Source organism: Xenopus laevis, chromosome 9_10S (genome assembly GCF_017654675.1).
Source record: "Xenopus laevis strain J_2021 chromosome 9_10S, Xenopus_laevis_v10.1, whole genome shotgun sequence".
Lineage (NCBI taxonomy): Eukaryota > Metazoa > Chordata > Amphibia > Anura > Pipidae > Xenopus > Xenopus laevis.
This window is the reverse complement of record NC_054388.1, coordinates 36,035,883-36,180,061: the sequence shown is the minus strand read 5'-3', so window position 1 is coordinate 36,180,061 and position 144,179 is coordinate 36,035,883. Positions and strand designations below refer to the sequence as shown.

The 144,179-nt window shown below is 40.8% G+C and overlaps 1 protein-coding gene across 4 annotated transcripts; it reads left to right on the top strand.

Annotated features, from left to right (window-relative positions):
• Positions 1-69,373: 69,373 nt before the first annotated feature.
• raly.S (RALY heterogeneous nuclear ribonucleoprotein S homeolog) lies at positions 69,374-143,856 on the top strand. Of its 4 annotated transcripts, none has more exons than XM_018238421.2 (10): positions 69,374-69,500; positions 107,593-107,666; positions 126,833-127,095; positions 132,661-132,733; positions 136,149-136,196; positions 138,050-138,210; positions 138,756-138,869; positions 140,319-140,467; positions 142,205-142,244; positions 143,614-143,856. In XM_018238421.2, the coding sequence occupies exons 3-9, from the start codon at positions 126,840-126,842 to the stop codon at positions 142,238-142,240; spliced, it is 837 nt and encodes a 278-aa protein (XP_018093910.1). In that variant the 5' UTR covers positions 69,374-69,500; positions 107,593-107,666; positions 126,833-126,839; the 3' UTR covers positions 142,241-142,244; positions 143,614-143,856. The 4 variants fall into 4 exon arrangements, with proteins under 4 accessions (XP_018093910.1, XP_041434464.1, XP_041434462.1 ...); XM_041578530.1 differs by lacking the exon at positions 69,374-69,500 and adding an exon at positions 98,911-99,009; XM_041578528.1 differs by lacking the exon at positions 69,374-69,500 and adding an exon at positions 99,258-99,371.
• The last annotated feature ends 323 nt before the right edge of the window (positions 143,857-144,179 follow it).

Genomic DNA, 144,179 nt, shown 5'->3' with positions numbered 1-144,179 from the left:
CTGTGTGCTATCAGGTGCTTGTGTGAAATTTAATAGCTGCTTGTACATATAATAGCCATAAAGGTGTTTATCAGCACAATGTTATCTGATTTATCAGGTTCTGATTTTGCCACCTGGGAGCTTTATATGATTGCAAAATCCTATTTATGGTTTCATGTTGTTCTTTGTGTCAATTACAAGTCATTTTCATTGTATTTCTCTGGCTGACGTGATAGAAATCTACTTCTTTGTCCTTCAGCGCTGTCACTTTGCAGTAGTAGCTTGAAAGCTATATTGGATATAACAGAGATGGTGCTGGTTGTGAAGTGGCATGCTTCAATTCAATAATATAAACCTTTATACAGGTTCAGGATGCTGGGATTTGTAGTCTAACTCACATGCTGCTTATTTTGTGTTCATCTTGTAGATCCATCTAAAGAGCTTGATTCAGAACCACAGTGAAGGTGATGGGGTACATGTTGGCGATGGATTCTGGTAGCCTGAGGATTCATTGTTTTATTGGGTGATAGCAACACGGTAACTGCCAGTATGTATGTATCTGAAGCCAAACCTTTTTTTTTATGAGAACCAGTTCAAAACGCATGAGGAAAAGGAAAAGTAATCTACAGTGGCGTAACTCCGGAGATCACATAAAACGCGTTAAGTAAACTGCTCATCTGGTTTTGCACATCCCGGGCCCGGAAAAGGATAGTTGCATTACTGGGAATCTATGGATGCCAACTGAGATTAGAGAAAAGGAGACGTTCTTTGTTTATTATTTTCCTACCAATATAGGATGCATAATACTTAGGGGGTTATTTATCAAGGTCCGAATTTATCTCAATATCAGCTGCTACAAACTCCGATCTAACCCGCTCGGGTTTTCCACGCTTATTTAGTATTACATTTTCCCGAAAATGACCTTTGCGGGAAAAGCTCTGAATTTCACGATTTTTTCATGAATTTTCACCGAAAACTCATAAGTTTTCCTCCGAAAGCTCCGAAAACATAGTGAAATTGACAGAAACCCCAGACACAACAAAAAATCTATGGGACTGTTCCCATTGACTTTTATGCAACCTCGACAGGTTTGAGATGCCATGGTTTTATATTCGCAGTTTTTAGCCCCCAGGGTTTAATAAATTCCGAAAAAGTCATGATTTTTTTGAAAGTGCGATTTTATAAAAAAAAAAATCACACATTTTTCGGATTTCGTGGCATTTCGGGTATTCGGAGCTTAGTAAATAACCCCCATAATGTGTAAGTGGGGCAAAGTGTGAATTCATAGTATAACAAATGTGACTGGTATAAAGAAATTACCAGGGTCTGAATGCAACCTTGCTATTTATAATAGTTATAAATAAGGTGGCCCACAGAAGGCATTTTAACCCCTAGTCCCACCACCTATGAATAATTCTACGTTGGGCAGGGATGCCCAACCTGTAGCCATTGTGCAACTATTAAAACTAGAACCCCCCAGATATAAATATTTGCATGAAGGTGAACATGCAATCAAACAGCCCATCAATGAAACAGGCATAATATCTCTTCAATATTAACTGCAAATCCCAGTATGCTCTGCCAGAGTGCTAAAGTCAGAGCAGTCAGTAAGCACTGCAGTTGGTTATTCCACTTCTATGCTGTCACCTATTTTTTCCCATCATTCCTTGTAGTATCTGCTTGGCTGCCCACAAGCACAGCGCACCTGGCTGTTTATCCATGCAGAAAAGAAGTCACAGCCAGCATCTATCAGGTTTGCATCTGAGCTGGCATTTATATGCTGCCCAGTTCTTTCAAGTAGTTCCTTTCCTTGTTATTGAAAGCTTGAACTACACAGAATGCTTCTCTTCCCCCAGGGGGACACTTTTAATTCCCCTGTACAAAGTTAAGCAAGCAAATAACAGTGTTAAAGTAGAGATGCCAGTCTTGATGTGTGGAATGCTTGCAGCCATTAACCCCACCAGCAGCAAAGCCAAATATCCATAAAAGACAAATTAATTGCAGATAAAGCCCTTGTTGGGATTTTTGATATCATCAGGTTATAGATTATTATATAAAGGATGAAATCTCCCACTACAATGTATGCACAAAAAGCCTTTTTCTGTTGCTTAAATATTCTATTTAGGGGTATAGTTTTCCTTTAAAGCAGTGATTTCCAAACCGTGAGTCTGCCCCTCTGTCAGGGCCTGAAGTAATGAAGGGGGGGTTTCACCTTAAATATAGGGTGAAATTTGGGTAGAATGACCATTTTCACTTGAAATTTGGGGTGAAAAAAATATTGCCAGAGATATTCCCATAGCTAGAGTTGAATGGCTTATACACCAATGATTTCCTATATCTGTAAAAGTTAAGGGGGTCAAAGACTGGCTTTCCATAAAAATCAGTTCTTTAGAGAGTCCTATAAGGGGGGGTACAGGTATAGAGCACTTGCAGAGCAGTATCTGTAATTAGAAAGAGCGGGGAATCATAGTTATAGTAGGTAGGGTTGCCACCTTTTCTGGTAAAAAATACCGGCCTTCCTATATATTTATCTTTTTCCCCTATTGATAACATTGGGATCAGCCATCTTTTTTACGGTAAAATACCGGCTAGGTGGCAACAATGACGCCCAATTTTTAGCCCTTTAATTGTTGTTCAACTACTATTTCAAGCACCCATGAAATCAATGCTGGTTTGTTTGATGTGTGTCATGGGTAGGGTTGCCACCTTTTAATAAAAGCGGGCGGAAACAAAGGGTTGTGTCGCGACTTGAAGGGACGGGCCGTGATGTAAAAAGGGGGCGGAGCCACGGCATGTGATTGTCTGGGGAGGATCATGACATCAAGGGGGCAGAGCCTCGGCGCTGAGATTGACAAGAAGCCAGCACAAAAGGTGAGTTTTGGAGCAGGCCACGGGCTTTTGTTAGGTATATTACAAATTTACCAGCAGCTACATTGCAGGTAAATTTGTAATACCGGCCCCCGGCCTTGGCAGGTATTTTACCGGCTAGGCCTGTAAAATACCGACTGGGTGGCAACCCTAGTCATGGGTGGCTGTTTTGGGATAGCTACACCACCACTGCCATATTGCAATAATCCCTTAAGGGCTAGTCCACACGGGGAGATAGCCACGCGTTTGCGGTCGCGGCGACATTTTCAGGCGACTGTTGAAAAGCGCATCGCCTCGTGTGGTTAGCACAGGCGTTTTTACATAGGCGCCCATACAAAACTGTCGCCTGCGCTATCTCCCCGTGTGGAATAGCCCTTAATATCAGGTTATACAGAGAGTTCACGTGAACTGCAGTGCTGAGCTTTGCAACAGTCAATTATTGCTGGTATGTCTGGGTGTAATATGCCCACATACCTGTGTTCAGATGTCTGTCCCTGGCACAGGATTGCTGATATCTCTCTCTGGATAATAATATCATAACCCTCAGAACTGTTGGAACTAATGGTCTATTTAGGGGTATAATTCACCCAACACACCTATTCCATTGTATTGCAGGGCTGTCTTGGGGTAAAAGCCAAAAAACCCATGTAATATTATTTACTGCTAATCTGTTGTCCAATAATATACACACAGGCGTGGGTGTGATTCTCAGCAGAAAACACTGTAAAGACTTCATTTGTGGGCAGGTCACTGGAAGACATTTTTATTTTCAGAAGGAACTAAGATTCAGCGATGTGCTGCATGGGACACTTGGAGATTCTGGATTACTGCTGAAGCCAGTGAGAAACTGTGATGTTTTGCATAAGGAACTGTTACAGTATGTGGTGCAGGGGATGCTTGGCGGCTCTGGATTACTGTAGAAACCACTGAGAAGCTGTGCTGTTTTACAGAAGAAACTGGGAGTATGAGATGTAGTGGAGGTGTTTCTGTTTGGAGAAAGCCAAATTATGCTTCCCCACATTGTTGGTTGCCCAGTGTTAAAGTCACTCATCTGATAACAGTCATTAGGTTCAATGACAGCCCTTATGATCTGATAACAGCCAAGAAATTTAATGTTGATTTACGTTATTATAATTGATATACTTTGTTCAAGTTGCCCTTTTATTCTGGATATGGAATAATCGGCATGGTTTTTGTTATTTCTGCACTTAGAGAGAGAGGAAATTAGAATGGTTCTGAGGTTATTCAGGCATGATGAAGGATCCCAGGTGGCAGCTGGCTCCCAGGAGCAAAGCATCTCCACTTCTCCCCACTTGTTTTTGTATTAATGCTTGCAATCTGTTGAAACCAGACTCATAAAGGTAATGCTCACTCCATACAGGTGGTCCCTTTTTGGTGGGACCAGATTGAAGCAGAGACAGACCTGTCATCCCACCCTGATTCTAATATTGCTAACAATATTTATACCCCTGGTTGTGTGCATCAAGGGGACATAATGGGTGAGTAATGAAGTGTGATTGGAGTGTAACTGACCTTACCCATTGATCTCATGGATGTGGCCAAAAATTAACAGTTTTCTTGGTTTTTAGGAAATAACAAAAGATCAGACACTGCTTGAGTTTATCCCCCAATCTCTCTATACCCCCATTCTGCTTAATGTTTTTTTTCCCCTTTACTAACAATATTATGTTCTTGTTAGGTTCACTGTTGCAGAGCCCCAAAGGGGCTAATTGAGGAAGTGGGTTGCGTTTCAGTGGATGGTGAGTGAATTTAAAAATGGCGGCAGTGGACCTTTCCACACCCATCAAACTATACCCCACCCAATTTCCATTCTAACAGAATTTATCTTCAAGGTTCCACTAGCAAAGAGCCCATTCTCCTGTTCAAGAGAGTCAAGAGTGAGTTTATTGTCATTTCATTCACATACGTTTGTACAGTACACAGTGAAACGAAACAACGTTCCTCTAGGACAGTGCTGTCCATCTTCTGTGGTACCGAGGGCCAAAATTTAACGGCCTATGTGGTGGAGAGCCGATAATAGAAGTCAGTGTTGGCCACTCTACCTTTTAAACCACACCCACTGTAAACCACAGCCATGTTACCTCAAGAACTTTTAAGATCATATCCAAATTAACGGTGGTAGCACACCAAAAAACCAAATGGTTGGTGCTCACTGCAGGGAAATCCCTCATCACTCATATGTGAAAAATTTAAGTCATGTTAAAACATACCCTTAAATCCATATGCCTCATCCTCCCCTGTGGATAATACAACAACCCCCCAACACATGATTAAACACCTTAGGGGCCATTAACAACAATTTCCAAATGCTAACAAACCCCTTACATTCCACAGGCAGCGTATGGCAAGCAGAGAATAGCACACACAAGCAGTACTGAGTAAGCAGAGAATGGCACACACAAGCAGCACTGAGTAAGCAGAGAATGGCACACACAAGCAGCACTGAGTAAGCAGAGAATGGCACACACAAGCAGCACTGAGTAAGCAGAGAATGGCACACACAGGGAGGGAAGGCAGAACAGAGCAAGGTACAGGAAAATCAGGACCAGTCTAAAATGTACTACATACAGTGACACAGTGCTGGTGCCCCATTAGCATTTTGTATGTGTGAACAGGTGAACAATGTGGGCAGTTTCAGTCTGAATCTCAGGTGTGAACAGTACAGGCTTTAGGATATAAAGAATAGAGGTGTCACAAGTGTGAACAATGCAGGAGGATCACAGGTGTGAATTATACAGGGGATTACAGTGTGAATTTGAGGTTTAAACAATGCAGGGGCCAGTTAATCTCTGTAGTGATACCTTTTAAATTTTACATATGGTAAACCGACACAGCATGTGGGGGGCCCACAGAAGGGGGGGGGTCGTGCAAGCGGCCTGTGGGCCTCCAGTTGGACAGCCCTGCTCTAGGACCATGGTGCTACACACAACATAGATGTACCGGACAACAGACAAAAAGTGCAAGTGCAAAAATATGCAACTCCTGCAAGACAGGACATCACAGTGCAGGGACAGGACAAGACAGTGCACACTCAGCAGATGTAATATGTTAAGTAAATAATGCTAAATGTCAGATATGATGGGTGTATCATTGTGATATGATAGTAGTAAGAACATGATAAAGAACATGATATAATGCAGATGTGCTCATAGAAAACAATTGTATCCAATGGCTATTTATTTATACAATGGCGTACAGTGGCTGTGTAATGTTGTGGTATATAGTAAGGTCAGATGGAGTGTATGTGTAAGAGAGATCTGTCTGGTCCTTGAGTATTCAGGAGCCTTATGGCTTGGAGGAAGAAACTGTTACACAGTCTGTCTCCTGTTCTTTCAGGGTGAGGAATACACGAGAGCCATAAAAAGGGAAATGAGGGCAGATCAAGTGGACATGCTAAGTGACTCCTCTTGGGAGGGGTGGCAGTGTCTGGACAAAGAAAGTTTTATGCTTTAATAAAAATTTTGTTATAATTTGGGCTACACTTTTATATGTAAAAGGACACCATGGACTCCCTAAAACCTTTATAAATCAAAAAGGTTACATCTGAAACATTTCCATTCCTATTTACTGAAGATGACGACATAAAAAGGAAACTGGGTGCAAAAAGAATTTTAAAACTGATCATAATTCTGACCCTTCCCTACTTAAATTTATAGGTATAGTTCAAAAGAAAGTACACTGGCGTGGGAGCGATATTATACAAACTATATCAAGAGAGGAGACCCTTTGGATCCATAAGTTAACACCAGGAGGTCTCAATATAGAGACTGATTTAAAATTTATTAAACGAATAATGGAAATAAATTAATCTTTTTTATATTTTATATTAATTATAACCTATTAGGTTGCAATTTTAGATTACCTAAGATATCACTACTGCTTACCATCAATTATGCTAATTAACTCATTGAGAACCAATGACCGTAGCATAAAAGATGACGAAATGTAACATGTGATATGCCCCTGATGAAGTATGTTTAATACGAAACACATTGGGCCTTGATAATTAAATAAAATATATAATCACATAAGCAAGAGATTGCTTTGTGAGTAGATCCAGTTGTTCTATACCTATGAGAGAAGCTTGATACACTATATATTATATACTTTATTTAGGTACCTGGGATTTTACATATCAATCACTATCGCACTGAATTTCAAATTATCTTTGTTTTACTCTGTGGATAAATGGATCCACAATTAGCCTTGGTGCTGCTAATCCTCTCCGTGATTGGACTTTGCGAAGAGCTCAACCCCGATTGCCATTTTTATTGAAATAAAAGTGGACCCAATACTAAGCCCTGAGGGACCCCACTAAGAACCTTACTCCAAGCAGAGAATGTACCATTAACAACCACCCTCTGTACCCAATCCTGTTGCCAGTTTCCTATCCATGTGCAAATGCCTGCATTAAGCCCAACAGACCTCAGTTTAGAAAGCAGTGTTTGTGGGGCATGGGCAAAATCCAAATAGATCACATCTACTGCCTCCCCCCCCCCCCCACTGTCCAGCATCTCACTCACCTCATCATAAAAAGCAATCAAATTTGTCTGACATGACCTATCCTTCATAAAGTCATGCTGATTGCTGCTCATAATGCCATTCACTAGGACAAAATTTTGAATGTGATCCCTTAACAAGCCTTCAAATAATTTACCCACCACAGATGTTAACCTTACTGGCTTATAATTGCCAGGCTGAGATCGTAATCCCTTTTTAAATATTGGAATCATATCATCTTTTCTCTAATCCATAGTTACCACACCATATGAAAGGGAATCGGAGAAAATCAGAAGTAGAGGCTGGTCTAAAACGGAACTAAGCTCTCATAGCCGAGTAAGCTGTATCTCTGTCCTTCTGTCCTTAAGATTGGGGTTGGCTATTGTATTATAAGGTTAGTTTTGAGTTGTATACAGTTAGGCCCATAAATCTTTGGACAGAGACAACTTTTTTCTAATTTTCGTTCTGTACATTACTACTACTTCAGCTTTAATTCAGTGGGTTGAACAAAAAGATTGCATAAAAATGTGAGGAACTAAAGCCTTTTTTTAACACAATCATTTCATTTCAGGGGCTCAAAAGTAATTGGACAAATTAAAAAACTGAAAATAAAATGTATCATTTCTAATACTTGGTTGAAAACCCTTTGCTGGCAATGACAGCCTGAAGTCTTGAACTCTTGGACATCACCAGATTCTGAGTTTCCTCCTTTTTAATGCTCTGCCAGGCCTTTACTGCGGCGGCTTTCAGTTGCTTTCAGTTGTTTGTGGGACTTTCTGTCTGAAGTTTAGTCTTCAACAAGTGAAATGCTGCTCAATTGGGTTCAGATCAGGTGACTGACTTGGCCATTCAAGAATATTCCACTTCTTTGCTTTAATAAACTCCTGGGAGGCTATGGCTGTATTTCTAAAGATTTATGGGCCTAACTGTATATGTGTTTATAAATATGTTTATTAATATGTGATTCTGTAATTTATCTTTGAGTTTATGACACTTTGCTTTGGAAGTAGGATTTTAAAAAAAATAGGTGTATTGATGCATATTTTCTTTTATAATTATGGATTTTGTATTTAAAAAAATTTGAAAATATTTGCTTTTCTTTGCAATTGTTTTTATGTTTTTTTATTGTTGCTTGTTTTTCAATAAAAATAAAATGGCACAGAAGGGTATCAAGTATTTCTCCACTGGCTGAAATATACTAATCAAAAAGCTATGACCATAATGGCCATATTGTCCATTGCAAATAGTTTTGGGGGCCCAAGAGGAGGCGATAGACTCCCTTTGCCACTGTCACTTTGAGCTGGAACTTCTGGTGAGGCCAAGTCACTAGCTCGGAGATTCCATATACTAAACTGACAGTGTGCAGGGAACTGGTTGTGTTTGAGAAGAATTGAGCCGTTCCACATGGATTGCTATTGCCCAGCAACTTTCATCACCTGAATAGGAGGAAGAAAAATCAGAGTGAATAGCAGGCGGATAATGGCAGATGTTATCAAGAATTCAGGAGAAGGATCAAACTTATCTGCAATGCCAGATGTTAAAGTATTCGCCACATTCCCCTCCAGTAGCCCCGTCTCCCCTCTGTATCTCTCAGAAATTCAAGTGATTTCAGTCTCAGCTTAGAGACCAAGCAGAGAAGGGACTGAACAGACTCAAGATGAACGGTTTCACCGGGGGCAGGAGAGGTTCCTCAGTTAGAAATTGACATTGTCACCTCTTATTTGACAGCATTGAGGATTATCTTTGGCTAATGAGAGGGAAAGCAGCAAAAGCACTGCATGTAGGTTACTTTGTAGTTCACTGTGGTGCCTGGGTAGTCACAACTGACAGTGGAAGGCTGGCAATTTTCAGACTGGCAGTGCAAAGAAATCTGTTTGGTCCTTGAGCAGGGCCCACCCATCAACAAAATCTGTAGCACACATTTATTGCCTTGTTCTTGCATTATTAGTTTAGTTACAATGATGCATTGAGAGGGAGAAAGGGAAAAGCATTTGGTGCTACAGTGCCCTAAATCTTGGTACTCTACCTGTAGCAGGGTTGTAAAGACATTGGTTGACAGACCATTCACTTGTTAAATGTTGCCTCTACCTACAGCAACAAAAAAACATTCAACTAGGATAAAACTTTTGTGGTCTGTCTTCAAAATCTGGTTGGCTGCGTCAGCCCTGTGTCTACAGGCCCCCTGTAGGACTGTTCTGTTTGCTGTAGGATTTGGACTGTATCTTTGTAAATTGGCAAACAATAGCCCAACTATTGAGCAATTTTGTCAGCCAGTGGCTTACAAGGTGTAGATATAGGTTTATGTTACATGTATTCTTAATGCTGGCAGATAAATGCTCAATTCTCCCCTTTGCCCACCTGGGGCTTTCATCATTCATATGAACAAAAGTTGCTTCTTACTGCTTTTTTAGTGCTTACATGCACTTTTTGGGTCAAAAAAGCATATTTCAGCATTTTTGGGCCAAAAACACGCCTGTCAGCTGGTGGCAGTCCAGTGTATCATCAGATACACTGGGAGGAAGTACAGAATTTAATTTTTTTCTGGTCCTGCTTCCCAGACACACCAGAATGTCCATCCAAACATGGAGTGTGACTCCATGCACTATACTGAGTTGAGGAAATATCTGAAATGCATAAGGTTTGTACGGACAATTCTATGGATATCTGTCTTTGTTTCTGTTATAGCCTTCCCCTCTTCTCCTCCCTGTCCTCTTCCCAAGCTTATTCCCAAATCCCTGGCCTGAGGCACTTCTAGGCTTTAGGGGGTATTAAGTTCAGGGGAGGCAAGCTATGAAATTGGACTAGTCTTACCCCTAAAATAATAATGCACAATGACTAGGGATGTCACGGACTGTTCGCCCGCGAACTAATTCGCGCGAACATCGACTGTTCGCGTCCGCCGAATGTTCGCGAACGTCGCGCGACGTTTGCCAATTTGGGTTCGCCTTAGCTGGCGCTTATTTTTGACCTCTCACCCCAGACCAGCAGATACATGGCAGCCAATCAGGAAGCTCTCCCTCCTGGACCACCCCCACACCCCCTGGACCACTCCCCTTCCATATATAAACTGAAGCCCTGCAGCGTTTTTTCATTCTGCCTGTGTGTGCTTGGAAGAGCTAGTGTAGGGAGAGAGCTGTTGAGTGATTTGAGGGACAGTTGATAGTAACTTTGCTGGCTAGTAATCTACTTGATACTGCTCTGTATTGTAGGGACAGAACTCTGCAGGGATTTGAGGGACAGTGAGTTTAGGTTAGTTAGCTTTGCTGGCGAGTAATCTACCTTCTACTGCAGTGCTCTGTATGTAGCTGCTGTGGGCACTGCTTCTGATCTCTCATCTGCTGACTGCTGCCTGTAACCCAATAGTCCTTGTAAGGACTGCTTTTATTTTCTTTTTTGTTTTTTTTACTTTGCTACTGTAAGAGCCCAGTGCTATTAGTCTAGCTGTGTTGGGGAGTGGGACTGGTGTGCTGCTCCTCCTAGTAGTTCACCACTACCAGCACCAACCAGAGTCAAAATTGTTACAAAGTATCTTATTTGCACCTGTTAGCTGTTCTGAGCTCTCTGCCAAAAGCTAATTAAGTTAGAAACTGTTTATTTTCTGGCTGTTCAGTTCAGAGAAAAGAGGGACTGGTGTGCTGCTCCTCCTAGTAGTTCACCACCACCAGCACCAACCAGAGTCAAAATTGTTACAAAGTATCTTATTTGCACCTGTTAGCTGTTCTGAGCTCTCTGCCAAAAGCTAATTAAGTTAGAAACTGTTTTTTTTCTGGCTGTTCAGTGCAGAGAAAAGAGGGACTTTCCAGTACAAAAGAGGGACAGGGGGTTGAGTGGTCAAAAGAGGGACAGTTGGGAGGTATGCAAGTGCCACCTAGCTGTGTGAGCTTTTTCACATTCTGTCTAAATAACAATAATAATTGTTCTTTAAAAAAGTTCTAAGATTGATTCCTTAAGCCTGTGGAAAGCATTCTCTTTAAAGTGCTGGCTAAATGTATTAGCTCTATATATTTACATTTACACTCCCGATTTTGACAGCTCAGCCCGCAGTCCTGGGTTCCTTAGTGAAATGTCCTGAGTTTCTTTTTGCTCTCCTGTACTGACACCAGAAATAGATACAAAGTTTCTGAAACTTTAAAATAAGAGGCTTTTTGACAAAGAGCCCAGAACACCAAGCAGCTGCACTATAATACATTTATAACAATTTAAGATAAGCAGCAAAGGAACAATTGTAACAATTAACAAGATAAGCATGTCTCTTGGGAAAACTGAGACTAACAGCTTAAAGGGCAATTTCACCTTCATTAGCAAAACTGTTAAAAAACATAAAACGTGGTCCTAAAACTCAGAAATGTGCTCAATCTTTCATAACCTGCCACATTTTCTAAAATGGACATGGTAATTATGGGGGTGTGGTCATAAAATGGGCATGGTTGAAAATTTGCCATGCTACATGCACCTGATGTTTTTGTCCATCTTTACATTTTTCAAATGTTCGGCAGTATGTATTTTACAAAGAATGTGCCCTTGACTCAAGTGATGGCTCAGTGGTTGTTGGTGCTTCCTTTCAATACAAGGGTTCTAAGTTCTATTGCTGCTGTAAACTCTCCCTTTAAAGTGCTGTCTGGACGTATGTACACTTTATACTCACGAAGCATCATGGACTTGCATCAAATGGCACAGTGGTTAATGCTGGTACTTTGCCATTCATGAGTTCTAAGTGTGATTCATCTCCTAACACTGGCATAAGAAGTCTCTTTAAAGTGCTGCCTGAACATGTTAGTGCTATATATTTATGAAGACTGGCAAGCTTGTAGCAAGTGATGCAATGGCTCAGTGGTACCTCTATGCAGGGCAAGACTTCCAAGTTCAGTTTCTGATGTAGCACTGATGTAGTGCTGTCTGAATGTGTACACTATAAATTTACCGGTATATGTAGAGTCATGTACTTGTATCAAGTGGCACAATGGCTATTGTTGCTACAATGCAATGCAAGTGTTCTATGTCCCTTTTAATACAGTTCAAGGCTTTATTTGCCCTTGATGCTGCTGACTGGCATTGCTTGCTACAGCCAAGTTTATTATCTACAAGGACTCTAATGTATTTTTCCAATATGAATTTTCCTAGTGCAGTCCCATTAACGGTATACTGTAAGTGGCTTGGATATTTTTACATCCCAGGTGATGACTTTACATTTATCAACATTGAATCTCATTTGCCACTTAGCTGCCCAGATTGCCAGTTTGTCAAGATCCTGTTGCAAGTGCCACATCCTGGATGGAATTAATTGGGCTGGATAGTTTTGTGTCATCTGCAAACACTGATACATTACTTACAATACCCACCCCTAAGTCATTAACAAGTTAAATAAAAGTGGACCCAATACCGAGACCTGAGGGACCACTCTAAGAAACTTACTCCAAGTAGAGATTGTCCCATTAACAACCACCCTCTGTACCCGATCCTGTAGCCAGTTTCCTATCCAAGTGCAAACAACTTCATTAAGCCCAACAGACCTTAATTTAGAAAGCAGTTGTTTGTGGGCCACTGTATCAAAAGCTTTGGCAAAATAGATTTACTGCCCCCCCCACTGTCCAGCATCTTAATTACCTCATCATAAAAACCAATCAGATTTGTCTGACATGACCTATCCTTCATAAAGCCATGCTGGATGCTGCTCATAATGCCATTCACTAGGACAACATTTTATATGTGACCCCTCAACAAGCTTCAAATAATTTACCCACCAAAGATATCAAACTTAGTGGCTTATGATTGCCAGACTGTGATTGTAATCCTTTTTAACTTTTGGAATATCATCAGCTTTGCTCCAATCAATAGGTACCATATCACATTAAAGCGAATCTGGTGCCTTGTTCATATTCATTTTTAATAAAGCTTATGAACTATATCCTGAGTCAGTCACTGACTAGATTGATTTGAGCCATCAGTGCAGCTATGAAGTGAACCTGGGAACTCAGACTCCTCTATTGTATACACTGAAGAAAATAACTGATTTAACACATTTGCCTTTTCTGTATCTGTGCAACCATACAGGTATCATTATTTAAATCAGCAACACTCTCGACCTACATTTTTTTTTCTATCAATATACCTAAAAAACATATTGGGGTTCGTCTTAGCCTGTGCTGCAATGTGGTCTTCATTTCCGACCTTTGCCTTCCGGATTGCAACATTTATTATAGAGTTTGTATTCATTAAATGCAGCTTCTGTCCCCACAGACCTGTAGTTTTTCAAAGACTTTCTCTTCTTTCCTATTAACTTCTTTACTACTATATTAAGCCACATAGGGTGATTCTTAGCTAGTGCTTCTACTTTTACTTCTTAAGGGTATAAATTGAGAACAGTAACAATTTAATATCATTTTAAATGACAACCATTGCTGTTCTGTGTTTTTAGCTGAAAACATAATGCCCCAATCTATGCTCTGAAGGGCAACCCTCAAGGCACTAAAATTAGCTTTTCTGAAATTCATGGTTTTTGTTGCCCAAGTGTATATTTGTTTTTTGCACCAGACATTACATTAGATCACATTATGGTCACTGTTATCCAGGGGTTCAATTACTTCCACATTTGCGATACGTTCTTAAACATAGCCATTAACTGTCCAGGCAGTACTGTTGCTCCAGTCAATATCTGGGTAATTAAAATCCACCATTATCATCACATTCCTCAAACTAGAAGCCTTTCCTCTTTGCATCAGGGGCTTCGCCGCCTCCTCCTCACTTACATTAGGGGGTCTATAGCATACTCCTACAATTAGTTTGCTGGACTCCTTACAATCAGTGAAGATCTCCAACCATAAGACTTCTGCCCCCTCATTTTCTAACATACCCTCCTCCTTTATATAAGCTTTTAAATCCTGCATAACAAACAGACATACCCCTCCTTCTTTTCTATTGCCTCTGTCCCATCGAAACAAAGTATAGCCACTGATATTAATTGCCCAGTCATGCGACTCATTCAGCCATGTTTCGGCCACATCAATCAAATCATATTTTCCCTCCAGTGCCAGCACCTCCAGCTCTCCCATTTTACCAGTCAGACTCATTGCATTTGCAAACATACATTTAAAGGAATAGTTCAGTGTGAAAATAAAAACTGGGTAAATAGATAAGCTGTGCAAAATAAAAAATGTTTCTAATATAGTTAGTTAGCCAAAAATGTAATATATAAAGGCTGGAGTGAACAGATGTCTAATAAAACAGCCAGCATCCAACTTCCTGCTTTTCAGCTCTATAACTCTGAGTTAGTCAGCGACTTGAAGGGGGGCCACATGGTACATTTCTGTTCAGTGAGTTTGTAATTGATATTCAGCATTCAGCTCAGATTCAAAATCAACAGAAATGACCCATGTGGCCCCCCCTCAAGTCTCTGATTGGTTACTGTCTGGTAGCCAGGGCAACCAGTCAGTGTAAACCAAGAGAGCTGAAAAGCAGGAAGTAGTGCTCTGACTGACTTGTTATACATCAAATCACTCCAGCCTTTATATATTACATTTTTGGCTAACTGACTATATTAGAAACATTTTTTATATTGCACAGCCTATCTATTTACCCAGTTTTTATTTTTACACTGAACAATTCCTTTAATACTTGCATAAATGTGTCTATATAAGTATCTCAGAGATATAAAAATCCTCAAACCCATACTTTGTAGAGCTTAAACTGGTTCTTCCAACAACCAAAGCTGGGTATAAGGGGTTTGCCATTGACACAATACCTCAGTGGTGCGCATTATCTAAGGACCAGTGGACTGACATTGTACCTAGCTTGTTTTCAGGAGCTGTAAAGCTGCCTGTAAGCCTTGAAGGGAACCCACACATACAAGGAGAGGAACATACAAATGCCTTGCATTGCAGATAGAGCCCTAGCCAGAGCCAGGACCCCAGAGCTGCAAGGCAGTATGTCCCAACCATATTGCTAGGGCCCAACTCACCCATCTACCTGTATGTTTCTGAAGTGCAGGGGTAACCCACACAGACCCAAGGAGAACACACAACTGTGATGGGAATTAAACTTAGGCCCACAAGTACTGCTACGCAGCATCATTAACCAATGAGCCACCATGCCACCCAACAGCCAGAAAATGTTTATTCAGCACTTTAAAGAGAAAAGATGACCTTATTTTTCAGATGCTGCTAAGGCTGGATTCAAAATAAAGTCCCAAGTGTTACAAGCCAATACATTAACAACTAGGCCACCAGATCAGGGTACCAACACCATATCTTTTATTTATATGGTATCAACATGACACTCCAGACCAAATATGAAGCCACCCCAAACTAACTATTGAGTGTCCAAGCTGCTCACTAAAATTTGACATTTGTTATAGCAAGAAAATAAAATGCCATTAGGTTGGGTTGTTCCAACAGTTTTTTAGGGCATGTTTTTCTCAGCCTTGTCCATTAAACAGCTCAAAGCGGGAATGAGACGTGCATCCTTGTTAGAGGGAAGTGTTGTTAGCCAAGAGGTGTGGGGGGACTGCTTTATCTTTGAAAAGGGAATTATTGCTGGCCCTTGCTCCGTTACAGAAGATTTGATCATCAAATGAGACAAAGTCGCCAGCTGGTTATAAATTTCCCAGCACACAAAAAAAATAATAAGTTATTTGCCCATAAAAAAAGATGAATCTGTGCAAATCGAGAACCATTAGCAGAGAGGCTTGTCACTGTGGAGGTAATAAAACAGAGATGGCTTTAATGGGGCCGTCGTAAAGTCTTATCTGGATGTGTAAATCTGGAAGCGCTGGATCTACTTCTATAGCAAACAACTGCATTTACAGCAGGGCAGCCCAAAACATGTGGAACTTTAAGGGAGAATCACAACAGCAGAAAGACTCTAGTTGTAAGCTTTTTAGATCAATTTTTGAAAAAATATTTATCCTATGAACACTAATGATTATTGTACTTATTGACATTGACAAGTAAATAGGATGACATCGTATATATGTTTTAACTACTTAAGGTAGCGTTTAAATTGACTTTATTTCTCTATAAATGCACAATTCACAGAGTGATGTTGCTTTATTGACATTCCCTTTGGATTTAGAAACAACAGCTTCATCTCAACTAAGAAACCTGCTAAATATTATCTTAAAGGAGAAGGAAAGGTTAAAACTAAGTAAGCCTTATCAGAAAGGTTCATCTAAATATACCAGTAAACCCCAAAAGTAGTGCTGCTCTGAGTCCCCTGTCAAAAGAAACACTGCATTTCTTTCCATCTATTGTGTACACATGGGCTTCTGTATCAGACTTCCTGCCTTCAGCTTAAACCTCATTGCCCTGGGCAAGAGCATGCTCAGTTTGCTCCTCTTCCCCCGCCCCCCTCCCTTCTCTACTGTAATCTGAGCCCAGAGCAGAGAGCAGAGAGAGACTCAGGCAGGAAGTGATGTCACACCACATTAATACTGCAGCTCCTATCCTAAACAAACAGAGAGTTTCTAGAGCTTTTTACTCAGGTATGGTAAAACATTCTACAGAATAAGTATAGCATTCTAGCTTGCACTATTGCAGCTAATATATTGGCAATAAAATGCCTCCGTAGCTTTCCTTCTCCTTTAAAATATTGCAAGATTCATTGCATGCCTCATTCAAGCAGCTTTGTGTCTATTAGTTTGAAACAGCTAGTATTATTACATTGCCTACGCAAAGGGGATACACACCAATGTTCTTGTGCTATCAATCAAAATCTGACTTTACCTCTTGTTTTACATTGTATTGTATTGCATGTACAGCATTCATATAGCACAACAAGCATGTGCTGAGCAGATCATAAAAACAAACAGGAGACAATTAATAAAATAATGAGAATAATTACATGCAAGAAGGTATATCTGAATGTAACTGGAATAACATTCAAAAGTCTGAATTGTCTGTGGGCCATCATGGAACATGGAGCCCCGATAGAAAAGCAGAGATCTGTCTGAGGTGGTGAGACAGAAAATTGTAAGGAAGCATGGACTATCTTCAAGCTACTGCAGAGACCTTAAGGTTACGGTGTCCACCATACAGTATGCAAGGTTGAGTATAAGGCCCATGGCACTGCAGCCAATATCCCTGGTTGCAAACTCTAGACAAATATTGATCAATGATTGAAGAGAATGACAGTTCCATTTTGGATGGAAGAACTCCATTCATTGTTCAACTGCAAGACAGTTTCAAGCTGCCCTTTAGACATAATGTGAAACAGTTTCAACTCAATCCATTCAAGGCCAACTCAATGGCTCTGTGGTAGGAGACTGAGGATAATCCCATAGAGAAACACGAGAAATCCCAATAGGAGTTTGCTGAAACACATTACAAATCCTTATAGGAGATTGTTCTGTGGACAGAAGAGACACAAATAGGGCATTTTAGTAAGAAACAACATTTATTTTTTTTACCGGAATAAGTGAGGGCTTTGAAGAAAAGACACCATTCCTGCAGTCAAACATGGAGGAAATTTCCGGATATTTTGGCTTTTCTGCAACTGGAATTGGGTGGTTCGAGTCTATGCATGGAATTAGGAGATGACCAAGGTATTCTGGAGATCAAAAGGGAACCCAGTGGAGGCTTTCTGCAGACCATGAGACTTTCAACAATCCAACAATAAACTAGAAGTGTATTTAACAATGGGTGAACATTCACCATTTGATAAATATGATTCTGAAATCCCACAGAAATGAAGAAAAAGTGGGTGAATTTTTGTTTTGTGTGCTCTGATCTCACGTTTTGATCAATCTGACTTTAATACATAGTAACATAGTAAGTTCGGTTGAAAAAAGGCACACTTCCATCAAGTTCAACCTTTTAAGTTTTTTTTTAACCTGCCTAACTGCCAGTTGATCCAGAGAAAGGCAAAAAACCCCATCTGAACCCTCTCCAATTTGCCTCAAAGGGGGAAATAATTCCTTCCTGACTCCAAAATGGCAATCGGACTAGTCCCTGGATCTACTTGTACTATGAGCTATCTTCCGTAACCCTGTATTCCTTCACTTGCTAAAAAGCCATCCAACCCCTTTTCAAAGCTTTTCAGGGAGAGAATTCCACATCTTCGCAGCTTTCACTGTAAAAAAAACCCTTCCAAATATTTAGGTGAAACCTCTTTTCTTCTAATCGGAATGGGTGACCTTGTGTCAGCTGGAAAGACCTACTGGTAAATAAAGCATTAGAGAGATTATTATATGATTCCCTTATATATACAGTATTTATACATAGTTATCATATAACCCCTTAAGTGCCTCTTCTCCAGCTAGAACATCCCCAATTTGGCCAGTCTTTCCTCATAGCTAAGATTTTCCATACCTTTTACCAGCTTAGTTGCCCTTCTCTGTACCCTCTCTGATATAATCTTGTCCTGTTTGAGCACATGAGACCAAAACTGTATGGCATATTCTAGATGGGGCCTTAACAGTGATCTATACAGTGGAAGAATTACCCCTTGAATCTATGCCCCTTTTAATACAGCTCAAGACCTTATTTGCCCTTGATGCTGCTGACTGGCATTGCTTGCTACAGCCAAGTTTATCATCTACAAGGACTCCAAGGTCCTTTCCATTATGGATTTGCCTAGTGCAGTTCCAAGCCAATTTGGAAGAACCGCACACCTCACAAACCCCAGCAGAGTTTCCTGGTGCCCAGTGATGGTACATGGAAGAATCACCGGCACACAGGAGTTTAGTTAAGCAGGGCAAGCCCTTGCAATTTTATTGAATGCAGTGCATTCAATAAATTTGCAAGTGCTTGCCCTGCTTAACTAAACTGCTGTGTGCCAGTGATCCTTCCATGTACTTTGCCTAGTGCAGTCCCATATAAGTGGCTTGGATATTTTTACATCCCAGGTGCATGACTTTACATTTATCAACATTGAATCTCATTTGCCACTTAGCTGCCCAGATTGCCAGTTTGTCAAGATCCTGTTGCAATTGCCAAATCCTGGAAGGAATTAATTGGGCAGGATAATTTTGTGTCATCTGCAAACACTGATACATTACTTACAATAAACTCCCCTAAGTCATTAATGAACAAGTTAAATAAAAGTGGACCCAATACCGAGCCCTGAGGGACCCCACTAAGAACCTTACTCCAAGTAGAGAATGTCCCATTAACAACCACCCTCTGTACCCAATCCTGTAGCCAGTTTCCTATCCAAGTGCAAACAACTTTATTAAGCCCAACAGACCTTAGTTTAGAAAGCAGTCGTTTGTGGAGCACAGTATCAAACGCTTTGGAAAAATCCAAATAGATCACATCTACTGTCCCCCACTGTCCAGCATCTTATTTACCTCATCATAAAAAGCAATCAAATTTGTCTGACATGACCTGTCCTTCATAAAGCCATTCGGATTGCTGCTCTTAAGCCATTCACTAGGACAAAATTTTTAATGTGATCCCTTAATAAATAAACAAATATTTATTTAATGTCATTGTTTCTTAGATCTGAATGGATCTGGTGAGATTTAGGGACTTGTTATTCCAAAGAACTGTGAAAATCTGATTTTGTCAACCTCAAACTTATTTTGCAGGAGACTAATTTATTTTAGAGTAATCTGTTTGGCCCAACACCCTGTCCCCCAGTAGAGTGAGCAGTAAATCATGGGAGTGGTAGTTGTATCGCAGCTGGTGAATGGAAATGTGCCTATTTGTGAAGTCTTCCCTCAGTAAAATCTGAGTTTGCAGAATGTGAATCCAAGCGATTTTCTTTATGTCCCCTCAGCTTCCTAAACCAGGCAGCACTAAATCATTTCCCCATGACAGCGGGGCCTGCAAAAATCAATTTTTAATTCTACATTTGTTTATTTAACTAATCCTGTGCAGGTTAGATATAAGCCCCAGAGATTCCTGGCTGTCACTACTTGCTCAGCGAGCTGCTAGTCATCAACTTAATACAGCATGATTTCACTTCCCCCCAGAGGAACAAGCAATCCTATTACAATCCTTGCTTATTAATAGCGCCCCAGACAGCAAGATACTTCATTATCTGATCCAGGTTGTTTATAGTTAAATAAAACCAACGTGTCTCGTAGCAGCCGCCGAATAAATCCCACTAATGACAGCGCAGGAATACACAATCAAACCGTTTATGACATATTTACCGCTATCTACCTTCAGTGGCTATCAAGCGGCACAGAGTGGAGGATTCTAGGACATTTGGAAAGGTGCCATCAAGGTTTAAAAGTTAAAGAAAGTCATTTAACTTGTTGTACAAGAAGACAGAGTGAAAGGTCATGCAGCAATTTTAACGAAGGGGCAATTGAGTCATTATGAATAATAGGACTAATGTAATAAACAGTCCAAACCTTAACACCAATAGTAACCAATCAGCAGGTAGCCTTTACTGGTCAGCTGTCTAAAAATTCAAAACTGAGAGAAGGCAATGGGGCACTATATCTGGACAAATTCAGCCCATTTTATTACCTTACCTTAAAGGGAAATTGTTGTGTTTTGTGTAGCCGAGGGTGAGTAGAGTATAACAGTGCTTTATTAGCAGATTCTCATGCAGCCATTACACAACAGTAACTTTCACTTTTACGCTGTCAGGAAGTATGCACAGTATAAGTCTGAGCACAGTGACATCTACAGGCCATTTGTATAAACACCACATATTCCCCCTATTTTAGGAAAGCATTTGGACAACTACAATAAACATTGTAATGAAACAGAGAAGGGGTTATTATATGAGTGGAGAATTTACTCACCACATATAGGAAGTGGCCCAGGTGCACTGCCGTGAGCCCTCAGCTTGGGGAGCAGACAACCAAATAAGTCTGGTGGCAGGTACTCAAATAAACATCTTCCAACAAATTGTAGAAATCAAGTAGAAAAGATTTATTGTGTCCTCCGCCTTACGCGTTTCGTGTTATAAACACTAAATCATACCCTATGATTAAGTGTTTGTAAGTGTTGTTTCTCCTACTCAATGTAACTGAATGTGTCTCAGTGGGACCTGGATTTTACTATTCAGTGCAGTTCTTATATCTAGCAGGCAGCTGTTATCTTGTGTTAGGGAGCTGCTATCTGGTTACCTTCCCATTGTTCTGCTGATGGGCTGCTGGGGCAACTTGCAGTACAGCAGTAAAGAGTGTCTGAATTTATCAGAGCTCAAGTCACATGACTGTGGGCAGCTGGAAAACTGACAATATGTCTAGCCCCATATCCAATTTCAAAATTAAATATAAAAAAATCTGTTTGCTCTTTTGAGAAACTGATTTCAGTGCAGAATTCTGCTGGAGCAACACTATTAACTGATGTGTTTTGAAAAAAACATTTTTTTCCCATGACAGTATTCCTTTTAATACAGAGTTATAACAGGAGTTGTAGAATGGATTTAAATTATATAACCAGAAGATTTATAAGGAGGGGGTTATATGGATCAAAAGAAGGAGCTAAAGAGATGGTTACATGAAGCAAAATGATTTATAAGGAGGGTTACATAGAACATCAGGAGGAGTTATAGGAACACTTATATGGAGGAATAGGAGGCATTCAGGCACATTTCAGGGGCTGCTGCCGCCTGAGGCAGCAGCCCCAATGCCGCCCCTCCTCCCGCATCGCTAGTGCAGTGAGCGCTATTGCGCTCGCTGCGCTAGAAGAGCCGAATTTCCGTTTTAAAAAACGGAAATTCGACTCTTAAAGTTACCAGAGGCGGCTTTTTGCCGCCCCTGGTAACTGGCCGCTCCGTGCCACCTGAGGCAAGATTCTCACCTTGCCTCATGGCCGGAGCGGCCCTGGAGGCATTATAGGGAGGGTTCTATGGAGAAATAGGAAACATTAAAGGGAGGGTTATAAAGAGCAATTGAAGGAGTTATAGATGGGTTATATGGAGCAATAGGAGGAGTTATAGGGAGGGTTATATGGAGCAATAGGAGGAGTTATAGGGAGGGTTATATGGAGCAATAGGAGGAGTTATAAGATGGGTTAAATGTAGCAATAGGGAGGGTAACATTAAGAAATAGGAGGAGATATAGGGAAGGTTATATGGAGCATTTGGAGGAGTTATAGAGAGGGTTATTTGGAGCAATAGGAGAAGTTATAGGGAGGGTTAAATGGAGCAATATGAGGAGTTATAGGGAGGGTTATATGGAGCAATAGGAGGAGTTATAGGGAGGGTTATATGGAGCAATGGGAGAAGTTATAGATGAGTTATATGGAGCAATAGGAGGAGGTATAGGAGGGTTATATGGAGCAATAGGAGGAGATATATGGAGAGTTATATGGAGCAATAGGAGGAATTATAGGGAGGGTTATGTGGAAAAATAAGAGGAGTTTTATAGGAAGGGTTATAAGGAGCAATAGGTGGAGTTATAGCAAGGGTTATATATAGCAATAGGAGTAGGGTAATATGAAACAATGTGAAGCAAATCATCATAACTGATTGGAGACCAATGTTCTTTTAGAAAAAAGAAACCGCTTCATTGGGTGTGGAGTTGATATATTGGGAGAAAATCCCAATTGATTGGTATTCAATAGAATTCATTGCTAAAGGCTGTGCTGTTAACTGATACTGTATGAATTTATAAAGGACCATGAGGCACTGTTAATTTTTAATTGTCATATTAAAATCAGTACTATTTTGCTAAGATAAAATTGGAATTATTTTTATTGGGGGTACCTCCTTGATGTCTTCAAACTTCCCTTCACACAACTAGTCCTTTCTATACAGGCTAAAGCTTGCCATACACTTTAAGATCCTGTAATTTTAGCCTTTATGTTACTGCCTCATTTTGTCTAAATAGGTCAGGCTGGCCTTGAGGCCCCATCTGCTTAAAGAGGAAGTAAAGTCTAAAATATAATAATGCCAGAAATGCTGTATTTTGTATACAAAACATCACCATGAACTTACTGCACCACATGCCTAATCAAACAAATGATTTATGCTTTCAAAGTTGGCCACAGGGGGTCACCATCTTGTAACTTTGTTAAACATCTTTGCAAGACCAAGACTGTGCACATGCTCAGTGTAGTCTGGGCTGCTTAGGAATTGTCATAAATTATCAAAACAGCACAAGTCAAATAATATCTGCCAGAAGCTGATGCAGCAAGACTGATTAATAATCAGATTAGGCAGACTGCAATGGGTCCTATGTTGTCATGTGATCTAATGTGGATTTTATAATTTTTGTATTGTTTAATACAAACTTTCTCTAACTCTGCAGAACCAGTGGCTGCAGCAAAATAATCCTCCAAACAGAATCCCAGTTTATCTGTTTAAATCTGGCTCCATGATCTTTGTCCCTGCAGCTGGAGTTGGAAACAGTAAAGGGGATATAAAGGCAAAAATAAAATCCAAAGCAAATCTCTACACAGTCGCCGACTGCTCTACAGGGAAAAAAACAAAGCTGCTTGAGTTCTGCATGGCTGCGAAGTAAGGCGGGGGCTCCCCCTGCTGTTCATAAGTATGATTGTTTCCCTGCTCAGCAGTTAGGGACCATCTGCCAATTCCTATCCACAGCAGTAAATGAAGGGAGAATTTCACTGTATACAGTCAGATTTCTTATAAAAACGGTACACATTTTTTAATTAAAGTATATTGGAAATAGTTTTCTTTTTCATTAAAGAAAATAAAAATGGGATTTTATTTTTTGCCTTTACGTGCCCTTTAACACACAGCAAGACACCCAACAGGAAACCTCCCGCTACATATGTAAATCAACTACACAAATTAGCTGTATAAAATGGATCAAACCATTAAAAAATCGAAAAAATCTACAAACTGCATTTCTTTCTCTTTAAAAGGATATTTAAATATTCCATGTGTTTCCTCTGCCCTTTCTGAGTCATTCCAGGGAAATAAAGCATGGCCTATTTCATGTGCAGGCTGAATAGTATTTAATAACATGGAGGTTAAGAAGCTAGAGAAATACTTTACGGCGGATAATCGCCTTCCTAGAACAGCTATTTAATGAGAAAATTGACAGCTTAGTCTTGATGAATCCATAGGGTTTATCGTCTACACGAACCCTGAACTGCTCTCTGATTAACTACAGAAGGACGCGACTTTCCAATAAGTGGAGTATATGAGATTTCTTGGAATATGATCAGCAAACATGCAATGCACTGGCTCCTCTCGGACTCCCTGTGGTGCAATTACTGTGCATGTGGTCAGAGAATAGGGTTAAACAGATAGAGATTGACTGGAAGGGAAGACAGATTTTTATTGAGAGAGGAATAAAATATAGAAAAGTTTTGCTGGGAATTCTGAGCATAATAACACTCGGGATTATGGCAGGTACAAGAGGCAACCACAGGGAGTTATAATGATGGGGTTTTATGGCCCAATAGGAGGAGTTACAGTTAAGGGTTATATGGACAAATACAAGCACTTATAGAAAGCAATAAGCAATATTGCATTATACATATAGAAAAATGTTAAGGAGCAATAGGAGGAGTTATAGGGAAGGTTATATGGAGCAATAGGAGGAGTTATAGGGAGGGTTATATGGAGCAATAGGAGGAGTAATAGGGAGGGTTATCCAGAGCAATAGGAGGTGTTATAGGGAGGGTTATATGGAGCAATAGGAGGAGCTATAGGGAGGGTTATATGGAGCAATAGGAGGTGTTATAGGGAGGGTTATATGGAGCAATAGGAGGAGCTATAGGGAGGGTTATATGGAGCAATAGAAGGTGTTATAGGGAGGGTTATATGGAGCAATAGGAGGAGCTATAGGGAGGGTTATATGGAGCAATAGGAGGAGTTATAGGGAGGGTTATATGGAGCAATAGGAGGAGCTATAGGGAGGATTATATGGAGCAATAGGAGGAGTTATAGGGAGGGTTATATGGAGCAATAGGAGGAGCTATAGGGTGCAGCTGTGGGGTAGGGGGCCTCAGTTCTGTGCAAAGTTTGACACCACTGGCTGACCAGCGAGGAAGTGAGTGAGTGGCGGGTTTAGTGTAGTGTTGGTGGGATCGGGTAACTGTACAGCAGGCAATACTGCTTGGCCTTGCTCTGTATAGCAGTACTGTACTGTTACAGAGATTTTACCTGTGCAATTGGATTAATTCAGTGACTGACTTTTCTCAAGACCCCCCTTTGGATGTGCAAACTTTGGTCAGGGCAACGCTTAGCTGAATATTACATATATATTGATGTACGAGTAATTTAGCCAAAGTTCCCAGAATATCTAGGACTGCAAATATATGTTATGCCAAATCTTAGCCCTCCCCTACCACTGCTCCAAGTCTCTACAGTGGAGCCAGCCCCACAGTTTCGTTAGCACTGAGTTAATTATATGGTGTTTTAAGAAATATTAAAACCAAGTGCATTGGATACCAGGAGGCATTAGACAGATTTCCTTTTGTACTATAATAAAATGTTGTTGAATTCTGTACAAACCTTAATGAATTATTGTTGTTGTTTTACCAGTGAAAGCTCATTCCCATTTCCCACAGCAAGTCCTTGTGTGTATGAGATATTCCTGCTCTGTGCACTTCTTTACACCTACAGAAAGAAAAACACATATAAAAAGAAAGATTATTATGAAGCTGATCCCTCTAATAGACAATGCTGAATGCGAGGGAAGATTAAAGCTTTGAGAAATTGCGTGGATAACATTGGATTCTCAGCTGTCTAAAGATTAACTTTAACCCACGAACAATTCCGCTCATCTGGCTGCTTCCCTGCCACATGCTACTGCCACATAAACTGAGACCGCAGGGGAATCTACATTATGCTTTACAGTCAGCGCTGCCACAATCTATCTTGTATTACAGGAGACAGAGAATATCTGTTAAAGGGACATGAGCAGTATGAAAGCAAACCTGTGTACCGCATCTGTTGTTTTGTAATTAAAGTAGGGATATTCTTGAATTCAAGAGGAGCTTCCTTCTAAATAGACACAAAAAACTTTGTCAAATTGTCTCAGAAATGAGTTGCAGTAAACGGATGCCTAATATGTAGGAGTAGAGAGCAGAGTCCTTATTGGCCAGTGGCCTATGCTTTATATTGCTCATTGCCACCTTCTGTCCCCTCCTTTATTGGCCAGTGATGCTCCTTAACCCCTGTACCTGCCTTGCAGATAAACTCTTCTTACTGTATTGGGTCTCTAGTTATCCCTGCCTCCAGTCGCATCCAGTTCCCATTTCTTTTTTTCGCTTCTTTATTGCAGGATTATCTTTATGGTTTGTTTACTAAAGCAGCTTAAGGTCAGAGACACACAGGAAGATTCTGGGAGATTTAGTCGCCCAACGTCTAATCACCTCTTCATCGGGTGACTAATGTCCCCAAAAAGCTTTCCCACCGGCTAGAATCTAAAGGCGGGATAGTACTCGGATCGTTTCGTCACCCGAAGTTGCCTGACGAGGAAACTTTGTCGACTTCGGAAAAGAAAACGCTTCAAGTGGCATCCCACCAGCGATTTAGATTCTAGTCGGCGGGAAGGCTTTTCGGGGAGATTAGTTGTCCGAAGAAGAGGCGATTAGTCGTTGAGCGACTAAATCTTCCCGAATTTTCCCGTGTTTCTCTGCCCTAAAAAGTGGCTGAAAATCTCAAACCTTTTTTACCTACTTTTTCCCTTAGGTAAATGAGAACAGCAAGTGCATGTATGTTGTGGTGAAATTGTCAAAACCTGAGCTCAATGTGTATAATGTACAGAAGTAAATAATAGTGTAAGAGGGCAGAGAAATGGAAAATAAGGCGATTTAAGTAGGATAAGAGATAAGAGATGGGAGCTGGAGAATGAATAGAATGGCTGGAGGTAACAATAGGAATCTATTATAAAACAGAAATAAATAATGAGTAAGTCAATAAAAGGGAAATACAGTACTTGAGACAAAAGGAAGCAAAATAAATCCCCCATGAGAAAATATATATAATTACCGTGGCTTTCTGCCTGATAAATAACTGGAACAAAGGGGCCTCCCATGAGGGTATTTTCCATGTGTTATATTTAAGTATGAGTCGCCCTGTAATAGCTTTCCTGGGTCATTTATATGCAGATATCCCTGCCTGTGCTTACACTGGGGCCAACTGGGGCTGAGAATCCAATCTACTGCACTGCCCAATTTAGAATATTTGCATATTAACCAGGAGAAGCTTAATGATATGAAGACAAAAGGAATAAAAGCTAAGGATGGCACCAGGCCAGGTGTAAATTATATAAAGTGCATTGAGTAATGTGGAGGGGGGAGGGGGAGTCCATTGTTATATTATAGGCTCGTCTGTGAAGGGAAGAAATGCCATATGCCAATGTTTTGGTTATGGTTCTAAAAAGTGTCTTGGAAATAATTTACACACCATACCTAGTATGCTACGCAAAACTTTATCACAGATAAAGTTTGTAAGGGAATAAGATATACATCACCATTTGAGCAAAGGAAGCAGGCATCTTTATCTGCACCAAGCGACTGGGAGATCCCGATTCACTCGGCAGAGAAGTCTCAAACATTGTACAAGGGCCCTGGCCAGTACATGTGTTTACTCCACAGGAGAGATCTCAGCCAACAAAACGGTGATATCAGGCTAATCCAATCATTCAGCCCTAGAACCAAATGATCGGATTACGATGATGGAAATCAACTAGCTGATGTGGTCCTCAATCACAGGGGAAAATTTAAACTTGCCTGGTTGATCTAGCCGAGTTTTTGGCCAGAAATCAGTTGAAGAGGCCAATCAGAAGTCCCCAAGGCAGATAAGATGCTGCATTGATCTAAAGGACCCCAATCGGCATCTTAAATCTTGCTAATTTTGACCCAGACAATCAGATTGCACCCGAATTACAAACTGGAGAGCTGCTAAATAAAATGCTAAGTAAAATGTGAAATAAAAAACTCAAAAACTACAGCAGACCCTGCTCTATAGTATTCCTTCCTTCCCAGCCCCTCTTCTAAATTAAACTGCACCAGCCGCCTCTAACTAGCACAGCAGGCAAATATTTTTCAGGGGGCTCCAAAGGTTTGAAGTTATGTCATTGGATATGCACTTTTGCAGTCAGCACTTTGTATTTCAGGGAATGATAGAATCAACCTTCTGGTTGAAGCCGTTAGCTTCTCATTGTAACTATCCTGACAAAACCAATTGCTTGGTGTTACGTGTTTTGGAAAACGACCAGAGAATCTCACAGTTTGGGTACAGATGACTCAGCCACAATCAAGACTGGATAAAAAATGTAAATAGTTGACTGACCAGGGCGATAATAATAAAGAAAATGGAATATGTGTCTGCACAATAGCTTCAAACCTGGCTCAATTTAGTAATCAAATTATTGTTCCCCCACTGCTCTGATAATTAAAGGCATGCTATCTTCTTTTATTACACTTTTTAACTTTATTTTATGGCTACTCTTTATTACTTTCTTCCTCTGTAGTTTCTTTAGAAATGTATTACTAGGTTAACCATCATTTTCAAAGTAGTCTTCGTTGGTTTTCCTTACGCTGGTGTTGTTACCTTGCTAAATAGCTCTTTGCTGTTTCTATTCTAAATATGTTTCTGTATCATATCTAAATGACTTGTAAGACAGGGGGTTTGCCAGAGACTCCTGTATTGCTCAATAGAGGAAGCATAAAGATCTAAACTTCAGGGTACATTAAGGGGCCCATTTACTTAGCTCGAGTGCAGGCCCGGACTGGCAATCTGTGGGTTCTGGCAAATGCCAGAGGGGCTGCTATAAGGTCCCATAGAAAGTCAGTAGTTAGTGGGCTGGTAGGGGCTGTTTGGGCCTCTGTGTGAGCTGATTGTGCCTCTGTGTACCTGAAATGCCAGGGCCTATTTTAATTCTCAGTCCGGACCTGCTCGAGTGAAGAAATAGAATAATCAAATGATTTTTTTGGCTACTTCGACCATCGAATTGGCTACTTCGACCTTCGACTATGACTTCGACTTCGATTCAAACGATTCGAACTAAAATTCGTTTGAATATTCGACCATTCGCTAATCGAAGTACTGTCTCTTTAAAAAAAACTTCGACCCCCTAGTTTGCCACCTAAAACCTACCGAAGTGCCATGTTAGCCTATGAGGAAGGTCCCCATAGGCTTTGTAACAATTTTTAGGTTGAAGAAAAATCGTTCAATCGATGGATTAAAATCCTTCGAATGAAACGATTCGAATGATTTAATCGATTTTTCGTTCGATCGTTCAATCGTTGCAGTAAATCCTTCGACTTCGATATTCGAAGTCGGAGGATTTACATTCGGCAGTCGAATATCGAATTAACCCTCGATATTCGACCCTATGTAAATCTGCCCCTAAGTGAGGTAGAGTTAAAAAAAAAACAAAAAAAAATTGAGCTTTTTCACATTGCCCATCTTACTTAAATGAGACCTAAGGTGATATCCTGACATCAGCATTTCAGGCTGCGTTCATTGGTCAGAGTCTTTGCTGGAGTCTCCTACAAGTGGGCTTAAGGGTAAAGCAATCTTACTTATTGTTTCTCTATCACATAATCAGTTTCATATTAGTTTCCCCTTACCTGCCATGCCATGGAGTGAAGGAAGAGTTCAATAAAATGTTTTAGTGAACATGGGTTTATTCACTCGTATATATGCCTCCATGACCCGCAGCCTTGTGCTTTTATATGGTCACATAACCCGTCAGTGACTTCTAATATCCTTATCATTTACAGTAGGTGGCGCATTACCTCTTATAATACAAGATTGAACTTAAGGGTTCCCTGTATAACTCAGCCTGCAGCCTTGTGCCTTTATATGGTCACAGAACTCCTCAGTGACTTCTAATATCCTTATAATTTACAATAGGGAGTACATTACCCCATATAATACATAACTGATACTCGCAGTTCCCTGTATAACTCAGCCTGCAGCCTTGTGCCTTTATATGGTCACAGAATTCCTTAGTGACTTCAGTAGCACCAATGTGAATAGCACTTTTGCCGCCCCTGGTAATAAGCGGGTTGCTGCTGCCTGAGGTGAGTTTCTCAACTCCCCTCATTGGTGCAGCTGCCCTGATTGCCCACTCAATTTATATCAGTATTCAATTAATGTTAATGTAATACCAGTGACATTGGTAGCTGCTTTGGGATTATTATTTGGGGGATGTCAATTCCTGATCCTCTATTTACTTTACTTTACTTTTTACTAATATTGTATAAAGAATAAATATCAATTCAGTTTGCACAACATCCTCCATCAGCAGTGATTAAGTATTAATCTTTTTAATCAAGTAGTGGAATTAATTCATTGTTTAATTCATGTTTTTATACATTGAATTTAGTGCTTAGGTCTTAGCATTCTAATGTCATCAATTTGCACCAAAGAGCAAGTTTCAGAGGCATTTGGCATTTAAAGGGGGTGTGCCTCAGGGCTTTTCAGGTTTAGGTGGAATTCGCCAAACTCTGCAATCACATTTTTTTAAAGTATAAAAAATTATAATGTAATTGGGGGGTCACACCATTGGTTTCTCTTTGCACCTTGGCAAGAGGAATCAAACACTGTTTAAAAAAAAATCTTTACTTAGAGGCCAATTTACTAAAATGACTTTTTCTTACTCTATTTAAAAAAATAATTTGACCAAACTCCCAAACCCGAACTTAATTTACCCATAATTATTCTCTAAAAAAATGGTGTGACAAAATTGAGTGTCAATTCGAACTGTGTGACTTTTTCACTCTTTTAATAAATAGGCTACCTTAGTGTCTGCCTTGATAAGTGCTCCAGTATTGGAGAATTTGTTAATCTAAACTAGGGAGAATAACCAGGGGCGCTCCACCAATGAGGCGAGTTGAGACACTCGCCTCAGGCGGCAGCGCCCCCCTGGTTACCAACCCGGAAATTCGGCTCTTCTAGTGCAGAGAGTGCAATTGCGCTCTCTGCACTAGCGTCGTGCAGCGCCCCGACCCCCTCCTGCGCAGAAAATGTGAGCGCCGTTGAGGAGGGGTCGGGGCGGCAACGGAAGGCCGCCTCAGGCGGCATAAAGGCGCGGATCGGCGCTGAGAATAACAAATTAGTATTAAGGGTTAAAGACCACAAGGGGAGGACGAGTGTTTGTGTCTAGTGTAGTTTAAAGGAGAACTAAACCCTAGAAATGAATATGGCTAAAAAAAATCCATATTTTATATACTGAACTTATTGAACCAGCCTAAATGGCTGTAAGAGTGATGATCCAGGCCTTCAGAGTTATCACAGGAGTTTCCCATCTTGGATTTTGTTTGGAGTGTCTGTGATATGCACATGCTCAGTAGGCTTTGAGCTGCTGTTATGCTTAGGGGTCGTCACAAATCAAAAAGCAAAAAATGCGGTTGGCCTCTCATATAAGCTGATGCTAAATGGGGTTATTATTAAATTCTGATGCTAATTGCACTGGTTTGTGAGTTGCCATGCACCAATAATCTGAACTTTATTAATTAGCCTTATATACTTAACATTTATAATATATATATATATATATATATATATATATATATATATATATATATATATATATATATATATATATATATATATATATATATATAACAAAAGGGAAAGTTGTGCTCACCACTATTTTTTAAAAACCATTAGGCGGGGGTGCAATGAGGGTGTGACCACAAAATACATATAGTCAACTACAAGAGTCCTCTGCACTCAACCCATTATCAATATATTTAAGACAAAGACATTTTGTGCATACTGCTACTAAAAAATGCCTTACCCTTTAAACAACACAGGGATTGTTTGTCCATATATTGCAATATATTTAAGCTGGCCAACTACGTCAAAGTCATCCCATATCTGGCCAGTCCTACGCTTAATTTTCATCTGATTCATTAAGAATTCAATTGCTTATTTATACATTTTACAAAGGGACTAAGTTTTACCTGCAACTTACTAGCTGCTTTCAAAGTAAAACTCCCAAACTTGGCTGCCCTTTTATTAGACACCAGTGGGATCACCTGACTATAGTTGGAGAGGGTGGGAGCTACAACATGGAGCTGGTCACTGCTCCTGTATAACTATAACAAACAAGGGAAAGTTGTGCTCACCACTATTTTTTAAAAACCATTAGGCTCTGAGCTGCTGTTATGCTTAGGGGTCGTCACAAATCAAAAAGCAAAAAATGCGGTTGGCCTCTCATATAAGCTGATGCTAAATGGGGTTATTATTAAATTCTGATGCTAATTGCACTGGTTTGTGAGTTGCCATGCACCAATAATCTGAACTTTATTAATTAGCCTTATATACTTAACATTTATACTGTATATATATATATATATATATATATATATATATATATATATATATATATATATATATTCAGTATATTGTTCGTTGGTCCCTAAGCTCAGTAAGTGACAGCAGCACAGAGCATGTGCAGTGAATCAGCAGAAAAGAAGATGAGGAGCTACTGGGGCATCTTTGAAGACACAGATCTTTACTGCTCAAGGACTGTGGTTGCCTTGGGCTGGTACAGAAGCATAAAACATAATGTACAAAATTTCTACCCTAGTCCTTTAGTTAGTCTCCTTTAAAGAAGAGCAAAAGTTAAAATTACTAGGGTGTGCAAAATGTTAGGCGCCTTACCCAATACCCTGGCCAGTGGTGTTCGCTACAAACTGTCCATCTTGTCTTTATTCAGGTCTGGGCAAGCACAGTAAAGTGAAAGGCAAACGTTGAACATATTCTTGGAAAGAAGTATTTTGGAATGCTACCTGTAGGTGGGGCTTGCGGTGGGTACAGCCCAGGGGGCCCAGGAAATTTTGTCGTATGGGGCCTTGCGATTTCTGACGGCGGCCCTGATAGCAGGTGAGGTTGAAGGATGACAGGAGTCTGTCTAGAGTGAAATTCTGCCACTTTCCATTAATTTCTATGGGATTTTTGAAAACGTATTTATCAATGGGTGAAAGTGAAAGTTCATCCTTTGATAAATACGCCATTCACAATCCCATAGAAATTAATGGAGAGTGGCGGAATTTCACTCTAGTGGATTGTGGTGATCTCTAACTTCACTTTTTGATAAATATACCCCTTTATGTCTATGGGGTAGATTTATCAAAGAGTGAAGTTAGAGATCTCCACTGTCCACAGAGTGAAACACCGCCTCTCTCCATTCATTTTTATGGGTTTTTTAAAGGCGTATTTGTCAAATGGTAAACTTTCACTATCACCCTTTGATAAATACTTTAAAAATCCCATAGAAATGAATGGAGAGAGGCGGTATTTCCCTCTGCGGACTGTGGAGATCTTTAACTTCACTCTTTGATTAATCTACCCCTATGTGAAGGTTTCCCAACTGCCACATTAACAAATAACTGTAAAACCATTGATATTTTGTAATGAAAGTATAAGGGAAAGTTTCTTAAAAATAATTTTTCATTATAGAAAATGAAAATGTCTTAGGAGGAAATCCCCTTTAACAGAGATAGAGTTTAATATTCCTGCTTATTGGCATGAGAGGGAGGAAATCAGCAATTAGCATAGAATCACTTATTTTATTTTTTTTAAAAAGCCCTTATTTTTTCCCAACTCTTATCAAGATGTGCAAATGAATCAGTGGGCGCCAATCGTATCTGAATACATAATCACCAGATCGTATCACACACAATGTGAATCAGCTAATGTCAGGCTGCGGTTTCTAAGTGCATGTTGCACAACAACATGCTTGTAATCAAGGCAGGCGATTCTCAGGGGTAATTGTCCTTTAAATGACAGCTTTGAAGGTCAGTGATATTCATTTCATGCAACGGGATCATTTGCTACTTGGACCCAGCTGAATTTTCTGGTATATTTGTCCAGCAGGTACAGGAAGCAGAAGGGCAGCTATTGTTGTTGATCTCCATACAATCCCTTTCTTAATCCAAGTATATGTACCTGAAATGGAATTCATTTTACAGTGGAAATCATATGGTTTCTTATATGGTTAGGTGAGCCTAAAGCTGCCCATATGCATATAGATCAGCAAGAAATGAAAATTCACTGCTGCACACCACTCAGTGTCGGACTGGCGCGACGGGACACTGGGAAAAACCCGGTGGGCCCGACCCTCATGGACCCCCGCCGGACCAGACTCCCTCTCTCCATTTTCAAATCCTCATCCTGCACATGCGTGATGCGCCAATCGCAGCAGTGTGCACGTGCAGAGTGCGGGGGGCCCTGGACAGCCACTTACTTGCATGTAGGGTGCATTCAATTCCCAGACTACCTCCAAGTCCAATAGTATCCAAGCTATACACAAGGCGTTTTTTGCTGGACTCCCCTTTCCTCCGTTCATTCGCAGGGGAGCGCAGGAGTAAACGCACTCAATCAGGGCCGGATTTACATAGCAGGCACCCCTAGGCCCACTGATATCTGTTGCCCCCGGCCCCTTTCTTTTATCTGTGCAAATTTTCATCATTAGGACCGGAGCAATGGGTATTTGCACACGGGAAATTTAAAAAACTATTTTATCTCCTGCGCATCCCCAGTGTTCCTGAACCAATTTGGGTGCTGGTGGACAGCATGCCGTCCCCTAAAATCCTGCCGCCCTAGGCCCGGGCCTTGGTGGCCTTTCCACAAATCCAGGCCTGCACTCATTTATTGTCAAGACTGTACTCACACAGACGCGTATAAGCACCAAATGCAGGTGGAATGCAACATACTGTGTCCCACCTGCATCTGTGAGAGTAAAGCCTTAACAATAATTTAATCCTGCACTCCCCTGTGCAGCAAAAAAGGCTGTGTGTAAGAGCCCTAAGCCTTCATCTTGTTTATTGCAGATATTGTGGCACCTTGTGCCACAATGTTTGCAATAAACAAGATGAAGGCTTAAAACCGTATGAATTGGTGTGCTTCTTCCCTTTGTATAGCTTGTATATGCATATAGATGCCATGTGAGTGTCTTTGGCTGATTTGCCTACCTCCGATCTGGATGGCTGATTCAATTATCCAGTTTCCTGATGTTCTAGGGGACATTGATCAACTTTCCTCACTGACTGTGCATTAAATGGAACACTGGGCCAGAGTGCAAAGGCTGCTGAAATCAAATGGCTCAAGGATCAGAGATGTGGGGCCCCTTGTGACCGACATCAGACTGCAGTCAACTTATTAAAGAGCACACAACTGAAAGGCTGGAGGCTTATCAGTTAGATAGGCCCTGAGATGTCTGTGTATATTTTTTTTTTAAAATCTTTTACTAGAGACGCATTGACTGATATTATCACATTGGCGTTCAATAAAAAATAAATTAAACAGCCATTGCCTAAATAGTGCAGTTTAATTAGTGATAGAATAGATGTACAAGCCCAGATCTGTTAAACGTGATCAATGTCCTTCCAGGGCATTTAAACTTCTGAATTAAATACTTACTACATTAAGGGGGTTATGTAATAAAAGGCACTAAACTTGCCCAGGAGCAGAAACCTGTAGCAACATATGCAGAAAACTGCACCTTGGGGTTATTCCAGTGAGCACCACAGAGCGATTCTCTTCCGGCTTCTTCTTTCTTTGCGCGGCTGCGCATGCTCAGTAGAGTGAAAAGCCAAACTTTAACTAAAAAGTCGGCTATTTGATTTTACTGTGCATGTGTCTGCCCCGGGAAATTTGAAGAAAGAAGAAGCCGGAAGAGGATCGCTCCGTGGTGCTCGCTGGTATAACCCCAGGCCGGTGCAGTTTTCTGCTGATAGGAGCACAGGCCCGGGGTTTCAGGTAAGTAAATACATTCACTTGGGGGTGCCTAACATTTGGTACCCCCAAGTGGTAAACAACTTTCCTTCTCCTTTAAAACACTTTCATTTTTTGGTGTTACTGTTCCTTTAAACATATCACTGTCATTAGTACACTTTCAGCTTAGGAAGGCCTGAACCCTTAATCATGCCACTGCCGTTAGTTTAGTTTCGTCCTAGAAGGGACTATACCTGTAAATGTTAATTTGTTGCTTTTCCTGATATGAAATTGCGAATCCTGAAATGCTGGAATTAGAGTCTGTGTATCCAGACTTGTCTGACTTGGCACCTTCCTTGGTGTCAGCCTTCATCTACTTATTGATTTTCTTTGCCCAGCTCCTAGTGCGGTGGCAAGGTTATTCTGTGAGACGGAGGCCAGTATGTGACAGAGGCATAATTAAATGCCGGGAAGGATCCGCCAAAACAATTACTGCGCTGTTATACTATTGTATGATGTGCTAAAGCAGATCTTAAAACCGCCAAAAGGAATATAAATCACAAAGCTTCATCCACAGATCAAAAATGCAATGGAAAGGCAGGCAGAGAATACAGAATGGCTGTACATGGAGATGCAGGCCAGCGCAGCAGTGAATGGGTTAAAGGCATAATTAGAATGTTTAAGACACAGTTAAATATGGAGAAACGAATGTGCCAAAATGACTATTCACTATTAACTGTAATCATCATTTGCTGGATACAGTGGGGGTCATTTATCAACACTAGGCAAATTTTCCCATGGGCAGTAACCCATGGCAACCAATCAAATTGCTGCAGTCATTGTTCTACTTGCAGCTGGCTTTAAAAAGCTAATCTCTGATTGGTTGCTATAGGTAACTGGTAGAACACGGTGTGAGCGCACAACCTCGCCTTCCCTTTTCAGTGGCCTGGTGCACAATCCTCTGGGGAGACGGCACTCCCACGATTTCCAATGTAAAGCAGAACAAGGAGAGATCGGCACACAGGAACAATTGCAACATGGGGTAAACCCCTAGGTGTTTATTGTGTCATAGTTTGCACAACGTTTCGGGGGCACGCCCCTTCGTCAGGTGATGTTAACATGCATTCAATACAACCTTTAAATAGACCCAATGCCCCTCCCACCATGTGAAAAAAACCATTGCGAAAAATTTCAAATAATATATGCATGGTTAATTAGAAAAAAATTGAATAACAAAAAATAAACGAAGTCCAAATGCTATAAACGAAAAAGGTGATGTATCATAGAAAATTTTTTTTGCACATAATAGGTACGAATTACAGGCTTTTTACCTACAGCAGTAAAATTCAATTCAGCTGTGATCTATCGAGGAGATTCAAAGCAGCTGTTATCTGCAAGGTAGAAATACAAGGTTACTATACAGGACTTTGTAACACAAAGTATTCAAAATGTTTCAAATGTTACATACAAATTAACATTGTGTTAGACTAAAGATAGCAGGTTAAATTGAATTCCTCATTCAGTCCCCTTGGAACTTGTGTTTGGAGTAGCCATATCCAGTAGCTTTCCCGTTGTAACAATTTCTGTTTTACATCCTGCCCTTTCCTCACTTCAACACTTTCTAAAATCTGCCAACGTAATTGTGATGTTTTGTGTTTGTTTTCATAAAAATGTTTTGCCAATGTGTTCTCATATTTTTTAGACTTATTTGATGGATCTTCAACTGTTGGTTTAAAGTTTCGAATCATAGATTTGTGTTCATTTAAACGTGTTTTGATTTGTCTGCTTGTTTGGCCTATGTAAGCTAGTCCGCATGGACATTTAATGCAATAAATTACATTAAACGAGTTACATGTGTGGAAACCTTTTGTGTGGTGTTTTGTTCCTTTACAAGGGTGAGTGACAACATCGCCTTTAGTAATGCCATTGCAATGTCCACAGTTGTGACAAGGATAAGTGCCGGGGTTAACTTTCACATTGAGGGTTTTTTTATTAGCACTTTTGATCATATCCCCTATGTTCTTACCTCTTCTGTAAGAGAAAATAGGTGGGACCGAGAACACTTTCCCCAATTTAGGGTCATTTTTAATTATCATCCAATTTTTTAGTATGATTTTTTTAATAGCAGAAGAATTAGTATCGTATGTTGAAACGAATGGTACTCGTTCAAACTTTTTATTAAAATTTTTATTTGCTGTTGTTAGCAATTGCTCTCTAGGAATTTTTTCCACATCATTTTTAGTTTTTAATAAATCATCATATTTGTACCCTTTAGTATGAAATTTGTCAATCATTTTGACAGATTCCTGCGAGTATAGTTCATCAGTGGAAGCAATTCTTCTGACTCTGAGCAATTGACTTCTGGGGAGACCTTTGAATAAACTGGGTGGGTGGAAACTGTTGGGTTTTAATAAATTGTTCCGATCAGTGGGCTTGGTGTAAAGTGAAGTGGTAAAACCCGTGCTCTCATACTGTATATTCACGTCTAAAAAATGGATATTGTTAGGATGGCAATCTAAAGTGAACTTAATGGATTGGTGAACATTATTAAGATATTGCAAGAATAAATCTAACTCAATCGCAGTGCCTGTCCAGATAAAAAACGTGTCATCGACAAATCTCATATACGAGTGTATATGTTTAGAAAAGTCATGATTATTGAAAATGAAAGATTGTTCAAAAAAGTCCATGTAGATGTTAGCATAAGCTGGTGCCATGTTGGCACCCATGGCGCAACCTTGTATTTGTAGATAGTACCCGTCATTAAAAGTAAAAACATTTTTCGTAAGAACAAACTCAAGTAGAGTGCATACAAAGTTAATTTCATGTGTGGGTAAAAGTGTACGACCCAAATACGTACGTATACATTCAACACCTTCCTCGTGTGGTATTGAGGTATACAGATCACGTACGTCTAATGAGCATAAAATGCCTTGTGGGATTGGTTTAGGAATAGCTTGTAATCTTGTCAAAAATTCAGTAGTATCCTTCAGGCAGGGTTTTAGGGAGGGGAGGATGTCTTGTAAGGCTACATCGACGTATATTGCTAATGGTTGTAGCAACGATCCTACATTAGATACTATAGGGCGCCCGGGTGGGTCCACCAGGGTTTTATGAATTTTAGGTAGAAAGTAAATGTATGGAATTTTTGCTTCTTTTTGTAATAACAATTCATACATACCCTCCGAAATGACGCCCTCAATCATAGCAGAGTACAGTAATATGTTGACTTCATCTTTTAATTTCAAAGTAGGATCACTGTCAATTTTTTTGTAATGTAAGTTATTATTTAATTGTCTATAAGCTTCCTTCTCATAGTAGCTTTTATCTAGGACAACGATGCCTCCTCCTTTATCTGCTTTGCAAATGGTGATTAATTCATTATCTTTGAGGTTATTTACACACTTTCTTTCACTAGCAGAAATATTAGTACGTTTAGTACCCGTATGCTTGCTCAAATGGGTATCAACTTCCAATTTAACAATAGTTTCAAAAGCATCTATAGATGGAAAGGACGCTGGTGGCATGAACTTACTTTTTTTCTGTAATTTATTAATTAATTTAGACTGAGTATCGTTTAATTTAACACCACTTTCTTTATCACAAAAATAGGCTTTCAATTTGAGTGATCTCATAAACCTAAAGAAATCGATTGTGAAATCAAACGGCGGGTTAGTATGAGTAGGTACAAAGTTAAGTCCCTTATTTATGGGTCTATTTAAAGGTTGTATTGAATGCATGTTAACATCACCTGACGAAGGGGCGTGCCCCCGAAACGTTGTGCAAACTATGACACAATAAACACCTAGGGGTTTACCCCATGTTGCAATTGTTCCTGTGTGCCGATCTCTCCTTGTTCTGCTTTGCTATAGGTAACTGCCCATGGGCAAATTTGCTCAGTGTTGATAAATGAGCCCCAGTGTCTTTAGCAGCAAGTGTTCTTAAAGCAAGTTCTGCTGCTGCCTGATGGTTCCAGGAAAGCTATTAAAACATACATGTGGACCCTAATACTACTTCTTGGGGTGGACACAGGGATCTGTATACAGCCTGAATGGCACAGCTAGAGCATCAGGCCCAGACTGGCAATTTTTGTAGAGTCTTGCAAATAGTGGATGGGCTTCTGTAAGATATTATAGACAGTTATTATGTATTAGGCCTGTGGGGGGCTGTTTGGTCCTTTGTGTACCTATGCCTATTTTCAACGTCAGTCCAGGCCTGTAGAATACAAATGGGAGTTATAGCGTAAATGTATTTAGATGCCTTGGCTTAAGCGATATGTCAGTTTTACAGCTGCTGCTTTACACAAGTGGGGAGCAGAGCAGATAAGGGGATGAAAATGACATGCTTATTGCTCTGGATATCCTTACAGCTAAGACTAGGGCTCAATAGGTGAGTCTGAGCATTTGTATACCTCCCAACATTTGAGAAATGTGAAGAGAGCTACAAGTAGCATGGCAAATATTTTTGACCACGCCCCTTTTATGGCCACCCCCCCCTAATTACCATGTCCATTTTTCAAAATTTGGCAGGTTATTAAAGTTTGAACATATTTCTGGGAGTTTTGGGGCCATGTTTTATGTGTTATGAAAGTTTTGCTAATGAAGCTGAAATTGCCCTTTAAGATGTCTCAGTTTCTCCAAGAGACTTGCTTATCTTAAATTGTTACAAATGTATCTAAGGGGCCGATTCACTAAGGGTCGAATATCGAGGGTTAATTAACCCTTGATTTTCGACTAGGAATTAAAATCCTTAGACTTCGAATATCGAAGTCGAAGGATTTAGCGCAGATAGTTCGATCGAACGATCGAAGGATAATTCCTTCGATCGAACGATAAAATCCTTCGAATCGAACGATTCGAAGGATTTTAATCCAACGATCGAAGGAATATCCTTCGATCAAAAAAAGTTAGCCAAGCCTATGGGGACCTTCCCCATAGGCTAACATTGACTTCGGTAGCTTTTAGATGGCGAACTAGGGGGTCGAAGTTTTTTTTAAAGAGACAGTACTTCTTCTATCGAATGGTGGAATAGTCGAATGATTTTTACTACGAATCCTTCGATTCGTAGTCGTAGTCGAAGGTCGAAGTAGCCCATTCGATGGTCGAAGTAGCCCAAAAAAACCTTCGAAATTCGAAGTTTTTTACCTTCGAATCCTTCACTCAAAGTTAGTGAATCGGCCCCTAAGTGTTCTGGGCTCTCTGCCAAAAAGCCTTTTTTTAATTAAGTTTCAGAAACTATTATTAATTTGTTATAACACAAAGGAAGGCTTATATAAAAAAAAATATAAAAAGTGCTGTGCTATCAAGACCTTCCAACTACAATAAGTGCCCTCTGTTTATTTCATTTCTAACTGGTTCTTCTAATTCTAGTTTTGCAAGTGAAGCTTATTTACATGACATGCTGTTCTCCCTAGCAGGAGAGAAATAGGGAGAGCTGCTTATTCTGTATATACTGACAGCTATATGGAAGGTGCTTCCTATTCATGTATCCTATTGTTTGCCGTCCTTCCATTTCACGTCACGTTTATCCTCCAGCCACATTGGCAGACCTTGAATGGCAGACAAAAGCAGAAACAGGCAATAACAAGCTCTGCGTATATCACTGCTGGACTCCCACAGGTCATGAGAGGATCTGTGCCCCCAAAGTCATCAGTAATCCGTTCCCAATGCCGTGTGAAAGGCAGAGTAATTCCTTTAAAGCACAGACTATATTAGTTGTACAATCTCCCCAAACCAAGGCTGCTACTACAAGGATTATATCCGGAGATATAATTGCACTGAGCATATTATTATACTTAGAAGTTAGATGTGCCATGAAACATGCACTGGGCATTAAATAAGGGTATTTGTGCAATAGGGTATGTTTACAGGTCTCTATTTAAAAGATTCATGATGTTTTCATATAGGTCAGTGCTGTTCAATTGGGAGATTGTGCTCCCCCCCCCTTTGTTTGGCACTTCATTAAAATCTGGCTGCTTTGATTGCTTTGTTTAATCTTCAAAATATATCAGATCTGAGATCAAATGGCCCCTGTATTATTCACACACCTCAGATTCAGGCTGTAAAAGCCCTGCATTGTTCACACATGTAATCCAATGTATTGTTCTCACCTTTAAAGGAAAACTATAGCCCCAAAATGAACACTTAAGCAACAGATAGTTTATATCATATTAAGTGGCATATTAAAAAATCTTACCAAACTGGTATATATATCTATATATATATAGATAGATAGATAGATAGATAGATAGATAGATAGATTCCCCAAAATCACAGCACTCACGACAATGCGGATATTCTTGCCTGGGTGCGTGCCACCAGTACACATACGATCCTCCAATGAAGAAGCCGCAATCACAGGTCTTGTCCAAATGTATAAACTGTTAATTTAAGAAACTAACGTTTCAACTGCATCTCAGCCTTTGTCAAAGTTACAAATTGCAATAGAAAACTCCCTTAAATACCAGGAAGATGGCGCAGAATCCCTGGTTTCCTCCCACTCTGACGTGTTCCCCCTAATCAAGCTAATGTGATACATCCTAACTGAATCTAACCAGCTGTCACTCAATATCCCCAACTGATACATTTACACAGCATATATTAGTATACATATTAATATATGTGTGTGCCATACTCTGCCTGCCCTATGTTCCCTGCGTGTGTGCCATACTCTGCCTGCCCTACTTTGCTTGTGTGTGCCATACTCTGCCTGCCCTACTTTCCTTGTGTGTGTCATACTTTGCCTGTGTGTGCTATGCCTGTCCTGCCTGTAGGGGTGAACCTGGTGGGGAAGGGTTGTTACAATTTGGAAACATTTGTTAGGGGATCCCCAAGATGTTAAATAAAGTGCTGGGGTTTGCTGTGCTAGCCACAAGGGAGGAGGAGAATATGTATTCAAGGGTATGTCTTAATATGGCATAAACTTGTTTTCCCATATGAGTGATGGGTGATATCCCTGCAGTAATGTGGGTATGGTCTTAACATTTCTTGTGATAACATGGGTGTGGTTTAAAGTGGGTGTTTTTTGAAAAAGGGGTGGTTAACACTGCTTTCCATTATCGGCACTTCACCACATTGGACAGAAAAATACCAGCCTCTGATACCACAGAAATTGAACAGCACTGATATAGGTTAAGCCTAAAATTATCTATTCACAACATGTGTGCATGCTGGTCAACAGCCTAAAAGTCTCCGTAATTGGCTGCTTTCTAGTAACATTCTACTGTTCCAGCTTTTTAGAGAATTGAAGGGATCACTATATTTTGGTGAGAAAAAAAACACAGTCTAACTGGTCTGTAAATTTTTTTTTACCTGCCAGCCATAGTAGACGCTATTTACAAAGACACCAGATGGAAGTGCATGGGCACTATGGAAGGAACAAAAATGTGTCTCTCATTCAAAAACCACTTCTGTCCCAGATATAAAATGTGGTATGAAGTGCAGAGAACAATCGGCATTCCCTAACTGCTTGTCTCAATGAATTGCAAGTTAGGGGACAGAAGCCAGCATGCCTCACCCTACCCACTGCTGCTGAACAAAGTAATGTATGGGGGCGAATGCAGCAATTCTTTTTTTTATATTTTTATTTATAAGGTTTTCTCCATCATTTTTGGTTTAACAATATATCATACATTTAGGACCTCTGGCAATTCTTTTCTAGTCAGGGTGCTAAGTACAATATTGTAGACGACCCATGGTGTCATGTTCTTAAAAAAAATCCGCAGGGTTTGTGTAACAAGTAATTACCTGCCAAGCCCATTCACAACTGCCAGCCCTGTCCTAAAGATACAAGGAAAATTATGGTTCATACATTTCACACCATAAAAATCTTGTTGCCAATAAGCCAATAAGAAACATAAAAATAAAATACTATATTTCAATTGGGACAAATGGTTACACTTAAATTTTAAATATTAAATATCTTGATACGTGCATATAGTATTTTGGTTGAATGTAGCATCATGATTGGCTATAGGTACAGTGCTCTGGTTGCAATCCAGTGATGGCAACCCCCGGGGGACAAGTCCAGCATATTTCCCATAATATTCTTTATTACGAACTCTCCTCTTGCAGCTTGCTTGGACAATTGGCGTTCATATATTCTGCCAATAGACTTATCAGTCAGACGCAGTGTTGAGTTAGAGGCTTATTTGCAGTGGCTTATTTGCAGAATGTATAGCATTTTGTACTCAATCAATACTCAAAACAACAATTAAAAGAAATGAAGTTTATCTAACTAGATAAGCATCTTGATTAATTCTAGCATATACATAGCTGCAGCCATGCTCCATGGCCAGACTTTTGCTTTGCATGGTGGTTGTTGTCTAAAACAGCTTGAGGGCTGAATTTCTAGGCATGCTGGATATGAAATGCTCTTTTTTTGAAGCTGCAGACTATAAAAAGATGATAATTTCTTTGCTACTATTTGATTCAAGGTGCTAAAGAATTTGCATGAAAAAGAATATTTGTCCCCAAACCTACAGCAGCTGTATAAATGTGTAAGCACAGTTATAGCACAGATATTTCAACTCAACCTCTACCCAAGCACAAATTCTGAGGCAGACACCAGCTGCATTGCTTTGTTAGGTTAAAATGACTTTGGAATGGAATTTAAAACGATGGAGTCTTGCTCACTAACCCATAACCAGGTTAATAGCGCATGGCATTGTCATCAAAAATCCCAAATTCCTCTAGCACAGGAGCACCGAGAGAAGAGGCTGCCTTAGATTGGCTGTATTATGCTAAAGTGGGTTTTCAATTGGTGCTGGTTAGAGAACATTATGGCTGGGTGAAACTTTAACGCCTCACTGACCAACTTTAAGGCTTGGGAAAGAAGATTATGGTGTGTTCAAAACGGAAGAATATCAGACTTCATCTGTTGCTTAACTACAAAAATGGAAGACTGAGAGATTGGAATCCTGACAAAGATAAAAGGGCAATGTACAAAGTGTAACGATGGTGCAGTGGATCTAAAACATTGCAACTGTTCTTAACATGTAATAAATGGAAGATACTAAAGGGGTTGCTGTGATATGCCATGGCAATTTATACTGGACCTGTAAGGGGTTGTTTGGATCTCAATGTGTTTAAAATGCTACGGACTCTTTTGAATCTAAGTGAAGACAAGGATGCACCCTTGTAAATTCTGTGTTGCTCTGACTGTATATTGTATTGTACAATCAAGTTGTTTGTAGAACGTACATATGGAAATCTTTTATTTTTGAGAGAATGAGTACTTTTAAAAAATGCATTGGGGCATTTAGCTCACATAAAATCTAGCAGTGCATTAATTTTACAGTAGACATTAACATTTTAGATGTTTTTTGTCAAAAAAGGGTACTTTCCAAACATACAGTACATGGGTTTTGTGGAGTACAAATTTACTGCAGTGTGTATAAATTTCATTGTAAGCTCCGTTGGGGCTGATATGAATGATGTGTAATCTCTGCCCTCCGACTGCACAGGTACCAGGTCTGGTATGACCATAAAAAAAGAAGAATGAGTCCTTGAAGAATAGGACTTTATATTCCAATGTGTGTTCATTCTCTGCCTCGCAACAGGGGTGGTAATTGATGGTAATGTTCCAGCTATCAGAGATCTATTCCATTTATGAAAGCTGTACATTCAGAAACTGTGCTGTTTCTTTAAAATAAGTATATTATAGACATGATGAAGTAGGTGGCAAAGAATAGCCTTGTGTGATTTTGTTTGTTAGAAAGTAGCATGCATACAGAATGCACAGAATCTTTACAGAGCAGGAGATATACTAACAGAAAGCACAATGGCCCCCAGGAATTACCCGAACCAGACAGAAACATGGGTGCTAAGCATTACACAATAGCCTTCAATCATTTCCTCAGCAGAAAATAAAAATTCGCCCATACAGTTTATGTAAAAGTATCATTCAGGCAGCTAAAGAAAAAATCCAACCATATCTATTATCTATGGAGTAAAAGCTAAAATCGTTGTCCTAGATATTCTTCAAACTTTGATAGAACAGCTATATACAACTGTAACCTTGTTATGAGCAAAGGGGCAATCAAAGGGGGTGTCAAAGAAGGGCTTTAAATCTGAAATCCACTGATCTAGAGCTACTTGTCTTTATTTATGTTGGGAAATGAAAGGAGAGCAGGCAGCAACCCTTCCAAATTTTCCTCTTTTTCTCTTTCCATATATATATATATATATATATATATATATATATATATATATATATATATATATATTAGGCACCTATCTAATGCTACCAATTCTTATTTCTGTAGGGGAAATCAAAGCAGAGCAGGCAGTAACCCTTCCAACAGTTTCCCCTTGTCTATGTCTCTAGTCCATGTGCCTAGGGGGTGTGTGAGCTAGTGGCTAGGGAGAGCAGCAGGCATTGTGCCAGGCCAAGTACCTTGGCTGCCAAAATAACTGCAAAAAACAAATCATTTTGAGTACAAGTAAGAGGAAGCAGTAAGAAAAAAGCTATTTGGTACCCCAAAAACCAAAAGAGCAGCAACCCCACTAATGGCAAAGCCTGGAGAAAAAATACCTTTGCTAAAGTAAGCTATATATTGTTATTTTACAGTCCTCAGAGATGCCGTCACTCATGAAAAACAGTTCATATGCCTGGGTGTAAGATCATCATACTGCTATCAACAGCGAACAAATCGGATGTGCACTCACAGGTCTTAAAGATAAAAAGAAATATTACAAATCTGGAGATTAACTTTTTGGCCTGCAATCAAGTTATATTATTATTCTACTTTATTTACTCAGCACTTTAAGAGTGTTCATCATTCAAATCATTCCCTGCCTCAGTGGTACTTCTTATATAAGGTGCAGCATCAATTTGCACCCTTACCTTATGACAACATTACACATTTGTCATTTAGGGAAAGGCAAGACGTGGCATTTTTGCAGCGTTTTTGCAGCGTTTTTAAAAAAGAACAGCTGGCATAAATACGCATAAACTGCACTACTACTGAAACTAATGGAAAACGCACTATGGCAATTCACACAGGGCGCTTGCAAGCTGAAATCCGGCACAGGACACCAGTATTGGCGTTTTTTAGCAGAAACGCCAATACATCAGGAAACTACGAGATCAATATACTCTATTGGATCTGCATGTTTGAAACCACGCAGCGTATTTTAAATATGGCGTCCATATTCTCAATCAGAACAATGAGAAGTGTATGTTGGAAAAAGAATCCTACGTGCTTAAAAAACGCATGTTGACGGTCGCATGTGGTTTTAGTGGCGTATTTACGCCTGGCTGTTCTTTTTTAAAAACGCAACGTAAAAACGCTGTCTGGCCTTGCCCTTAAATCAATCCTCTCCCTTTAAAATTAAAAAGTTAAACTTGACAGACGTGGTTATTTTGTTTTTTTTTTCCATCTTCACCTTCCCAATGTACTTTACAAAATGAAACAATGGCTACTAGATTTCATGCAAAACTGCAAATGAAATTCTCTGTTGTATAGCTGGTTATTCCGTTGTAAAATCTATTTTACATTTATGACTGGCTTCAAAGTCTCAAACATCCACCATACTTATATAGTGGCATTTTAATGTATCTTTAATGTATCCCGATGATGACATAATTACAGGGGACGGGTAGGCCATTTTGCTTGAATAAAATGTTACATGGGAATTGCTGATATGATAGCGGCCTGCCCTCGTCTATAATTGAATCACATTTGCACATTGAAGAGAGTGGTCTGGGAGTTTCTGTGTCCCTAGAGACGCTCGTGAAGAATAAACTAGTTTTCTGTGAAGGGAATGTTGATATCAATGCGTAGATTCCCTTTTCCCCAGTTACTTTATTTGCCTTTCTTTTCACAAATCATTATTTGATCCTTAAGATGCATCCTTGACAGCTTTCCAAAGGGTCTATGGGGATGAATGGGACCTCTTTGAAGGGATGTTCTAAGATCAGAATTACCTAGGGCTCATTTACCAATAGGGGTATAAAGTGTAAAAAAAAGAAAAAATAACTAAAATGCCTCAGAAGATGCACCTGCACACTAAGCTCTGTGATTTATACCCTCATATATTTAAGCTTAAAATATTCTTAAAATAAACCAAACTTCTATGTCCATGGTATATTTTACCCAGAATGCTTATCTCCTACCACCACACAAATAGCAACTTATGATAGCATGAAATAGGAGCAGAAAGCTTAACATATGGTGAGGGATTTATTCCTGAGAGATACTCATGAGCTGCTCTCTAAACAAACCTAGAACATTCTTTTATTGGCCTTTTATCAGGCCTTAGCCATCAATGACAATGTCATGTCCCTCAAGCCAGTGAACATTAGGAGTCAGAAGGTCTGTCCTTTAATTAACTTACAGAGGACTGGCCTCTATTAGTTGACACAGGCCTTTCTTTTCCTTTCAATGTAAGTGTGACAGTGATGGGATGAGAAGGAGCTCTCTTCTAAGTGCTCTCATGGAAAGACACAAGAAGGGCACAGCTATTGTCTCCATGGACTCAACACAAAGGCTGAGCATCGATGAGTTGTCAGTTGCTAAGGAAGCACTTTAAAGACAATAACATTTGAAATCTTCATCATTCTGTACAACAAAATAAGAGAGGTCATCTCATCTCCCATACCACCAAAATCCAGCTGCTCATGACACTTAAGGTTTTATACAGCCAGGCATGTGCAATATTTGCCTGTGGTACAACAAAACAGTCATTGTTTGTGTACACAGTGCATTTTACTGTACATTGCAGAATGATCATAGTATTGGTGGTTTACTAGGTCATTGGCAGCAAACATCCCTATCCTAAATGAAGTTTGGAATGTTTAAGGGTATAGATAAATTATATTAAACAATGTAGCAGTCTAAATTCCCTGTGGTTCCACTGCAAGATAATCATGTGTTAAGGGCATATTTATTAGTAATTCATGATTCAGGGACTAATATTTGTAGGGATAGGTTGAAGGGATCCAAAGGGATATTGTAGAACCGAGTTCTTTATGTGCTTATAGCAAAGAATGAACAACCAAGGTAGCCATCTTTGTCATCATATGGAAGTGCATGTGATACAGTGCATGTGATACAGTAGCTTCCAATGCTAGCAAACACCGTGGTGGGGCCTTTGGGAGTGGGGGTCAACAATGGGGGTCAACAATGACTTCAATTGGAGTAGACAAGCATGCTTGACACGGGGCGGAGCCCCGGAACGTTGCACCACCGCAGTAAAAACTTTTGCAAGGGCTTGCCCTGCAGATACAAGTCTCGTGTGCTAGTGTGGTTTTTTGCTTCAGTCAACAATGACTGTCACAGACTTTGAATATATTAGGTCCCTTTTAAACAAAGTTGTAAGTAATAACAGCAGGCAAGATGACAACACTTATCAGTTAGTAAACAAAACACAGAAAGAAATCGACAGCGCTCTGTCTAACTCACACTGTGGCGTTGACCAGCTGCTATAAACACCATTTTGCCAGCACTCGGCCTAACCCACATTCTGCAGTTGACCAGCTGCTATAAACAATAAAAAGCCAATACTTGTACACAAATTAAAAAGGTTTGCCTTTAAAAATTATTGAAAATGAGGTGTTAGTACCACACTTTGGCCAAAATGTGTAAGCTCACGAGCCACATCAAGGCCCCTCATTGTACTTATCAGTTAATGCTCATGTGCAGCCCATCACCTGTTGCTGAACACAACTAAGGAGTTGTAACTGTGCAACAGCTGAGGAGCCTTAGGGCTCTTACTGACGAGCGGTTGAAGCTGCGCTCCCCTGCATTCCGTTTTTCTGCGTTCAGCCGCAGGGGAGCGCAGGAATAGACGCATTACATTTTTTCAAATGGGGCTGTACTCACACAGGCGCGTGTAGGCGCCGAACGCAGGTTGAGACCCAACATGCTGCATTTTTCCTGCGTTTGGCGCCTACACGCGCCTGTGTGAGTACAGCCCCATTGGAAAAAGCTAAATGTTTCTATTCCTGCGCTCCCCTGCAGCTGAACGCAGAAAAACGGAACTCAGGGGAGCACAGCTACAACCGCTCGTCAGTAAGAGCCCTAAAGCTAGACAGACCCCATTATATACACAAAGTGCATTTTGCCCATGGTCCCACTTCATTAAATACAGGGCTGGATTTACATTGTGGGTGCCCCTAGGCACGCTGTCATTTGTCGCCCTCGTCCCCTCCCTTTTATTCATTTAAATTTTCATCATCGGGACCAGCGCAATGGGGATTGGCGCATAGGAAATTAAAAAAACGATTGTATCTCCTGAGCATCCCCAGTGTTTCTGAATGAATGTGGGTGAGGTTCGGCAGCATGCCACCCCCTAAAAACCGCCCTAGGACTGGGACTTGGTGGCCTCTCCACAAATCTGGGCCTAATTAAATATGGGCTTCTGTGGCCAACTAGCAGATTTGCTGCATCCTATTCTATCATCCTCATTCTCCATCACCTATAAATGAAAAGCACTGACATGTCTTGTGAAGTCAGATGTTAAGTCTACATCTATATTGTGTGCTGTTTACTCAATAAGCTGAGTCATGTTTTACTGCTTCTCATTTCATGGCACAAAAGAATGCAGCAGCATTGTTAATATAGAATAATTATAGTGTGTACATTTGGCATCGGTAATGCAGGTAGTGCATCTGTGAGTGAGCCACAGCCAGATACACATTTCAGTTGTGCTCCAGTCCCCCTAGCAACTGGAATCCAATATCTGCTACTGAGTAATCCAAAGGAATAAAGAAATTCAGTTTGCCCTGGATTCAGCTATTTAAAATCTGAAGCAGTAATTCAGTTGTTGCCTTATTGCATCCTTGTGGAAATGGGTTAACTCAAGTTATGCCCATGGGGACATCGGACTTGAGTTAAGCAAGTGGTGTAGGTCTATTTAAAGACTTTTCAGCCAGAGATAATGGGCCTCCTACCAGTATAACAAGGCAATGTCAGAATGCAAGCTGCACATGAAGCCAAGGTGTTAAATGATCAGTAACGGAACATGCTGGATCTGCACAAAAGCTTAACTGGCCTAACATGTTAGTGCACACTACCAGCCAACAACTGCATATACTTCTTCTTATCATGTTAGAGCTAGATGTTGTTGAACTATAAATTCCAGTATCATTGGAGCAGCTCAACAAGAGAAAGAAGATCCAAGATCAGACATCATTTCTGTTTAATTATTTGTTTGTCAAATTAATATACAGTATGTGTTTCTATAAGGAAAACACCTGCTGCATTTATTTCTTCAGGTATGCTTATCGATATGCAGTAGAATATCTTTGTAGGGGGTTGATCTGTCTGGACACGTATGTGACATGTATGTGTTGAAAATTCACTGTGTGAGACATATGACCTGCCTATAACGAACACTACGGCTCCCATACCTTATGAACTTAACCTGCGGCTCTGCTATATGATATTAATTAGCAGCAATCGGATCCAAATGGAACATGTGTTAAAGATTAAACATTGTGTTGGGTAGAGCAGGTACCTTTGGAATTTCCACAAAGAGGAAAAATTTCAAGCAGAAAATCCCTGAGCGGGTAAAGTACAGGCTATAACCTAATCCCTCAACTCCCAAAAGATAAAAAAAAGTTTATTTTTCTAATCTGGTTCTAATAGCAACCCCAGCGGAAGTGGTTCAAAACACACACCACAGGATCTAGGATTTCATGAGCACATGGTCACGGTTATCTGGCCTTTATATGGCCATTTTACAACTGCCAAGCTTGTGGGAACCTTGCCTTGCACAATAAAGATCTTTGAATTATCTAATGCAGGGATTTCCAAGGTTTAGAACCCGGGAGCAACATTCAGAAATAAAAGGAGCTGCGGAGCAACACTAGCATGAAAAATGTTCCTGGGGTGCCATTTGGTAGCCCCTATGTGGATTGTCAACCTACATTGAGGCTCCGTTTGGCGGTGCACCAGGTTTTTATGCAGCGAAAACTTGTCTCCAAGCCTGGAATTCAAAAATAAGCACCTGCTTTAAGGCCACTGGGAGCAACATCCAAGGCGTTGGAGAGCAACATGTTACTCATGAGCCACTGGTTGGGGATCACTGATCTAATGGGTACAGATATGTTGTCTCTTTCCATCAGTTGAACTGTTAGCATATATAATCAAATAAGAGCCGTTTGGGATTCAAGTGGTTTTTCAACTATGTAATGCAAAATTGCACACAGATTTGCAACTGCAGTGTAAACCTGTCTCTTAAAAAGGGATGAGTGTTTTGGGATTAGCTGGGGTTCCAAGCAAGTAATACATGTTGGCAAACAAACTTTGAAGCAGGGGATTATACAGTCTCCTTGCAGTGTTATGGGGCCTGAAGAGAGAAGAAAATATTTTAATGAACCTCAACTATAATAAATAAATATATGTATACATATATACATACACATAGTAACATAGTAGCATAGTAAGCAAGGTTGAAAAAAGACACACGTCCATCAACTTCAACCTTTTAGTTTTTTGGTTTTTTTAATCTACCTAACTGCTGGTAACTGCTAACATGTTTGCGTCTGTGAGTGGCTTTTTAAAAAGTAAAAAAAAAAAAATATATATATATATATACACATATATATTTAATGTAATGCAAAAATAAGTTGGCAGAATAAAGCTTTAGCAAGATACCTATGAACTTTGTTATTGTTATTTCTTATATCCTCCACTGCCCACGTGCTACTGAGTTTGATTAATGCCATAGGCTGAAGCTGATGTATATACCTGATGGCATATCTCCCACGGTTTAGGTCTTTTAAATTATACTTTAAATTTCTGCTTGCAGGGAACACAGCAACACAGTATCTTATTCATTTCCTTTGGCTAGAGCTTCCAAAAAATCTCAGGGTTTTTACAAGTTATAGAACAGTTTCATCAGGGCTTAATTGGGCATCCTTGGGCACCATTAATGAGAAATGCTTCTTTGCAGTGCTTGGGTATTGGTTTTGACCACAGTTAGGGTACTACTTGCGTGACAATTCTTCCTTATCCTCATAAAGATGGGATTGCCAAATGCAATGATTGAGGGGATTTAGACACTAACCCTTCATCCTCCCAAACATACCCCTCCTACCGTATATTACCATATTTCTAATCCTCATGTGATAAAAACTGTACCTGGCGGTCAAGTGGTGCGGTGGGGACGCCATTTCGGCTACTTAGGACGCGTCTCGTGGGCTTTATTGACGCGGGCGTGCTGGCGTGATATTGCAAACGCGCGCATTGTCGCGAAATTCAAATGGGTATTTAAGGGAGCTCCGTTATTTCATCATTGCCCGTTATAGGAGTTTGTTCCTGGCGCTTCTGAGCTTTGAGCTAAATCTGTCTGAACCTGTTTTGATTCCTGTTGTGACCCTTGCCTGGCTTTTGGCTGACCTCTGGATCCTGACCTCTGGATCCTGACACTTGCCTGAATACCGACTACCTCTCCTGCTAAATCCTTTCTGATTGATATCCCGGTTTGACCCTTGCCTGCCTGACTACGCATATTCTCTGCCTGCCTCGATCCAGCCTGATCTGACTACTCTATTGCCTAATGCCTTGTACTACGACCTTCTGCCCAAAGACTCTGGCTAACTGTCATGCCCCTCTGCCTATCTAGAACCTCTAGCCTTGCACCTCTCGTTTAAGTCCTGGTGGCATCCAAGTAGCTGAGGGCTCCTCCCGAGGCCAAAGGCAGGTGAAGCACGAGCCGAGACTAGGGTGCTTGGCATTTGTTCTGGTGTTGGGTGCCGACCATGACAACTCATCAATAATTTAGAACAGAAATACCCGTGTGGAGGCCCTTGGCCCTATAAGTGGTTTCTTGGCAGCCACACTTTTCATACAGTAGATCATTATAGAGGACCTCATGATTTTAATAGTATATGGCCCATATCAATTTTGTTGTGAAAGATAACTGATCCACTATTACGGATTTATGGAAACACCAATACAGAATACTGATTTTAAAAACTATTCTTGTCAGGCAGAAGCACGGGTGAATAAATGACTAGCACAAGTTGACTAATCATTTGCCATCCATTCTTTTTTTTTTTGTTATTCGAAGTTTTTATTGTTTTTCAACATGACAAGTAAAAAAGATGCAATAAAGTATAACATATTCACAGCTGCAAGTTTGTTCATGTCCAAATATGTTACGCAATTCTTCACAGAGCAATTTCAATATCCGACCACAGCCTGTGGTCTCACAAGCGTAGGTCCGGATAACAGCATTGGCCTTATAGGCTCTCATGAAGTAAAACCTGCCCTGCTCGAGATAGGTCAATGTAATGCTATTCTCGCAGCTGGCTTGTAGGGGGGAGGGAGAAACAGATGTTAGAAAAGGGGAAAAAAGGAAGGGGGGAAGAAAGGTTAAGAAGAGAGACAGGTATCATAACTACAATGCATATTTACCGAATGACAGCTTAATTCCTACAGTGTTCAAATAGTTCCAGAGTCAGGGGAATGAGACTCAGATTGGGTGTCCTCCAAGTATCGGGTCCACGGGTACCACTCCAGCTCCCCCTCATAGGCCCTGTCTAAAAGAATATTTCTGATGGATTCCATCGCGCAGATCCAGTTTACCTTAGTTATCAGTGATTGTAGACCAGGCAATTGTGGTCGTTTCCAATTAGCAGCTAGGAGAGATCTTGCTGCTGTCAGGATGTGTGTGGCTAATTTATGAGATAATTTAGAATTAATGTTCTCAATTTTCATACCCAGTAGAAATGTGTGTGGGGTTGCCGGGATAGTGCTATGTAGAATCTCGGAGAGCAGAGAGGCGATCATCTTCCAGAAATCCTGGGCTACTAAGCAGGTCCACCATGTATGTAGGAAGGATCCTTGGTCACCACATCCTCTAAAACATGTAGCATGTTCCGGGTTGCCACTAAATTTACTTAGGCGTGTTGGGGTATAATACCAGCGATAGATGATTTTATATGCTCTTTCACTGGAACTTGCACAAATAGATGTTTTTTGGCATTTTCCCAGATATACAACCATGTCTTATCCGTAATTGGGAGACCCAGATCTGTTTCCCATTTAGTCATGTAAGGCTGGCGTATATCAGTGGTATCTGATGATATGTGGCCGTATAATGTGGATATCAGGTGTGTCGGGTACATGCGTTTGAAGCAGATGTTTTCAAAGTATGTCATAGGTTGGGTGTTCTGAGATTTGGTTTCGGTCTCCACATAGTGTCGAATTTGTAAATAGCGAAAAAATTGTAGATGGGGAATGTTATGTTGCTCCTGAAGTTGTTGGAATGAGAGAGTAACTTGATCTGGACAGAAATCCGCTAGTGTGACCATGTTTACATCTATCCACGGCTTAAAATCTGGGGGGTGGCATCCCGGTAGAAAGGTCTTATTGCAAAATATTGTCCTATATCTAGTGTAACGTGTGCTCAATTTCACCTTAAGGGCTATGGAGTCCCATAAATCCAGGGCTTGTTGCGAGGAGGGTAAGAGGCCCTTGGGGATGTCTCTATGCGCTCTAGGAATCCAAAATAGTTGCGCTAATTGCATGGGTGCAGAGAAGTGATTTTCAATTAACTTCCAAGATTCCTCTGTAGGAGCGTGTATGCGCACCATGGACTCTAATCTACTTGCCAAGTAGTATCGATATATGTGTGGAACTCCAAGACCCCCCATTGTTTTCGGTTTGGTCATAATCACCGACTTAATTCTGGGTCTCTTGCCTCCCCATATAAAGGTCAAAATAGCTTTTTGAAGTGAGAGAGCCGTTTTTTCAGGAAAGTTAAGAGGTAGAACTCTGAAGAGATATAGAAGTCTGGGCATTGCCATCCATTCTTGGTACCAACAAAGGAACAGATGGATGGAGAACAGAGATGTATTCTCAGTTCCATATTTACTGTATATGTATAACCCTTAATTAATTAATCTTAGTCTTTGTAAAGAATGCAATAAAAAATGCAGTTTGTACTAAAAGCAGACCTAATTGGTGGGGACCTGGAAGGGCCCAGAACAGTTATTAAAACATTGGGTTCTTTACCCCTATGCAAGTGTTCTACAAGTGCAAGAGGGACATAGCAGGGGGGATTGTGTGGAGATCCTACAAAATAATTCTTCGGGGGGGTGGAGAGACTTCAGTTAACATTCCCTGGGTGCAATCTTCCCTTATTTTTAAATGCAAATGTAAGGTATAGAATTAATGCAATCTCAAGAAGAGCGCAAAAGAAGTAACTTAAAAACCTATGAAGGAGAATAAAGACTTGACTTCCCTAATTAAAACTCTTCGTTATGATCTGGATCACTCATTCAAAGGTCGACTAGGAAAGCAGAAATTAGTTGGAGGGGGAGATTTCTTCCATGGAATCTGTGACATTTCCGCTAATGAGGGAACCTTTCCTGGGTGCTCCCTGTGTTGAATGATTGAAAGAGACATGTGCAATTCTGTTACATGTGTTGGGTAATTAACCCTTCAGGCTGGAGGGTGTCAGGCTTGTTTGTTAATGGAGCTGTTGGCATGAGGCACAATGAAGGGATGGTGAAGATGATAAGAAGTTGGTGGCTGAGAGACAAAGAGTGGGAAAGAGAGTGATAATGTTTAGTCTCCTGAAGCCCCCAACAGTCTAATGTTACTATTTTTCTAGAATGTGCCTCGGTGGGAAAATTGCTTGGCATACATTCGTTACCTCTTCCTTATTCACAGACATCATCATGAGGTATCAGACATGATCTGTGCCACTGTGATAGAATGCAGGGCAGGATTGCTGCTTTCAATAGGGATCAGATAGGATCTGTGCAGCCACTGGGACAGAATGCTCTGTTATACAGATAGCTAGAATCTCAGCCATAAAGCAGGGCAGGATTGTTGCTTACAATGGATATCATTGTAGTCACACCAGGGCCGGAACTAGGGGTAGGCAGAGTAGGCACGTGCCTAGGGCGCAAAGCTGGGAGGGCGCCAGGCACGTACCTCCTCTGTCGCCTACCCCAAGTCTGGTTCCCTTCTCTGGCCGACTCTATGTACTGTTTGCGCTTTATGCGCTTCTGTGCATGCGCAAATTTGCACGCGAGCGCAGATTCGCGCATGCGCACGCGAGCGCAAAATTCGCGCATGCGCACGCGAACGCAAATTCACGCATGCACACACACTAAATAGGCGCTGCAACTGCCGGGCCTGCCTAGGGCGCCTGCCCAGCATGACCCGGCTCTGAGTCACACTCATGTAGCCAAGATCAGCTCCGCTTAGCGTCCATTCACGCAGTGTCTAGTCACACATATACAGCCCCCTTATATATCCAGCAAGAAAACCTGTTTATATAGGTGGGCAGCAGATGCTACATCTATGCACAAACTAGAATATTGGGGCAATTGAAAATAATTGTGCTGTCTAGTATGTTCTTGAAGTGGTTAGATCTGTTTGTGTGTACCTAGGGTTGCCACCTGGCCGGTATTTTATCGGCCTGGCCAGAAAAAATGATGGTTGATCTCTATGTTATTAATAGGGTAAAAAGATAAATATATAAATATATAGGAAGTACGGTATTTTTTTTCCAGAAAAGGTGGCAACCCTATATGTTCCCCCTATGTCACATATCCTGTATGTATATAGCAAGCCGAGCACTAGTGCAGGGGCCAGATCACATAATAGGGGGCTTTTCTTACAAAAATACTATTCGTATATCCCATCCACAATGCTAGCCTGTGCTGCCAGTGGGGGATTTTTTATAGGTGATAACTACACTTTAAAGAGGAAGTACCCTGTATATCATTTTATAAAATGTTGTAGGGATGGATGCCATTTCTGAGAAATGTTTTATTAAAATTTTTCAAATGTAGTTGTTTTTCTTGAACTTGAAATCATATCTTGCGGGGAGCAACTGGACCACACTTCTAAACTGAATGTTTCAGTTTTTCTCAGAGCTGTTTGGTTCCCTAAAGGTGGCCATAGACAAACAGATAATATCGTACGAAACTAATTTTCGTCCGATATTCGGTGCGTGTATGGTGGAAAAAGAGCCGGCCGATATCGGCAGAAGACTTGGATAACGGTCGGCTCGTCGATCGGGCTGGAAGGAAAATTTTGATCGGGTGCCTTTGAAGGGACCTAAAGATTGGCCATTGTTAGTGCTGAATCGTCAGATACAGGTAGAATTCTATTGTTTCTTCCCGTATATCTACCTGTATATCTGAGGATGCAGCTCTACACATGTGTATTGAAACAAACAATCTTTCTTGGAAAGATCTTTTCCAAGAAAGATCGTAATTGTTACATCTATGGAAGTGGTTGGGTACCAATTCACCTGCAACTAATGTAATTGCTGAGTGGGATGGCTATGGGGACCAAATTGCTAGAGCTGCAACTCTAGTACTACATCCTAAATTAACTTACATGTAATCTAATTAACCAGTCAGATTGCTCCAGCGTGGATAAGTAAAACAGTCATTGTTAATGTTAACTGTTAATCATCTTTATTGTATATAAACAGTCTATACTTTGTGCTGACCGTGGGCAATGGCACACCACTTCTACTACTAATACCTACTATGCATCACTTTCGACTTGAATGGAAAGTCCCTGCACAGCTGATTGTAGCCTGAGATTGTGCTGCATCTTTAGTTACTCTTATAGAGTAAAAGGTCCACTATACAATGCATCATCTTTTTACCAGGAAAACCTATGCAGGAATAGCTTTATGGTATTGCTCTGTACAGGCTATGAGCAAACTGAGGGGCTCTTTCTGCTGAACTATTCTTAGTACAGGAGAATACCTATGCAGGAATAGCATTCTGGTATCACTCTGTATAGACTATAAGCAAAAAAAAAAACACCAATACACCTATTTTAAACTTATTATTATGTATTAATAAAACACTGTTCCAGGGACAAGTCCAATTGCTATTTTGGATTTTGGATTTTTTCCAACAAATTGGAGAGGCTTCAAATGTTTTCTTGTTTTTTTTTTTTGCCTTCCTCTGGATCAACTGGCAGTTAGGTAGGTTAAAATAGAGTTAAAAGGTTGAACTTGATGGATGTGTGTCTTTTTTTCAGCCTAACTTACAATGTTACTATGTTACTGAGGACAGTTCCGGCAGAATTGTGAATACAATAAGGGAATGCCTATGCTGGATTAGCAATGGATCCTGAAGTCTTTCTCATATGTTTAGAGGGTGCATAAGCAGCTGGGCTCTGAATTGTTCCTATTTCATCAACAGGCATTGCATCTATTTGCCACTGAGTAGAAACACAAGCCCTGCAGTAGAACCAGTTCAGGTAGCTGTAGAGGAAATCGCACACCCACGACAGACGTCCAATATAGTGGTACCTGGTGCCCGGTGATAAAGGAATCGGCAAACCTCTCAATCTCAGTCACTCTCTGTGAAAGGCACGTTTCCTTGCAGGAACTGCGGCCATTGTAATGGCATTATCAAGGGGGATTATGTCACACATCCCTTACAAGGATCCAAGCACCCCATTAAAGGCTTTTTTTCCTGCGACAGTAAAAATGTTGTTTACTGTTTAAAATGTCCCTGCGGGCTGGCCTATGTGGGCCAGACCTCCAGATTGGTTAAAACAAGATTAAATGAACACAAATCAATCATTAGGAACTACCAACCACCTGATCCAAGCCTGATATCAGGGATCGATAAGGGAACCCTAAAAAACAAAGAAACAAAATATAATAAGGAAACCCTACTGGCTAAACATTTCTACACACATAAGCACAAGGTAGCGCAGTTACGCTGGCAGGCCCTGGAAGGAGTGACTATTAAGCAGGGTCAGGACACAAAAAGGCAGCTATTACAGAAAGAATGCTACTGGATCTGGCTGTTGCAAACCAGGGCGCCTAAGGGACTGAATGAGGAATATAATTTGGCTTGTTTTCTTTAGGTTGGCTCTTTAAATTAACTGTTACTTTTTTTCTTTCAGATAATTTGAGTATGTTCAGGCATCTACAGGGACAGGTAAAACATTTTCCACTTCCCTTCCCTAATAGAATATAGGGTTAATTTTTCTTGCTCTTACTTCAGGGACCGATACATTGTAAATATAACCTTTTAATCTGATACTTAAAGATGTTTGTATTTTAACCTTTTTTAGGAAGTTACTTCTTTCATAAAGTTACAATTTTTAAACAACCACTTCAAGGACACTTATTTTGGACTGTTTTTTGGAATTCAAATATGGATTATGGACTTATACACAGTTTTTTTGTCGGATTTCTTTACTGGGTTATTATCTTTCAGATATGGTATTTTTCTCTTAAATTTTAAAGAAAAAATTTTTCTATACATAACAATATTTTTGTAATACAATTCTATATTTTTAATCATGAATTATTGATTGCACTATGTCACTTTTTGCAAATGGTAATTATCTTGATGCCTATATATACCTGTCTGTTTCACCTCTGCACTATGCTTGACAAAGGGGCGTGACCCCGAAACGTTGCACCTGCACTGCATTAAAAAATTGCAAGGGCTTGCCCTGCAGCTTCAAATCCTGTGTGCCGGTCTGCAGTAGAACCAATTTTGCTAATCTATATATGGGGTGGTGGGAGGAAACCCATATTAATGTGAAACAGAAGGAACATCTAAAACTGTATATGCGTTATATAGACGATCTCTTGTGTATATGGCAAGGGACTGAGGAGGAGTTTAGTAATTTTGTGAAGGACATCAATGAGAATGACTTAAACCTTGGTTTTACTAGTCAATTTAGCCCAAATCAGATAGAATTTTTGGATGTAAAGCTAACAGCAGAGGATCAGGTAATAAACACGAGTATTTATCGTAAACCGTGTAGTGGCAACACTCTTTTGCATGCCTCTTCCTGTCACCCAAAGAAACTAATAGAAGGAATACCGGTGGGACAGTTTCTGAGGCTCCGAAGAAACTGCTCCACGGGTAAGGATTTTGGGAACCAGGCACAGGACATGCAGCAGAGATTTGCGGAGAGAGGTTACAAACATAAAACTATACAGAAAGCTCTATTGAGGGCAAAAGGAAGTGTTAGAGAAGATCTGTTAAGTACGAAAACGAAACAAGATAAAAGCTCTAATTGGTCAGACAAAGTAGTACTTACTACTAGGTACAGTAAGCAATTTTTTGAAATTTCGAGGGTTGTTAAGAAATTTTTACCTATTCTCTATGGGGATGAGCACTTTTTCAGAGTGTTGAATCCAGGGATTAATGTGATTCCCAAGCGAGCCCACACTCTGAAAGATATGTTATCACCTAGTCATTTCAAAAAGAGAAACCAGGGACGAGATCTGGGGCCACTTACATCAATTGGGAACTATAGGTGTGGGAGTCAGAGATGCATAACGTGTAGGCACATGAAAGTATCAAAGAAATTTAAATCAACGGTAACAGGGAGGGAATTTGACATTAAGGGCTATATTAACTGCAATACTACCTATGTAATATATTTGATAACTTGCCTTAAATGCCAAATACAATATGTAGGCTGTACGACTAGGAAACTGAAGGAAAGAGCCAGGGAACATTTGAGTCAGATAAAGAACCCGCGAATGGCTGAAAAGAGCAATGTCACTAGGCACTTTAATACATGTAATGGAAACTCCCTAGAATCTTTTAGTATTCAGGGGATAGAGAGAGTCAGATTGGGGGAAAGAGGAGGAGATCAGTTGAGCCTCTTGGAGAGGAGAGAAGTATTCTGGATATTCCATCTGAGCACGCGCATGCCCTTAGGACTTAATCATGAATTTGATGTTACTTGCTATACATGAAAAGGCTAATACTGTTATCTAGATTAAAAAGGGAGCAATTGATGGTCTAGGAACAACAAATGCAAAGGAAGTGAGTGGTACTGATGTTTGGTTATTATACTAATTTTGTGAAATATACCATTATACATACCTAAGGATTGAATTTATAAATAGTGACTATTATATATACTTAACAATTGGATTTATAAATATTCATGCAAGAAAAATATTAAGAAATTAAACCCCATATGGGCATGGTTGAAGAGTAATTAACACAATAGGGTTAATCCCTCAAAGATTTTGATTGGTTTTAAACAAAGTGGGAGGGACTGATAGGGTATAAATCCCGCAGAGGTTGTGTGGTCTACAGATACACCTATGACTAAGCGCCGGAAGGTGCGAAACGCGTAAGGTGGGCCTGGGGGGACTGAATGTAACCAAATATTTTTAATGATAATTTAAATAAAGTAATTTTTTACTGAAAAGTAAGCCTTTGGGACAGCTATCTTTTGGGTACAAGGAATTTTGATATATGTGTCGCCTGTGAACTGGGGCGAGTACCTAAGGCTTCACCAGATGTAAATCAGAGGTGGATTCCCAATTTTGATATATGGTGCAGTAGAACCAGGACACATGCAGTCATCACCAAACAGAAAGTGCTGTGCATCATGGGAAAAACTGAGAGAGGGAACTCTACTATAATATTTTCTATAATAAACCTTAACCTCCACACCTATGGCTATTATTGTGTCAATTGCCTTTCCAGGCGTTTACCCTGACCTGTTTTTTTTTCCGTTATTCTCAGCTGCCCTTTATCATGTTTTAATTGTTTCTATTAAAATTACGCTTTAATCAAATTTTTCGGCCTTAGTTTGCTCCCTGAGGCAGGTATCAGTAAATGATTCTGCACATCTCTCTATCTTTGGTTATGCAGGAGTGGAAAGTGCTGTTTTTTTACTCTTTTCGTTTTATACAATATATTCTATAAATTACAATGCTAAAAATAAATCTCCTATAGCTACAAGAGTAAATGAGCGTGCATGCACAGTGGGTGTCTCTTATCAATAACAAGGGTTGTTAATTCTTTGGCAAGTTCCCCTTTATTTATTTTTTAATTTCTTAAGGCGACAGTGGTATAAAATCCTTTTAAAGCAGAGTTGCCAGCGATTACAGATGTTGCAGAACTGTAAATCCCAGCACCTCTGTCTTCCAGGGTGTGCTGCATTTTCCAAAATAAAGATCTTTATGATCTTAATACAATCTTTTTTGCAATCTTTTATTCTGTTCTATAAAGCAGCATTTCAGCTTTCAGCACCAAGGCTCCTCCCCCAAAAGGATTCCAATTTGGCTTTTTCATTGTGCAAAACTGGACCAATAATTGTGCATTGTGGCCAAATATAAAAAGACTTTGTTGACATTATCAGATGTGACATTTGATTTCCGCCCCTGACTGCACTGCTATGATACAATAATCCACCAATATCAGAAGCTGGGCGTTGGGCTGAGTTAGGGGCAGCGATTATGTAGGGAAGTGAATAATCGGGAATGTTGTGGCTGCTCTTTTAACCCCTTGCCAACATGTGTTCTTTGGAGAGACAAACATTTGACAGAGAAGCTATAATGGGCATTTGTGCATTCCCCATCGTTTCTTTCTGGCCTGGCTGTTTGCTAGAAGATAAACAGGAAAATGGATTGAATTCTGGGAATAGATGGTTGCAATTAGCAGAGACGGACCAGGCAGTGAAAAAGAAAATATAGGGTTGGCCAACGTGTGATGGGATAGTTAAGAGGCAGAATTAGGATCATATCTGGGAGCAAATGAATGGATTATTTTATGTAAGGTCACACACGTGCCGATCTTCTATGGTATCCAGCTGATCAACCTGTAAGCAAAAGAGATAGATACCCTTTTGATGTTGCTCCCAATGGTCTCAAAGCAGGTGCTCCTTTTTCAATCCCCGCCTTGGAGCTTGGAATTCATAAATAAAATGTGTGCTCCCAAACAGTGCCTGCTACAGCTTATACTACATGGGGCTACAAAATAGCCAATCACAGACCTTATATTTGGCACCTGTTCTCTTGATTGTGGTGCTCTGCAACCATTTTAACAGAAAATCTGCTAATTCTGGGCTTGTATATATTATAGTTAGTGAGAGCAGTGCTAGGCACCAAAAACCCAACAGAAGTAATGGGAAGACGTGTATGATAATGTCAATTCCTACCCACTTGTTACCCATGATGGTGCAGGAGTCACCAAATGGATCCAGCAGCATGTGGCAAGTAAAAGCATCAACACTGGTTACAATACATTGCTCTGCACAGAAGGAATACAGAGAAATAATAATAATAATAATAATAAAACTGTAAGCTCAAGGAGCAACAGTTTTTTGGTTGCTGGGGATCAGTGAAACCTGATGTAGAAGAAGGCAAGTAATTGAAAAAAATTATATATAAAAAATAATAATACTGTAATTAGCTCCATTTGCAAACGTGCTAGGAATATGACATCCTAAAGTTAGGTGAACCCCTTTATTCAAGCCACATGGGCCATGTCACTGCCATCCTTAAGTCTATATCAGATGCAAATATGCAATAATTATATCCAGTAAGAAAACACACATAAAAGACAAATATTAGATTATTGCAATTCAACATCCCATCGTTTTATTTAGAACAAAACTGTGGGAACAAATCAAAACTGAAAATGAAATTGTTATGTGAAAAAAATTCGAAATGTTATTCTGTTTTGCCACAACAATAAAATTGCAATTTCTTAAGGAAAAATTGTGCATTGCTGAGTTGTAAAGCATTGTGCATGTTGGTAGGGTTTGGCTGGCAACATGTGCCCAGTTTTGGTAGGACAGTTGGTTGATTTGAGCCATGCTGCCCAAACATCAAGGGTTGCACTTATTAATTACTAACAACCATTTAGGCACTCCTTGCACCATCTAGTATAAAGTCCCACTGTGCCCATCTTGCTTTTACTACTGAATCAAGTGCATGTGTACCTGTCGATTTTGGAGAACTCTATAGCTACTGCCACCCTGAATATGGTGATGCCTGCAGGAATCCCACTCAAATGCGGTTCTTATGTTAAGGGCCAGAAGTGACGCAATCCCAACTTGTGAACAATTACATTCATTTTGGTGCACCAGACACAAGTGCAGCGCCCTATATGGTAACAATTACGCTAAAATTTGGGGGGGGGCTGAATTGTGGGAACCAAACATGGCAATTTACCTTCAAAAAAATGTACTGTACTTTGCACAATAGTTACTGCTTTGTAAATTACCGTTCATGTATGCCAAGTTGGGGGGGGGGATTTTGGCAGATCTCGTAGCTCTGCTGAGGATCAGATATGTTTGAAAATTTCATTGTAAGGGGTTTATTAACCAACAGGATTAAATGCAAAGGGTATTTGTGTAACCTTGAATTCAGACTTCAGACGGCATTGTATAAAGAATTAGTAGGCTAGGGCAAAAACAAGAGCAAGTTTAAGGGAATCCATGTAGCTTGTGTCCAATGCCACTGTGATGTTTAGTGGACATATCATAACATATAGTGCAGCTTTACAGTTTGTGCATATGGCAGCTGCAATGCAATCCTGGCACCCTCTAGAAATAAAGTAGGTCAGAGATGTATCTGCAGGGAAAGAGACTGGATTAGATTCACTTCAGGGCTCCTCTTGCTTTCCTGAAGCTCAGCACCCGAGACAGCTCCCTGTTCTGCCTGCTCCTTGACCCAGTCCTTTTTGCAGATAGACCAGAAGGTAACTGCATGGCCCGATTGCTCCTCAGCTTCACTGCCTGCCTTGGATAGTGTTATAAATAGCAATAAATGAACTGATGTAGCCACTAAAAACAAACTTTTGGCACACAAACCACAATATTACCAAATATAAAAGTATCTTGTAACATACCACATGGCAGGGTCACCTGCTGTCTAGAACTATCCAATCCCTTCTGACACATATCACATACCTGGAAGCTTCAGTATAAAAAGTCATGTTTGACTGCTTCTATCAAGACCATATTGAATATAAAAGCAGCTGCCAAAGATCTGCCAATTCTCCCTTCATCTTTATTCACTTATAGTTTATATCCTCTGTTATCTCAATTAATCTATCTATCTTATGTCCCCCAGTCCAATATTTCTGCTAAATATTCTCTCTTCCTTATTAATTCCTTGCCTTCTCTCTTTAATAGTCTGTTCTGGAATGTTTAACTTCTATGGGGTTTCTTACAGAGAAAAAAGGGGTATGATAAAGGTGCCTTAGAATGAAGAAGAAGAATGCCGAATTAATGGGATGGATACAACATGATCACAAAACGAAAGCAGAGCCCAAAGAAAGACAGGTATGCTTTTTTCCATGAATCACACCAATGTTTCAGCTCCTGAATTGGCCTTTTTCAAGGGCCCAAGCAGGAAAAGGCCCCAAGCAGGAGTCAAAATGTTGCTGTAATTTACAGAATAAAGCACTTTGAGAAATATAGACTTGGAGTGTGGACCACGTTAATTGTATGTATTCAATTTTTTGGTTCTAGGCACCCAGCTCTAAGGGAGTGCAGCTTTCAATAAATATAAATATATATATATATAAGCTCTGAATATGTGACCGAAATGTTGATTTTGCACAATAAAAAATCTTTTTTCATTTTTTAGGCAAGCCCTGTGAGTGCTGAGTTATTGCTGTGGATATATATAAATGAGACATATACCCACATAGAAGAGTGAATGATAAAATAAAATAATTAGAAAAAGGCAGAGATAGATGACAATACAGCTGCAAAGAGGAGTGTGAGAGATAGAAACAGATGTAAGAAAAGGGGGCAGAGGGTTATACAACCAGCCGACAGGGTGCTCTGAGCTCCTTGCTCCAATATCCCTCCCCTTCCTAAGCTTGTTGCAGGGCTGGGGAGAAGAACAGTCCCCTGGCCCTAGAGGAAGGTGGATTGTATACTGCACAGATATCCAGCCTGCATGCCTTCATCTCTTGTCCCTTATTTTGGACCGGGACAGGATTATTTGAGCCCAATGGTGGTTCTGCCTAAACAAGATTTGTGTATATTTACATAATTCACTGGGGGGTATAAAAAGAGACATGCAGGATAATAGTGAGAGACTGTATGGGCTGTAGAGGCATGCAATGCAGAATACAGCATGGGGTTGAGTCTCCCAGCTGTACTGCTGTAATAATAACCCTATGAATAATTGATTGCAAAATGTGGAAGGATTTCTAGATTATTGATGCTTGGCCTTTCACCAGGCATATGACTGACTGTGGTCGTGGGATAGCAGGTTTAGTAGGCAGAGATGGTGCCTATAGTAGCAGTGGGATAATAGTCTCTGGGAAGGGAGTGTGGCTGTGGGATAGCAGGTATAGTAGGGAGAGATGGTGTCTATAGTAACAGTGGGATAATAGTCTCTGGGAAGGGAGTGTGACTGTGGGATAACAGGTATAGTAAGGAGAGATGGTGCCTAGAGTAGCAGTGGGATAATAGTCTCTGGGAAGGGACTGTGGCGTAGCAGGTATAGTAGGGAGAGATGATGCTTATAGTAGCAGTGGGATAATAGTATCTGGGAAGGGAGTGTGACTGTGGGATAGCAGGTATAGTAGGGAGAGATGGTGCCTATAGTAACAGTGGGATAATAGTCTCTGGGAAGGGAGTGTGACTGTGGGATAGCAGGTATAGTAGGGGGAGATGGTGTCTATAGTAGCAGTGGGGATAATAGTCTCTGGGAAGGGAGTGTGGCTGTGGGATAACAGGTATAGTAGGGAGAGATGGTGCCTATAGTAGCAGTGGGATAATAGCGTATGGGCACATATTATAGTTGTGGTATGTTGTGGATATTTTGCACATTTTTAGGTAGGAATAACATGAAGCAAGAGCTGGCTTATTTTTGTACTTCCCACTGGCTACAAGGGAAGAAGGTTGTAGGGATAACAGGTATAACAGAATATATCACACCTTAAAACTCCAAAAATCACCCCATATGACTAAATGTTTCCTAAAATGTGGCTTGATGTTATCTGTGGCTAATTTTTCAATAAGAGTGAAAGAGATAAAAAGGTGTAGCTGAGTCACACAATACAGACGCACCAAACAACAATATTTTCATATGAATGTAAATAAAAGGGGGTAATTATGTAAGGACAGTATCCCTTTAATGTATTTGAATTGTTAATGTTTGTAATCCATACCAAATAAGAGTTTTGCTACTGCTAAAGAATATACAGGAAAGACATTTAAACATCATTTAGGGATTTATATATCATTTATTGGGGTTGGGGTTACCTGGTTTATATACTGTATAAACTAAGGGGGGAAATCGGTTGCTACATAGGCATCCCTTTCATGTTTGGTTCAATACTAATTAAAAAAAATGACATTAGAGGTGATGTGGGCAGACTAATGCTTTGTCTGTTTATGTTTATTTGTATGTGTGAATGCTGCCATACTGACTATCACTTTTGCATTCTGCAATTTACACTTATCCAGAATAAATTATGGCTGTATATTCAATCATTTCAAATATATATATATATATATATATATATATATATATATATATATATATATATATGGGGTAATTCCAGGGTTAGACTGGAGCCTTGGGGGCCCACCAGGGCTGAAAACTCCTGGCAGTCCGAGTGGCCCCCTCCCGACCTCCGATAGCCTAGCCCACTGCAGGCGTGCTGAATGCGTATGCGCAAACACGGGGCGCTAAACGTGCCTGCACCAACAAAAAGCACAGGTTTATTTCTTTATGGGGGAGCAGGTCTGGCCCGGTGGGGGCCCATGAGGGCTGGGGTCCACCAGGTTTTTTACCGGTGTCCCGCAGGCCCAGTCCGACACTGTGTAATTCTCTTTATTGCCACAGTACAGAAATAAATAGCGGAGGCAGAGATGCCTGTACATGTTTGTACCCATCAATATACTGTGGTTGAGTCAATGCTTTTTGTCTAATACACATGTTACATGACCCATATGTCCTTTAGAGGTCAGTTTGGGGCTGAGGTTGCATTTATTAGGCACACAGATGTTTATTGCATAAGCCAAGGTTCTTTTTCTCCCAAGGGATGGTTAAGCACAGGGACAGGTACAGGATTATCAAATAGAACAAGAAAGTGATGAATTTCAGTCCAACGCAGTGGGTTGCTGCAAAATCAGTGCTTTATTCGACACAACATGTTTCGAGCTAGGCTCTTTGTCAAGGTACAGGATTATCCCCATTATTATGCCATTGGGTGCTCCGTAGCACTTGCCATTTAAAGCCCAATAACTCAGTGCACACTCCTGCCTCTTGGTTGTTCTATAAGTGCTCAGAGGCTCCTGCCCGTAGGTGAGAGATTCATGTCTATATGCATTGCAGCATGTTTTATACGTGTGAGTTTGTGTTCGACGTGGGTGTATACTTAGTCCAGCAAGCATATAAATAGTGATATTTTGCCTTGATTAATCATACAGCTCACACAAGCAGATCCTCCTCTCTCTCTCTCTCTCTCACCCCCTCCTCTCCCCTCTGAAGCTCAACATTATACAGCTCCAGCTATTTAATAAAGCATCAACTGGACTGTTCCAACCTTGCTGCAAAGGGGAGGGGGAGGAAAAGATCCTGGAATTTGTTAGCCAAAAGCTGAATAAGTCATAGTATGCTTTGATGCCCACGATTAATGCAGATCCTTTTAGTTAATCATGTAAATATAAAAATCTGCAGGAGGACAAGGCACAATTCACATATATATTTTTATAAATGTTTCCACCCCCTTTATAGTATTATGGTTTCTTCCAGAGGGTAGTATGCTGCCTTCAGTCCCTAGATGCTGTTACTTTGTATCCAGCCTGGTACAGCAGCTAATACATTGTATCTCAGCATCTGCCTCTTTGCTCCCTGCCTTCTAGCTCTCCTCCTTCCTTGCCTGCCTCACTCCCTTCTTCTCTTGTGACCTTTTTACCTCTGCCATTTTCTTGCTTGGTGAGTACTTTTTTCTTCTTCTTTTTTTGTACCTTTCGTCTTCTTCTTTTTCTATATATTTTTTCGTAATCCTCTTCCAGATTTCTTCCTCTCGTTTTGGCTTCATGCTATGTTATTGCCAGCTTTTAGGCACTTGTATTTTTACTTCTCCTTAATAACCGAGACATTCTCTGTTATGTCATAACAAATATCTTCAATGTATCATTTTGAGGTTTGGGTTTTTTAAATATGCATATTTTTAAATTCTTTTATTTTTTGTTTTTTTCCCCAAAGCTTTTTCTACTTTTTCTACAAAAAAAAAAAGCAACAACTAAAATTTAACGTTAGCTCTTGGAATATTGAATCTATATACAGTATGTTTGTGTGTATAGTTGCATATGTATATATTTGTACTAAAAACATCAATTTCACATAAAGAATATACTGTTTCATATGTACACAGAGATACTTAGACTGATGCTTGCTTAGATATATCAATATATTTGGTTTGTGCATGTTTTATACAGATGCATTGATGATGTGAATATCACTTATGCATAAGGCATCCGTGTATAATATCTCCCTACCCAGCTAGAACATATATTAAAATATATATCATCGATATATTGATGGCATATATGCAATGAGTGGTTGATTTAAAATAGCTCATTAACCCTAGGATAAGGGCCTGAAACTTTTCATTGATCATTAAACCCCCCAGGCAGTTAAAAGGTACCACATTTATCTCTCGCCTTGTTGTTGCTGGATATTAAATATGCTAACAGTGAGTTTCAAGGTTTATCAGTTAATACATGTTTTTTTTAATTCCAGTGGAATATGTGGCTATGGCATTAGATGAAGTGTAATTCATAGACAGAGGCTGATACGTAAATATGACTCCCAGTCCATCCATAAGTCTCCTGTTACTGGTAAACAGGACTAAGTCCAAGGTGTAAATTACACAGGTTGCCAGCACTAAAGCTTCTGATTTTTTATCTCTGTTCCCAGTGATCTTACTTACAGCTGTTATTATTTTATATATATCATTATATACATAATGATATTGGCTTCAGCCAATATCATTAATCAAGGAGCAACAGATAAAACAGGGTTAAATATATTTTAATATTTGAGCTGCAGGTTTATCTTACTTTTGGTGCTGTTTTGGACATTTTTTTTTTTTTTTCTTTCTTTTTTTCTAAATCAATAGCAGCGTCTCTCCTTGTCAAATCGGTTCTACTCAGGAGGTAATTGGATTTATGCTGCTCTTTTTTTGTTCTTTTTTTTTTACCCATTTCTTCCCTGTCTGTGAAACAGTTAAGAGAAAGGGTGGGGGAGGAAGAGTGCGAGAGAAGGAGCGGCATTGAGGAAGGCATGGGATACAAAACTCAAGATAGTGTGTTTGTAATGACTCAAAAAAAAAAAAAACTGCCTGTATTGGCACATTCTAAAATGTCAGTATGCATAAATATATTGATCATTCAACCTAACCATCAGCCAGTCCATCTAGTATCTGTTGTGTCAGTCAATCTGTATATCTCTCATCCATATCCCTGTCTATATAGGTCTATTTGACTCTCAGTCCATCTATCTCTACTTAGATTTCTTTTCATATGTCTAGAACTGTATATATCTATCAATTTTATATCTATTTATCATTTTATTTCTCCATGTACCTGCATTAGAGGCAATATATCCTTTAGACTTTCCCATAAATAAAGGGCCTTCATTGAAACTAGAGATAAGACTGGTCAAACTGATTGGGCAGTTATGTCTCACTGAACAAGTATCATTCCTTCCATGAGTAAGAAATGGTAGCAACTGGACTTCATGCATTAGGATCTATACAAACTAACCTTTTGTTTTCATACCTACCTTAATGTAGTTAGACTGGAAGCCATTGTGCTGTTATGGGTTGCAGTAATTAGATTTAAATCAGCAGGCCAGTGTTGATGACACCAGAAATTATGTAGGACTGCTAACCTAGCTAATATTTTTATAGCTGTGGCCATTAGGACAGTCTTTTTGGATAAGGGCTGGTGCGTGTGTATCTGCCATGTGCCGGCATTTGTCTTTGTCGTAAGTGCTCTTGACTGGAGGTGGCCTATGGAGAAGGCACTACTGATTATAAACAGTAAAATGCATCGAGGGAATCAGCAAGGCTAAGAAGCAGCTGAGAATGGGATTGTTTGCAATAGAAAAACACCTGGTCATATTGAAGTTAGGAATTAAAAATGTCAGTTGGACTCAGTGGGGACAGAACCCTCAATATTGTCACTGCCATTAGTACACTTTGAGCTTAGGAGGGACTGAACCCTTAAACATGTCACTGATAAATGTACATGTCTATGAAGATTCTCATTTATTCAGGTCATGATATACAGTATCTAGTAGAATTAATTCAAAGGCAACTGGACATTTAGAGTTTTTCCTGAAAACGTTACACCACTCATCCGAGTGGCTTTTCAGTTGACTAAGAACTCAAGAAAAACTCTGAATGTCCAGTTGCCTTTGAATTAATTCTACTAAATACTGCCATTAGTACACTTTGTACCTAGGAGAGACTGAACCTTTAGGGCAGAGACAACACGTGGAAATTCGCCCAGCGACAAATCGCCTCTTCTTCTGACGACTAATCTCCCTGAACTGCCTTCCCACCGGCCTCACGAGGAAACTTTGAGTGACTTTGGAAAACAAAGCGATCCAAGTGCCATTCCGCTGGCGATTTTAGATTCTAGCCGGCAGGTTGGCACTCGGAGTGCTTCGATTTCCGAAGTCGCCCAAATTCCGCTGGGCGAATTTCCACATGTTGTCTCTGCCCTAAAGGTTCAGTCTCTCCTAGGTACAAAGGCAGTTTGGGGAGATTAGTCACACGAAGAAGAGGCGATTTGTCGCAGGTGACTAATCTCCTCGAATCTCCATGTGTATCTCTGCAGTCCATATACATAAAATAATTGTGGAGTAACGCAGGTACCTCCCTGACAGCTACATACATCTCTTTGTAACATAAGTTTAAATGGATGTTATCATCGGAATAAAATTTGCAAGATTATCCTTGATATGAAGGATTCTGTTATGGTCCTGTTCAACTCCCCATACCCCAAAGACTATCATGCCAGTCCTGATTTTATGTAAGGAGATTATAGCGCTCTAGGAGGGCTATAGGGGGGTGCTAAAGAATTTTGTGCCCAAACAAACCCAAGGGATAATGAAATCTCCTGTATAACTAAAAGTTAAAGTTGGGGTAATTATGCATTACATATTAAAGCAGTTGTTAAAACACTTTTTCAGTTCAGTTGTTTTCAGATTGTTCTCCAAAAATAGACGTTTTTCAATTGCTTTCCAATTTTTATTTATTGATTTTTTTTTACCACTTTTCCAAAATTAAAGTTTAGGACAAAGACACACAGAGCTACTTGTAGCAGCTATTTGTTATGACTTCAAAATAGACAATAGTGATAATCGGCTTTACAGAGACGTGTGTCTTTAGCAGAGGCAATTATCAGTATTGTCTATGGCATGGTATTTTGTAGCCACAAAAACTACTAGTAGCTCTGTGTGTCTTCATCCTTAAAGTTTAATGTCTCCAGGTGCAGATTCTGAACTGTTACAATTTGCTAATGAAACTCAGGGATTCTGCTCAGCGGGGCCAAATAGAAGATATGTGAATTTACAGTGTTTTATGGAAATGATCTACCAGCAGAGGCACCCTTTGCAGAAATGTAAGGGCCAACATTACCATGAACCACATGTGATGCAGAGCTGAAATAGATAATTAAATAACAAATCATTTTGTATGGGGGCTGCTGATCTCCCCCATGCAGTGGCTGCATAATCTATCTATCCTCCTCTCATTGAGCTGTACCTCTCTATTGTTGTATAGCTGTTTTTAATGTACATCTTCAGTTGCTGTATATCTTTCTGCAAAGTTGTCCAATACCTGCAGGAACTCCATGGCAGGACCATATGTTCTATCACTTTAGTTATGGTTACACATCAGCTTGTTGCCACTTTCACATTCACAATAGGCCCTTTGAGGGCAATTTGACCTGTTAACTGCCCAGTTGCCAATATCCTTCTCTACTCACATAGGTCTGTAAGTTCTGGAAATGTGGTCTGTCTGGTGGGTCTCAGCAAGGGCAATAGCCACAGCTTATGATTTTTAGCAAGGCTTTTACCAAGTCCTATATTTTTAATGCTTAGGACATTTACAGTACTGCCCTCGCCCTTCACTAGGTAAAATATTTGAGAGTTTGGGCCAATCATCTTTTCTATAGGTAAAAAATAGGGAAATAGCACACTTCACAGCAGTTGTAGGGTTAACTGACTCAAATCCACTTCTATTCAAAAACTAAAAACTAATTCTCGCAGTCTGGCATTTTCTAAACACAGGGGCTTGCTCGCTATGGGTGGGATACTACAAACTGGCACCAACAGAACAAAATTTAAAGGGGAACTATTGCAAAAATGAAAATTGAATACAAGCTTCAGCACACTGAAAGAAGAAGTTTTCTAAATATAATCAATTAAAGCAGTTAAAGGGGAACTATTGCGAAAATGAAAAATGAATATTAGCTTTGTCATATTAAAATAATGACACTTTGTAAATGCAATCAATTAAATATTCTGTATTGTTTCTGAAATTATCAAATTTATCTTCACTATCCCTCTCTCAGCATCTGTTTCTCTTCATTTTCTCTTCATGCAGGAGTTGGCTGTCAGATATAGTGATGGGCGAATCTGTGCCGTTTCGCTTCGCTGAATAATGTGAATTTCCGGTTTTGCGAATTTATTCGCTGGCGGCGAATCGCGGGAATTCGCCACGAATTCGCGCCTGGCGGATAAATTCGCCCATCACTAGTCAGATATTCACTGACAGTTAGATCCAATATATCTTATAAGGGGGCTCATTTGTTCCTAGAAGATGTATTAGAGCTCAATCTTTTAAAATGACCAGGAATCATGTCTCTCTACATGCAGAATTTGTGCAAAAGGCAGTTATTTTGTTAGATTTTGTTTATACTGCAATCAGTTATTTGAGTGAGCTCTAATACATCTGCTAGGAAAGGAACCCCCCCTATAAGATAAATTGGATCTAACTGTCAATGACATCCAACTGCTACATGAAGAGAGAATGAAGAGAAACAGATGCTGAGAGAAGGATAGTGAAGATAAACTTGATTATTTCAGAAACAATACAGAATATTTAATTGATTGTATTTACAATGTTTCTTATTTCAATATGATTAAGCTAATATAAATTTTTCATTTTCACGATAGTTCCCCTTACTTGCTTTAAATCTACTTTGTGGACTGCAGTCAGGCAATATTATCATATACTTTACATGAGTGCCTGGTCATTTGGGTTTGTTTGAGATATATACATATTTCATGCCATGTAAAAAAAATGCTCCACATCTGTACAGTTCTGTATTCTAGTCAATGGAAGCTGAAAGAAGCTGTCACTGGATATGCCTTTAACACATGTTTCCTTTAAAAAAACACACACACAATGATGTGACTGCACTCGGCCTATGGACTTAGCTTGCTGGACTAACCATATAGAAATAGTGTATATAAGTAGACTGGGTCCTGCATTTGGACTGAGAGCCCATGCCAGTCTGGGGAACTTGAAGGCTTGCCCAGTCAGAGGCTTGTCCTGTATAAGAGGTCTGGTACATAATAAACATAGTAAATTAATACAACCTCTGTGCCTAATAAATGAGGGTATTACAAGAAGTTTTTGGTAAGCCATACAATTAAAGGATCCACTGACAGAGAAACAATATACTACTATAACACTTAATTTACTAAATGCTGAGCAAGAAAGTGCGAAGTGCAAGAAAAAGATGTAAACAACATGTTTTTAAACTTTCGCTTTAGTTTCATGACTTGAAGGTCCATGTGGTCTAAATAGCGCAGAGACCTGAATGTTTCATTCTAAGACTTAAAGGGATTCTGTCATGATTTGTATGGTGTTGTTTTTATTTCTAAATTACACTGTTTACACTGCAAATAATTCACTCTACCATATAAAATTGAATTCCTAATCCAACTAGTGTATTTTTTTTAGTTGTAATATTGGTGTGTAGGTGCCATCTCAGGTCATTTTGCCTGGTCATGTGCTTTCAGAAAGAGCCAGTGCTGCACTATGGAACTGCTTTCTGACAGACTGTTGTTTGTCCAACTCAATGTAACTGAAGGAGTCGTAGTGGGAAATGGATTTTTACTATTGAGTGTTCTTATATATACCAGGGAGCTGTTATCTGTTTACCTTCCCATTGTTCTGCTGATGGGCTGGGGAGGAAGGGAGGAGGGTGATATCACTCCAATTTGCAATGCAGCTAGGGTTGTCATCTGACCGGTATTTTACTGGCCTGGCCGGTAAAAATGATGGCTGATCCCAATGTTATTAATAGGGAAAAAAGATAAATATATAGGAAGGCCAGGAATTTTTTACCAGAAAAGGTGGCAACCCTAAGTGCAGCGGTAAAGAGTGACTGAAGTTTGATAAACTTACACAAGTCACATGACTGGGGGCACCTGGGAAACTGACAATATGTCTAGTCCCATGTCAGATTTTAAAACTAAATGTATAAAAAATGTTTGCTCTTTTGAAAAGCATATGTAATGTTCTGCTGCCCTGGTAAAACTGGTCTGTTGATTTCAGAAAGACTACTATAGGTCATAAAAAGAAGATGCTGTGTAGCCATGGGGGCAACAATTCAAGGTGGAAAAACGAGAAAAGTCACAGGTTACACAGCCGATAACAGAAAAGTATACAATGGGATTCTTCAGAACGTATCTGTTATCTACTGTGTATCCTGTGCTTGAATGGCTGCCCCCATGGCTACACAGCAGCTTGTTTATATAAACTATAGTAGTACTTATCTGTTATCTACAGTGTATCCTGTGCTAGAATGGCTGCCCCCATGGCTACACAGCAGCTTGTTTATATAAACTATAATAGTACTTATCTGTTATCTACAGTGTATCCTGTGCTAGAATGGCTGCCCCCATGGCTACACAGCAGCTTGTTTATATAAACTATAGTTGTGTTTCTGAAGCAAGCACAACAATTTTACCAGTGAGAGGCAACACTACATTATTTTGTCAGTCCTTTGTTGGTGTTACTGTTTGTTTAACACCTTCCATTTGCGCCTTTTAGTGCTCCAGAATTTGTGTCCGGGGTCAAAGTAAATGGCCCCTTATGTGTAACATTAGCCTCAGTAATTTAACTAAAGAATATAATTACCAGGAAAGATGTAAAGGGAATTAAAGAAAACAAATTGTCTGTTGTGGGATGAAATTCCTTATTCCTCTGCCTGTTTGGGCTGGGATTCCTAAATGGAATTGCTGTTATTTGTCTTTCAGTAATTGTGGATCCATACTGGGCCTGAATAAATCATCTCAGATGGAATCCCTATTGATCAGCAGTTTCTATGTGAGTGCCAGAAGCTGCATGATCGATAAAACTGTCTAGAGGGTTAGATGGCAATTGGCTTCTCTACAGGATCTCTAGAGTGCTACAGCACCCGTAAACAAGTCCAATAACAGGCCATCTCACTTCTGGCATTCCTTGTCTGTTGTTGCCAATTTCTTCCACTGGATAAGAATTTCTTTCGTTTGAATCTTTTTCGTTACCGGCTCTATGGTTGACAGTGTCTTTCTCATTCTCGATGATATAGTCTAATCATGGAACTATGTATGCTAGGGTAGCAGTGTCTGTCTCATCTTCCCCAGTGGAAAAGAATAAGCCTGGGTGTTTCATAGCAGTCTTCTGGTATTTTTTTATGTCTTGAACCTTGAATTCTAGTCTTCATAGTTTGGGAGTTTTCCAACAATTTTGGCTATTTTTGAACCTACACTTTAGGAGCCTAAACCTATGGGATGGGATCTGTTATCTTGAAACCCGTTATCCATAAATCCATGGTCATCTCCCATAAAGTCCAGTATAATAATATATTTGATTTTTTTTTTAAATCATTTCGGTTTTATCTGTAAGAATAAAACAGTCGCTTGTACTTGATCCTAACAAAGATATAATTAATGCTTATTGGTGGCGAAACAATCTTATTGGGTTTTTTTTTTTTTGAAAGGTATTTATTTATTCACATTCAAAACATAACACACAACATTAAAGTATATGTCAGGTAACATAGGCAGTGATCATAATACTTCGAGGTCTCGCAGGACCCCTACAGTGCATCGTAGCAAAGAGTACTCCATACATGTATCAGTTTAACTCAGCATGATACAGGCATACATGGAAACAACAAAATCCTCAATCGACCTCACATAGCCCGAGCACACCACCCCCCAAGCGAAACATTATAATAGAGCAGACCGAACTCAAAAAGCAGAAGGCATCCCTAAGGAGTTGCATCACAAGACCACTTCATCATGAGCCTCTAGCCACGGTCCCCAAATCTTATCAAATTTCTGTGGGCAGTGCCTAGCTAAGTACGTTAGCTTGATAACTGGAAGGCGATCATTGACCAGTTTCTGCCATTGCTTGACTGTCGGGGGCAGGGGGCTCATCCATTTAATGGCTATCAGCTTTTTGGCATAGAAAAGTAGAGTGCGCAGCAGGCATCTGGTTTTGATGAGGGGCGCTAGGGCCTCCCCTACCCCTAAGAGACAAACCTCTGGTGCAAGCACCCCAGGAAGCAGGACCACATCAGAGAGGTGAGAAACCACCCTAGCCCAGTAACTGTTGATCAGAGGGCAAGACCATAATAAGTGAAAGAAATCCGCGTCCGGTCGCCCACATTTGGGACAGTCAGCATCAGAGTTCCTACCCATGATCTTAAGCCTAAGTGGCGTAATATAGGTGCAGTGCATTATCCTAAATTGTACCATTTTATCTTTAGTGGAAATCAGAAAGCTGTATATCTCACTAGTTGCCTCCTCCCACACATCATCCTCCAGATCGGGAATAAGCGTGCCCCACTTCGTTCTGGCTTTAGCAAAGGGGCTACCCGTGGAAGTTATTAAAATGCGATACAGGCTAGATACTAGTTTCTGGGGGTTCGGATCCCACAATCTGTCTTCATGTGGCATAGTGGCCGTGGGAATAATTAGAGAGCCAAACTGCGCAGTGACAGCATGACGGAGCTGAAAGTACCTATGCCAGTCAATGCGTTGACACCCCAAGGCAGTGGTGAGTTGGGTCTGGGTCAGGAGGGTACCATCTGCTAGTAAGGCAGATAGATGCTTCACTCCCAGCTTGGGCCAATAGGCAAAGTCTTGAAGTAGTCGCAGGTGCGGGAAATTAGAGTTCCTCCATAACGGAGCGCGCGGGGAGGGCAAAGGGGTTGGCCACGCCAGCATTCTATTGGCAAGCGCCCAAGCCCTTTGTGGGCAGTTCAGTGTGGGTGGGAGCTCTGGTGTGTCCTTGACTCTCCTATATGGAGCATTACGAATAGCCTCAAACGAACCTGCCAGAGTGGCATGCAATGCGGTCAATGGGTTCTCAGGATCAGGGTTGAACCAATTGTGGATAAAAGACAGTTGGCTTGCGAGGTAATAGAGTCTAAGGTGGGGGAGGGCCAATCCTCCTTTATCTATTGGGGCCAGAAGAGTCAGCTTATTAACCCTGGGAGGTTTATGTGCCCAGACAAAAGAGAAAAGAACGGTGTCAATTCGCTGAAAAATCTGTTGGGGGATCCATACCGGTGCATTGTGTAGGAAATAAAGGAATTTCGGCAAATAAATCATTTTGAAAAGATTCACCCTACCCCACACCGTCAATGGGAGATTTATCCATTGAGCGGCTACACCTTTGAATTTGGTTAGCACCGGGTCAATATTCTTGGCCACATAGTCTAGAGCATTATGAGAAACCTGAACACCCAAATACCGGAACTGGGACACCCAACACAGTCCCTGTATGTCACCCTCCCTCTGATCATCTTCTAGAGTAAAGAGAACAGATTTGCTCTTATTTATGATTAGGCCACTATAAATACCAAATCGATCCGCCAAGTCAAGAGCGTGCCTAAGAGAGTCCTGCGGGTCGGCCAGGAATAGGAGGAGATCGTCCGCATACAATGCGATTTTTTCTTCCACTCTCCCACACTGAAGGCCCACGATCCTCTCAGATTGCCGAATCATTAAAGCATAGGGTTCTATTGCCAAGGCGAATAATAGAGGGGAAAGTGGGCAACCCTGTCTAGTCCCTCGGAACAAGGAGAATTTCCTGGAAAGAGTGTCATTGACCCGGACCTGCGCGACTGGAGCCCGATAGAGTAACTGGAGCCATCCTATAAAATTCTGTCCTATACCAAATCTCTCCAATACCTTCCAGAGATATGGCCACTCAACTGAGTCAAATGCTTTAGTGGCATCAAGTGCAGCCACAAGTCTAGAGCCCTGAGTTGTATGTGAAGTTTGTAGGTGGGAGAATAGCCTGCGTAGATTCATAGAGGTGCTCTTATTGGGCATAAAACCGGTTTGATCCGGGTGCACAATCGAGGATATCACTTTATTGAGGCGCCTGGTCAGTATTTTAGCAAGTACTTTGACATCGGTATTTATTAGAGAAATAGGACGGTACGAGTCACACAGGTCCGGGTCTTTCCCCTCCTTTAATATAAGAACAATTAAAGCTGAGTAAAAGGAGTGGGGGAGAGAACCTATGTCGGGCGCTCCGAGAAGCGTGGTATGTAGGTGGGGGGCGAGTTGGTCTCTGAGTAGCCGGTACCAAGCGACGGGCAGACCATCTAAGCCTGGGGTTTTCCCAGAGGGGAGACTACCAATGGCTTCTGTAACCTCCTCAAGGGTAATCGGGCCATCTAAATAAAGGGCCTCCTCCCTGGTAAGTCTTGGAAAGGGAATATGTTGCAGGAATTGTTCCAAGTCAAGATCTGAGTATTGCACCTGCGAGGAGTAAAGTTGTTCAAAGTAATCAGAGAAGGTGTTGGCTATGTCAGTCGGGTCTGTTACATATGTACCCGCCGGGGTCTTAATTCTGGATACCAACGTAGTCGACTGGGCTGTTTTAGCTAGATAAGCTAGGGTTCTACCATTCCTATCCCCCTGGTCAAATATTCTTTGTGCTGCATAGAGCAATTTTTTCCTGGTCATAGCTACCTCTGCGCTGCCATCAGCGAACGATGAGTAGCATCATCATTTAACTCACAGTAAGCTTTCTCAGCCGCTTGGACCATGCCCTCAGCCTCGACCATAGTCTGTTTGGCTAGGGTGCGAACTTTGGAGATGGCCGAAATAAGCGTGCCTCTGGCAGAGGCCTTAGACGCCTCCCAGACTATGTTCGAGTTGCTGGTGCCTGCGTTAACATCCCAATAGAGACCATATTCCAAACTGCATGTTTCTGCCACTTCTGCGTTATCGAGCCACATAGGAGAAAGTCTCCAAGTGGAATGTCTTAGCTTGGGGGTGAAGTGAAGCTCTAACAGGAGGGGGGCGTGATCAGAAAGGCCTCTGGGCAGAAAATCAATGCTGCGGATCCCTTGCATGAAATCCGGGGAGGCAATAGCCATATCAATCCGGGATAGGGAGTGAGCCCCCGCTGAATGACAGGAGAACTGTCTATCATGGGGATGAGCGTGCCTCCACGCGTCCACCAGCCCTAAGGCTTCTATCCATTGTTTCAGGGGCCCAGTTCTTTGAGTCGTGAAAGGAAATCTATCCAGTTGCGGGTCTAACACTGTATTGAAATCCCCAATGAAGCAGATCGGGCAAGGAAGGTACGCGGAGGCCTTAGCGAATACCAGGTCAAGCAATTCTTTATCAAAGGGGGGCGGGACATATAGATTGACTATTATCATATCCTGGTTATCTATCCTACAATGAAGGACTATATATCGCCCGTAATGGTCAGTGGATAAATCAAGGTGTTCGAAGCGTAAACTCTTACGGACTAGAATGGACACACCCCTTGAGTGGGTAGAATAAGAGGAGTGATATGTGTGCCCAACCCATCTTTTCCTGAGGGACAGGAGCTTTTGGCCAACTAGATGGGTCTCCTGCAAGAGGAGAAGATCCGGTTTGTATCTGTTGATATAATCAAAGACTAAAGCCCGTTTGAATTTAGAGTTCAAGCCACGAACATTCCATGAAAGTAGCTTCACATTACCCCCCTCCATTTTGTGTGATGGCAAATAATGCAGCAATGAGGAAGTAGTGGCCCTCCGGCCCATGCGTGCCATGTTACTATGAAGCTCCTCTCAGTTACCTGCCCATGTACCTTAAATGACAATACCATGTTACAAACCCAACAAAACCCCGATTCAGTTGTTACCCCATCCCACCCTGCACATCTAGACAACATAGATGGCCTAAACCCAGAACAAGTATAACAGGAGAAATGACAAGGTTAAGCGACGAGTACACTCACAGTCCACGTGCAAAACCTCTGAACCCGCACCTCAATAGGCAGAGTAACCATTGAAACAAATTGTAACTCTAAACAGTAGGCAATGCATGCATTAAACTGTGGCAGAAAAAAATAAGGGTGCTAGCCATAGAGAGAGGGCCATAAAAGTCAAAGTCTCAACCTCCAGTCAGTACTGCAGCACACTGGCCCCCATCGTTAGTAACCGATCCCTGAGCAATAGCTGCGACCATGGTCCGCCCTGAAGTGAAGGCCAAATCCGCCGTAGAGCGCTCCCATACCCATGACAGATGCAGTAGAGGTACAGCCAGAGTAGAGGAGCGTCCACCCCCTGCCAGGGAGAGGGTCAGACACTGAAGTAAATACTTTGCGGGGTCAACACTTACAAGAGGTGCAAGCGCCCGGGCAGCATACCCGTGTGGCAGAAAGGGACCAAAAAAGAAAAAGGGGGTGGGGCGGGTGTAGAATCCAGGACCCCGCATCAAAGGTGCAGCACAAGAGCACTAGTGCCGTCCCAACATCCTCCAGGCCTTACAGATGTAGTCAAATGGCGCCGCTCTGGGAGGATAGTGGCCCAGTACAGACATCCACATGAGAGTCCAGATAAACAAAATAGGCCATCATGTAGGCACAGACGAGGGCCAGGGCAAAGTGTAGAAACAAGCCAAGCAGTAATAAGAACAAAAGTTCCAAACAGAGAAGGCACAGCATATGCGACACAATGGCCATAATACTCACGAACAGGTCGGGAGACTATTCTTGGCGGCGCGGGCTGTTGTGCGGGCCCACCTGCCGCCCACGTGTGTTAATCCAGTGGTCCGCATCCTGAGGCGATTGAAAGAAGTGGGTCGCACCGCCATCTACCACCCTCAGCTTCGCAGGGTAGAGCATCGAGTAGAGCATGCCCGCATCCCTAAGCCGCTTTTTGATGCCTTGATAGGATGCCCTCAGCTTCTGCACTGCTGGCGAGTAGTCGGGGTATAGAGAAATGGAGCACCCTTCCCAAGAGATCGGGCCTTTCTTCCGCGCCATGGTGAGGGCAGCGTCCCTATCGCGGTAATTGAGAAACCGCATGATGAAAGGCCGGGGGTTCGAGCCGGGCGGCAAGGGCCGCGTTGGTATACGATGGGCGCGCTCAATCACCAGAAAAGCTGAGAATGCCTCCGCTCCCAACACATCCTTCAGCCAGCGTTCCGCGAAGGCCTCCGGAGAGGCACCCTCGGCCCTTTCAGGAAGCCCCAAGATTCTCACATTATTTCGGCGGTGGCGATTCTCCAAATCCTCCGCCCGATTGTTTAGTGCCTGCACCTGGCGTTTTAGCGAGGCTAACTCATCTGGCATCGGGCGGATCGTGTCCTCTATATCAGACACCCTGCGCTCCGCCTCTGTGGTACGCTCCCGCAGGGTCTGGAGATCCTGCCGGAGCAAGGACAAATCCACCTTAATAGTTTCCAGTTGCGCGGTAGTGGAGGCATGCGTACCTTTAATGGCCGCCAAGATTTCTGCGTTAGACGGCTCAGGAGCAGAGGCCGACGGTGCCTCGTGGTCCAACACAGGAGATGGCGGCTCCTCTTCCGGGGCCTGGTCCGGGCCTTGGGATGGCTGCAAATAGCGATCTAGCCGGTTTTCGGACCTGGATCTGTTCCCATATTTCCCCATTTGGCTGCCAGTAGTTATCGGTACCGTGTGTCGGTATCAGTTAGTGAGGTTATCTGCTATGAATGTCAGAATGTTAAGCTGAGGTGCGGAGCTCATGAAGAACACGTCCGCTCAAGTTGCCATCTTGCATCTTATTGGGTTTAATGCATGTTTAAATTATTTCGGTAGAACTTAGGTATGGAGATCCAAATTACAGAAAGATCCTTTATCCAGAAACCTCAGGTCCAGAGCATTATGGATAACAAATTCCATACCTGTAATTATAGCACCCAAATTTTTTAGAGACATTAGGACATTGATGGATGCTGGAAGTTATATTTGTATCCACCATAAGATAAGTTTGAACCTACATTTACTTAACATGTTTTTATGTATGCTTTGTACACTATTTTTTGTCTATTCCACTGCAGACACAGAAACGCATAACGGCCTCGTAATGGCTGTCTCCATGAATGACAGAGTAATTAATGGCCTCTCATATTGCTGTCTTGTCGCTATCATTTAAAACTCACTGGAACATTATATGGCTGCTTCTGGCTTTATCGAAACAGCCATAAAATGACTGTGCCTCTCTGATTGGCCCCACTCTCTCTCTACGCCTGTCCTCTGCCTGCTGCCCTCTGGGCTTTTTCCAAACGATCAGTCAGAGGCGCATGTGACGTTGATTAGATACATATTAGTGTTCAGGAGCCATTTTGACAAGGAATGCATTGCTGAAGGTTGAAGGTTACCTGACCTTGAGCCATTTGCTCTGATCCGTCTCAGTGGAAGAGTTATTAACCTCTGATCCAATTTCAGAGAGACTAAACTCATCAGTACTCTATTAAGGAGGAAAAACAACTTACCACATCAATATAACACCTCCTTTGCTGCTCCCATATTGATTTCTTTGCCTAACAGCAAAAATATTGCTATTGTGGCCCCTTCCCACAACATTCAGTTCTGGTTTGCCATAGATTGTTCTATGGGCTCCAGTTGACAGGGTTGATAGCTCAATGCCCCTTTGATGCTTCAATGCCATGGAGACTGGTCAGTGTCACAGATGGGGCCACTATCAGAGTTCTTTCTGGGGCCCCATTGAGCAGCAGTTCCACCTATCAGATATTGGAAGGAAGATGCAGGCTGTATTAGAAATAAAGGGGCTCTGCCACCATGAAGTACAGTCAAGAAAATTAGATAAATCACATTTCAACACAGTTATGTGATGCCTAGGTATTGCTTGCATACATATTATTTCTACAATATTTCTTCTGTAACATATTAATAACTTCCCTAGTAACATGCTACAATATAGTCCCAGCCCAGTAACCAACAGCAACCCTTCAGCTATTTGCGTTCAGTAATTAATATATCCATGCCCTGTCTCCGAGCAGACCCAATCACAGGTCTAATGAGTCGTGGGTCATTTGAAAGTAGGCAGGGTTGTGGAGTAACAGGGGCAAGGCTGCACATAAAGAGGATCACGGTATGACTGGAAATTGCCTGACTGAGTGCATTAAACTGGTCACATAATCCACAACATATTTCTACTAATCTGGGGGAGAGCCTGTCCAATGCCCTATACTTAATGTGGTGGTACACCACCATCAGCAGCTTGTTGGAATATGTGTGGCCCTCAAGAGGGATGCCCACCAATATAAGTAGGCCACGTGCTACTTACTCAATAGATCATCAAAACACTGAAGTATGACCTTGCTTTTGGCCTCAAGCCAACAATTGATGATGCAAAGTAAGTTCCCATTTGGGTTATTATACGTGTCCTTTTCTCCTTGCTGCTTAGCCCAACTGTCTTTTATGGACACAAGACATCAAAGACATGTGGAACATTGCCATTAGTAGAGTAATGAAAAAAATACTCTTTGGTCCTGGACCTGGTGTTGAGATGATGATTGCGTCCTATGATGACTGCATCACCAAACTAATGAGGTCCTTGTCTACGCAGATTTTTACATTATTTTTAAACCCATACACAGATCAGTAAGCTTAGTCTGGTGGGACAAGACAGCAGTTTAATCAGACCATGTAAGGCCAGATTTAGTCTTGCAGGCTTTGTTGCATTCATATTATTTGACAGTTCCAGCTGAGCTATTGCACTGCAGGATGAACAGCTGGTTCCACCTCCTGAAAATGGTGTCTTGAATAATATTGCCTACAAAATATATTTTTCAGAATAAACTTCCTCATTGTATATACAGAATACAAGGACTAATTACTTTTCCTTGAGCCTAAGTTGGTTATTTGATTATCTGATCAATTTCATCAAATGCCTGCCACATAAACCAGCATCTTTACAATACTGAACGTGTAGGTCAATAACAAGCTACAGAACAGAAATGGTGCTTTGTCTTTATATTCCAGCAGACAATACAATGGGTTCAAATAACCAGGGCTTAAAACGGCAACTAAAACTTAAACATTTATCTATTTCTTTGGTATTATGCAAGCAGATAATTACTGTATTTGTTGGCTTATTTGATATTTGGTATATCTTTATATCCCAGATAGACACTCACTTTGTAGCTAGCCAACCAATTGGCCATGTTAATTTCCAGGAAAATGCATTAGGTCAGCAGCTCCAATGTTTAGACTATTACGAAAACAAATTAAGAATGGAAAATAGCAAATCCAATGAGAATGAGCCCAGGAGAAGCGAGCAGCGCCGGCAGAGCTTCAGACACAGTGTTCTGTATAACATCTCTCCAGTTGCCTGGGGCTTTTCAATATGATAAATCCTGGCTCAGTGGCTCTGAAGTTCTCTCTCTCTCTCTCTCTCTCTCTCTCTCTCTCTCTCTCTCTCTCTCTCTCTCTCTCTCTCTCTCTCTCCCTCCCTCTCTCTGCGAATGATTTAAGAATTTAAACGTTCTGTCCCACTTAACTGCCAAAAAAAGCATCGATTTTTTTTTCCAACCGCCCACATCTCTGCCAGGAGAAATGCGATGGCTTTGAAGAAGATGCACTCAAAGCTTCAGAAATTACTTGATCTCAAACATCAGGTTGGAATTTCCATGAACCAACCTGACCTCAATGTGATCCAGCTTTGCTTAAGAGCAAATGCTCTGAAAGAAAGAAATTAATTCTCTTTAAATGCTAATAATACTTCTGATTAAACAAAAATCCATGAAATAAAGCTAAGCTTTCTGCTTAACACTGAACTCCCATAGAGTAATGGGGTTTTCACCTACCAGCTCCATGATGTAGCAGTAGCATCCGCCTGTCAGGTCACACAGGAGGAGGATTTGTATGTGTATTTTCACTCTGAAAGCCACCCTATGTGTGCACTGACAGGCAGATGCTGCTGGATTGGAGTGGATAGGTGTGCCTTTTGTACTAGTGTGTCTAGGGACTTAAAGAGCTGCTTTACCTTCATTTTTGTTTTGGTATAATGGATATGTTTAGAGGTGGATATATACACTTTTACCTATAGTTTTATAAATGAAGCCATTTTAGCCCTGCCTTTCAGATGTCTGGCCAGAAATAGGGGTAGGCGCCTTGGGAGTAAGGTTGGGCTGTGAACCAGTGTGCATATTGGGTAGGTGTGCAAGTAGGGCGTCGGCCATGTAGTATTGCCTTGGGTGCATATTCTGCTTGGCATGTCTGTGCACTTAAAATAAGTCAAGAAGGAAGTTGACCTAATACTAGGCTAGGTGGTCTAACCAGCTAAACAGGGCCATAAATAGATCTCACCATAAAGGGAACAGGTCTCTTGGTTATATCATATGCTTCCGAGGAACCATAAAATGACATCAGCAAAGATATTCCTCTATACTAAGCACAAGCCAGGAACAGACTCTTACAGAGGTTGTAAACCCAAAACTGAATGCATCTACTCCTGCGCTCCCCTGTGACTGAATGCATAAAAACGGAGCGCAGCTTCAAACGCTCATCTGTAAGAGTCTTAACAAAGAATATTACATTGCGACAGGCTTGGAGATACAGTGGGTGGAACGCACCTCCAAGGAGCAGAAAGTCTGATTTCCTAGATGCACCTGAAATCCCAGCTTGAAGGTCAATTAAGGTCACATTTAGGGTTAACAGTTATTTGCTAGTCTACCATAGGTTACAAAATAAAAGCAAAGATCTCACAGCTTGTTGTGGGTAACTGTCGTTAATAAATGAACCCAGCTGAGTTGCAAACTAACAAAAAAGAGAAGGACACAGTGCCCTTAACTCTCCACCCCCTCAATGCCTAATTGGGAGTCATAGATGTTAGGATTTTTAAAATATCTTTTCATTATCGTAAGACCAAGCTTATCTTGAAACGATGGTTTAAATGTACTAATCAACTAAAAAAAATACCAATTGATTTTCTGACCAATGTCAGATGACATACATGATCGTTCTATGCCCTAACCTCACTATAATTTGACAGATTCGCCTGATCACACTAAAATAGGTCGTTAAGGAAAGCTTTAGAGCTTTAGACCTTCCAAATTGGCATAATTTGGGAATATGTAGCAAACATGAATTTCATGCTTTTCCTATTAATTTGCATGCAGATGGGACAGTGGCTGTAACCTTTTAGCCAGGGCTGCAGATTTATTGTTTGTTGTTGGCAGTGAATGGGTTAAAGACAACCCACACGATTCATTAATTAATGAATTCTGGCTTCTTGTGAAAAACACTGGAACGGATAAAATAATAAAATTTGCTGGCAATTAACTGTAGCATTGTGGCTACCCAGCAGTTTGATCCATTGCATAGTTTTGATGGCAGGTCAGAAAGGATACGGAATAATCAATGGCTGCTCCATTTGTTTCCAGGGCACATCACTTGGTCAGCTTCCCTTAGCGCCAACGGGTAGATGTGCCGTCTACACAGAGAGACTTATCAAAGGAACTGCTTGGTCCTGCTCGCCTCCGATAAGGCTCTTTCAAGTCCAGTTATAGGAACGGTACAGAGAGAATATGAACTTGGCGACCGCCTTCAGTGCATGCGTTGGGCTCATTTAGTGTGAATGTGGCTTCAAAGCCACATCTTTTGAAAGTAAAATGAGGGTTGAAAATGCAACAAAGTAGATTTTGATTAACTGAGACTTTTTTCCTACATCTCAAAAAAAAACTCCTTTGCCTTTGGCTTCCACTAAGCTGGGAAGAAATTGGTTTTGTTCTTCTCCCCCCCCCCCACAACAGCTTCTGAGCTCCAGCTTTGTTTTGCATGCTCTGACATTGATAAGTGTTGTAATTACAATTCTAGTAACCCTTAACAACCAATCAGCCACAAGACATATATTGGTTTGCTACTTGAAAGCCAATAAGTGATTGGATGCTATGGGTCAAACTTTGTAGCTGTTATACTGAACCTGAATATCTGTAACAAGCGCAAGAATTTAAGTTCTTCCACTGTTATCTGATATCAGACTTAGAAAACTGCCTGTTTTTTTATAATTGCAAGGGAACTAAATAAACTAAAGACACAATAAAGTAATTTATCATAGGTTTAATGAAGCCCATTAACGCCACTTTGATATTTTACATTTCCAAGGCAACAGAAACGTTTTCAGCAGTTATTTGCTTTTTAGCCTTCACCTTGTGCTCCACTGAATGTGTACTTCTCTTTATGGAGTTTCCATTATTAGTTCAAAAGAAGCCTTTTTTTTTTTTAATTGTCCTCTTATTTGTGTGATGTTTAACTTTTTATTGCTGTACTAACAAATCCGAACATTTTGTTTCCTGGTGCAACCAACAAAAGCAATCGTATGGTTTATTGGTTACAGTCTAGTAGGAAACTGTCTGGTTGAAGAAAACTTATCTGTGGCATGAGAGATTTATTTTCATAATAACATGAACATAATGGGGTCAGTTGGCTGCACCAGGAAAATGCCACTGTCGGGAAGAATACCAGCACAACTTGCGAAGGCTCATTCATGTACACAAGTTTGCTAAGTGCAATTTTGGACATGAATCAGCATCTTTTTTACCGACAATATAGCAGTTTTCCCAGGACTGGAAATAGGAGTGGGCAGCTAATGCACCAAGGCATCAAGTTGTACTCTACCTGCATTCGGCACTAACATGTGCCAAAATGTGTAAGAGCCCTTAACACTCATTTGAAATCTACGTACCACCAATATGGATAATAGATTTCCACATACAAATATAGTGTATACATACATCCAGACTCTTGACAAGGATGAGAGCAGGGACCAGAATTGTATTTCCTTCCTCAGTGTAATCAAAATCAGTACAGACAAGGGACACGTTTACCCAAATAACGTTAAATGTCACAATCTGCTCTGAAATGTCATCATTAAGAATATGATAACTGCCGTATTGTCATTAGTGCCCCTTTCACATTAATTGGGCTTTGATGGATTCTGCTAAAAAAGCGAAAAATAATGGAGAAATGTCCCCTGGGGATTTGATGTGATTGCTGAGAGCTGGAATTGACTCCGGGACGGATTGTCTCTTAATCTCCCCTTGCACGGCTGTCCCAATAAATAAAAGCACTGATCTTTTTTTGCAGCTGGAGACCTCACAGAGGATTAATCCAGTGTTGATTATAGGGTGATAATTGCATTATAGAGACACAATCAAAACCCTCTTATACTGGGAGGGAGAGAGTAAAACGCATATATGTAATAACCATTATTTATATATATACATATTTCTCTTTCATTTCTTTCTCTTAGACTGGAATGTATGAGATTATAATGACCCCACTGAACAATTCTTTGTATATACTTGTATTTATGAATTTGGGTGGGTGCCACCATAATACTTTAATGAGATAGTTCAGTATTAGGGTATAGCCTATTGCTGGACCCCCAACCTTTTTTTTACCCGTGAGCCACATTCAAATGTAAATAAAAGTTTTATAGCAATACAAGCATACAAGAAAATCCTAGGGTTCATAATAAGGGCTGTGATTGGCTATTTGATAGCCTCAGTGTGAACGGGCAGCCTAAAGGAGACTCTGTTTGGTTTTATGCAACCAAAACTTCCCTCTAAGCCAGAAATCCAAAAATAAGCACCGGCTTTGAGGCAACATGTTGCTTTTGAGCCACTGGTTGGGGATCACTCGCCTTTTGTGTACCCAGAACATTCCTTCTCGGTAGGGTAGGCTGAAGCCTAAAGCAAGTAGCAATGGGAGTGGGTGAGCAAGTGAGGAGACTAGGGTGGTAAGTGATGAAGTCTGTGTTATGTGACCAGAAGGGGAAACTGTTATGGTGAGAAATTCGACTTCTGTTGAGCCGTGGGTGCCAGTACCTCTTAGCCTGGCTCTGATTTTATGTATATTTGTATATATAGTATTGTATATGGGTGAGAGCTACTATATGGTTTCCTTTATACAGTACAGAGTGAGGGTATGGCTTATTGTGTACACCAAACATTCCTTTTCTTTAAATTTGTTTCTACATAGGACTGTGAGTTGAAATATTGCTTGCCTTCGATAGGGCAGTATACATGTATTATTTATAGTGCCCCCCCCCCAGAATATCTGAGATGTGCCCAGCAGCAAGTAATTAGCAGTGTGACTGCAGAATGGGTGAGCTGTAGTTGGAAGACTCTGTTAGCAGTAGTACCTCCCGGAATCTAATCCTGTTAAAACTCCAGGAGGAGAATCCCAGCCAGGAATGATGTGGACGCCATGTTTCAGAGAGATCCGCCAATTTCCGAGCGACTGATCACAATCTGCGCGGATACAAGTAATTACAGCAATGTAATTACTCTGCTGCGCAGCTAACGAGCACACTGGAACTAATTGCTGTGCAGCAATGGTAATTGGAATTGTGCAGCTAATTAGATTCACCTCGCTCATTCAAAACAAGCCCCTTTGATGCTAAAGTGTTGGGGTAGGGTGGTGGGGGGGTGCTGGCTATTCTGGACGCCAAACAGCTTTCTCAGCTACAAGTATTTGTAAATTGCTACTTCTTATAGAGTTGCAGAATAAGACAGTCTTTTGTTAATGACTATTCATTCTCCTGTGGCACTTATGGTGTTGTTGGACTGAACTTGGACTGAAGAGCTCCAGGTTGGACAGGAATGATATCACATGTAACTGCCGCCATAAAGTTCTGCTGCAGTCATCTTGCCTATTGCTGCTCTGCAGGGCCCAGAGCAGTCACCCTAATGCTGTGAGTCCACAATTCAACGGAATGGCGTCTAAGTGGTGCAACACTGGGGTCGATAACAGAATGCAATGGAAGCCCTATATTTAATGCCAACTCAAGGCAAATGTTACATACAGGGCACCCAAATGCCCAATCCCTTCTGTGCAACATGCATAATTATGTGCAATTATTCCTTTAATTTTTGCTTCAACATCCAACAAATTAACCTTGTGGTGTCTTTCTTATTTCAGTGTACTTTAATATTAAAGGGCTCAAGTCATGTAAATTTATAATTTAAACATAAACTGAAAAAATGTCCCTCACCCTGAATATATGGGTGCATTCCTTTTGCAACTGGTAAACAATGTACTCTGTGTCCTACTAAACATTTAAATGTGGAGATCATACCTATAAGACTTGCTTCCCATTGACATTGTGAGTTACCCTGAACCAGCGGCATAAATACTGGGGGTGAAGGGAGTAGGCCCCACCATAGTTATTGAGCACAGTACAAGAAGATCCAATGATGAGATCATGTGTACTGGTCCCAGAGCAGGTAGCTACAGTATGTCACTGTTCTGTGTGTGTTCTGGCTATAACTATAGATCATGGGCATGTAGCAGTTGCCATAAAAGAAGCAGCAGCTTGGTGTGGAATTGGCCTTAGCTAGTGGTGAGCATACTTGCAATACTGGATAGGAACATCTAAATTGTCAGTGCAGAGTATTCTTTTTAATGAATGACTTGCTAGTTCCTTCCCAGATCACAAGACTGCTTTGTGTTTATATTGAACAACCTCCATCTGCCGTTGACCTAAAAACCCAAGAAACCATCCCTCCCATAGCATTTGACCGGGGACCATGCACAGTAAGCTGGCCACTCCTGGAGGTGGCATAGCCTTCCGCCCCCCAATGGTTATTTCCTATGTTTGATTAGCTTCCAACTAGCAGTTAGGCAGGTTATATATAGACATAAAAGGTTGAACTTGATGGTCTTTTTTCACCCTAACTTACTATGTTATTAAATTATTAAAGGGATACTGTCATGGGAAAAAAATCTTTTTTCAAAATGAATCAGGTAATAGTGCTGCTCCAGCAGAATTCTACACTGAAATCCATTTCTCAAAAGAGAAAACAGATTTTTTTATATTCAATTTTGAAATCTGACATGGGGCTAGACATTTTGTCAATTTCCCAGCTGCCCCCAGTCATGTGACTTGTGCTTTGATAAACTTCAATCACTCTTTACTGCTGTACTGCAAGTTAAGAGTGATATCACCCCCCTCCCCGTTTCCCCCCAGCAGCCAAACAAAAGAACAATGGGAGGGTAACCAGATAGCAGCTCCCTAACACAAGATAACAGCTGCCTGGCTAAGAACAGCACTCAATAGTAAAAACCCATGTCCCACTGAGACTCCTTCAGTTACATTGAGAAGGAAAAACAGCAGCCTGCCAGAAAGCATTTCTCTCCTAAAGTGCAGGCATGAGTCACATGACTGGGGGCAGCTGGGAAATTGACAAAATGTCTAGCCCCATGTCAGATTTCAAAATTGAATATAAAAAATCTGTTTGCTCTTTTGGGAAATGGATTTCAGTGCAGAATTCTGCTGGAGTAGCACTATTAACTGATGCGTTTTGAAAAAAACATGTTTTCCGATGACAGGATCCCTTTAAGGTTTGGATCAACATTTTAGGAGACCTTTAAAGGGGTTGTTCACCTTCCAAACACTTTTTTTTCAATTCCATTGTATTTAGATTGTTCCCCAGAAATAAAGACTTTTTTTCAAATACTTTCCATTATTTATTTTTTGAGTTTTTTCCAAAATCTAAGTGTAAAGTTGAATGTTTGTGTCTGTGGTGTTTGAGTCTGGCAGCTCAGTAATTCAGGCGCAGACTCTGAACTGTTACAATTTTGCAACATTGAGTTGATCCATTTCTCAGCAGCATCTCTGGAGTATTAGCAACAATTGTATCAAGTCCAACAGCGGCCTGTAATGAAACTCAGAGATTCTGCTCAGCAGGGACAAAGATAAGAAATGTATCAACTTAATGTATCAATTTAGAACAGTTTACAGGGTCGGTGACCCCCCTCCCAGAGCTGCTTCAGAAGGAGAGAAATGACAATTTACACTTCAATATTAGAAAAACCGTCACACATAGAAAATAGAAAGTCTTTGGAAAAAGTCGTTATTTCTGGTGATCTATCTGAAACCAACTAGTTGTTTGAAGGTGAACAACCCCTTTAATATTACTGCATCTTGGGACTTTAGTAATACAGTATCTTTCTATTGATTCCTCTTAATACATTGGGGACCCCTTCTGAGTAGGTTAATGGGGGCTCTGTGGCTAGGGTTGCCATATTTTCTGGAAAAAAATACCGGCCTTCTTATATATTTATCTTTTTTACCTCATTGGGATTAAACATTATTTTTACCGGTCAGGCCGGTAAAATACCGGCCAGGTGGCAATCCTGTCTGTGGCTCTGGTTCCACGTTGCAGGAACGGAATTATTTAAACTATTCACTTCTTTCTACTTTAAAGATATGTTTTTGTCATCATTTGGACTGGGCAGTCTGACTCAAAGTACAAAGGAAGCAGATCCACTGAGGGCTCAGTAACAACCTAAAGGCTGTATTTAGGTCCGATGCTACTCTACGCTCACTAATTGAAGTATGATCAGGTAGTGAGTTGGAGGGTGGACTTTTTAAAACAATTCTGCACAAGTTATAGATTAACAGAATATGAAAGACGCACTTCCTTAACGCTAGGTGTCAAGATATCCATATTGGTGGTCCACAACTTTAAGAAACATGGGTATTGAAGTGTAGATCACCTTGTGCTATATATACACTGTACCAGGTCCAATTACCCATAGCAGATGCTTACTTTCCAAAGGTGACTAGGAGATGCTACCTGTTCTGCACATCAGGATCGGCTAAGACTGTATCTTGCCTCTCTTTTGTCACACATGGGGCAGGGGGTGATTTACATGGTGCAGCAGACTCAGACTGTTACTGAACAACACAATGTTCCAAAATGTTTCCTTGTAAAACAGAATGACAAAAATCTGCTTTTGAATCAATGGATCTGTAGCACCGCAGTGATTTGCCCATTAACTTTAATTTGCCTCAAACTCTCTCTCCTCACTTTGATTTGCCAGTGTTTATTAAAGGGAAAGTTTATTGAGTTGTTAATTGTGTTATATGTCATAGCAGCCTGATTTGTTTCATTTTTAGCATTCTGTAATTGACTCCTTCTAAAATGCATATACAGTGCCTTGCAAAAGTCTTCACTTCCCTTGGCATTTTTCATGTTTTGTTGCCTCACAACCTGGAATTAAAATGGATTGTTTGAGAGTTGCACCATTTCATTTACAGACCATGCCTATAACTTTGACGATGTTTTTTTAATTATTATTGTGGATAAAGTCAGCACTTTGTAGAGCCAACTCTTGCAACAATTACAGCTGCATGTCGCTTTGGATAAGACTCTATGAGCTTGGCACATCTTGCCACTGGGATTTTTGCCTGACCACTTCCATAAAGTCCAGCTCTATTGAGTGTACAATTTATTGTGGTCCTATGGACAAATACTCCAGTCTCTGTTATGGAACGCTGTAACTCCTTTAGGGTTACGTTTGGCCTCTGTGCTGCCTCTCTGATTAATGGCCTCCTTGCCCAGTCTTTGAGTTTTGGTGGGGGGCCCTATCTTTGCAGATTTGTTGTAATACCATTGTTGTGGTGCCATGTCAGAAAAGGTGTGTTTATACTGACAGATCATGTAGATTGCACACAGGTGGACTTCTTTTCACTAATTATGTGACTTTTGAAGGTAATTGGTTGCACCAGGATTTTTAGGGGCTTTATGGCAAAGGGGGTGAATACATATGCACATGCCAATTTTTAGTTTTTTATTACTTTTAAATTATTTTTTATATATATTCTTCTCATTTCCCTTCACCAACTTAGACTATTTTGTGCAGATCCAACACATAAAATAAGATTAAGAAACATTTAAATTACAGGTTGGAATCAGTGGCATAACTATATGTTACTGGGCCCCACAGCAAATTAATTTTAGGGCCCCCAACATATCCAGAGGTTTTACTGTTTTACCAATATTTATTGAAATTGTATTTGAACTAGAGCCTCATGGGGCCCCTATACCTCCTGGCCCCCCCTGCAGCTGCAGGGTCTGCTTCCTCTATAGTTACGCCCCTGGTTGGAATGTAACAAAATAGGTAAAAAGCCAAGGGGGGTGAATACTTTTGCAAGGCAGTGTAAATAAAACAGCAGAGTGAAATTTGGGGGTGAGACTTTATTTTCTGCATGGGGTACCCCTATCAAAGGGGGCCCAGCATGAAGGCCAATTACTATGAGATTTGGTGTGCATGTTTATTTGTGCCCTGGGTACCCCTGGAACTATAGCAGGGTTGGTGAAAGGGGTGTACCATCATTGGTGAACCCATACCCGGACAGTCATGATTTTAATGGCTCAGCCCACAGTCCCAGATTGTTACTGAAATATCCCGACTTTCTCCTGCACTGAACAGCAAGAAAGAGATACAACGTTTCTAAAACTTAATTGGCTTTTGGCAGAGAGCCCAGAATAAGTGGCACTTGGATACTTTTGTAACAATTTAAGATAAACCAATAAGTAATTGTAACAATTTAAGACAAGCAGGCCTCTTGGGGAAACTGTGCCCTGCAGCTTAAAGGACAATTCACCTTCATTAGCAAAACTTTAAAAACCACAGAAATGTGTTCAAACTTTCATAACCTGCAAAATTTTGTGGCAAAATTGTGTTGCCACAAAAATGGGAGTGGTCAAAAAATTCTGCCTAGCTCTTTATATTTCCAAAATGTTGGGAGGTATGTAAACCATGTGACACACTACCCAGTAATAAAGATAGTTAGAATCTCAGCCACAAAGCAGGGCAGGACTGCTGCTTACAGATGGGATGGGACCCATGACTGTTGCATACCACAACTCTCATGATATTAGATGGGACTGCCCTAAATTCCAGAAGCCAAATGAGCCATTTGAGGATAGAGTGTGGTTTCTGAAATAATGGAGATTATCATGGGGTGCCTTTCACCTTTTCAGTCACTCAGAAAAACAAGGGAAGAATGGTAGATATATGTACACGAGCTGAGGTGACTGCACCCTGCACTAAAAACTGCTTGTGTACAACAGCTGATACCAAGTACAAATGTTAATATAATGTTCTCTCCTTCACTCTGTCCCATTCTGACTGCATACTCCCCTCTGCCAACCATGCTGAGCAACATTCACTCTGTATTTATATCTCTTGCCTGCAATGTACTAACTAAATATTGCCTTAAAGGAACTGGATAAATAGATAGGGTGTGCAAAATAAAAAATGTTTCTAATATAGTTAGTTAGCCAAATATGTAATGTATAAAGGCTGGAGTGACTGGATGTCTAACATAATAGAACAGAATACAACTTCCTGCTTTTCAGCTCTCTAACTCTGAGTTAGTCAGGGTTAAGGGGAGCCACATGGGACATAACTGTTCAGTGAGTTTGCAATTGATACTCAGCATTCAACTCAGATTCAAAAGCAACAATTATGGCCCATATGGTCCCCCCTCAAGTCACTGATTAGTTACTTCATGGTCACCAGGGTAACCAGTCAGTGGAAACCAAGAGAGCTGAAAAGCAGGAAGTTGAGCTCTGTTCTGTTATATTAGACATCCAGTCACTCCAGCCTTTATACATTACATTTTTGCCTAACTAATTATATCAGAAACATTTTTTATTTTATCTATTTATCCAGTTTTTATTTTTACACTGAACAATTCCTTTAAGCAGAACATGACCCAGATGCACTTTCACACAACACACGCACACACTGAGGAAAATTGTATCCTTTCACCGAGTCACCATGATACTCTAACAACAGCTGCTTATAGAATGCAGAGCTTAAAGGAGAATTCAACCTGTGGGCAAAAAACCCTGTACCCCCCACCCCACGTAGACCGCCCTCCCTCCTCCCCCCAGGCTAACTACCCCCCTGGAGAATTGCCCCATACTCCATAATTACCCCTCGTCGCAGATTCTTCCAGCGAAGTTCCATGCACCCATCTTCTGCGTCTGTAAGCTGACTGGGAGATCAGTATTTCTGCGCATGCGCAGTTGGAGCAGTTTGCCAGTTTGTGACAACTGCGCATGCGCGGAATTACACGGAAATTGCCGATCTCTCAGTCAGCTTACCGAGGACGTGGAAGATGGATGCATGGAACTTCGCTGGAAGAATCTGGAGAAACGAGGAGTAAGTATGGAGTATGGGGCATTTCCCCGTGGGGGGGGTAGTTAGCCTGGGGGGGAGGGAGGGGGGTCTACGTGGGGTGGGGAGGTACGGGTTTTTTTGTCCACAGGTTGAAGCCTGAGTATTCTCTGGTCCCATGTTTAAGGTCTCAGTCCCTCCTAGGCCCAAAGTGTACTAATGGCAGTGACATGTTTAAAGGGGAACTATCGCGAAAATGAAAATTTAAAATAAGCTTCATCATACTGAAATAAGAAACTTTTCTAAATACAACCATCATCATTTCTGAAATAATCAAGCTTATCTTCACTATTCCTCTCTCAAGATCTGTTTCTCTTTATTCTGTATTCTTGCAGGAGTTGGATGTCGCATATTCATTGACAGTTGAATCCAATATATTTTATAGGGAGGCTTCCTTTCCTAGCAGATGAATAAGAGCTCATTCAAAAAACCGATTCCAGTACAAACAAAATCGAACAAAATAACTGCCTTTTGCACAAATCCTGCATGTAGAGAGACATGATATCTGGTGTTTTTTAATGGGGTGAGCAAAAGGAGCCCCCCCTATAAGATATATTGGATCTAACTGTTAATGATTATCTGACATCCAACTCCTGCATGAAGAGAGAATGAAGAGAAACAGATGCTGAGAGAGATAATGAAGATAAACTTGATCATTTCAGAAACAGTACAGAATCTTTGATTATATTTAGAAAACATCTTATTACAGTATGCTGAAGCTTATATTACATTTTCATTTTTGAGATAGTTCCCCTTTAAGGGTTCAGTCTCTCCTAGGCCCAAAGTGTACTAATGGCAGTGACATGTTTAAGGGCTCAGTCTCATAATGTATGCTCAGTTGTACACATATATAGCTAAAACCCTTGTTTTCCTCTTATTGTACCTATAAAATATTTAGCTAATGGCTTACTTTTAGTCGCACAGGGAAAACATAGAGTAATGTGGCACCGTTAGATGAAGTCATATGAATATTAATAGAGCAAGATTACAGACTATTAATGCTCAGTGCATCAACTCTATTAGAAGTTGTTGGAAGGATAAGGCTGTGACAGGCAGTTCTGCTCTCCTGTCTGCTGTACGACGCTGACCTTTCTGCAAAGGGAGCTGTGTGAAGCAGATAAGAATATTTAGCAGCAATGAATGTCATGTCAGATGGTAAGGAAGAGCCATTGGACTTGGTTCCAAATTCCCACTCGTAGATGCCGGTGAAAGAAAAGATGTCACCAAAACGCTGCCGGCATCTTTGTGATGCAAAGAGCAGAAGAAAACATAGCACAGAGCTTATAGAACCATAAAACAGGGAACTCAATGTTGGACAAAGGATATTGATACAGAGAAGAGGCAGATATGACAGAATGTGTGCATGTAGGAGAGCACAGCTGCTGTAGCAGAAGATGTGCAGGAATTCAAACCAACAAGGCAACCATGACTGAGGCTTAGATTTTATTTTCAGGTGCTCAAGAGACATGAAATACTAATGGTTTTTAGTCAGCAGTTCCACAGGAGAGTGTTCAAGGGTAAGTCAGTAATCCAATGTGTCAGTAATGCATAATGGGTCAGTAATCCAAACAGACTGGAGGTAGGAATATTTAATTGTAATGTGCCGTAACATCACACTAGCGCTACATCTCTTTGACTCTCAAGCACTTGTGTTAGACCAATTACTTTCCCTTTAAGCTCGAGGTGTTTTATAACGGCTAACACTTAAGTGATGGATATAGAAATTATCTCTCATTATCCAGCACTTTAGCTGTAATTGTATCTTATAACAGATTGGATAATTTAGAACACCACTGCGCTTGTATGCCTTTAATGATACCTCTCTCCTCCTTTTTGGATTTTTTTCAATACACCTGGCACGCTGACTATTCTTGATGAGCTCAGTAGAGCATTAGGCTGCAATAAGTGGAGTCTGTGTTACGGAAGAGACCAATTTGGGAAGGAACTGCCCATCAGTTTAAGAGAAAAATATATACAGTATATATCAGGCATGTTCAAAAGGAGGGCATCAAGGATTATAGTTCAGCAACAGTTCAAAGTTAGATGCAGCTTGGAAAATTTAGTTTTTTTTAAATAAGTTTTGTGCTACAACTACCCTGCTGCAGACATGGCATTATGTGGGTACTTAGCTTTTGCACTTGGTCCTAGACAATATTAGATATATAGGGAATGCACCAAACCTTTCAATTCAGTATTTAGTTGAATCCCCAGATCCTACTTAATGGGTTTGGCCAAATACCGAATCATGCGCAGTGGCATATTTTTTGTTTTTTTATAGGACTCTGATATGGTTTGGCCAGGCTCTTGGATCTGTCCAGATCCTACTGAAAGAAGGCTTGGATTTGACCATCCTGGACAGAATCTGGGATTTGGTGCATCTCGAGTATATATTATCCAACAGCACTATTTAAAAATCAACAAATGTTACACAGCCCACCAGTAGATTTATTTCCCAAAATGCTGCAGGTTTTTTTGAATGCTATATAAATATGGCCTTTTAGTAGCAATATGTGGTCCTTTAATGCAACTTTAATGCAACTCTTTGAGCCTATTGGAGTTAGGGGTCAGAAAGCAAAAGCTGGGCTCCCAAGTCAATACCCGATAGAGACCTATTCAGGTATTGATCATGCAGGCAGGCATATCCCATTATAGATGACATTGCTGGGTCTGTCTGTATGGGCTGCTTTTTTATCCAACTGACTGCACATGTCTGAAACAATTGTTAGACTGCTTTAGCCAATCAGACATGTGGATATTATAGTAGCTCTCTATATAAATAAGGATGCAGTCTAGGAAAGAGGCACATGCAAAGAGACGTGTGAGACTATAGGGAATGCCCTAGGTCTTTAGAGGGATTCACAACATGTTTTTAAATTTTTGCCCTAAAGTTTCATGACTTGCATGTGGTCTAAAACAGTGCAGAGACCTGAATGTTTCATTCTAAGACTTAAAGGGATTCTCTCCTGATTTTTATGGTGTATTTTTTATTTCTAAATTACACTGTTTACACTGCAAATAATTCATTCTACAATATAAAATGCCATTCCTGAACCAGCAAGTGTATTTTTTTAGTTGTAATATTGGTGTGCAGGCAGCCATCTCAAGTCATTTTGCCTGGTCATGTGCTTTCAAAAAGAGCCAGCACTTTAGGATGGAACTGCTTTCAGATAAGCTATTGTTTCTCCTACTCAATGTAACTGGATATAATGTTTTCTATTGAGTGCTGTTCTTAGAGCTACCAGGCAGCTGTTATCTTGTTACCTTACCATTGTTCTGTTGTTAGGCTGTTGGGGGGGAAGGGAGGGGGATGATATCACTCCAACTTGTAGTACAGCAGTAAAGAGTAACTGAAGATCAGATCACACTTCACATGACTTGGGGCAGTTGGGAAACTGACAATATGTCTAACCCCATTTCAGATTTCAAAATTAAATATAAAAATTCAGTTTGCTCTTTTGAGAAATGAATTTCAGTTCAGAAGTCTGCTGGAGCAGCACTATTAACTGATGCGTTTGGGAAAAAAAAATGTTTCCCTTGACAGTATCCCTTTCACCTTCTTCAGGCCTGATATTTATTGATTGTGTTCCACTAAGCATACACCTTGCTTTCTGTCGCCTTATTCTTCTGTTCAGGAGAAGTAGCAGTTGATTAATGAGTTGGACAAGTGATTACACGCAGGATTAATTAGTGTTTGCGTTTGGTGATGGAGCGCAGGACCCAGCTGGTCCTTAAACATTCTGTTCTCATCCATCTTCTCCACAGTGTTGCACTGCCTGAAAGCTGAATCTTCCCTCTTAGATCTTTCTGCAGAGCTATTGAAATCATTCCCTTAATCTGCTGCAGATGCGACTCTGGTGCACTGTCAGTGAACACAGGTCACATTCTGGCAGGCAGTATATTCTGAACACCAGATATTTTATGATACATTCCTCATGTCATTGTCTAAAGTGCATCAAGGTTTTCTAAGCTAACAATTAAGGGTTACATTTGCTCATTTATCTATGTTAAAAGCAGATCTTTGCCTGACAAATTGGGCTGAGCTGAACAATTAGCTCTGGATCAAGCGGTTGTTCATACAAACCCATGAACAATGGACCACAATTCGCTGTACACCTGGGACCACTTAAATGTGAGCAACACTGTTCCAGGGGAGTTGTGTAAGGTCAGACAGGCTACAGAACAGTCAGGCTACAGTTGACCAACTTTTCCATGTATTGGGCAGATCATGTCATACTGTGTGCTCAAGGATTATATTAAATGTTGACGTTCATGCAAAGGAATATATGGACCACTTGAGCTGGCTCGGAGCCTTAAACCCCTGCCTTGGGTGCCACATCTGGCTTATGAGTTTCCATTTAGACAGCTCTGCCAAAGAGTATCTCTGGCTTCTGGGCCTTATAGCCATCAAACATTGGTCCACCTTTTTTATAGGCTCTCCCATGGGTGACCCCAGTGTCACAGGGTCTACACTATAGTTACTCCAGCATCACCACCCTTAGAGAAAGCTAAAACCTAAGACACACAATAAACTATACCCTCATACTGTACTGTCTAACTATAGGGCAACACCTATACATTTGCATAAATACAAACATGTATATTTTATTCAGACAGTACCTGGTACCCTGAGGCCGTAATTCTCTACTTAAAGAGGTAAAATAAACCCTTTTGACATACTGTACAAAGCAGAGTTTGCCTTTAACTCCTCACATATAAGTTGCCATGGTTAAGGCCAATAAGTTCAGCACTGGAAGGATAAAAGGGAAAGTTTCTAATAAAAGGAATATCTAGAGCAAGAGAGCTATTATAATGAAATATAAAGGAACACAGCCCGGCATGCACCTTACCCAGAGAAAAAATAAAATGATAAAAAATAAAATGATTCATAAAATAATAAAATTCAATAAAATGATTCATTCAGATCAAGTGTGACTGCAGCTTGAACACATTTCTGTTTATGTTCTGCAAGATCCTATTCTCTTTAATAGTTTATATGGGAAAGAATTCCCTTTTCTGAGTTTCACAATAAAAGTTGTAGCTTTACAATTCCTGTCCCTGTTCCTATGTCTACTGCCATTTCAGGTATTTCCCATTGTGTACACACAATATATAGTCAGAAGTTCCCCTTTAAAGAAATCTAGGACATGCTATACAAAATGGGTAATGGACTGACAGAAGTGTACCCAAGCCTTTGTGTAGCAGAGGAGGTGGTTAGGGGGTTGAGAACTTCATTATCAAGAAGTCTATTTGACTTGACTTATTTGCACAGCAGGCATTTGCCTGAGCCTTCAGAATCCAAGAGGCCCTATAGGGAGACCAAGTAGTTTTGTTACATTATAATGCATATGGATGCTGGTAGAGTCCTGCAGCGGGTTGGGTACCCATGGGTAACCCGCAAAAACCTGCGGTACCCTGCGGGTAGAAGTTCCGTGTGTGAGTAAAGACGCGGGTCGGCGGTTCTGCAGGTTTGCGGGTCTTCTCATTAGTGATATTTACTCCATTTTTCTGGTCACATCTACTTCCGATGACGTCACTCCGGCTACGGGTCGGGTACGGTCCCAAAAAATGGACCTCGCAGGACTCTAGATGCTGGGACATTATAATAAATCCACAAACAGATATATGATGTTCTGTTGATATATGAAACTGGGGGAGGGGGCCGCAGTATAGCAACCAGTATCTAAACAAGGGAACCTAATGCCTGTCATGGGATCAACACATATTTTACTGCATGTGGGCTGGAGTTCAGATATAAACAATTAGAAGTCCAAGGCTGAGTGGCCAGTCCAAAGGGCCATAGTTCCTGGGTTTGTGCCCCCAGTTCCAAGGACACATATATCAGAAACCAAAAATTATCCCATAACTTGGTAAAATCATAAAAAGCTTACATTTAATTCAAAAATCATGTTAAAAAATAGGCATACAGACCACCTGATATTATGTCTTACGCGTTTTATACCCTCTGGTACTTAATCTTACTTAATCATAGGTATTGATGGAGTTCAGATATACTGTATACTGTATGTCTATCCACCTTTATGAACCAGTACAAGTACTAGCCATTTATGTGAAAACAAGGAATATACAAGGAATATAGAGCAGGAATCATAAGGCAGTTAATAGGGTTCAATACAATCACAGTTCGTAGAAATACTTTCTGAAGTTCTTCATTAGCCCCGTTCTCTCCCAGTCATGTGACTCAACATGAACATTATCCAGGTCCCCAATGTACCTCCAAAAAGTTTTTTTGTGAGGAGTACAAATATTAATAACAATCCAATAACACTTTTTGGAGGCATGTTGGGTACACCACATAAAAATTTGGAGGCATGTCTTCTTTTTATTCTTGTTGTTCCTGAATGCAAGCCAGGTACTGTAGTTCATGACACTGATCTAACAGAAGCAGCTGTTCTTTAATATCTATAAAGAATGTCTGAGCCCACACAAGCAATGTGACTGCCCCTGTGTTCCATTCATTTAAATATAAAGGGATATGCTACAACCAGAATAAATTATGACGTTTGGGAAAATATGGGATCGATGGTTGGCCGACCCGTAAACAGACTTAACAGATTGGTTGCAGGGAACAGTATTTATTGGTATGGTTAGAATTGCATTAAAATGTCCTTGTTAAATCCCTAAGCGGGAAAGCACGTTTCTCTTCTTCTTTCTCCTCTTCATCTAACTTCTGTCTTACTATTTCTTGTTAATTGAAATCAAATAAAGAAAAACTTACAAAAAAAAATAAATGATGACCCTATACATTATTGGGTATGACCAACAGATAAATGGAAGATAAAATCCAAGTTAAAGGATATACACACAACACGTGTAACGCGTATTGTAATACCTGATGAGGGATGCTAAAGGTTCTTTCTAATTCCTTCACCCCCCTTTATCTTTCCAAGCCTCATAACTCCTCGCCTAAACCGGCAACCCTCCATATATAAACTGCCAAAAGGTAGGATCATTTTATAGAGCTGCGTGCCAGGCTGAATTAAAGGCCTGAATGGCTGAATATTTACACCGCAATAAAACAGTGATAAAGGTATCGTTTCTGTGGTTAAACATTTATTTTCCAGGCATCATGAAACAAACGGTTACAGGATTATTGCTGTTCTGCTCGTTGTAAAGGGCAGCTTAAAAAAAAACAACAAAACTGACCCATTATGGGTATTTTTATACGTTAGGAAGTCTGCACCATAGACTTTTATGGGATGCCAGCTATGAGGTATCATTTGCAGGCTGCAGCATCTCATTATATTCCTTCTAACAGCAATGATCTGCTCTCTGACATCTTCCAGCTCACTATAACCCCCTCTAAAGCTCCACTTTTGTCTCACTAGACTCTTTGCGGTGGTGCAGCTGGAGAGCTTGCAATACTGTAAATCTCTATTCCTTGTTTTTCTTCCAACGGTCGATCACCCCTTGGGGATGCACAGAGCAGCTTGTTAGTTGTTCGCCTTGAAGGCAAAAAAGATATTTGGAAGGTGGGGGGGGGCCTTAATGTCAGATCAGACATATTTGTCAGTCCATTGCCACAGGCTTGTGTTTGATGCTGAAAGGTTGCTGATGTGTGACATGACAGAAATGTGTGTGAGGAAGACATAACATAGAAATATATATATATATATATATATATATATATATATATATATATATATATGAATGAAATGCTTATTAGGAAGACTATTAATTAAAAGGGAAGTTTGTTTTGCAACATTTTAATATAAAGTAAACAAGGATATTTAAAGATAATATTTTTGGGGCGGAATTACTAAAGGGCGAAGTGGCTAACGCTAGTGACTTTTCGCCAGAAATCACACCCGCAGGGACATCGCCCATTCACAGGCACATACGACAATTCGCTAGCGAAAGAGACCATCGCTAGCGTTCGTTCGCACCAGGCGACTGGTCATTGCTCTGCAAATTCACTAAAGTGCGGATTTTACTGAGCGTTACATCTTTTGCCAGAGTTGACTTCGCCACCTCAGACCAGACGAACTGCTAGAATGAAGCTAGATATTCCTCAATCTTACGTCACTTATATCATATCCTGTCAGCCGAAAAAGCATTAAAGTTAAAACGATGTCGACTTTTTTTAAGCGGGATTGCCTGCAAACAGGCCTGGATTTGTGGAAAGGCCACCAAGGCCCGGGCCTAGGGCGGCAGGAGTTTAGGGGGCGGCATGCTGCCCAACCGCACCCACATTGGTTCAGAAACACTGAGGATGCGCAGGAAATACGATAGTTTTTTAAATCTCGCGTGCACCAATCCCAATTGCTCCGGAAAATGAAAATTTGCACAAATAAAAGAGAGGGGGCGGGGGCGATGAACGGTAGCGGGCCTAGGGGTGCCTGTTATGTAAATCCAGCCCTGCATGCAAAAGTCCTAACTTGAACTTTTTTGGGTTAACATTTTTCCCCAGACATTTGAGGACCATGGAACATTCATTTTACAGTGGGCTCTTATCTAGGGCATTATATGATCTCTTTTGCCTTAATTAAGTTTCCTTGGACATTTGTAATAAAAAGGGCCACTTCAAGCAGTTGCACCAACATCTCTAATAAAGACGTCCATACGACATTAAAGGGATACTGTCATGGGAATTCTTTTTTTAAAAAAATGAATCAGTTAATAGTGCTGCTCCAGCAGAATTCTGCACTGAAATCCATTTCTCAAAAGAGCAAACAGATTTTTTCATATTCAATTTTGAAATCTGACATAGGGCTAGACATATTGTCAATTTCCCAGCTGCCCCAAGTCAGATAAACTTCAATTACTCTTTACTGCTGTACTGCAAGTTGGAGAGATATCACCCCCTCCCTCCCCCCCCCCCAGCAGCCAAACAAAAGAATAATGGGAAGGTAACCAGATAGCAGCTCCCTAACACAAGATAACAGCTGCCTGGTAGATCTAAGAACAACACTCAATAGTAAAAACCCATGTCCCACTGAGACACATTCAGTTACATTGAGAAGGAAAACCAGCAGCCTGCCAGAAAGCATTTCTCTCCTAAAGTGCAGGCACATGTCACATGACCAGGGGCAGCTGGGAAATTGACAAAATGTCTAGCCCCATGTCAGATTTCAAAATTGAATATTAAAAAATCTGTTTCAGTGCAGAATTCTGCTGGAGTAGCACTATTAACTGATGCGTTTTGAAAAAAACATGTTTTCCGATGACAGGATCCCTTTAATGTTCCCGTCCTATTCAAATTAACCTAAGCGTAAGATCATTAGCGACTTTTCGCTAGGCATAAATGAACACTTGTGAATCTTAACTATGAAATGCTCGCACTGAAGAAGTATCGATAGTGAAAGTCACCAGTGTTCGGAGCCTAGGACGCAACTACGCATTTTAGTGAATTAGCGTAGTGGTAACGAATTTGCGCCTGGCGAAGTGGTGCGTACTGTGTGAAGCGGTCGATGGAGATTATTCGCCCCTTAGTAAATCTGCCCCATTGTGACATCCATGAATGCACTGCCTGGTTACTATGTTTACTTGACCCTAGCAACTAGGCATATTGAATGTTAGAATGAAGGAAGAGTAGAGAAGGGACTGGTAAGACCACTTTATTCCATTTTAAAGTTAATTTAAAGGTGATAGTAATGACTTGCTCTAATAGTACAGTAATGACTTTAACCTGTTTACAGCCCTGCAGCTTCTACAATGAATACAAAAGTACAAGCTGCATGCTAATAGTTCTAAGACATATATTTCTCTTTTTCTCTGTAGCTGCTTCCTGTCTCTGTGGAGTGACCAGAACCATCTGCCCTCGCCTGCCCTCCCTCTAAATCATCCCACTCCAGGTAAGATTCTGAAACCTCACCTCATGGAATGAACCCCCCAAAAAGGACAGAGAGGCATTGTCAGATGAAATGATACAGAAGCAAGAGAAAAGAAGCTGTGCATAATAGAAACAGTGGGGTTGTGTTGTTTGGTCTGCAATATGTGGATACAAGTCATGTGACCAGGATTTCAGTTATTCCTAGATAACTCACTAGCCTTGTCTGTTCGCTGCTTTAATTGTGTACAAACAGTACAGCAGTAATTGGCTGGCAAGGGGCAAAGTGCAATAATCGGCACAATTCCCCACCATTATTTCCCACACTGAAGCATATTTTAATGCAAGGTCATTGCCCTGTGACTCATATAAATGAGTTTAAGGTGAGTAATAGGGCCTTACTTTAAATAATTACCAATTAGTTTCAGTTCTGCTTTAATTTCTGCCTCTAAAGGGGAGACCGGAACTTTCAGTAATGAATTCTGAAAACCAAACCATTTTATTGCGTTAATATGTTTACGAATGGCTCAGTTGTGACAGGTACAGTGTCACAAAAGTGTGTTTTGTATATGAAGCACTGACTTAAAATTCACAAAGCATTTACATTGGTTGGCAACTTGCAATTATATCAATGCAGCTATTTAACTGCCTAGACCTGAGGGGTAATTCCAGAATGTATCTAGTATGTTGCACCTATGGACCCAAGGACTAAGCGCAAGTCCAATCTATTGCTGTTATTGACATTGTACCAGAAGTGACACCATCCCGAATCTGATATTGAACAGAGCAACTTATGTGCTGTTTATGAAAAGCAGGTATTACTATGTGCTGGTACTGGGCCCAAGCTAAGAAGAGTCCCACAACGGTTGCCACCTGTTCTGGAAAAAAAATATCGGCCTTCCTATATATTTATCTTTTTTCCCTATTAATAACATTGGGATCAACCATCAATTTTACCGGCCAGGCTGAAAAAAAAAGCGGCCATCTGGCAACCCTAGCTCCCACAATAATGCCGTCTCTGAAATTTTTGATTTGCACCCTTATGTGTGTGTTTTCGATAGATTGGGGAGTAAAAGGCGCACTTGGGCCCTCTAATGCCTTTATAACGCTGGGGCATTAGAGTGTGTTTAGTCTATTTGCCAAGTTGCCTTAACGAAAAACAGTATAAAGGTCGTGGGTGAATGCAATGGAGTGTTCAAAGTGCTATTTTCAGACGCCAATCAACATGTGCAGCCACAACGCAATGCTTCCCCTCAAGCATAGCTGTGGCCGAGCAGGGAGTTGCGCCCACCACTGTTGCACGTTATAAATCAAAACATATGTCACTATATGTCACTATACACGCAAATTGGGTGAAAGTTACTGCAACGTTTTCCAGAGTTGGGATTGTGTCACTTCTGGCACTTGGCTTTAGCATGGCATTAGTGTGTGAGACTTGTGGTACAAGATCTGCTGCATCTGTTAACACAACCCTCTTCGGGAACCCTGGAATTACCACCATTTTTAGCGTAGCAGAGTCCCTTATCGTCAAAGGAACATTCTCCAGCAGAAAAGGACACAGAGAGGTGCAAGGGGTGTGTCTGGCATCAATTAGCGCAACAATTCTCTGCATTTAGCTCAATCACGTTGCAGCTGTGTTCATAAATGACCATTAATGGCAGCTACCCCTCTTATACCGCAGCACCCTATCTCCTGCACAGAAGGACTGCTATAGTCTGAAGCTGCAGTGCGTTTTTATGGTGTAGCTCAGCATTAGGATTTATGTAACCGAACAAGATAAATACTCTGTGCCCCAGGACAGTGCAATACATAACCAACATGGCATCGCCTGCCAGGAAATCAGCTCACAGGAACGGATGCGTCTAAAATTCCAATTCCGTTTTTATGGCGTGTTTGTGAATTCTGTAACCTTTTCCTCTCTATGAGAGAAACGGCGTTTGTATTCCCATAACCAGACAAGATAAATATTCTGCTTCCAGGTCAATAGCAGAGCTATGAAGCACCGTGCGGCGACTGATTCCACATTTTATGACGCGGCTTCTCCCAAGCGCAGCAGGGATGAGTTTTTATAAGGAGAGTGAGAGTTGTAATGATCAAAATATTGATCTCATAACTGCAAAAAAATCCCTTTAATCAAATATCTCCTCCTACCCCCACCTCCCTCTACTGTCTGTACATGGCAACTGGGATAGAGAAGAGTGGGGGCTAACCCAAACTGTACTCCCCATCTAAATGAACCTGCCGAACAGATAGATGAGGCAAACTCAAGTCATTCATCATCACAGTAAATAAGGGAAGAGGAATGGTGCAGTTAGGTGTGTGCAGGGGGAGGGCTGGGGGGAGTGCAGGAAAGTAATGCTTTTGTCTTTGGAGAAGTGGCTTATGAGTAGGGAGTAGGAGTAGCATTTTACCTCTCTGTATGGTATTAAAGGGGAACTATCGTGAAAACTAATATTTAATATACTGTAAGCTTCATCATACTGAAACTAGACACTTTCTAAATACAATCAATTAAAAATTCTGCAGTGTTTCAGAAATAATCAAGTTTATATCCACTATTCCTCTGTCAGCATCTGTTTCCTCTTCATTCTGTCTTCATTCAGCAGTTGGGTGTCAGATGAATGATCCGATATATCTTATAGAGGGGGTTCCTTTCCTAGCGGATGTATTAGAGCTCACTCAAATAACTGATTCCAGTACAAACAAAATCTAACAAAAGAACTGCCCTTTGCACAAATTCTGCATGTAGAGAGACATGATTTCTGGTGAGCTGTAATACATGCTCTAGGCAAAAGGAGTCCCCCTATAAGATATATTGGATCATTCATCTGACACCCAACTGCTGCATGAAGAGAGAATGAAGAGAAATAGATGCTGAGAGAGGAATGCTGAAGATAAACTTGGTTATTTCAGAAACGGTACAGAATTTTTAATTGAATGCATTTAGAAAGATTCTTATTTCGGTATGATGAAGCCAATATTAAATTTTCATTTTCTTAATAGTCCCCCTTTAAGAAACCCACTTGTATTGACCAACTTACAATATAGTTTTATTAAATGTGTTCCTAAAGGTCTGCTATGGGAGTGGATGAAGAATCATGGGCTTTCTGTTTTGTTCTGCAGCTGAAATGCAATCTGTTATTCATTGCTAGAGACCTCCTTAGGATTAGTTCACACGAGGAGATTCAGGGAGATTTTGTCGCCTGGCGACTAATCGCCTCGTCTTCTGAGCGACAATCTCCCCAAACTGCTTCAGCGTGTTTTCCCCATAGGCTATAATGAAAAGTCGCCTGAGCTGAAGCACACGCGGCAATTCGTTTTCCATAGTCGCCCGATGTTGCCCGTGGGCAACTTCGGGCGACTGTGGAAAACACGTGTTCTTTCACGCAGGCGACTTTTCATTATAGCCTATGGGAAAACACGCTGAGGCAGTTTGGGGAGATTGTCGCTCAGAAGACGAGGCGATTAGTCACCAGGCGACAAAATCTCCCCGAATCTCCTCGTGTGAACTAACCCTTACTCTAGTAAAAAGGCTGTGTCTTTAACTAGATAAAAATCTAGTGCTAGGATTAGTTGCTCATCATTACTGACAAGAGATCTTGTGAGATTTCCATTTAGTTAACTATAAATTCCCAGCCCCCGCAGCAATTACACCCCAGGGCCTTGCACCACTGCCCCTCTGCACAAGCTTGTGATATAAAAATAGGTGGGGGTAATGTGGCATTGAATAGGTGGGGGTAATGTGGCATTGAATAGGTGGGGGTAATGTGGCATTGAAGATCTTTCCAACTGGCCCCACTGTGACAGTGGTTTCTGCTGCCCATATAGTTACACTTATAGTTTCACATCCTTCCTGTTACAGTTCCACAGCTTCCTTTATGTAGAGCCTCATTATATGAGGGGCACAGGGCAGTGGCCCCTACTGAACCCCCTTTAAAAATGCCTCTGAGAAGCTGTGAGTATAGGTGTTTGTCCAGCAAAAATACTATAAAATGATATTAACATGTGTCACCCTCAGAGATCAGAACAGATCCTATTTTATCCTGCTGCAAACAAGTCATTCATGCTGTGAACTGCAGACTAGCAGAAGCTACTGGGTAGTAAAAGGATAAATGTGACAAAATGGAATGGCAGAACAAAGAAGATTGGGAAACGAAGAATGTAGGGCGGAGTTTATAAAAGTCGGAATGGAAGAAAAATTAGAAGCAAAAAATCTGTAGTAATAAGTAGTACCATATTGTCTATTTAACTACTGAATGTCTGGATTTGTGAAGATGGCCTGATGTTTGGCTTCATATGTGATAGAATTGGGCTGAATCAATCTCTTTAGGAGTAATAGGAGTAAAGCTGTGAAATTAGCATAGGTGCTTTCACCAGGAATAGAACCTAGGTACACTAAAAGCTTAACTGTCTCCCCTCCTTTAGGGCAGTGGAGTATGGTATTAGTAAGAGAGCACAGTGCCAGAATGGGGCCCACCAGGGCTGCCACCTCAGGGGCCTCACACACTCTCAGGGGCCCCTACCTGTGTTATGCCATACCTGACATACCTGGAAGAGGTCAGGGGGAGTGCCCATCATTTTTGAGCAGGTCTGGGTCAGCAGGGCCCACTGGGTTCTTTCACCAGCCCAGTCCGACCACAAGAGCACAAACTAAGCAGGGTGACTTTTCAGATTTGAGATGATTTCTAAGGTTGTAGTGGGGTGTCTATTCCCCTATAAAGCTCAGCTGTGCTGGGAATCCATTTATATTTCATGCTGTATAGAAATGTGTTAATATTAAGCAGTGATGGTTTTGATCTTTGGAATAAAAGTCTGTATCAGTGAAGATTTTCTGGCTTTTGGGAGGGAAGAAGTCATGTCCCTGGGAGGCGGTATCGGCGGTATCCGTGTATGTCCTTGGCAGGAGTACACAGCTCAGGCACAGCGGGTAATATCTCTGCCATAGAACTCAGTCAGACCCCCTTTGTGCTTAATTTACATAATGAGGATAATTTGCATAGGTTTCTTTTATTCTGGGTCATTTTATCCTGCCATTGCTGTATCCGTATCTAATGCCACATGTGGCCCTTGTGCCAAGGATTAATAGGCTTACTGATACTGATTATTTTGATTCCTGGCAGCAGCTTCTCATGATTCTACTGGACTATTTATTTTTAACCCCTAAATAGGGAAAATTTTAATTCAAAAGGGCCCTAATCTGAGTCAGATAAATATGAACTACAGCTCCCAGCACCCTCTGACAGTCTCATATCTTGGCATAACCGGGGGTGTATGGGACCCTGATTTTCCAGACAAGTGTATTGAAAGGAGTTCCTACAAACATAGAGAGTAGTGCTACACAATCAATTTCACCGCTTTTTGTAGTGTCGCTGTTGCCGGCTTTGACTCTGTCTGCCCAGGTCCAGTTCAAATTCCAATACAAATTTCAGCAGCACTCCGGTATAAGGGCTGGTTACGCCCGAAACGTTGCTTCATTTGCACAAATAAATTTTCACTATACCGGAGTGCTGCTGAAATTTGTATTGGAATTTAAAAGGAGTTCCCAATCACTGCTTTGCCCTCACATAGGGAAATACAATTTATAATGCAGTTCCCAGTCAGGTCTGCCGAGCTGCTGTATGCCCACCAAAAGGTGATAATTGGCTGGTATTCTTCAATGCAAATTGATGGGAGACAACAGGTTTCCTGAACAGCCCTGGAAGCAGAAGGCACCCATTAATTGTCGTTCATTTTTGACCAGGTGCAAAATTGCCCTGTGTTAGTAAATAAATCCTCAGTGTATCCAGAATCCAATTATGATTTGCATTCGTGTTTGCCGTATGTAAATGGATTAGTGAGGCACTTGCTATATTTATACCTTGCACCAGCCTCAAGTATATCTACATATAATGTCTATGGTAAATGGGGTGCAATGAGTATCCTGGCAGTCGGTGCCGGGCAATGCCGGCTGGGATCCCCAGGCAACCCGAACAGCCAAGTCGGGGGGGGGGGGTCATGAAAACCCCATTTTTCATATCCCCGTTTTATTATTTGAATTGTTTTTTTTTCTGTATGAAATTTCATTTAATGGGAAATAAATAATCCAAGGCATCTGCCAAATGAGCATCTTATTTTTAACCTCTGACACAACAAAAGACTCCCCACCGATGTAATTAGCGCTGATAATTATTCACTGGGTGATCCTCACCTTGACTCTTTGTTGCCCTCCATTTTGCTGCCCCAGACAGATTGCAATGCATTAAAAATTGTTCTTCAAAACACCACCGACAAGCAAGTGCCAAGGCATAATTACCTTCCGTAAAGGCTGCTTTTTGTGTTAATTAAGGGTACAAACGAGCGTGCAGCAGATGGGATATTGCTGCTATTAGAACTAACAGCGTTCTCTTTAACTGTGTTGGTGGCAGGATGCAAATAGTTGAATATATGAACTTTATTTCAAATACAGATGTCATTCATAATATAGCTCTTCAGTTGTTGTGAATTACCACTCCCAAAGCCAAAGACTGTTCTACTTTATAAAACGAATGGACCTCATGTCTCTCTACTTCTATCAAAAGCTCTGAACGAACCAGTATATGCTTCACACTCTGTGGCCATTAGCTAGATCCCATGTTGTATCCATTTTTCCTCTTCTCAGCGAGGGATATGCTTAGCCTTTTTTGATTTAATTACGGTGCCAGAAAATACAGGCCATTTGCCTGCAGAGCTCAGCAAACCCAAGCAAGAGCTCCATTAAATCATTCAGAGAGAGTATTTTATCATTCACTTCTACCAGATCTTATTAGTTGGCAGAAAGTAGGAGAGAAAGTGAAAGTCTTAACCCATTGCACAATAGTCTGGAAAAGGGATAAAGAAAAGAGCAGTCTTTATGGAGTACCATCAAGGTGAAGGACCTGAGGCCAACAGAGCTCCAGTGATATGGAAAGGTAGACCAGCAAATGAGTTGAGTGGCTCTGGTGCACTCTCTGTTTCTATTGTTCTTCAATAGGGGAAAATGGAGTCACCTGCTTGGAAATGTGATAGATCAGGGGTAGGCAACCTGAGGCTCCGGAGCCTCATGCTGCTCTTTATCCTGCTTGCTCCGGCTCAGTCTTGGCTATACCTCTATACTGCCGTCGCACCTGCTGGCGGCTGCTTGAGTGTGTGACCGGGGTAAGTTAAAGGTTAGATTACTGCAGTCGCACACTCAGGAAGCCGCCAGCAGTTGTGAGGGCTGTATAGATGTCCCAGGAGTGACAGGCAAGACTGAGCAGCAGCAAGATGATTCATCATGGTCCTTAACGCGGTCACACACTCAAGACAATACAGGGAAGATCAGCATTGAACTTCAGAAACAGAATTTACATTAAACAGATGAGAACACTAGAATTTAATAGGGCTATTCAGTGTTTTATTTATTTCAATGTAGTCCTACACACGCACACTGCACTTCTGTTTGTTTTAAAACTTTTAAAAGTTTATAATCTGTGTTATGTTTTGCGGCTCCAGACTATTTTTCTTCAGTGGAAGAGGGGGCAAAATGGCTCTTTTGATAGTAAAGGTTGCTGACCCCTGTGATAGATGGTCCACTCTTACTATGATTAGTCTATTTCTTGATGGAAAAAGATTTTGATAGGTTGACTGAGGAGGAAAGAAGATGTGGTGGCCAAGTTCTTATGAGTCACAAGGAAAATGTATGTTTTGGATGACCCAACAGGGGTATTGTTAGGACCAATAGGTTGGATAGTGGTTAAGTCAGCCAATGTCTGAGTACCATTTATAATATCACTAACAGATATATCTTGTAATAATACATTTCTGTTCAATATAATAGTGACCCCTTACCCCTAAATGTAATAAAAGGCACTAAGTTTGCCCTGGAGCAGTAACCTATAGCAACCAATAAAATGGTTGCTTTTAAACAGGTGACCGGTAAATGCTACCTGCTGATTGGTTGCTAGAGGTTACTGCCCATGGGCAAACTTAGTGCCTTTTATTACATAACCCTCTTTGTGTGTTGCCCTGCTTGCTCAAGATATCAATTTAGCCATTTTTACAAGGAGTTGAACTGGCAGCTTTGTTTGCTTGTGGCTCTTGCTGATTAGGCCAAAATCATTACAGCAGGGTATGCAAAGATGTGCTCACCCTTCATAAATATATATACTGTATATGCCACATACACATAAACATAGTCCTTTTACAGTCACAAGTGATGTCAATTAATGCAAAACCATGTATTTTTGGTCAGTACTTTGCCTCCAGTAATTACCATTCTATCATATATCTAGGCCCTTGTGCCTGGTTGAGACTATCATTCCGCCTGCTCAGGGTTAACAAGTTTTGCTTCAGGAACAGACCAATTGCTTTGGTGGCATATTCTTGGGTAGGGGCAGCAGGAAACCCTCCAGGAACAACAGATGTGTCTGTCCAAGATCAGATTTAGACCAGCTGCCCCTCAACAGTAGGGATCAGAAATGTAAATTATATTTAAAAATAATAAGATGAGACACTGAGCCCATATTGTTCATCTTGGGCTGCTCATTCTGTTCTGCCATATTCTATGTTTGATTTAATATTGCCTACATCTCTCTGGTATTCCACTGCAAGAGCATTGTGACTACAGTGGCCTGTAGTATTGTGACTACAGTGACTCATAGACTGAGATAGAGAAGATACAACATGATAGATAGATGATAGATAGATAGATAGATAGATAGATAGATAGATAGATAGATAGATAGATAGATAGATAGATAGATAGATAGATAGATAGATAGATGATAGATAGATGATAGATAGATGATAGATAGATGATAGATAGATGATAGATAGATAGATAGATAGATAGATAGATAGATAGATAGATAGATAGATAGATAGATAGATAGATAGATAGATGACAGATAGATCAACAGAGAGATACAGTATGTAGATACAGACAGTCACAGATTTTTAAGCCCAGTTACAGACACAGTAGCTCAGTAGTTCCATAATCCCCGTCCCTGCAGCAGTCTGGCTGACGCAGCACCTGTAATAGATTTAATTACCAAATAACAGACACCCAACATTCGCAATGTAAAACGGAGTGGCATTGTTGTGCTGAAGACATAATCCCCCCTCCCAGGACATTTTTTTCAAATTGTTTTTATTATGCTGTCAGTTTATTCCTTTCATTTCCCTAATAAAAGAGATGGTTTACTTATCTCTTAGTTATTGTTACAGCACAAAAGCCTAGAGACAGGCTAGCTCAGCACACTGCAAACCTACACACGGAAGGAGGATGGCAAGCAATAAACAACAGGAGACAGTCTATTTTTCCTTTTCTATTATTTTTATCCTCCTAAACTACAAAGGTGGAGCATTTATAGAACACTGGGACACCTGGATGAAAAATATTTAGCAGCTTCTCCAATGACTTTAATGCATTGTGTTCCTTTCAATGGGAAAAGAGACTATTTTCTTCACATAGTGTGTACACTCTGCCCATTGCGCACCCACTTTACTGTCTTTTCTATGAAGTGTTTAGATACATGGCCATTTAAAGCTTGATTTTCTATTGGGGAACCTGGTCATATTTATTGTATATAATTTAGTCTTTTATTTTTGCACTTTTCTATTTTTCTGGGGTTTTTTGTACTGCTTTTTGCCTATAAACATAGTATTTTCACACATAGCAGGGCAGCATTTGCATCAAGCCTACGCTTATGCATATGGCAGAGAAAAGCTTGAACATTCTCAATGAGCAATAACAACAGCATCCCTAGTGCTCATGCAGTATAGAAAGGTAGCTATTCTTATTGTAGGTACATAAGCAACGCTGGACTCGGGCTCAGGTTGGCACCCTCACCCCCCACATCCCCTCAGGGCCCCCCACCCGCCATAGTTTAAGCTGACGCAGCAACCAGCACCCCATCCCCATGCATGTGCCTTATATTTCTCCACTGCAGCAGCAACTGAGGGGAGTAGGAGTGGAGAGAAATTTCTTTTTGACATAAAGCATTAAAAATAAAGCTATCTCCATGGGATAATTTACCATTGGCAAGGCAAGGGGCAAACAACAAGAAATATGGTGACAGGCTGTGTTTAGTAGCACTAAACTAAAATAAAAGGCAAGTGGGGAGACATTTTAGAATCCCTGGGTGTTATTCATTTATGAAACTGAAGGAGTGTCATTGGGTGCAGGCCAACAAATAGCCCTGTACTTATTGCCGGCAGGTGGCAAGGACAGGCTTGCCTTACGTCTGCCAGAACTGCACTCTGCACCACACATTGGCTATTTAATCTGGTGCAGAAAGACCCCAATAGCATTTTTTTCTTGAATGAGCACCAGGGGCCCCAATTTTGCACACCTTAGTGCTAAGCAGCTGAAATTTGGGGTGCTCCCCCCTGTGCATCCCCCCTAACAAGTGAGAATACAAGGTATGCTCATGATTGCGGTGTTGAGTGAACCTCATGATTGGGATGTAAGCTCTGAAGGGCATTTAGGGGGCTCAGGATCCCCCCAGTCTGACTGCAGAATTTCTAGAAAATAAATTTTAAAAAAGCAAGAAAAAGAGGGACATTGTAGACTTATAACAACTTCTTTACAAAGAAAGTTACTCTTCAGCTGAGGAAGCATATATATGGCAGATTCCACCTAGTTTTATTCCCAGTGTCTATTTTACTGGGTATAATTATGCACTAATAAACCACTACATAATCAGAACAGAAGCTACTGTTTATTCTAGCTCAGCAATGTGAATATGTATATTAGCTGAGACAATGGGCTGAACACAGACAAAACAGGTACTTTCAGGCATGAGATCAGCCTCGGATGTAATATTGCAGCTAAAACCTACTGGCCTGATGTGTATAAGTTGGTGTACAGACAAAGAACAATAAGGTGTTTGGGGGCTGCCGGGAAGCAATCCAGACATGAAGCATTTGTAGGGAACAGCGGAACAGAAAGGTTTATGTAGGAAGCATAAACAGAGAGAAGCAATTATCAGCACCATCTCCGAATGGTTCATGTCGTCTATCACTCCTGTATGTGGAAAAATACAGGCAAAGCAATATATACAGAGCAGATATCTATTTTCTTAAGAAAATAAGCCTTTCTCAGCCAATACATCAGATGTGTGTGTGTGTGTGTGCAGGGGGGGGGTTATTTCTCAGGCCTAATAATTTATCAATTAACGACAGTGGCCCATGAAGGGAAAAGATTTAGTGCCTAGTAGGCTTATAACAGAGTATTTAACCAAAGAGTATTTCATTTAAATGGAAGCATAACTTTTGCTGGTTTGTGCTGGAGTTGGAAATTTGAGTTGGAGACTGTGCTGTAAAAGACCATTAATCACTAACAAGTGCAACGTTTGTTCCAGGTCTAGTAACTAGGTTATCCCCCCCCCCATAAGTGGGAACAGATGCAGTATAAATGGAAGTTAATATGAGAAATAGGATCTATTTTATATGTTTACTTTATTAGTAAGGACGTTAACCAGAACCTCCGTATCCCAAGTGCCTCAACATCCATATTAATCATGGCCCTTACCAGAACCACAATATCACTGAGTGCTCCAGCATCTGTATTAGTCATGGCCCTAACCAGAAGGTCAATATCCCTGAGTGCTCCAGCATCTGTATTAGTCATGGCCCTCACCAGAAGGTCAATATCCCTGAGTGCTCCAGCATCTGTATTAGTCATGGCCCTCGCCAGAAGGTCAATATCCCTGAGTGCTCCAGCATCTGTATTAGTCATGGCCCTCAGCAGAAGGTCAATATCCCTGAGTGCTCCAGCATCTGTATTAGTCATGGCACTCACCAGAAGGTCAATATCCCTGAGTGCTCCAGCATCTGTATTAGTCATGGCCCTCGCCAGAAGGTCAATATCCCTGAGTGCTCCAGCATCTGTATTAGTCATGGCACTCACCAGAACTTCCATACTCCTGAGTGATCCAGCAACTGCATTAACCAGGACCTGCACCAGTCTCTCTGTACCCCTAAATGCCCTAACAGCTGTTGTAATTTCCCTGCTGTTGTGTGGATCCACGTTATCTATTTTTATGGTTTTAACGTTTTTATGAAAAAAAAACAGGCAGTAAAAGCTGCCCCAAGCAAACAAAAAATTAATTAGAAAAAAAGATATCATAAAGAATATATGGTCTCCAGCTTGTGCCACTAGGATGGAAGGAGGCATGCCAATTGATGGATATACCATTTTTCTTTATAGCTTTGGCACTTTTGTCCAGGGGCGTAACTACATATTAAGCAGACCCTGCGGCTGCAGGGAGGCCCAGGAGGTATAGGGGGCCCCATGAGGCTCTAATTAATGCGAAATGTCAACATATAATTGTAAAACAAGACAACCTCTGGATATTTTGGGGGTCCTAAAATGAATTTGCTGTGGAACAAGTAACATCTAGTTACGCCACTGCTTTTGCCTAAGCCAGGGTGGGGCTTATATTCTTGCACTGCCTTGAAGCATAGCTCCTCCCTGACATCTATGTCAGACATTAAATGCTGTGATGTGCAGGCGGCATGACATATTTGTATCATATAACCTATATCCACAAATACCCAATTAGTGAAGTGTAGATTAATTACAAGTCGTTGGCATAGGTTTATGGAAGTGCGGGGTAACGGAAGTAACAGGGTTCATCTAATTGCAATTGTCAAAAACAAATTAGAATAATTCCTCTCGTTAGGCATATCGGATTAAATAAATGCTAGATTGGTGCATTTGTAATTACCAAATTATTGTGTCAACTAATTGTATTGCATCGCTACAAAAACACATGGTGACAAAGGAAGAGGGCCCTGCTTTAGTCACTATGGTAACTGATGAAGCCTGTAGGCCTCACACCTCCATGGAGATGCGGCTGCTATGGAAACGCTGGCTCTGTCCTTATTATTACTTAATGGAGCCATCTCTCTAACGTAGGCATATTTTTTGAAGTGGAGCTGAGAGGGAAGGTTAAGCTCCCTGATAGGCTTTAAGTGAAAAAACGGTATAATACGGGAGCTTTTCTTATATAAATGCCAGCCATTCCAGTGCTAAAACACCGTTTAAGTCAATGGTTTACAGCTACAACAGCCACAGTGTTTATGAAAAGTGCTCCCAACAGACAAAGCCAAGGCATAGCTATAAAAATAAAAAAGGAACACCAGTTGCAGGTTATCTTAATATATCTTTGTTTTTGGCATATTAACATAGCAAAGTAGGAATATATCATGTAGTCTTGTAGCCAATTTAGTGTAAGATTCTAGCAAGCAAATATAGCTTTTAGTGAACTATAGTGTTGTGCAGGCCAGACTCAAGGCCCCCGGCCTCGCTCTCACAGCTTGTGATATAAACCTGACCCAGCACCTCCATCATTCCTCCTCCTGGTCTTTGCCTCTTTTATTTATACACTCATGTGGAAGGTGGGTTGGTAGGTAGGTAGTCAATCTGTGTATCACTACTGGACTACTGCTTGAACACAAATGACTTGTTACTTGAAACATTGCCCCTTTTTTAATGTTATATTGCAGAAAAACAGATATGAATTCTGACAGAATGCAGAAAATGTGGGTTGAGTTTTCCATTCCACCTCTGGTATAACTCAACAGGCTCCATTATAAATGGAACATTCCATATAGAATAGTGAACAATGATTTTTTTTTATGTAGCATTCACCTTGACCCCTATAAAGCAAGGACCTGTTATAACTTATTCTGACTAACATGTTACTGAGCAAGCTCTTTCACCTCCTGTGACACTGGGAAAATGACCAGTGGGTGGGCCTAGAAATCTAAGATGGCAGCCTATGCTCAGTTTGTTGGGGATTTTATGGCAGTTAAAATAATTCCAAAGTTCTGCTGTAATGAAAAGTTAGAAAGGATAAAGTTGATTACGAGAGTAAGAAAAATCATGGATAAAATTAAAATGTTGGAAATTTGCTGATCAAGACTGGAACAAATGATACTGGTGCCCAATGCCAACCTCCACCACCACAGTCCACTACAGCAGCTTGCTGAAGATCCTCCACCCCCATTCATTTACCACCGCTCGCTGCCAGTCCTCCCATACCTGGTGGTATGTGCAAAGAGGTCTCAGCGTGGCAAGAAAAGAACAAAAAAAACTTTGCATCCCCTCAATTTGTGTCCAAGGCATCTGCCTACCCCTAGTTTGGCTCTGCTGTTGATATTTTAATTTCCCAAGCCTCAGCATGCTAAAGATTTTATTGCACAGGTTATTAAAAGAAGGAAGAGGGAGAAGAGCTCTAAGGTCATTTAGATGGAGTCACACAGAGAGTTTACTAGATGACATTGTTGCCTGTTCATTAAAGAATAAACCGTGCACTGCATAAATAGTGTCATTTATTCCAGAATATCTGAAAGGCAGTTGTTGATCTGTTCTGCCCAAAACAATGGCTGTTACATCCAACACAACTAGCTTTGGTGCACAAGAAGTCACATAATAGCTCCAGTCTCACAAGGCTTCCAGGATAAGACCTAGCGAAACAAGAGGCTATGGATCAGCGAGATCCCATTTACATTTGTTATTGTCATTGCTACAAAGCATGAAAAGTGAGAGACATTTCTCATTAACCTCGCTTCTTCCAGAAGAACGGCTGTTATACCAAGTGTGTGCCTTGGGGGACTCAACAGGCGATCTCATATACTTATGTCCAAATAAGCCAGCCAACACTAGCTTCTGTGATCTTTGTACTCACAAACTGAACCTGACAGCTTTCATTTGAAATAATGTACCAGTTATAAGTTCCTAGTTATAGTTCTCTTATAAACCACAAACCACCTGCTCCAAAGGCTTGTTCAATACAAAAGAGGAGGGTTGTGGGGGTAAAAATGTGTTCAAATACAATTGAAGTAGGGTTGCCACCTGGCCGGTAAAAATGTTACTTGATGCCAATGTTATATATAGGGATAAAACATAAAAATATAGGAAGGCCGGTATTTTTTTCCAGAAAGGGTAGCAACCCTATATGGAAGTGCTACTGATTTGCCCAATTAATCAATGCACATTCCCTGGTCCTCTGTCTCATAAGTAATTCAGTATATACGCAAGGGCATGTTTTTACAAAAACACGGGTTTTTTTTAGTTACAAAGTTATGATCTTAAAATTGATAAGCCGCCATACCACGTTCAGGTTAACTCATACGGTGATCCCTAACTGTTTACCTCCGGTCATAGTATAAAAGGCTTGTACCTCTCTGCATAGTAGCATTACTTGGGACAAGTGTCTCCTGAACCTTGGTTTCAGTATGAGGGCTAGATCCTCCCCTGCCACTCACTTTTGCAGCTTTTAAGAGAGAGAGAGAGAGACTGCCCAAACCAACACCCATTTTTAAAAGCATAGGACCACCATTTGTTTAAAAGGGCGGGTGTGGGGAGCTTAGCATGCAGCTTCTGGCTACAATACAAAATACAGAAGAGGAGAGTTGTGGGTGCACTCCTAGGCAACATGTGTTTAAATACAATGGAAATGCTACTGATTTGGCCAATTAAACAATACACATTCCCTGGTCCTATCTCACAATTATTTCAGTATATATGCAAGTGCGTCCATCACCCTTTAAGCTTTAGCTTTAAGACATTTACGGGGGAATGTAATAAAAATCGCTAACGGAAAAACTATTCGCAATGCGAAAAGTTATGCCTTTGCGCGAACAAATTTTGCTTTGTGCGAATTTAATATAGCTTTTGCGTGCTCGGAAATTGTTTAGCGACCACTTCCGACAGTGAAAGACCGTTTGCGAATTTTATAGTTTGCGCCAATGCGCAGTCAATGTAATAAAACTTCTTACAGAAAAAGTCGTTATGTTTGTTCCAAAAGATTACGACACCTTCAAGCACTTCTTATTAGTGCGCAATTAAAATTCGCAATGCGCAATTAAAATTCGCAATGCAATAACAGTTTAAGGAACAATATTACATTGTGAAATGTGGATTTTTAGTCTTATTGGTGCGAATTGTTTTGCTCTTTGCGACTTTTATTACATTCCCCTGATAGTGATATTAGGGATTGCTTTGGACTACTAACAGGGCCCTTGGCATCTGCTGGGTTTGCTCTCTCTGCTATTACACCCTTAGCCCTAGTCATACAGAATCTGCCTTTTTTGCCTGATTTGTTGGTTAACCTAAAAATTGTACCATTCTTTAGGAAGCTTTAAGAACATTCTGAAAAGCTCAATTTAGGAGAAGGAAAGTCGTTTAGCACCAAATGTTAGGCACCCCATAGCAATTGTATTGACTTACCTGAAACCTCGGCCGGTGCTCCTATCAGCAGAAAACTGCACCGGCCTGGGGTTATTCCAGTGAGCACCATGGAGCGATCCTCTTCCGGCTTCTTCTTAGAGTGAAAAGCCGAGCTTTAACTAAAAAGTCAACTTTTTCATTCTACTGTGCATGCATCTGCCAAGGGAAATTTGACGAAAGAAGAAGCCGGAAGAGGATCGCTCCATGGTGCTTGCTGGTAAAACCCCAGGCTGGTGCAGTTTTCTGATGATAGGAGCACCGGCCCGGGGTTTCAGGTAAGTCAATACAATCACTTGGGGGTGCATAACATTTGGCACCCCCAAGTTCTAAACGACTTTTCTTCTCCTTTAAAATCAATATTGAGGCTGCAGTTATAGCTATGCCAGAAGGGCTTTATCTATTCCATGTCTGATAGATGAGATTCCATTGTGAGCTGCCTGGTGGGGAGCAGGTCACTTGTAAATGTTAAGGTTTCAGGTGGCTCAGTAGGGATCAGAATAATCTCATTAAAATCCTTTAGTTACCAGCTTGTTAAGAGACCGAGCAAACAGGAGGATCATTAATGGATGACACACATGGAATGAATGGCATTTGGAGAGTGCCCTCTCCTGTTTGAAGTTAGAGCGCAGCAAGACCTGTGTCACATCTGTTAGGATGCCATGTTATTGCCGAAAAGAGATCATTAGCCTCTTCAAAAGGAACAATCTAGAAAAGCTATTAATTAGAAAAATAAGATGATGATATGTGTGTGTGAGAGAGAGAAGAATTACGTAGCTAATTAATCAATGAACTGGCCAATATAGTGCGTCAGCATATGGCATTTTCTATCCTGTCCATACACATTGGTTGGTTCGGCTTGAAACAAAAGCAGGGCTCCCTTATGGCCAGCATGATACACAGCTGGCAAGTTGAAGACTGGTATCCCAGAATGACATTCAGCATGTTCCTTGGTACCATTTCCAGTGGCACCCAGACATGTGACTATTTCCCAACTCGACACTTATTCTGATCGATATTTTTCATCTTCCCTTAAACTGTCGTTCTGACTACAGAAGTGCATCTATTATCCCAGATGCTGCCAGTCAGCCACGCACTTGAAACAAATCATAGCTGCAGTCCATTCATCAGGAAAAAATTCCGTAATTGGGTGATTTTACGAATAAATTTCTGAAAGCGTTGCCACTCGTCAGGAAATGATTTTTCATTAAACCAGCTGTCAGTACGCAAGGTATTTTTTTCCCCCTTAATTCTTAATTGATGACCAATTTGAGTTTCCGCTGCGTCCAGAAATCAAAACATTTATGCATTTTTAAGTAAAATCATTCATTTTCTCTTTAACTTCCCCCACAAGCTCGGCATCAGTCGCCTTTTCATTCGGTGGATGTGCTACTCACAAAACCTATTGACATAATTCATTATATGAATATTACTAAAGGAATATTGACACAATATTAAAGATACCACCCACTTTATACCCAGGATTCAATGTCCAGGGTGGTGCTACATACAATACTTAATCACATCTAGTGCAGGCCCTGTGCTTGTGGGCTGAGCTCTGCCACTTCCCAGCTGTTGGTAGGGTTATAAAAATAACAAAGGTTCTGACATAAGAGCATGGGGATTGGGAGTAGAGACGAGTGGATCAGGGGAAGCTAGATAAGATGACGGCAGAAATTGGTGTAGAGAGGAGGCATGACTTGGTGAATTGGGGTGGACCTGGGGGGATGGGGGCAGAACAATTGAGAAGCCCAATTATACAGGCAAATGCATTGGTAAATGTGTAGTTGGTGTTTAAAGCTCACCATAAACGTTAAGATTTTTCTCTCCTTAACAATCGATTTTAGTGAAATCCGATAGATCCGTCAAATTATCGTGAGGTTAGTGGGCATCCAACTATTGTACATGTAAAGATTTTTCATCTGACATTGGTCAGAAAATCGATCAGGCAGGTTAGAAAATTATTTTATAAATGATTTGGTTAAAATTGAGTCTATGAGAGATGGCTTTTCAGTAATTCAGAGCTTTCTAGATGACCTGTGTAACATAGTATTGTTTTTTTTACCAGTTAAATTACTTATTTGGCTTGACTTTAATTGAATACAAGGAACACACAATGAGTTCCTGACTGATTCCCCGGTGCAACAAGCGGATGCCAGTTAGTCATTTGGAAAGCCCACCTGCGCAGCACAATGCAATAGCAACAAATACAAACTATTGGGAGGCACCTGTTCATTAACGATTGGCAAATGCAGGCGCTACTACTTGATACTGACATGCACGGCTGCACCGGGACAACAAATGCACCAAACGGCACCATGAATATCAACACGAAGTGCAAAAATCAAGTGTCAAAATCAACATAAAGGGGCCAAATCAGCAGACTAAGACTGTATATAATAACCAGCTACTAAGGTAATGCTGGATGATTTGTAGAATTTATTGGCGAAGCCAATACTTTGGGTTTGGGTTACTTTGGGTGCAGGAAAAAACAAAATAATTCCATTTACAGTTTGGTAAGCCTATTTCCATTATACACAGATATATCTCAGTAATTCTCTGCTAATAGCAATATCACATACAAACATTATCCAATACATTTTTTTACAACACACAAAACTCTTCTCAGCAGGGAGAGTTCACTTAAGTGGCTGTCCCAGTTGGAACCAATATAAAGGCCAACTCATTCATTACGAATGATATACGAAAGAGTTTTCTGCTTCTAAACAGGACTGGTAAACAGGAACAGAATCAACAATCGATAGGGAGACCCTGTTTGTGGGGAAAACTCCAGAGGGGCAGGTGCCCCCCCTCCTCCTATTCCCTCCCCCCATCTTATGAATTTCATGCTTTATATACAAAAATAAGATGAGAGAAGCAGAAGACAACAGCAGAACGGGCTGTTTGCAGCAGGGACATAGTTATGTTGGGGAGGGCACAAGTAAATCATATCTAACCAATTTTCTATCTGTTCCCAGGGGGAAGATGTCCCTGAAAACCTCAACCAGCAACATTACAAACAAAAATGACCCAAAGTCCTTGAACTCCAGAGTTTTCATTGGGAACCTAAACACAGCTGTGGTGAAGAAAAGTGACGTGGAGTCCATCTTCTCCAAATATGGCCGAGTGGTGGGCTGCTCCGTGCACAAAGGATATGCTTTCGTACAGTATATGAATCAGAGGAACGCGCGGGGGGCAGTGATTGGAGAGAATGGACGTGTACTTGCTGGGCAGACACTGGGTAAGTAAAAGAGACCACTATCTGACCAGTAGCAAGGCAGGTTAGCTCAAGCTTGAAGGAAAGGTAGGATAAGATTTGGGTATAATGATTATTGTCTCACCAATGTTCCCCTGAAATCCCAGCTAGAAGGTCAGTTAGCATAAGAATTGGGTATAATGCTATTGGCCCTAGATACCCCAGAAAGTCCAACTAAATAGGTTTTCCTATATCTATAATAGTACTTTATAATAGTAGGCACGGAACAAAGACTGAACCTCCAAGGGGGGGCTTGAACCAAGAAGTCAGACAACTACTGAATGAGAGGAACATGTAGCAGTGATTGTCAATTCCATGAGAAGGTTACTCCTCTTCTGGTATGGAGGAACTTATCACCATTTATTTTATAGTGGGGGACTCTTTAAGACCGCCTCAACGTAGCTTTGATTCATATATACACGACTAGACCAGAGACAACCATTAAACTCTCCAGAGTCTTCTGCTGGACTTGAGAGTATATCAGTGAATCATCTCATGTGGACACTTTAAATCTGTTCCATCGTCCCTGCTGCTTGCGCCTTTCTGGTCTGAAAGTACCCAGAATAATATGCAGTGGGTTTTCCCAGGGCTGGCTAGACGCAGATTAGTACTGTAGAATTGCCTGTCAGCTCTACGCCATGATTTGTGCATTTGTGGATGGAGCAAACGACTGCTCGTACATCACAAGGGCTGAAACAAGGTCACGACAGAAATATACGTTCAGAAAAAAAAAAGGGCCAACAATTTATACCTACAAATGATGGACGTGTCTTATGCAGAGCCACTGCAGCCAAAGAAAATCCTGTATTTTAGATGAAGAATCTGCCCTTTTGTATATGGACATAGCTTTTTGTACAGAACATTACTTCTCTGCATAGTTTATTAAGCATATGATTGGGAGAAGCCATTCTGACTTTGCTTAGCAGAAATAGAGCTGAACAGGACCATTAGGGTCATAAATAAATGGAGCTGCTGCTATGGCTAGCTGTGAGTCTAAGTCAACCAATACAGCAGCTCCAATTCATTTATACATACAAATATTAATAGAAGACATATTCATATCTCTAGTATGGCAGCTTAAATATATATGTATTGATACAGGCATACAGAAAGGGCATGTTATTCACCCACCATTGTCTATGGCAGTTGTGATAGGCAGCAGTGGTGTAACTAGAAGTGTATGGGCCCTAAGTACCAAAATGAGTATCACGCCCCCCTGCAATAACAGCGTCGATTGTGTTATTACATACTGAGCATTTTTGGTGTTACATAGTTAACATAGTTGCATTGTTAATTTGGGTTGAAAAGACCAAAGTCCATCAAGTTCAACCCCTCCAAATGAAACCAAGCATCCATCCATACACTCACATAAACTATATCTACCCATATCTATGTTAATTGTAGATTTTAGTATCACAATAGCCTTGGATATTATGCTTGTCCAAGAAATCATTCAAGCCCCTCTTAAAGGAGAACTAAACCCCCAATGGTGATAAATCCCCACTGGCCCCCTTCCCTGTCTCCCCCTGTGGGGATTGTGCAGGGGGGATGCAGGGAGGGGGGCCAGCGGAGGGGGGACAGTGGGGAATTATCAACATGGGGGTGTAGTTCTCCTTTAAAGGCATTAACAGAATCATCTATCACAACATCACCCGGCAGTGCATTCCCCAACCTCACTGTCCTCACTGTGAAGAACCCCCTAAGTTGCTTCAAATGAAAGTTCTTTTCCTCTACCCAGAAGGGGAGGCCTCTGGTGCAGTGATCCTCTTTATGGGTAAAAACGTCTCCTGCTATTTGTCTATAATGTCCTCTAATGTACTTGTAAAGTGTAATCATGTCCCCTCGCAAGCACCTTTTTTCCAGAGAAAACAACCCCAACCTTGACAGTCTACCCTCATAATTTAAGTCTTCCATCCCTCTAACCAGTTTAGTTGCACTTAGTCTCTGCACTTTCTCCAGCTCATTTATAACCCTCTTAAGGACTGGAGTCCAAAACTGCACTGCATACTCCAGATGAGGCCTCACCAGGGACCTACAGTATAAAGAGGCATAATTATGTTTTTATCCCTAGAGTTAATGCCCTTTTTTATGCAAGACAGAACTTTATTTGCTGTAGTAGCCATAGAATGACACTGCCCAGAATTAGACAACTTGTTGTTATCTACAAAAAACCCTGGATCCTTCTTATTTAAGGAAACTCCGAACACACTGCCATTTAGTGTATAACTTATTTATATTATTTTTGCCAAAGTGCATAACCTTACATTTATCAACATTGAACCTCATTTTCCAGTTTGCTGCCCAGTTTTCCAATTTAGACAAATCACTCTGCAAAGTGGCAGCATCCTGCATGGAACCTATAGTTCTGCACAATTTAGTATCATCTGCAAAAATAGAAATGGTACTTTTAATTCCCACCTCCAGGTCATTAATAAACAAGTTAAAAAGCAAAGGACCTAGTACAGAGCCCTGCGGTACTTCACTTACAACATTGGTCCAATTAGAATATGTTCCATTTACCACCATTCTCTCTAGTCTATCTTTTAATTAAGTTTCTGTGTGGCACTGTATCAAAAGCTTTAGCAAAGTCTAAGTAGATCACATCCACTGCCATCACAGAGTTGATGTCCCTGCTCACCTTCTCATAAAAGGCAATTAAATTAGTCTGGCAAGATCTATTATGCATAAATCCATGCTGGTACAAACTCACAGTATTACTATTTGCAATGGAGCCAAGTATCTTATCCCTTCATACCCCTTCCAAAAGTTTACCTACCACGGACGTTAAACTAACCAGACTATAGTTTTGAGGCTGAGGCTAGGTTCCCTTTATGAATAGCGGCACCACATTAGCAATTCGGTAGTCTCTTGGAACCCTGCCAGACCTCAATGAATTCTGAAAAATTAAGTAAAGAGGTTTGGCGATCACAGAGGTAAGCTCGTTTATTACCGTGGGATGAATACTATCTGATACCGGACCTTTGTTTATGTTTACATGTTCTAGTCTCTTTTAAAGTTAGGCAGGTTAAAATAGAGTTAAAAGGTTGAACTTGATTGACGTGTGTCTTTTTTTAACCTAACTTACAACTACTCTGAATTTCCTCTTGTGTGAACAATGCATCATTAGTTCTATTACTAGAATTGGGACTAGTAGGTTCCTCAGTTGTGTATACAGACAAAAAATAACAGTTCAGAATCTCTGCTTTTTCTAGGTTCTCATCAACCAACTGCCCCCCATTGGCAACCTCATTACCCTAGTCCATTTCTAGATAATTGAAGTCACCCATAATAACTCGCCTCAATTTGTAAAAGTAGCTGGGCTTCATTCACGTCACTTATAAGAGGTGGTTTGGAGCATACACCAAATAATTTTCTTTGTTACCTTTTGTGCAGTTGAAATCTCTACCAAGAGGGATTCCACCCCTCCCCAGTGCCATCCATTACTACTTTGCATGGCTTTAATTCAGGCTTTACAAAAACTCCACCACCCTTTTTAATCCATCTGTCCCTCCTAAAATGGGTGTAGTCATTTTAGTTCACAGCCCAGTCACATTTTTCATCAAACCAGGTCTCAGTTATACCAATTATATAATATTTTTCTTCACATGCAATTAACTCTAGCTCTCTCATTTTACCTGTCCAACTCTGTGCATTTGCCAACAAACATCGGAGGTTACTACTTCTTTCTTACATTTGATATTTACATTACCTAATGGAGAATTTGTTCTTAAAGAAGCATTAGCCTGTTTTCCTTGCAGTGTAAAGGCAGAGACACATGGCCAGATTCGGGGAGATTAGTCGCCCAGCGACAAATCTCCTCTTCTTCGGGGCTACTAATTTCCCCCAAACTGCCTTCCTCTGCCTTCCCTCACGCCTCACGAGGAAACTTCGGGCGAGTTAGGAGAACAAAGCAATCCAATTGCCATCCCGCCAGAGATTTTCATTCTAGCCAGCGGGAAGGCTGAGGAAGGCCATGCAGGGAGATTAGTCACCCCAAAGAAGAGGAGATTTGTCGCCGGGCGACTAATCTCCCCGAATCTGACCGTATGTCTCTGCCCTAATCTCTGCCCTAAAGCCTTCTGAAAACAGAAGGTATTTACTTGCCCTGTGCTATATACAGTACATAACACTGCTTTAATACCAAAAAATGAAGAGTTTGACTCTCATAAAAGGCATTATGGCTGGAGACATGCAAATCACTCCTTTATGTCCCTTCGGCCAACTATGCATCCAGAACCGCTGGTTTTATAGCACAGATACAGCCTAATAGTTCCTTTGCATGTCTCCGCCCATAATGCCTTATGTGAGAGTCACACGATCATTTTTGGTATTAAAGGAATAGGAAAGTCGTCTTGCACTTGGGGGTGCCAAATGTTTAGGCACCCCCAAGTGATTGTATTTACTTACCTGAAACCCTGGGCCAGTGCTCCTATCAGCAGAAAACTGCACCAGCCCGGGGTTATTCCAGTGAGCACCACGGAGCAATCCTCTTCTGGCTTCTTCTTTTTTCAAATTTCCCGGGTCAGACGCATGCGCCGCAGAACGAAGTAGCTGACTTTTTAGTTAAAGTTCGGCTTTTCGTTCTACTATGCATGCGCAGCCGCGCGAAGAAAGAGGAAGACGGATGAAGATCGTTCTGTGGTGCTCACTGGAATAACCCCGGGCTGGTGCAGTTTTCTGCTGATAGGAGCACCGGCCGGGGGTTTCAGGTAAATATATACAATCACTTTGGGGTGCCTAACATTTGGCCCCCTAAGTTCAAGAAGACTTTCCTTCTCCTTTAAGGCAGTGCTTTGCATATGTCACATCTTGCACATGAAGGGCTTTTTGGCTCCTTTTAGCCGGTCTCACCCTAATCAGGTTCAGTTCTCTGCTCCTGTTTTCCTTGTAATAGGCATCTCCCTAGCTGGTAAACTGTACACCCCCTCACTCCTCCCCCATGACCCTTTATTAATCCCACTGCCTAGTCTACCCTAGCTTCCCCATAAAACTCTAGCTCACCCACCCTCCCCCGCTTGCAACCTCTTAGGCATTCCTTCCCCCAGGACAGAGGACCCCCTTATATTTAGGTGCAATCCATCAAGACTATATAGGTTGTACCCCAAGGAAAATTCAGCCCAGTCCTCTAGGAAGCCAATCCCATCCTTTCTACACCAAGACCTGAGCCACGCATTTAGCTCCCTAAGCTCCCGGTGTCTTCCTAAACTTGCAAGTGGCAAAGGCAAAAATTCTGAAAAAAATACAGTGGAAGGCCTTGCCTTAATCTTAAAGCCTAAGATCCCTGAACTCACTCTAAGACAGAAAAAAACCTTTTAAAAATTACACAATAGAAGTTAAATATACAAACCTTTCTTTAAAATGGCAATTTATACAAACAATCCTTATCATTTTGTGTAGTTGTGTTTGCTTTAGTTTGCTTTAGTTGCTTTCACCAGTCACCAGCCTGCGATTTCTTTAAACTACATGGGGAATAAAAACCATAAATAATTCACATTTCCATCAAGCCGACTTATTGAACTATAAATATCATGGTTTTCCTTTCTCTGATAGACATTAACATGGCTGGGGAACCAAAGCCCAACAGATCCAAAGGGCTGAAGCGAGCTGCGGCTGCACTGTACAGGTAAGCTTCGGGGACAGATAGGGGGGGTTTATTGTATCATTAGAATTTAAAAAGGTTACCTGTATATGTCGATTAGCCCCAGTGGGGTCCCAGAAATATTTCCCATGTCTCCTTAGAAAATAGAAATCAGTTTTCCTTTTCCTTACCAAATATAAATATAAATTCCCAGCACTCCAGCACTAGAAATAATTAGACAGCTCTGTATTTGGGTAGGATGGTTTGGGAGCACCAAACTAATCCACAAGCTAAACTCTACCAAACTATTTCAGAAGCTTCATGTGCAGCAGCCACTCTGTTGGCATCACCAATTTTATTACCCAGGTCCCCCACTGTTGGTGATCTTGCCTTATATCTTGCCCATATCTGTTTGCAGGGCCCTTCTCCAGGAGGAACGAATTAGGGTTGCCCGCTTTCATATTCATGAAGTTGATTCAGGTGGCGGGTGATGTCGCAGGTGAAATTATGGGTGTGCCTCTCCCATCAGGGGGCAAGGCTATGCGCAGCCAATGGCTGATGTCCTGTCCAGATTTCCTATTTTGGAAATCTGAAAAGGTGGTTTTTACCTAGACAGTCCTTATGAAATCCATGCTGTCTGGGTCAAAACCAGACAGGTGGCAAATCTAGACCTAACTGGCTACTGGAGCCACTGGAGGGAAGGCCATGCCAAAAAGTACAAGGGGTCTCCAATGGAAAATGGCCGTGTGTGCATGACCACTCCCTTGACCCACCCAATTCATAACCCATTATGTCAAAACCGAGGCCATGATCCCACACCCACCTTGCCATATTCCATGCTGCCTTTGCAACCCTGGAATTATGTTTTATGTCTCTTGGGGCCTACTTTGCCACAGAGCCCCTTACTACAGTACCCCCTGTAACCTCTGGTGGAGGCCCTGCTCCTCAACTCACCCATCTCTAAGGTAATTGGGTGGGGTGAGGCAAATGCATGTATAGAAATGAAAGCCAGGAAGGGCATGGCCAAGGACTAGGGCCCACAGGTGCAACAGTAATGTAGAGCTCCCAATGATCTCTAGTGGCCATATTTACATAAAAATGGCATAATGCTTGCTTTTACTGAGCACTAAATATGCTTTGGTCTTAGCACATCACAGACACTCTTGTTTTACACCATGTGGAAAAGTCATATAAAATATTGATTTCTAGATTCATAACTTTTCCTTTTAATGTTCCCTTTCCTCCCTGACCAGCGGAAAGTCACGGGAAAATAACAAGGACATTAAAAGAAACAGTCATTCTAAACTATTTATGCTGCAAATTACAGCGATTCAAGTCACCCAGCACTAAAACCAAAAAATATATATAGTCGTTCTATTGCAAATGAACACGGCAGATTGATTTCTCAGTCTCTCAGTAAATGGCGAGATTAAAATTTTAAAGGCACGTTGATAAGGAGAGATTTTCCGAGCCGAGCGGGTATACTGATATAAAACATTACAGCAGGCCACGCAAGAAGGAAAGGCCTTAATTATCTTCAAAGCCAATTAGAAAGGGCAAAAGTATAGATAAAATTGGTAGCCGTGTTCAGTAATTTCAAAAGCAATTAAAATAATTATTGGATTTCACATATTAAGGATTTATCATGAGCTCACTGCAAAGGAAAAAAAAAATAATTCCATTAAGTCATAAAATCTCATCGCTTTCAGTAGAAATGAGAAAGGCGCTGAAAGGAGATTGGTTAAAAACTGTGCCCAGGGACCGGGACCTTTTTATTTTTCTGTGATTTATTTTACAGCCAAATATTCCATGTTTTTTTGCATTAATGAATGTAAATGCAAATATTTAGGACAAATGTAAGAGATACATCACAAAAATCAATGAGGCTTCTCAGTGGGTTGGGAATGGGAGGCGCGTTATCATTCCCAAAAGCCATCAACATACAGAAAACATAACAAGCTAATCAAGAGGCCCACACAGGCTCGATCAACCATACCTAAACATAAAAGTAATAAATGCATAGATATATATAGATAGAGTAGATATATACAGTATAGAGAGAGAGAGTAGCTATATATATATAGAGAGAGAGAGCAGACAAGGAGTGGGAGGCCTATTTATCAATAATCGTTAGTTACCCTATCCATTAACGCGATCAATTAAAACCATGGAAAAAAATATGAATACTTCAAATTCGTAATAATTTTTAATGGGTTCACAAACTCCCCATAAAAATGTTGAAATACCCATACGGAAAAATAGTTTACATTTTGGCTAGGACAACTCCCATTGGCTGCTACATGAACTCACAAGCTTTCAGATGCAGACATTTTACATAAGAGTTTTTTTGCGTAATAAATATCGGAAATTTGTGTGGGGGGGGGGGGGTTCTTTAAAAAGCATTCTTCAAAGTAATGGTTTTTAGCTCTAAAAATCCAAATGTGAATAAACGACTCCCTAAGAGTTCAGCCATATCTGATATGAATTTATTAAAGCAGCACTGTAAAAAACCCAGCTCTTTAGGGTCAACACAGTTTTCCTAGGACTGTACATCTTAAAGACCTTGGACTGTCAGGGTTGTCACCAGTGCCAATATCACAAATTTACTGCCAATGAATTGCCCAGGTTTCACTCACTTACTGGACATTAGTGCCAGCATTTTCCCATTCTATTGTCTGAACCATCAATTCTTTTATGAAATGGAATGAGGGGAAAAGGAGTATTGGCTTCCATGCTTTACCTAAACTGTCACCAGGCTTCACCCCTACTGAAAACTCTGAACATATCATAAGGACAACAACAATATAGAAATATAATAAATAGAAATAATGGCGAAGAGGGTCCACAGTGAAACTTTGTTTTGTATAGTTAGAGAAGCACGTTTCTTAGTGTTGGAGTAAGACTTTTAAACTCCACTGTCTGGTCACATTGACATTAACACCCATTGAGGAGACCATTCCTAGGCCTAGTGTAGGGTGGATTCAGGCCTGGCCTATACCATAAACAAGCTTCCTATAGGCCTGATCTCTACTCTCTCCTGGAAATTGACTTCCACACAGTGTCCTTCAAATCCAACTGTAAACTTTCATACTTACACCATAATCTGAGCCAGAAGTGCCCATACTTAACTAAAAGTAGACCTTGCATTAGTAATGTTGTCCCATTATGATCTACATCCATAAAAGCTTTGTTAGCATTCTGTTCCATGGAAAATATTACTTAATTTTATATTGATCGATGAGAGAATTTATATTGTTATGTTTAACAAACAACTATTTCTTATGTAACCTTTACGTAATAATTATCTGAATGAAAAGCAGGAAATAGGAGTGTTATTTAGACAAGCTGTTTGCTGACAATGTCTTGAGATCTACTGATCACCAGCTAAAGGTCTACTGGTAGATCTCGATATACCTTTTGGCCACCCCTGATCTAAGCCATCCTTCTGTTGTCTTTACAGTGGTTACGACTTCGACTTTGACTATTGCAGGGATGACTTCTACGAGAGGTGAATAGCACTGCAAGGACCCTCCATGACCTGATTTTATTCTTTTGTCTGTGTGTGTGTGATTGGAATTGGATCTGGAGATGGGGGGAGAATTAGAGGATTGTGGTATTGCAATCACATCTCCCCACTGTCTGGCAACCAGGCAGGGGGGCTGGAGTTAATGAGCTTGCTTATTCCAACCAACCTAACAGCACGAGTCTTCATTTACATACTCTGATATTGATTGTTATGCATATATCTCCATATTGCTACAAATGAATGTTTGTATGAGTGCATTTTACAGCAGGGGTGGGGGGAAAGGTTTCATTTTTCCATATAAATATATACAGTAATATATATATGTGTTTCTTTATAAATATACACCCACACACACATATATATAATATAACGAGTACCAATTATTATGTAACATAATAAAAGGGGGCAGTTTGCTGCTGGTCTTACAATCCATAGCAACCCATCAGCATTGGTCAGCTGTTGAAAATAAATGTCTGATTGGCTGTTATAGGTCACCAAACCTAGGAAAACTCCTTTTATTACAGTGTCTTATATTGATGTCAATTTAAGTGCACAGAGAGACACATACTGGCCTTTCTATCGGCTTTAAAGGTCATCCCTATTAATAACACTGGTATATAGTTTTGGAGACCAGTAGAGCCTTGTGGTCAGTGCCCATGGAAGGCTTATACCTATGGTACTGCACTGTGTGAAACATGTACAGAAGGACAGAAAGATAGAGAACATAAATGGATAGAGACAAAAGAAATGAGTGTATTTCCATCCTGCTTAATGGGGTTGGTTCCAGTAGTTGGCCAGATGTCTGCCGTCTCTCATCCATCATCCTAAGGAACCTGCAGCTCTGACACTTTCCAACTAGATATTGCACCCTCAGCCATCTATTGAAAACCGAGCTGGAATAAGTGCAGGTGAGGAGGGGGAAAACCATATGGAACCCTCAGATTTATTGCTTGGGAGAATCAAACACATGTTGTTCCTTATGCAGTCGAAAAACTTAGAATTAAGGGGGTTAAAACAATAGAGCAGACTCATCCCACATTCAGTAGCCCAGCAAGAGTGGGAATGTTCTGGTGCATTCTGATACGGGTGTATTGATTAGACTAAGGCAAGAAATAACGTGAATTTATCTCCAAGTATTTTTAGCTGATATTAGGCCCAAACATTCCTTTAACACCTGCTGTGCCTGCCTGTGTATAAGCCAAGATCCCAACAGGAGGCTTTTGGCTTGGATCAAACAGAACCACAGCACCCCCTACAGGCTGTATCAGCACACAACCTGGGTTTTAAAGTGGACCTGTCACCCAGACACAAAAATCTGTATAGTAAAAGCTCTTTTCAAATTAAACATGAAATCCAATTTCTATGTTTTATTAAAGCATTCATAGCTGTTGTAAGCTCATTTAAAAATCTCAGCTGTCAATCAAATATTGTCTGCCGCTCCTCTATGCCATGGGCACTTCCTAGATGTCACTGCTCTCCACATATTCCCCTGTTCTCTTTACCATTTAAATCTGTAGCCAGGGCATGGGGATGGACATTCTACTGCACAAACAAGGTTCTGAGATGATGCAAGGCTTGTCTTAATAACAGTGTCCACAAAATGGCTGCTGCCTGTTTGCTATCATTATGAATTCCCAGACTGAAGGAAACAAGATTCAGATTATTTATATTGTGTAATTAAAATTGCATTTTGCTTGACTAATGTGATAAAATAGGATTTTTTTCGGGTGACGGGTCCCCTTTAACACAGATTTATAAAACTTTGCCTGTTACAGAATAGGGGTAGCAGTTGTTAAATAAAAAACCTTATTCTTTCTCGCTCTGTCTATCTTTAGGCTGCTTGAGTATCGTGGTAGGGTCTCTCCTGTCCCTCGTACTGTCCCTGTTAAACGTCCACGAGTGACTGTTCCACTGGTACGAAGAGTTAAATCTGCCCTTCCCGTAAAACTTCTTGCAAGATCTGCAGCTATCACAGGGAGTGCGGCCCGACTGAAATGTGAGTAGTCACCATATAATATTGGATGCTCCAGTGAATAGCCTGCCTTCCAGCACTAGCTCATCAAAAATAAGGAGATTCCTATGCAATTGGCTTGCTGATATTACACTGTAATCAGATATCAGAAGGGTTGTCTCCACTTGGAGTCAGGACTAAAGGATCCTCTTGCATTAATAGCTTGAAAAATGTTTTTATCGTGCAGTGTTGCTTTAAGAATGTAATACAGGTATAGGATCCATTATCCGGAAACCCATTATCCAAATTACAGAAAAGCCATCTCCCATAGACTCCATTTTAATCAAATAATTAAGATTCTTAAAATCTTTTTGTCTGCAATAAAACAGTACCTTGTACTTGATCCTAACTGATATAATGAACCCTTATTGGAGGCTAATCAGGCTTATTTAATGTTTAAATTATTTTTTTAAATAAACTTAAAGTATGATGTTTGTTTTCTGTGCCACACTGGGTGAAAACAGTGGGTGGGGATCATTTGCAATGACTGTAACAACCTGTTTCTTTTCTCTTTTCTTTTTTTGACCCAGTAAGACGCAATGAAATCCAAACGATAAAATCTGAACTCACGCAGATTAAAACAAACATTGATGCTCTGCTGGGGAGGTTGGAACAGATAACAGATGAACAAAAACCCTGCACAGGTTAGTGGTGGTGCTTCATTTAGGCACAAATAGTGGAGAAAGGAGGTTAAGGGAAATAGTTTCCTATACTGGGACAGGCTGCTGAAAAAAGGAAAGCTGGAGAGCAGGTTAATACTGGGAGCTGAGGGAGATGTTGAAGATCAGACCATACTGGAGTGAGAGGTTGGAAACTAAAACGGGGAACTGGCAAGCTGAATATCAATTTATACTGGAAGCTAAGGGAGAGGAGCTGGAGAAACTGAAGATAAGACCATAAGCATGCCCAAAAGGGTGAAGCTGAAGAGTAGATTATACTGTTGGTAAAGGGAAAACTGCGGATCAGACCATTCTGGGAACCAGAAGAAAGAAGCTCAAGAGTAGATTATACTGGGGTGGACGAAGCCTAAGAGCTGACCATAGACAGACTAAAGAGGTTGAAGCTGGATAGTAGTCCATACTATGAGAAAAGGGAAAACTGAAAATCAGACCGAGACCATTCCAGGAGCAATGAAGCTGGAGTAAGAAGTTGGAGAGAAGACTAAACTGGGGGAAGAAGGGAAGCTGAAAAGTACACTATATTGGGAACTAAGGTGAGAAGTTGGAAGATCTGGAGAGTAGACTATATTGGCAATATTGTGAAAGCTGCAGATCAGACCAGACCATTCTGGGAACCAGAAGTGAGAAGTTTAAGAGTAGATTGTAATGGGGTGGGGGAAGGGAGGGGAAGCCCAAGATCTGACCATAGACAGACCCAATAGGTTGAAGCTGGAGAGTAGACTAAACAAGGTGAAAAGGGAAAAATGAAGATCAGACCATTCCAGGAACAAAGAGTAAGAAGCTGGAGAGTTGACTAAACTGGGGGAAGAAGACAAGCTGAAAATTACACAATACTGGGAGCTAAGGGTGAGAAGTTGGAAGAGCTGGATTGTAGACTATACAAGGTGAAAAAGGAAAACTGAAGATCAGACCATTCCAGGAACAAAGAGTAAGATGCTGGAGATCAGACCATTCTGGGAGCCAATAGTGAGAAGCTGGAAAGTAGAGTAATACTTGGGGGGAGATGAAGATCTGACCATAGAGGGACCCAAGAGGTAGCAGCTGTAGCAGCTGTAGACTATATTGCTGGGACGATGGAATCTGAAGATGAGAACATACAGTACATGGAGACCTTGGAAAGCAGAATACCATGCCAACAAAAGGAAATTAAAGATCAGGCCGTATATGAGCAAACAGAAATAAACCTTATACATTAGAAGACACAGTGAGAACACAGGTGAGGAAAGGTGGGGCCCTCAATCCAGGCACAAACTATCTCAGTCTCTTCTTATTAGGAATGTGTAGTTACATTGAGTTTAATTTACACCATATATCAACCTCTTTACTTCCATGTATTTTGCACCTTAGCTTAACACCAGGTGAGCGTGCAGTTGGCCTGTTGTTACTTACCTCCATTTTGCCCTATAATTCCAGCCATAACAGCCAGAAAGAAGTCAGACTGCAGCCGAAGTGAATTCTCCCAGGACGACAGCACGTCGGAGGCCGGGGACACGAATAACGACGATCCCCTTAACGGAGATGAAGTAGAGGACCTGACACATGACGAGTCCACAGATGACTTGGTATGATGCCATTTAATGGAGAATAAAATGAGTTTGCAGTACTAACAGTCAGAGTCTGCTTATCCTTAATATCAGATATTAAACAGCAACCACCTTTCACATCCAGTTATTAGCTTTCCACTGGTATCACTACTGCTGCCATTCACATAACATAAGAATTGTATAATAGTCAAAAGAGGATTGTGCCTCATTGTGTCATTTGCTCAACAATATACCAGAATAACTGCCTACAGCACCACCTACTGACTGACAGCGGTACAGCTCTTTGAAACTGAATGTCTTTAAGGGATACCAGCAGCACCTAATGTTATTACTAATTTTGCAATCATATATAATCCTTTAAATGAAGTACAGGTATGGGACCTGTTATCCAGAATGCTTGGGACCTGGGGCTTTCCGGATCTTTTCATAATTTGTATTTTCATACCTTAAATCTACTAGAAAATCATGGAAACATAAAACAAACCCAATAGACTGGTTTTGATCCAATCTTAGTTTGGATGCAATACAAGGTACTGTTTTATTACTACAGAGAAAAAGTAAATCATTTTTATAAATTTGAAAAATGGAGTCTCTGGGAGATGGCCTTCAGCAATTTGGAGCTTTCTGAATAACGAGTTTCCGCATAACGGATCCGATTCCTGTACAATCAACCCACAAAGATCAAACAAGTGACAAATATTTTTCAAAAGTAAATCCACTTTACCAAGAACTACACTATGCAATCTTTGGGATCCATTATCCAGAAAACCCGTTATCCAGAAAGCTCTAAATTACGGAAAGGCCATCTTCCATAGAAGATTTTTTATATAAATAATCCCATTTTTTAATTAATCCTTATTGGAAGCAAAACCAGACTATTGGGTTTATTTAACGTTTACATGATTTTCTAGTCGATTTAAGGAGTGAAGATCTAAATTACGGAAAGATCCATTATCCAGAAAACCTCAGGTCCCGAGCATTCTGGGTAACGGTCACCATACCTGTACACAATATTTTCAAGGATAAGATGTGGATTCTAATGAGGGCATCTGCTGGTTTTTGCCTTAATGGGATTCCAGGTACCTGATAACCCCATAACACAGCACTGGTCTTTATTTGCTTATCCCAATATAGTTTATAAGGATTCCTCTTCCACCATATAACAATGGATATTGCATTATGGAACCACTACTCCACTAAGTTATTAAGTTCTTATTTGGGCTTCTCTAATGGAACCATTACAAACTGTCTTTCTATTTATTCTCCTTTTTCAAACCTATAATAGATATGGGGCATCAGGATTTATGCACACTAACCAGCAGAACTATTCCCCGGAACTAAGTACAATCCTGCTACAAGTATGGGATCCATTATCTGGAAACCAGTTATCCAAAAAGTTCCACATTACAGAATCTCCCATAGGCTCCATTTTATCCAAATTTTTTAAAATATCCTTTTCACTGTAATAATGAAACAGTTCCTTCTACTTGATCCCGACTTAGAAACAATTAATCCTTATTGGATGCAGAACCAGCCTATTGGGTTTATTTAATATCCACATGATTTTTTTAGTAGACATAAGGTATGGAGATCCAAATTACAGAAAGATCATTATTCAGAAAAAAAACCCGGGTTCCTAGCATTCTGGATAACAGGTCCTGTAGTAGCAAAGGCTCATTATAAAGCTGAATATTCTTACATGCAATGGGAGAGATGGATAAACTTGCCAATTTAACCTTCTTTTCTCTTTTGCAGGATATCAGTCACTACACATCCTCCTCTCTCCACTAACAAGGTACGTGCCCAGTAAATGCCATTCTGTTCATTAGTCCAACTGTCCACTTCACTCTTGGCCATCCATAAATGTTATTTTATCTCCCTGCTGCAAATGATTGAGATCTGTTATGAATCTTACAGTCTATATCCATGCCTGTCCAAGCCTTTACCATGAGCAAGTACATATATTGACTATACATTAGAAACAGATCAGAATAGGGATAGATAAACAGAGTATATAGACAGAAGATAGAGAGAAAGAGATAGATGATAGATAGCCCAATAGAGCGATAGATGATAGATAGATAGATCGAGAGAGAGAGATAATAGATAGATGTTAGAGAGATATATAGATGATATATAGATAATAGAGATAGATGGATAGATAGATAGATAGATAGTAGAGAGATAGATAGAACACATATAAATAGATGATAGAAGATAGATAGATGATACACAGCGATAGATAGATAAATAGATAGAGATAGAAGATAGATAGAACACAAAATAGATAGATGATAGATAGATAGATAGATAGATAGATAAATGATGGATAGAAGATATATGGGGGTAAATTTATCAAAGAGTGAAGTTCCGCCACTAGAGTGAAATTCCGCAGCTCTCAATTCATTTCTATGTGATTTTGAAAGGCGTATTTATCAATGGGTGAAAGTGAAATTTCACCCTTTGATAAATACGCCTTTAAAAACCCCATAGAAATGAATGGGAAGTGGCGGAATTTCACTCTAGTGGCGGAACTTCACTATTAACTTCACTGTTTGATAAATATACCCCATAGAAGATAGATAGATAAGAGTAAATAGATTGTCCATAGCAGACAAACAAATGGTTTAACTTATCATTAATTTAACTTATAAGCACTGCACTCATGACAAAATCCGCCTTTGTGCTACTCAGTCAGAGAGTGCCTCAACAACTTAAAAGAGCAATGTGCCAGTAATTATATGCCATCTTTATTTATCTCATTGCATTTCCATTTTCGTTCTTTTAACCAAAAGTCAGACTATGCAAGCATGTTTGGGCATAACGCCTGCAGTCACCATGACAACCACAAAGAATTTAAAAAAAAAAAACCTGGTCCCTTTGTCTTTCTGTCTGAAGAGCCTCAAGCGTCCCCTGCTGGACAGAAGTGAGAATGCAGACAATCCAAAAGCTAACTTAAAAATGTAATGAGTGAAGTTTATAAGTATTAGACAAATCAGAAGAAATAAATCTTAGAAATCCTCTACATAATCTCAAGACACACGCTTGTTTATTGATTAAGTGGTATAGATGAGTCTGAATGAAAGTGAAGTTAATGCAGTGTTCATACTAGCACTGTAATTGTATTGGGGTTGAAGATTTACACCATATATTTATTCTCCTAGCTTCATTCAAGGGTTTAGGATCTGCAGAGGGGACGTCACTACCAATGCCAAATATCGGAGGATCCCAGGCCGCCTCACCTGCAACAGACCCAAGACTGGTATTATCTACACAGAGACTTTATCCTTCATCAACACCAAGAGACAGTGACCAGGGAGAAAATGAACCACATGATTCCTGTACAGAGCAGGAATTGTACAGACACACCAGTGCCCTCCAACATCATCAGTTTGCCTCTCCGGACTTCATCGGCCCGTGTACGAGGACTGCAAATCCAGTAATTGTCTGAAAATTGGGCAGGTTTAAATGTCTTACCAGGAAAGATTGCATTGAGGCATTGTTGTTCTTCACCAACGGGTCTCTTTTGGACTGGAATATGAGGTCCACTCATTTGGTGATCTCACAAAGACCAGCTCAAGGATGTTTTAGTTAGAGAGTTACCTGCGTCTTTCAGGGAAGTTAAAAGAGGTGAATTCTTTCAGTCAGCTTCTCTCATTGGGGCAAATTTAGTAAAGGGCGAATTTTCGTCTGCGAAGGCTTTGCCACACGTCGTGCCACTTTGCCAGGT

What these genes read in the sequence shown, in the direction of transcription:
- raly.S (XM_018238421.2), top strand. Translation starts at nt 126,840, where the DNA reads ATGTCCCTGAAAACCTCAACCAGCAACATTACAAACAAAAATGACCCA. An exon ending in GAGTGCGGCCCGACTGAAAT is followed by an intron (nt 138,211 to 138,755) that starts GTGAGTAGTCAC and finishes TTTTTGACCCAG; the next exon opens with TAAGACGCAATGAAATCCAA. An exon ending in ACGAGTCCACAGATGACTTG is followed by an intron (nt 140,468 to 142,204) that starts GTATGATGCCAT and finishes TCTCTTTTGCAG; the next exon opens with GATATCAGTCACTACACATC.